Below are 121,896 nucleotides of genomic sequence, written 5' to 3'. Positions count from 1 at the left end.
TGATATTTTCTGGCAGTGTTGCCAGAGCAATAATCTCTTTGAATTATTTTTTTTTTCAAATCTATTGAATAACCTTCAGCGATGCGATTGTTATCAGCTTTATTTACACCAAGCATTGAAAATTTAATAAAATTTAGAGATATCAGTGTTGCCGGTTTACTAAATAATATTAATTATTGCAGAAAAAGATATTCATAACCGTTTATCCTGAAAATTTGAAATGGTTTGTTTAACAAATGATTTCAAATGGTTTTTTGTTCAGCTTTGCTTTCAAATTTCTGAAATAGTTTTTTTTTCTAATTAAAATAGCAAACTTTTTTTTATTTTATTCTTAAAATTGTATTACAGATAAACTGAGTACAAAACGTTAGAAATTGATGATCAAAACTGTTTTTTTTAAATTTTGTATCTTTTTCGATCTTCGAGTCAAAAATTTCAAATGAGACAAAGAATTGTAATTTGCTTTTAAATTGTATTGCTAGAATTAATGCTTCAAAATAAGTAGCCTTTTTAAATAATTTTGAATATTTATAATGATAAATGTTTTGAAATTATCGATCTTTAGCCAAAAAGTGAAAAGAAACTTTTTTTGCTAGCCTTTTGGCTTCCTTCATATTTTGAAATTTTCTGAAATAAATTAAATTTAAAATCAATTTTTTGTGTGGCAGATTTTGATATTGTGCAATTATAACAAATTTTCATCTTTTTTAATAAAACCATTTTCCAAGGAAATTGAATTTCAAGGACTTTTTGCTTTTTTATAGTAGTTTAACTGTTATTGTATTTTAAACATTTATTTAAAATGATATTTCGAATTTCACTTGACACACAATAACAAAACCTGTGCAAACTGTTTTTTGACAAATTTGCAAAACGTTTTTCTCAGTGGAACATCATTTTAAGATTTTTCTTACCTTAGGAAAAAATTAAGTTATTTTATTTAAAATTACATTACATGATGATAACCTCCAATGTTGTCAATGAGTGATAGAAAAAACTATCATTTGATGATGGCTTCATAAAAATATCAAAGGGAATAGCGACCGTCACTATAGTTTTGGAATTCTCTTCTTTGATCTCGCGACTGCTAGCAAGAGAATTCTCTTTCTATCACTCCTTCCCTTTTGCCTCGTTCACGCACACTCGCCGAAGATTCTTTTGTTTTCTCCGAAAGCCGCAATGGAAGAATGCGAGAGGGAGATTGGGAACTGACCACGCAATACGTCTTGTGTTAAACTGCGTTGGCAAATTTTGTTTTGTGACGGCTTTTGTGGCTATGCTCGATTGAGGGGGGATGATAGTGAATGTGGGAATGAGAGAGCTATTTCTTTTTGCTGAGAATTTCGCGACGGAAAGGAGGGAAGCGAAATTAAAGCAATGAGATTTCAAACATGATAATTGTGGTTAACTCAAAGTTAGTCATTTTCACAATCCTGATATTTTTTTAAATTTATGTTTAATGAAAACACTTTTTTGTGGTACTGTCAAATTATTTTTTCTTTGAATATTTCTGCTGGAGAAATATTTAAAAGTGATTTTAAAAATTATGACAATGCAACTTCTAAAATTTGATTGTAAATTAGTTGCTACAAACAATGTTCAAATTAAAAAAATCTATTGATTTTAAACTAAATTTTAAACGACAAATAAACAATCCTTGAATTCTCTCTCTTTCTCGTCACCTTCAAATACCCCAAACAGTAAAAGAACTAAGAAAAATCTTCACCTGGAATGAAAGCGAACGAATGAACGAAATGTCAGAATTGTTTGGCCCTGACTTCTGAGAGGAGCCAGGCTCGCCCAAAACTAGTAGATAAATTGAATTATACAAACAAACAAAACAAAAAACACACACATTTTTACTAGATCAAAAAACTACTTTCAGTGCACACCCATCTTTCCTCACATTTCCCAGTTGAAAGAGTTGTAAAAATAACATGATAAAGCTAAACGAAATGGTAGCAAAGCCGCCGTCACTGTTTAACAGGTGAAACACTGAAAAAAAAATCGAAACATGGAATGTAAGACAATTGTTTGATGACTTTAGTTATTGTCGTTTTCTTTTAGAATTATTTTTGGGGAAAGAATAGAAATTGTATAGGAAAAATAAACGGTTAGATAGAAAAAAAAGGAAAAAAGTAATAATAACAAAAGTGTAGCCAAGAAAGGTTAAACAAAAAACAAGGGAAGGTTTTGTGTATCTTTGTAAATAAATATTCTGAAGAAAAAAAATCAAGAAACTAACATGAAAATACACGTTAAACAAACACATTTAGCATTACCAGAATCGAAAGAGTAAACACAAAGTTTCTTTTCTAATCATAGTGTAGTTTAGTGCAAATAAGAAAACAAATAAGGAGTTGTACAGAGAAAAGATAGAGTCCTATTTAGAAGTTTAGCGAAAGAATAAAAAACACTGAAACAAATACACACATACACTTTTTGCTGTATTTTAAGCAAGAGCCGCAGTACCAATGTTTATTTTCGCAGAAGTTTGTGGAGCAAGTCTTCGGAAGAAGGACTTTCTAATTATAATTTCTATTATTCTGATTATTATTAATATTAATCTGTATAGGACAGAGAAAGAGAAGAATATTGTAACTACTAGAAACGAAAATACGTTATTTATACAAACAAAACAAACAAACACACACACAAAACAAGTTTTCCATAAAAAGAAAATACAAAATAAAAAAGAAAGAATGACAAATTGTCTTGTCGAAACTAATAAAATAATAAGAAATAATAACAAAATAAAGCGAGTATTTTTTCACGTTTAAAAAGAAATCTCCCCTGTATTTAACACTTTATTAAGTCACACACTGAAAAAAAAATCACCTCCACTCTCTTAAAAATCGTCATTGGTGGCTCTGCTGTAGAAGGCCCGCGAGTAGTCGGCCGGACCGCGCCGCACCAGCCCGAAACAGCCCCGGCGGTAAATCAGGATGACGGCCGCGGTAAGCGGGATTCCGGCCAGGACACCGATCAGCAGGCCAATCAGGAGGGCACCGTCGCCGGCGGGGTTGTTGCCGTACTTGTCGCCGCATCGCAGCTGGCTGTGCTTGTGCTGCAGCTCCACCATCGACTGGCCCGCCATCTGCGGGGGGGAGGCGCAACTGGAAGGGGAGAGATGTGGAGATTACAAAAAACCACCTTAAACCGTCGCAAATATTTTTCAAAGTTATGGGCGAAATGGGGAGGAAAAAATATTTTTTCAAAAAAAAAACATTTGAAATTTTAATGGAAAAACTGAACAACTGAAAATAATTTGGCTGACTGGTTACGGTGTTCGCTCAAAAGATTCACATTTTTTCTTTCCTTTTATTCAAATTGAATCTATGTTACTCTTATTAAAATATTTTGCAATTTAGTTTTTAATGCAATTTTCCCTTTTTTTTATATTCAACTAGTAGAAGGGAAAATTTCTTAACGATTAATCTTCAAACATTTCTCCTCATTTCTGCATATTTTTCCACTGCTATTTTTTTTGCAATTAAATTGTTTATGAGCAATTTTCTACGAAATCTTTTTTCTACAATTTTAATTTTTGTATTTTTTAATCCAGCTGAAACTTTTTTGGTGCCTTCAGTATGCCCAAAAAAGCCATTTTGCATCTAAGTTTGTCCATATAATTTTCCATACAAATTTGGCAGCTGTCCATACAGAAATGATGTATGAAAATTTAAAAATCTGTATCTTTCGAAGGAATTTTTTGATCGATTTGGTGTCTTCGGCTAAGTTGTAGGTATGGATACGGACTACACTGGAAAAAAATGATACACGGTAAAAAAAAATTAGTGATTTTTATTTAACATTTTGTCACTAAAACTTGATTTGTAAAAAAACACTAATTTATTTTTTTTATATGTTTTAGAGTGAAATTTTGATAAAGTACAACCGTTTTCAAGTTATAGCCATTTTTAGATAACTTTTTGGAAAATAGTCGCAGTTTTTATTTTTTTTAAATAAGTGCACATGTTTGCCCACTTTTGAAAAAAATATTTTTGAAAAGCTGCGAAAATTCTCTACATTTTGCTTTTTTGAACTTTGTTGATACGACCCTTAGTTGCTGAGATATTGCCATGCAAAGGTTTAAAAACAGGAAAATTGATGTTTTCTAAGTCTCACCCAAACAAACCACCATTTTCTAATGTCGATATCTCAGCAACTAATGGTCCGATTTAAAATGCTAAAATATGAAACATTCGTGAAATTTTCCGATCTTTTCAAATACAATATTTTCAAAAATAATTTATCAATAGTAATATTTCAAAGTGTCCAAACATTCAATATTACGAATTTTTGCAGCTTTTCAAAAAATGAAAAAAAAATATTGTTATTTTGCAAATCAAGTTTTAGTGACAAAAAGTGAAATTAAATATCACTTAATTTTTTTTTACCTTGTATCATTTTTTTCCAGTGTAGTCCTACAACTTTGCCGAAGACACCAAATCGATCAAAAAATTCCTTCGAAAGATACAGATTTTTAAATTTTCATACATCATTTTTGTATGGACAGCTGCATAATTTGTATGGAAAATTATATGGACAAACTAATGATGCAAAATGGCTTTTTTGGGCATACCGAAGGCACCAAAAAAGTTTCAGCCGGATTAAAAAATACAAAAAAATCAAATGACCAAAATCTGAGAGAACTGCTCTTATGCTTTTTTTAAAAGAAAGGTAATTGTGTAGAACCTGAATGCAAATATATCCAGGTTTTTAAGCGAAGATGGCGTTCGAATGGTGAACGTCCGAAATGTCAAAATCGCGCAGTAGCACCAACATTAGAAAAAAAATGTGGCTGTCATGCCATGGCACACTTTTTTCGTAATGTTGGTACCACGGCGTGATTTTGACATTTCGGGCGTTCACCTTTCGAACGCCATATTCGCTTAAAAACCTGGATAGTTTTTTTTAAATAAAGGTATCTAGGTAAAATACACAATAATAGCGTAAATTTCAAACATTTAAATATTAGCGAAATGTGAATCTTCAAAAAGATTTTATTTTCTTAGTTGAATTAAAATTAAAAGAAGGAAAATTTTCATAAACAAACTCAATAGTAAAAAAAAGCGAAATGTTGAAAGAAGGGCAAAATGTATATTTTTTTGAGAGATCTTGAATTTTTAAAAAAATGAAAATTGCCTAAAACACCTCATTTTCATCCCTTTTTACATGTAATTTTTCATAAACTTATTTAAAATTCAAATTTTAAAATGAATTATCTCTATATTTTGTTCATTTTTCTACTTTTAAAATATTTTGCAACAATTTTTTAATGAATTTTTTTTTTTAAATTAAATTTACACCTAATGAAGAGATGTAAGTTTTGCCCTCCTTTAAATATTTTGCAATATTTTTTTTATGGAATTTTCCCTTCTTTTCTAGAACCAAATTGCATTTTTTTTTGATTCGGGTACTAATGGACCAATTCCCAACATAAAAAAAAGTTGTGAAAAAGTTGGTCCTTGTTGATCATGGCCGTTCATGGTAATTTTTGATTGAAAATTTGATTTCTAGATTACTTTTTCAAAACAACCAATGAGCCATGGGTTTACTATGTACATAGGACCAATTGAAAAAGCAGGCGAGATTTTACATTGAACAATGAAGGCAAAACATTTTTAACTTTTATTTCTTTATTTCAAAAAAGTCATAACTAATGATTTTTTTCTGATCTGGATTTTTCTCATGATTTGATTATCCGAAGTGAAATTTTGCCAAGGCCTTCGGGTAATCGAGTCTGGACTGTATTCAAAATCAAAACTAACATTTCAAACGGACCAACAAATCAATGTAACGATTTTTGAATTGTAAGCCTTGAGTTTCAAACTAAAAAAAAAAAACAAAAAATCAGAGTGGTAAGAAAATTTAATAAATGGTACAATTTTTCACAATAAAAATCAGACCATTAGTTGTCGAAGTATCGTTACTTAAAAATTGCGTGCTGTATGACACTTGAACATTTTAAATTTTGTTGTTTCTTTATATTTTAGTGGCATTATCTCAGGAACGAAAGGACCAACCCTTAAGGTGTCTGAGACGAATTTATAGGATTTTTTTCTATGGTTTTGAAAATTATATTTCTAGAAATGGGCACTTTTATTTTTAAAAAAAATCGAAAATCGAATCGAATCGAAAAGCCGTTGCAAATAATTTTATTATGTCCCTCAAATCTGACCAAAGAAGAGAAAAACTAAAAAATAAATAAAAAGTTAAATAACTTGTCATGGTTTCAAAATTTCTTCTAAAAAGGGTTGTAAAAAGCATAATTCACCAGTACAGTTGTTTTACAATCATTAGTTTTGACGAAAAAGTTTAATTTGTTAAACAAAATTTCACAAAAATTCAAAATATAGTTTCAACTGATCCATCATGTTAAAAATGATTTTAAACGCAGGAAAATGCATTTTTAATTGTTTTCAGGGTATTGCACGTCAAATTTCCTTAAAAATATATTTTTTGCCCGCTAATTTTTCAAGAGACAACTTTGATTTTTGTTGCTACAGCCTAATTCGAAAACGGTGCACTTTTTGCCTTCCTGACCACAATGAGGAAAGGCTATAAAATCACTCGAAAAATGAACTTCGTTATTTGACTTCGTAGACCCAACTTCACGTACATATATCGACTCAGAATCAAAATCTGAGCAAATGTCTGTGCTGGATGTTAATCAAAATAATTGCACTTGATTATCTCAGGACTGGCTGAACCGATTTTGACCGTTTTGATCTCATTCGATCTGTCTTGGAGTCTCATAAGTCACTATCTATAAATTTTGGAGTTTAGTAAAGTACTTTAAAAGTTATGCTAAAAAAAGCGATTCCGGCTAGAGTCCGGAAGATTGTAAAAAGGGTGGGTTTGTAAGAAAACCCGTCATGCTATACATTTTTAGAAAGGTACCGTAAACTGGGGTGACTTTGATAGCCCGGGGTGATATTGATAGAAATTTGAATTGGCCACTAATTTTGATACATCCAATGTAACAGTCACATTTTTGCATATATGTTCGATAATAAGCTATCTTTTAATGCTTACATACTCAAAATTCTCAAAAATGTTTAGATATTAATTTGACGGGCATTTGAAAAACCTATCAAAGTCACCCGGGCTATCAAAGTCACCCCAGTTTACAGTACTTAAAATACCTTTCCAACGAGCCCAAAACATTGAAAGTCTGACAACCCTATCAAAAGGCTTTGAGGTCGGGTCTCAGATCAACCATGCGATCGTTTGATGTGTAATCAATAGATTTTTCCAAAGAGTCAAAAAGATTGAAAATCTGACAACCCTATCAAAAGTTCTAAGCACTTAAGCGTTATTTTAGACTTTTTTGAGGCCTTATATTCACTTTATGAATGTGAGGAAAGCACCAACCACCTAAAGGTGGATTAAGTAACGTCTTTAAAATGTGTCTAAAAATACAGTTTTTGGGATTTCAACTTTCAACAGTTAAACGTTACTTTAATAAAAGGGTATTTTTAAGAATGGTACTGTACCATTACTAAATAGTACTAAATAGTACTAATAGTACTAATAACTGAAATAGTAACGATTTGTTCAGAATAGTTCTGGATCCAATACACAAAATTGATCCGAAAATTCCCTCCCAAGATACAGATTTTCGAATTTTTACATAGCAATTATGTATGGGTAGCTGCCAAAATTGTATGGAGATTTGTATGGACTTAGCGCAATAATACAAAATAGCTTCATTGCAAAACAATATGTTAGGAAAAAAATAATTACAAAAACAAAACAGAAATTCACGAGAATCTAAACATCAACGACCAATTTGAAATACTCACACAATATTGTTCAACGTATTCGGCGTCGTCTTCTCAATCACCGGCACCAGCGTCTCCACCAGCCACTGATTGTCGCAGTCGCAGTTCCACGGGTTCTGCCGGATGTCCACCAGCTCCATCTCGGCCCAGTGCGTCAACAGCTGCGCGTCCAGCGAGCTCAGGTTATTGTTGTGCAGGTAGAACCGCTTGACGCGGGGCCAATTCTGGCGCGTCGGATCGTCCGGATCTTCGCGGGCAAAGGCATCGACATGGAGATAGGATAGAACCGGATTGTTGCTGATGTGGACCTCCTGGAGTGCTTGCAGCCCACTGAACGCTCCGCGGCCAATCACCTTGAGCGGGGACATGTAGGACAGGCTGAGGTATTCGAGGGACTTGAGGGCGGGGAAGACACTGGAAATAAATGTTTTAGCAATAAGGAATAATTAGGAAATCAAGGTTAACTCACTGATCTCCCTGAATGTTCCCGACGGGATTCTCGTCCAAACTCAACCACTTGAGCTTCTGTGCGAATCGCAGCCCTTCCGGGATGGTTTCCAGCAGATTTCCGGTCAAGTTGAGGTGAGTCAGATCTCCAATCGCATTCAGGAAACCTCCCGGCACCGAGTTCAACTCCATATAACTTAGATCCAGAGAGAGAAGTGTCCTCACACTAGACAAAGCATTCTCCGTCAAGGTATCAATGGTTTTGAAGACGTTCGAAACCAGACTCAATTCCTGCAGATTCGGCATGTGCTCGAACAAATCCGCGTCCAGCGAGTGAAGCTGATTATACCCGAGTCGGAGAACCCTCAACTGCCCCAACGGTTCGTAATCGTCCGCCGAATAGGGACCCTCAAAAACTGCCGGAACCAGCGACTTTGTGGTCAGCATGTTGTACGACAAATCCAGCACCTCAAGTTTGCTCAACGCAAAGAAAGCCTTCTTGGCGATCACGGAGATGTTGTTGTGGCTCAAGTCCAACACTCGGACGTCCAGGTTGGGAAACACTGGGACCTCGGTGATGCCGTTTCGGTCCAGCAGCATGACGTCAACGGCCAGTCCGGAGTCGTTAAGGCTGGCCCAGCCAGTGGTGTTGAACAGTTTGGAGGATAGCTTCATTGAGGAGCACTTGAAGGTTTTCTGGGGGGCGTCGCAGGTGCAGGATGCGCACAGTGGATTCGGGAGTTTCTGGTCAGTGTCCTGGTCCTGTTTTTTGGTGGCGTTGGAGGTGTCCTGGAATGGGATTTGGGACGTTGAAATTTGTCAGTTTGATTTTACAGAAATTTTAAAAATGTGTTCAAAAAACAGTATTCTTAAAAAATGTCTTAGACAAAGTAAAAAACTGAATAAGAATAGAAGCGCGCATTCTTAAACTATTAACCCTCTACTGCCCAAATTTTTGTTTCGAAATTTTTCGTTTTTCCCGTGATCAGGAGGTCATTTTGAGCAACTCTTGTTCTACGAAAAACTTTACTTCTCTTGTTTTATGGTTTTCTTGTTTCATTTTAAGTATTTTAATTTGCATTTATCTTGTTTAGTTTATGTTTGTTTTTGGTAGTATTTGGCCTATTCACCTACAGTCACTTTTTAAAATTTTTGCTTGTTTTTAACATTTTTTGCTATAGAATGGCAGCATTATTATTTAAATTGTAAAAAATGCGTAGAGGCACAGTCTGGGACACTACAAAAATTACTGCATACTTCTTCTTACTAAAAATATAGGAAATGTTAGTAAAAAACACAAACCCTAAAAAAATTACATTTTTTAAAACATTGGCAAAGTCACATAAAACAAGTTAAACTTCCAACGCTAAAATTTTCTAAATTTTTTAGAGTTCTTCTTTCCAATGCTTTTTAAAGATCAAAAATTGATTTTTGGCGATTTTTTAGATCGAAGCCCGTCTAGAGGCGGGGTTGGGTTGTAGAGGGTTAAGAATTGTCTGGGTTGAAAATTAGGGTGGTCACGATTGGAGTGTTTCAGAAAATGTTACTTTCCAGGCATATTATTGGAATTTTTGTTCTCTTGTTAGGCATGCCAATCCAAGCCACTTTATCCACGACACCAAAATTCATTCCACAATCAATGCCTTCTAAGATTAATTTTATCAAATATCAGATAGAGTCGACTCTCTGGCTGTCGATCTTCTCGATATTAATATTGCTCCATTTGTCAATAAAATTTTCAGTCCCTTCAAATAGCATGCTTTGATTTTTGTTCTATAATTTGATACCTCCCGCTCTCAACGGTCCCTTCAATATCGACACAGAAAGAGTCCACTGTAATTTGAATGTAGCAAATCAGTTTTAGAAAAAAATATGTTTTTTTTTAAATAATCTTACAAATATTTTGTTTGAAATAGTATAAAAATTACCCGGGAATTCCCGTAAAAAATATTCCCCGTTTCCCGGGAAATTTGGAAATTTCCGGGAATTCCCGAAATTCAAGCGGAAGTGTACATTTTCTCAACTTTCAGAACCAATTTTGTGAAAATGCCCTGAAAAAAATAATAAACGAAGAATCTCAACAATTTTTTTTTCAATTCCATTTATTGTTCAGTTCTTACAAAAAAGAATCAAAATATCAGAAAATTTTGAATACAAATTTATTTGATTTTATTAACTTTAAAACCATCTGGAAATAGATCTAGATCTAGATTTTAATGAAAATAAACATTAGCAAAATCGAGATTTTTTACGTTTTTGTTTACCATGATCAAATGAGATGAAAATTGAATTATAATAGTATCCAGCAATTCCCCACGAAAACAGCATGGAAAAAAAAAACAAAAGTGCTCGGATCGGGCTCAAAATTTTTCTGGGGGTTCCCTGGCCGAAATAATTAGACCCGTATTTTTTTGTTTGGCCATTAGGGTGACCTATGCCGTGTTAGGATGGTCTGAAAAATTACCATTTTCGTCGATTTTCGCAAAATCCACATTTTCGAAAAATCATAACTCCTCGCCATTTCAACCGATTTCAAATGTCTTATACGCAAATGAAAGGTGATAAGTTGGCATTTCAAAGAAAAATAGTAAAAACTATTAAAAATGTAGCCTAACATATGAAAATGGCGTATGAAACTTTAAAATGCCGTTTTGACGGTGTCTGGACCAAAGAGCCTATGAGCAATTCTCTACCAACACCGGAAATGGATTTTATTTGTATTTTTTGATTTAGCTCAAACTTTGTGGGGGCCTTCCCTATGACCAAATATGCTATTTTGTGTCATTGGTTCACCCGTACAAGTCTCCATACAATTTTGGCAGCTGTCCATACAAAAATGGTATGTAAATATTCAAACAGCTGTAACTTTTGAGTGAATTTTCTGATCAATTTGGTGTCTTCGGCAAAGTTGTAGGTATTGTTGAGGACTTTTGAGAAAAAAATAGGTACACGGAAAAAAAATTGAGGATTTTTTTATCAACTTTTTTTTCACTAAAACTCAATTTCCCAAAATACTAACATTTTAAAAGGGCCAAACATTGAATATTACGCCCATTTAAAATGCTAGTCTTGATTTAAAAATTTTCATAATATTTTTTTCGAAAAGATCGGAAAATTTCACGAATGTTTCATGTATTAACATTGAAAATCGGACCATTAGTTGCTGAGATATCGTCATTAGAAAATGGTGTGTTTTTTTGGTGATATTAAGAAAACTTCAATTTTCGTGTTTCTTTTTCTTTAAGCCGCTGTATCTCAGCAACCAGAGGTCCAATCTTCAATGTCTCTTAGACAATTTTATAGCAAATTTTCTGAACTTTTAAAAAAAAATATTTTTAGAAATGGTCACTCTTGGTCACTATATTTAAAAATTGAAAAACTGCAAAAATTTGGCTAAAATCGAACTTTCGGTGGCTATATCTTGAAAACGGAGCCCTTTATCAAAAAATCTGTAAAGTACTTTTCGATTGCAAATTCAATTTTGCATTAAAAAATAATGTCAAACTTGTTTTTGCATGAAACTTCGATTTTTTCCAAAAATCACTATTTTTTCAAAAAATCATAACTCGGCGGCAGATTTTTTGACCATGTTTCTCTATGGCTCAAAAGTTGCGGATTTTTGTCCCCTAAAACATATCAAAAAATCTCGAAAATCAAAAAATACGTATTTTGGGAAATTGAGTTTTAGTGAAAAAAAAGTTGATAAAAAAATCCTCAATTTTTTTTCCGTGTACCTATTTTTTTCTCAAACGTCCTCAACAATACCTACAACTTTGCCGAAGACACCAAATTGATCAGAAAATTCACTCAAAAGTTACAGCTGTTTGAATATTTACATACCATTTTTGTATGGACAGCAGCCAAAATTGTATGGAGACTTGTATGGGTGAACCAAGGACGCAAAATAGCTTATTTGGTCATAGGGAAGGCCCCCACAAAGTTTGAGTCAAATCAAAAAATACAAAAAATAAAAATGGTCGAAATCGGCCGATTTCGTAGAGAGTTGCTCCTATGTCTGGAAATATGTTTATCGGATTCCCCGGACATTTTTACATATAAAAGTATAAAAATTTTAATTACGAGCCATTGTTCCAATTTCTCCAATTTTGGTTTTATAAGTGGTTCTTTCAATGATATAACATTTTATTTTGTCAGATATTTGTGCAAAAACACTTTATAAACGTCAAATATCATTTTAAACTCCAATTTTCAGATACCCTCCTGCCACGCGGTGGCTGATTGACATGTGGCGTCCTCTGATCGAGGCAGCCTTCTTAGTGTGCTTTGATTTATCCCTGTACATTTTGCTGGGACCATGAGAATTTCGGCGACGCCGGAATGAATCTGCTTCTAGGCAAGATTAGAGGCCTCGGACAAGCCTCGGATCATCTTGCACCCTTCAGAGGAATTGTTTCCCAGACCATCCCCTTGGACCCCATGGTATGCAAAAGTCGTTAAATTTCAACGACAGACTTGTACAGAGCAATGTACCCAATTGCTCAAGTTTTACGGGTTAATTCCCATTTAAACTTGTTCCTGCTCAAGGCAAGCCAATTTTCAACCAAATGGGCTGAAATTTGGGCTGGAGGCCCCATTTTGAGTACTCTTTCGGGCAATCTCATATACTTTTTGATTTGAGCAATTTTATTTTTTTTGACCCGGGCTAATACACATGTACAGTGGTTTTACCATCATTAGTTTCCAAAATATCTAAGTATTGACGAAAATTATATTTCTTGCGAAAAATATTTTTTTTTGCGGTGCTGAACATTGGAATTTCATAAAAATTCAAAACATTTTTAAACAAGCCCAAACACGCTAATTATGATAATCAATGTAGAAAAATGCATTTTACATTGTTTTCCGTTGGTTAGACTTCTATTTTCATGGAAATTTTGAAGTTTTTTTGGAAAAAAAAATTGTTTGCCCGATGATTTTGCAGACCACTTTTGAAGGGGGGGGAGGGGGGGGGGGGGCGACATAAACTTTGAAAAATATTTGCAACGGCCTAATAAAATTTTGTATAAGGTTAATGCAAATTTTGTTTTTTTTTAGTTTTTCTCTTCCCCTTCTTAAAAATGTACTAGAAAAGTCTGGCAGGAAAGAAATAAATTTAAATTTTCAATTTCAATTAGTTTTTATTAGTAAATAATCAATTCACAATTTCGTAATTCTTATAACCTAATAGAGTTTTGGAGTTCCTTTCAACTATGATTTGAACTATAATTCATTTTGATGTAATTGGATATTCTAACAATGGATTTGGCAAGAGAAGGAAAAATTTAAAAAAAAACTTCTAGATTTACTAAGGAAAATGATAGAAATAGAAAAGCTTAAAACTAAATCACAGTATGTTTTGTCCATTGACGTCGAAAAACTTCGCTGCACAAGGCAGCTTATCCGTTGTAGATGTACTTCATCATCAGCTCACTGAGAGCTTGGAATTGTTCTGCCTTGTTCCGGCAGGCACGGAAGCGCGTGAGCATCTCTCCAGCAAGAGCGAAAAACTCGGGAAGCGTGAAGAGGTCATCTCCGGTGACGTCTGCTTGTCCCGGTGAAGTACCACTTCCAGAAGCGGCTACTCTAGCGTACGAACCTCCCCAACCGGGAGGGAACGCTGGGTTGGTCGATGGAACCGCTCCGCCGCCAGCTGCTGCAGCGTTCGAGCTCGATGTCTTTGGAGGTTGGCGGGACGCTGGCGCTTTCTTCTTCTTGTCCTGCTCCTCGATGTACTTTTTCCGCGCGGCACAGCCACGGAAATTCGCCGTGTGGTTTCCACCACAGTTCGCACACTTGACGCGCGCTTTGTGCTGCTGGGCGTTTTCCCCCAGCTGGTCTTTCCGCGGAAGATTGCACCTTTCGGTGAAGTGGGTCTCACCGCACTTTACGCACCGGGGTGGAAGATTGCAATTTCTGGAACCGTGTCCGAATTTCTGACAGCGGTGGCATTGGGCTGCGTCGGCCGGATTCTTCGTATAGAATCGCCACGTCACAAAGAAGCCGTCCAGTGCTTTGATCTGCCGTAGGTCCTGGATTTTGACGGACCCACGATCGAAGTACAGGAGGTACAAGGTGTACGTACCTGTCACCGTAGTCGATTTTGAGAGCACCTTTATCTCTCGAGGCTTTACCTTGACGCCCGTCAGGTGTTCTTCCAGGTCGGAGATCGGGCGGTCCGGATATCCCTGAAGGACGATCTTCACTGGGACCTTCTCTGCAGGATCAAATGTGAAGAATTTGAAGTTTCGCAACTTCAACTTCTTCACCACCAAGTCGAAATGCAGCTTCTTGTGGGTAATCACTTGCACAGAAGTTTTGCTGATTTTGAGACAATATTGGAGTCCCTCAAGCAACTCGTCAACATCGTCAGCCAACGTCAAAATCAAATCAAATTATTCGCTCTACAGCATTGCCTTGGCGTTCTCGATTGCGAGATTCCTACTCGAAACTAGGTGTTCGAAGGCTTGATTGTTGAGGCAATTGCAAACCTCTTTTTACACCTTAGCTTCCATCCACCCCGGGATTCGAACTGACGACCTTTGGATTGTTAGTCCAACTGCCTACCAGCGACTCCACCGAAGCAGGACCCAGGGAGACGACTCCTACACCTGGACTGAGCTAACGACCTAACCTTTAGGTTAGTCCGGGGCCAACATTTACTTCCCTTCCGACGGAAGGCGTGATCAGACAAATCTCGTCTCGAAAAATGCCACCGGGACCGTCTGGGATCGAACCCAGGCCGACTGGGTGAGAGGCAATCACGCTTACCCCTACACCACGGTTCCCGGCTGTCAGCCAACGTATCCAAAACAAAAATTGGAGGTGGACGTCGTTCCTTCGGAGAGTTACACTTTTTCTGCGTTCCTTGCTTGCGCGCAAGTTCATCATCATCATCGTCGTCGCCAGTACTGCTGCTGTAACTGGCGGTGTTGTTTTCTTCTCCACTCAGCATCTCAAATTCGTTGCTGGTGGGAACGTTGGAAGTGGTTGTTGTCGTAGTGCTGGTGGACTGCTGCTGCTGCTGCTGCTGGCCGGAAGTCTCGTCCGTACTGGGGACTCACGTGGACGGTATGACACGTGTAAAAACGATGGATCGGTGACAGGGCCGTGTACAAGGGGAGGGTTTTAGGGGTTTAACCCCCCCCTGGCAAATTAAGTTAGTTACACCCCATGCGCCCCTCGGCCCGAAGGGCCGATTTTTTTTAGCTATGTTGCTAAAATGCCAAAGAGATTTTTTTTTTCAAATCGATATGAAAAATTTGACTGGAGGCGCCCTAATGACTAAAACATTTTTATGAAAATTGTGAAAATTTAACTGGACGCGCCCCTAAGACTTAATTTTTTTCAATACAGATATGCAATATAAAAATTTGACTGAAGGCGCCCCTACGTCTTAAACAAATCATGCAAATTCTCGATATGAAAAATTGAATGGAGGCGCCCTTATGACTTAAAAAAATCATGCAAATTCTCAATATGCAAAAAATTACTGGAGGCGCCCCTATGACTAAAACATTTTTATGAAAATTATGAAAATTTAACTGGACGCGCCCCTAAGACCTAATTTTTTTCAATACGAACATGCAATATAAAAATTTGACTGGAGGCGCCCCTACGACTTAATAAAATCATGCAAATTCTTGATATGAAAAAATGAATGGAGGCGCCCCTACGACTTAAAAAAAAATCATACAAATTTTGTTATGAAAATTTGACTGGAGGCGCCCTTATGACTTAAAAAAATCATGCAAATTCTCAATATGAAAAATTTGACTGGAGGCGCCCCTATGACTAAAACATTTTTATGAAAATTATGAAAATTTAACTGGACACGCCCCTAAGACTTAATTTTTTTTCAATACAAATATGCAATATAAAAATTTGACTGGAGGTGCCCCTACGTCTTAAACAAATCATGCAAATTCTCGATATGAAAAATTGAATGGAGGCGCCCCTACGACTTTAAAAAAATCAAATTAATTCTATTATAAAAATTGACTGAAGGCGCCCTTATGACTTGAAAAAAACATGAAAATTCTCGATATGAAAAATTTGACTGGAGGCGCCCCTATGACTACCACATTTTTATGAAAATTATGAAAATTTAACTGGTCGCGCCCCTTAGACTTATTTATTTCAATACGAATATGCAATATAAAAATTTGACTGGAGGCGCGCCTACGACTCAAAAAAAATCATACAAATTTTGTTATGAAAATTTGACTGGAGGCGCCCTTATGACTTAAAAAAATCATGCAAATTCTCAATATGAAAAAATTGACTGGAGGCGCCCCTATGACCAAAACATTTTTATGAAAATTATGAAAATTTAACTGGACGCGCCCCTAAGACTTAATTTTTTTCAATACAAATATGCAATATAAAAATTTGACTGAAGGCGCCCCTACGTCTTAAACAAATCATGCAAATTCTCGATATGAAAAATTGAATGGAGGCGCCCCTACGACTTTAAAAAAATCATATTAATTTTATTATAAAAATTGACTGGAGGCACTCTTATGACTTGAAAAAATCATGAAAATTCTCGATATGAAAAATTTGACTGGAGGCGCCCTAATGACTAAAGCATTGTTATGAATATTATGAAAATTTAACTGGAGGCGCCCCTAAGACATGTTTTTTTTCAATACGAATATGCAATATGAAAATTTGACTGGAGGCGCCCCTACGACTTAATAAAATCATGCAAATTCTCGATATGAAAAATTTGAATGGAGGCGCCCTAATGACTAAAGCATTGTTATGAAAATTATGAAAATTTAACTGGAGGCGCCCCTAAGACTTGATTTTTTTCAATACGAATATGCAATATAAAAATTTGACTGGAGGTGCCCCTACGTCTTAAACAAATCATGCAAATTCTCGATATGAAAAATTGAATGGAGGCGCCCCTACGACTTAAAAAAAATCATACAAATTTTGTTATGAAAATTTGACTGGAGGCGCCCTTATGACTTAAAAAAATCATGCAAATTCTCAATATGAAAAATTTGACTAAAACATTTTTATGAGAATTATGAAAATTTAACTGGACACGCCCCTATGACTTAATTTTTTTTTCAATACGAATATGCAATATAAAAATTTGACTAGAGGCGCCCCTACGACTTAAAAAAAACATACAAATTTTATAATGAAAATTTGACTGGAGGCGCTCTTATGACTTAAAAAAATCATACAAATTCTTATTATGAAAATTTGACTTAAAAAAATCATGCAAATTCTCAATATGAAAAATTTGACTGGAGGCGCCCCTAAGACTTATTTTTTTTCAATACGAATATGCAATATGAAAATTTGACTGGAGGATCCCACATGACTTTTAAAAAATCATGCAAATTCTCGATATGATAAATTTGACTGGAGGCGCCCCTATGACTAAAACATTTTTATGAAAATTATGGAAATTTAACTGGAGGCGCCCCTAAGGCTAAATTTTTTTCAATACGAATATGCCATATAAAAATTTGACTGGAGGCGCCCCTACGACTTAAAAAATCATACAAATTTTATAATGAAAATTTGACTGGAGGCGCTCTTATGACTTAAAAAAATCATACAAATTCTTATTATGAAAATTTGACCTATGACTATGAATGAAACATTTTTATAAAAATTCTCAATATGAATATTTAACTGGAGGCGCCCCTACGACCTAATTTTTTTAAACATATTCTCAACATTAAAAAATTGACTGGAGGCGCCCCTATGACTTAAAAAAATCATGCAAATTCTGGATATGAAAAATTGAATGGAGGCGCCCCTACGACTTAAAAAAAATTATGATTTATTATGATTTTATTATGAAAATTTAACTGGTGCCACCCTTACGACTTAATTTTTTAAAACAATTTTTCTCTATTAAAAATTTGACAGGAGGTGCCCCTACGACTTAAAAAATCATGAAAAATTTCGCTATGAAAAATTTAATGGATGCGAAACCTACGACTTTAAAAAATTCATACAATTTCTTATTATCAAAATTGACTGGAGGCGCCTCTATGACTTAAACATTTTTATGAAAATTCTCAATATGAAAATTTAATTGGAGGCTCCATTACGACTTAAAAAAACCATGCAAATTCTCGATATGAAAAATTGATTGGAGGCACCACTTCGACTTTAAAAAAATCATACAAATTTTATTATGAAAATTTTACTGGAGGCGCCCTTATGACTAAAAAAAAATCATACAAATTCTTATTATGAAAATTTGACCTATGACTATGAATGAAACATTTTTATGAAAATTCTCAATATGAAAATTTAACTGGAGGCGCCCCTACGATCTCATTTTTTTAAACATATTCTCAACAACTACGACTTAAAAAATCATGCAAATTCTGGATATGAAAAATTGACTGGAAGCGCCCCTAAGAATTATTTTTTAAATACATATTCTCAATGTAAAAATATATCTGAAGACGCCCCTACGACTTTAAAGGCATATTCTCGAACTGGCAACTTGGATTGAGGCGCCCTTATGACTTAAAAAAATCATACAAATTCTTATTATGAAAATTTAACTGGTGGCGCCCCTACGACTTAATTTTTTTTGAAACAAATTTTCAATATTAAAAAAATTGACAGGAAGCGCCCCTACGACTTAAAAAATCATGAAAATTTTGGCTATGAAAAATTTAATGGATGCGTCCCTACGACTTTAAAAAAATCATACAATTTCTTATTATGAAAATTGACTGAAGGCGCCCCTATGACTTAAACATTTTTATGAAAATTCTTAATATGAAAATTTAATGGGAGGCGCCACTACGACCTAAAAAATCATACAAATTTTGTTATGAAAATTTGACTGGAGGCGTCCTTATGACTAGAAAAAATCATGCAAATTCTCGATATGAAAAATTTGACTTAAGGCGCCCCTACGACTTAAAAAATTCATGCCAATTCTCGATATGGAAAATGGAATGGGGGCGCCCCTATGACGTAAACATTTTTATGTAAATTCTCAATATGTAAGTTTTACTGGAGGCGCCCTTATGAGTGGGGAAAAAATTGGTAAAATTATTGAGAAAAAAGTTGATTAATCGGTGCCCAAAGCAGCTAAAAAATGATAAAAATATTTTAAAAATAAGATTTTACTGGAAACGCTATTATGACAAAATTAAAACATTCAACAAAAAAAAGTTTGACTATCGTCACCCCTCTAGCAACATAAAGACTGTTTAATAAGAGCCAAACAAAGTTTGGCGTACGATAACATAACAAAATAAAAATTCTGTTTTACGTTCTAGCTACATACAACATTTTTTTTGCGCCGGTTGGCACACTTTGTTTGACTAGTTTTGAACAGTCTTTATAGCTTGAGGAGCACCTATAGTCAAATAATTTTATTTTGTTTTTATTTTAACAAAACGCCGCTGGTAAAGTTCTTTTTTCAAAATATCTCTGATCTTTTTTTATGTTGCTCTACTTTTTCATTTTTTTTTTATTTTGTCATGACCTCTAGTGAAATTTTATTTTCAAAAAGGTAGTCAAATTGTTTTATTTAACATTTTTATTTCAACACATGGCGCAACTTTTTATCATTTTTATGTTGCTTAAGCTAACTTTTTTTGATTATTTTTGTTACGTGTTGTGAAACTTTCTTTGAAATCTTATTTTCAAAATATTTTCATCATTTCTATGGTGCTTTTCAGGCGTTGAATGTATTTTTTTTAATATGTTAATTATTTTATCATTTTTTAAATTTTTAAATTTTGTTTATGAGAGAGGTGCCTTTTCGGAACATTTTCTGGGGTAAATCGAAATATATCTTTGTTTCCTGTAGCAACTTTGTTACTTTTTATCGATTTTCTAGGACGTTTCTTCAGAAAAGTCAAGGAATCGATAGAAATATATTCAAAATTATCTTTTTTCATTTTTTTATACTCAAAAAGTCTGTTACAAATGTTTGACCCAAAAATTAAGTTTCTTATCTAATTTTTCAGATTTTCAGAAAATTCCGTCCAAAGATACAAAATTTCATACGTTTACATACCCATTCCAGCCCTCAAAATTTTATGGAGACTTGTATGGAAAAACAAATGATGCAAAATTGCTTCTTTTGACATAGGGAATGCAAAGAAAAGTCGATTGAAAATCGGACCAGTAGTTTCCGAGTTATGATCAGTTGAACACATTCAATTTATCCAGCTACATTCCAACCCCACCTCTAGACGGGGTTCGATCTAATAATTCGCCAAAAATCAATTTTTTAACAAAATTTCGACCTTTAAAAAGCAATGGAAAGAAAAACTCTTAAAATTTGAAAAAAAAATTAGGGTAGAACGTGTGACTTGTTTTATGTGACTTTACTAATGTTTTAAAAAATGATTGTTTTTCTTGGCTGTGTTTTTCACTAATATTTTCGGTACTTTTTTTTCTATTGTCTCAGACTATACCTCTAAGCATTTTTTAACAATTTAAATGATAATGGTTTGTTCTACAGTAAAAAAAATGAAAAACATACAAAAAAAAAATAATGAAAAATTGGCTGTAAAAACATCACAAATTAGGTGCTAGAACAGGCAAATACTACAAAAAACAAACATCAACTAAACAAGATAAATGCAGATCTAAAAACTAAAAATTAAACAAAAACAACATAAAACAAGAGAAGTAAAGTTTTTCGTAGAACAAAAGTTGCTCAAAATGACAAGGGAAAAATTAAAAAAAAAATCGAAAAAAATGGGCAGCAAAGGGTTAACACTTAGAAAAAATCAAGTTCATAGATTTGATTTCTTTGAAATTGTGTATCTTAGAAACAAATTGCTCGATTTGAAAGTTTCAGAGAGAAAGTTGTACAAATTTTTCTTGGCTCTTCAAAAATATTTTTTAGGGGTACTTTAAATTCCAGAAGTGTTATTTTAAAATGAATAGAAACCAAAATAAATTGAAAATGCAGTCCTAAAATTAGCTTTAACCTGAAAACGGTACATTTTGTTAACAAAATTGCTTCAACCATTTTTGTCCACTTTTTCGTTTTTTTTCTTCAAAAAAATCATATCTCCTAAACCAGATTTTGCACCATCACTAAAGTTCCGTAGATGTCTTTTTTAGTCCCCTAAAACATAAAAAATCGGATTTTTTGCTTTGCCCAAGACACCAAATCGATCAGATAATCCCTTGTGAAGATATAGAAATTCATTCATTTGCATATAAATTTAATATGACCAGCCCCCAGAATTGTATGGACATTTGTATAGAAAAACGAATGATGCAAAATTGCTTCTTTTGACATAGAGAATGCATGGGCATGGCAAAGTTTCATCCAAATAAAAAAAAATAAAAGTTAAAAATCGTGAAAATTTTTTGCAAAATCGTAGAGAACTACTCTTTATATAAAAAAAGAAAACTTATGAAAACTTTTATGAGCAATTACTGCTACAATTCTTCATAGAGCGTCCAATTTCCCAGGGTTTGCAATTTCCCGGGAAACGGGATATTTTCAACCAATTTCCCGGGAAATTCCGGGAATTTTTAAACTAATTGAAAATTGCTCTAATGTTGATTCTGAATCATATTTCGCATCAAAATTGAATAGGACAGCGACTTTAACGGTTAAAATAAGTATAAAGATCAACTAATAGCTTGACTGCATGTAAAAATGCATACAACTACAAGAAAATGTATATTTTTTTCTAATTTATAAGCTCAAATCGTACAACAAATCAAAAAGTGATCTCTTATATTTTTTGTTGAAAAGTACTTTTTCATCAAAGAGTTTGGACAGTAAGTAAAATGAATCCTTACTCCACAATCTTAAAAAAAAAATAAAACTTGCCTCTGTGACCAGTTTGAGAGGGTATGCATGCCCTGGCACATTAAGTTGAAACGAATAAAATCATTCAGAATTTTTTTTTCATAACAAATAACTTTTCTAAACCAAGATATACTGATTTCAGCTCTTGATTGGTAAAGCTTTTAAGTTTTTCTTTAAAAATCTAACTTCTCGTGTTTGTTTTACTTCAAACAACTCAATGTTTTCAAATATTTGAAGCAAGTTTTTAAACCATGTTTGCATAATTCGGGCACCTCTTAAACAATACAAAGTAGTTTTTCAATGATTTTAAAATGTTTTTTTTCCTCTTGGTTTTCAGGTTTATAATTGACTTCTGTTGAACGTTTTTTTATGGAACGAAAACATGATTTAAATTATACGATAAATTGTCATCAACCCACTACCACTCTTCGATTTTTTTTTCATGTTAAACCTTCTAACACCCATTGTTGCATCCATGCTCCATAATTCTTTTACCTTAAATTGATTTTTTTTAACGAATTGAAGTAGTTCTGCTTGCAAAAACCTATTTGAAATATTTAATTATACCAATTCAATTTACATCTAATTTGATCATGGTAAACAAAAACGTAAACTATTCGTATTCTTTATTTTGTATCCAATTATGTTTTAAAAAGTTTACTTGAATTGTAAAAGTTTATTTTCATTTAGCAAGGTCAATTTCCAGTTTCTTCAGAAACTAATATTATCAGAAATAAATCTTGATATTAAATTGTGTTTCTTCATTTTTTCTAGAGCACTTAAAAATATATGGATCCAAAAAATTAATAAAATGTATACTTCCGCTTGAATTCGGGAATTCCCGGGAAATTTATAAATTTCCCGGGAAACGGGAAATATATTTTTACGGGAAATCCCGGGAATTCCCGGGAAATTTTTTCCCGGGACGGGAATTTGGACGCTCTACTTCTTCACTAAAACCCCGTTTACGCTCCACAAGTGAACGGCCCATCCCTCTTCCGATTAACGCCAAAACTCTCATTTGCGCAAAAATCTCAAATTCGCTCGAACTCCGAATTAACGCCCCCCCCCTTCATGGCGCTATTCAACACGATTTGCAGCGCCAATTCAAAAAGTGTAGTCTCCTGTTGCACCAATGTAAAATATATAAAAAAAACGAAGTTGACTTTATATCTGTCGGCCGGTACTAGACCAACCACTGTCTTCTTTTTAACTACAAGGACTTCGCCGCCCTGTTTGAGTAAGGCACAGAGCGACGGCGCCGGATACCCATATTTACACTTAGAATTTTAGAGCGTCCGCCTCGGGATTCGAACCAGCAAAATATATGTAAAATATACCAAAGTATTATTTATTGAGATTAAAGATTCACTGTTAGCGCCCTTTCGCAATCTAAACAAGCACCCCATGCGCCCCTTTCGAGAAAACCCTCCCCTTTCGAAAATCCTGTGCACGACCCTGTCGGTGACGTCACTGGGCACGCTCCCGTGCGCGATGGCGGTCGATGCGGCGTTGGTGTGTTTACCTTTCTGCACTCTGCCGGTAGATGAACTTCGCGGGTTTTTCGAGGCCGCACTCGAACTGCCACGGCCACGGCCGGCCCTTGGCATGCTGGAGCAGCAAACTCGCGGGTAAACACGGTTAATTACGGCGAAAAAATCGAAAAGTTTGAGGAGCTCCGAACAGTTGACTGTTGCTGGCTGGTGTTGCCAGTCCCGATGAATTTAAATTTTATTTTGTTAAATCTTGTCCAATCGATTGTACACTATTGACATTTAGATAAGATTAAAAATGCATTTTCGGTGAAATGGGACAGTTCCAGTAAAAATTTTGTATTTGGGGCCACAAATTGGAAAAAAAGAATTAAAACTTATGAAACGTTTTTTCTTTGAAAGCATTGGTATTTTCCATTTTTACTGCATTTTTATCTAAATAGTCCTTATTAATACCTACAACTATGTCGAAGACACCAAATCGATCAGAAAATTCCTTGAACAAGTTATAGATTTTCGAATATTTACGTACCATTTTTGTATGGACAGCTGCCAAAATTGTATGGAGAATTGTATGGGTGAACCAATGATAGAACATTGTTTCTTTGGTCATAGGGAAGAACACCACAAAGTTTGAACCATATCGAAAAAAAAAATCAATTTCCGGTATTTGGGGAGAATTGCTCTCTTGACTCATTTGTAGAATTGCATCCCCGTTTGAACAATAAATCCTAATTAAACCAACCGCTATCTCAAATGATGCATGACTCAGAACGCAAACCAAACCTTGAATTCAGTCTAGCCTATAGCTCCACAAATGATTCCTTCAAGTGTCAGTGCTGCAAATTCTGGAAAAAACACTCTTCGATTCATCTTTTTCTTCTTTCTTTCTTGCAACTTGTCGAAAGTGATAAGACCGGGCAAGGTGTGACCATATCGTAATCAGTTTTTTTTTCGAGGGTTTCAAGGAATTATAATTGATTTCCAGGAAACCGGTTGAGGTGTTTGTTTTTCTCTAATCACTCACCAAAGGTTGCCAAATGTAAAGATTTTTAAGGTTAACAGGTTTGAAGGTGCAATAAAAAGTTCAGTGCTTTTCAAAACGTTAAGATTTGTTATTGATTTATTCTGATTTTCAATTTGTAAATTAAAGTTTTTTTTTCGATATTTGGGTTTTGAAGTTGAAAATGCTGTATTTTAGATTTTCATAAAATTAATTAAAAATAGCACAAGAAGTACATTTCATAAGCTTGAAAACCACTGCATCCCGGGCAAATTAAAACGATTTGCGTTAGGCAATAATGTTTACTCTCAGCACAGGTATATCGACACTACTATATCTTATCAGCACTTTGTGGTTCTTATCTGGTGATGAATTTTATTTCCCCCCTTTTTTCCATTCAAAGAGTGCTTAATTTAGAATCATTTAATAGGAACAAAAATCGATTAAACTTCTTGTAACTTACATCTTTGGTACTGTTGCTAGCTTTACTCTGGTCATCTTCGACAGCAAGCACTAAGGTGCTGCAAACTGCCACTGAAATCAGCAAAACTTTGCTGAAAAGCTTCATTGTTTCGTTACTTTTCCTCTTATTTTTCTTAATAAAAATTCACAAGAATCACACTAAATCACATCCCTCAGACTAGTTTCGCACAATTCCGCTTGTTTCTTCGATTGGCATCCACTTAATGACTTCTTTTTCTCCTTAATAATTTGCACTAATAACCCCCCTCCGAGCTTAATCACTATGATTCACGACCTGCGCACTTGACTCAACCCTTCGAGGAGCAATTGGTCGTGCGTTATTACCACCAACGTGGGACACTTTTCGCACTGCACTGGCCGCCACCGGAGTCGGAACTGGGCCAACCAACCTGGATCGCTCGGAGTCATACCGTGCGCTGATAAGAACCATGGCAGCAGCATTTTATCTTATCTTATCAAGGGGATAACACAGAGGTGTGTGTGTGATGAGTTTTTGGGTGCTGCAATTGGAGAGACAGAAAAAAATGTTATGTTAGAGGTGAATTCACGAATTACAATGTGAATTAGATCGTGGAAGAGTGGGCACGGATAAAGTTGGTTGTTCAAAGGTTCAAACTTTTAGTAAACAAAATTCAGGCTCAGATTTATTTAAGCATTTATATTTTTAGCAAATTATAACAAAAATTTCGTTTAAATTTGGGTAATTCTCCGCCAACTCACACAGCAGTTGCCCCGACCCCTCTACGATATGCGTGAAACTTTGTCCTTAAGGGTATCTTTTGTCCCTGATCATGAATTCGAGGACCGTTTTATGATATCTCGTGACGGAGTTGCGGTACGACCCCTTCTATTTTTGAACATGCGAAAAAAGATGTGTTTTCAATAATTTACAGCCTGAAGCGGTGATGAGATAGAAATTTGGTGGCAAAGGGACTTTTATGTAAAATCGTACGCCCGATTTGATGGCATACCCAAAAAAAAACGTATTTTTCATCGAAAAGAACACAAAAAAAGATCAAAAAACTCAGCTAATTTCCGTAACTCTACTGTAAAATTTCTTGGAACATGTAATTTTAAGGGAAATTTAATGTTCTTTTCGAATCTACATTGATCCAGAAGGGTTATTTTTTCATTTAGAACAAAAATTTTCATTTTAAAATTTCGTGTTTTTTTCTAACTTTGCAGGGTTATTTTTTAGAGTGTATCAATGTTCTACAAAGTTGTACAGCAGACAATTACAAAAATTTTGATATATAAACTTAAGGGGCTTGCTTATAAACATTACGAGTTATCGCGATTTATCCAATTGATCCGATGAAACAAAGAGCAACGCAAAAAGTTACTTTTTCATTTGCAGTTTTTCGATTTTTTTAACACTGGAACGCCCAACGCATGTCCAACTTACACGGACGCCCAAGCCTCCCAAAAAAATTGGAACGGTAACTTCAACTCGCTGGTTCTCGGGCATAACTCACCCAATCAAGACGATTCTTTTTTCCAGTGATTTGTTAGGATGTTTAGATGATCCTAGAACTTTGCAGAACTCAATTTGATCAAATCTGTAATTTTTGCGATCAAAAACATCGTTCCAACTTTTTCAAAAAAACTGCCTCCGCGGAATTTTTGGCGAATTTTTTTTTACACGCGAAAAAAAAAGTTGGAACGATGTTTTTGATCGCAAAAATTACAGATTTGATCAAATTGAGTTCTGCAAAGTTCTAGGATTATCTAGACATCCTAACAAATCATTGGAAAAAAAGAATCGTCTTGATTGGGTGAGTTAGGCCCGAGAACCAGTGAGTTGAAGTTACCGTTCCAACTTTTTTGGAGCCTTGGGCGTTGGAATGTTAAGTAGTGCTCATGATTGACCCTTTCTAAACATATATTTTTCGAAAGGAAAAGGTTGCTGAGATACGTTGGATAAAAGAAAAACAAACAAGAAAATTTATGTTTTCTAAGTCTCACCCAAAATTGCCTCCAATTTTCGAATTTCTATCATAGCAATAAATGTTCCCATTTTTCAATGAATTTTTTTCTGAATTTTCTGATCATATCGATTTATTTTCGAAAATTTTGAAATCGATACTAAACTTTAAATGTGCCATATAATCAATATTACTCATAAAAGAAAAGCACCTTAATTTTTTTTTTTAAAGAAAAAATTCAAATCTTTGTTGCACGGAATGCTAATTGCTGATATTAAGCCCCTTTATGTTTTAATTTTGTTAGAAATTATTTTTTTCTCTGTGAAATCAAATTAGTCTTAATTTTTCAACTCGCGATATCGTTGAAACTATTGGTTTGATTTTTTATGTTAAAAAATGAAATATTTGTGATTTTTTTCATTCTTGGTTTATTAAAGACTTTCAACGCCTTTTAAAAATTAAGAGTTTGTAAAAAGACCGAATAAATTTTTCGAATAAGCTTCAATTTTTCAACGTATATCTCGGCAGCTATTTACCCAACTTCTTATTAAAAAAATTGAAATTTTTCAATCATTCAAATAAAACTGTTTTTAGAAAAAAATTAGCATAAAAATTTAAAAAAGCATAAAAAAATTAGATAAACTGTTGCCGAGATAGCGTCGTTACTAAAAATTAATGTTAGCAGAAAAAAACAATGACGCTTGTTTAAATTTTAATCAAAGTATTTGTCCCTTAACTATGGGGGATAATAATTAATTTTGTAATGATTTTGCTTTAAAATTATGAAAATTTGGTTTGAAATTTGAAACCATTGCTGAGGGACAAATAAATACTTTGATTAAAATTTATACAAGCGTAATTGTTTTTTTTTTTCTGCTAACATTTAATTTTAATAACGACGTTTCTCGGCAAAAATTTATCCAATTTTTTCATTCTTATGCATTCTAAAAAATTTATGCAATTTTTTTGTTTAATAACATTTTTATTTGAATGATTGAGAAATTTCTTTTTTTTTTTCTAAATAAAAAGTCGGATAAATAGTTGCCGAGGTATCAGTTGAAAATAAAAGCTTATTGGAAAATAATTGGAAAATTACAATTTTTTAATGTTTATTTTTTGTAATTTTCTATCTCGAGAACTATTTGTTCGATTTTCAATGTCTGGAAAAGGTAAATTGAAGCAAACTTTATCAGCTATTTGAAAAACTTTTTTTTTTAAATAAACATACACCATACTATTTCGAAAAAATAAAGAAATATGCAATTTCTACCTGAAATGAACTTTAAAATGGGTTTAACTGGAAAACAGTACGTTTTGCATTTCATAATGATTTGTTGAAAAAATGTAGAAAATGCTTTCTTTAAATATAAAAAAAATCATTAATTTGATCAATTATGCTTCCGTTCAAAAAATTTGTCCATATTTCTTTGTGACTCATAAGTTGCCTGTTTTGGTCCAACTTAAAACTTAATGTTTTCTTAAACAAACTATTCAGAAAAAAATAGTCATCGCTACTTTCAAAAGGATTTAGGATTTTAGGAAAAGGTCTTTTAGGATTTTTGTAGCTTTCCAATGCTTAAAAAAGCAAAGTGTCTTTTAGGATTTTTGTAGCTTTCCAATGCTTAAAAAAGCAAAGTGTTTCATCGATAAATTGCTGAGATATTTTTTAAAACATTTTTGTTTCAAATTTATCCATCATGTTTTGAAAACTTTTCAATAATTGTTCAGGAAACTTGCCAAATAATGTGTTTTATGTGTCAATTATGTCATCTAAATGTTCAAATAAAATATTATGCAACATTATTGCAAATCGCAAAACATGTTTAAAATCGAGTTACCACATATTCAAAATCTAAGTATGTGGGATTTGTTAAATGTGAAAAAGAAAAACTTATCAAAACATAATTTAACAAGAAGTTGAGGTGAACCATTGATTGTCTTCTTATTTCAAAATTAGCAAATTTACGGACCCAATCCTACAACAATCTGATTGTAAAAATAGTCAAATTTTGTTGTTAACAATTTTGTAGACAGTACTTATAGGAATTAGCAAATACATTGTTTCGATAGTTCCCGTAGTTTTTAAGATACTTGAATATCTGTAATATCTGTGAACCGTTAAACAAAACCAAAAAAAATAAAATTTAAACTCTCCTGCACTGAAAAATATATAAAAAGTTGCACATTTTAAACATGCTTTCATTGATACGGTTAGACAAAAAATGTCTTCCTGTTTGACGAGACAGTTCAGTGCAATCCATCTTGATTTTGGCATGCGCTTGCAAGTGTATAAAAAGACGATTTTTCTCTGAAAATGGTTTCTTCTTTCGCACCATGAGGGCTGTAGTGTTACTGGAAGGTTTTATACTAATTGCTTTCGCAGCAAGTTTAGCTCAAGAACCTGATAATAGGTAATAATAATTTGAAAATGAAACAGCCAAAAACAAATATGGCATGTTTTAATTAATTCCAGCAATCCAGATTTGTTAAGCTCCTCAAATATACCTCAAACGTGTTCTCTAACCACAAATCGTCACTCCGGCATCCAGCTGATCCACCCACAGCCAGAGTTCCGGGATCCCTTCAAGGTGTTCTGCGATCAGGAGTACGAGGGTGGAGGCTGGATTGTGATCCAGAATCGATTCAATGGAGATGTGCACTTTTATCGACGATGGAGCGAGTACGAGCGTGGATTTGGCAATATGAACGGGGAGTTTTGGCTGGGTTTGGGGAAGATTCACGAACTGACTTACTCGAGACGGTACGAGTTGCACGTGATTTTGGAGGATTGGGATGGAGTTCGGGCGGTTGCACGGTACAGTGACTTTTTGGTAGCTGGACCCGAGGAAGGGTTCATGCTGAGGAGTTTGGGGAACTTTAGTGGAAGTGCTGGAGATTCTTTGCGCAATCACCTTGGCATGAAGTTTACCACTTTTGATGTAGATAATGATGAACGTGCTGACAATTGCGCTGTGGTTGTTTATGGAGCCTGGTGGTATAGGAATTGTTATCACAGGTATTTAGGTGCATGTTTATTTTGTATTTTTAAGTGATATATTGCGCATTTTGCACTTTACTAGAGTCTTGCGCAATTATTTTTATCACAGTATTTTTTGATCACAGTGCTTTTTCATCACAGTGATGACGAAAATACCCGTTGCCAAGGCAGGCTGTTTATGTTTATTTACATATTTTGTGAAATTTTCGAAACTTCGGCTTCACTAGTGCAGAGAAAGTGATTCGGTACGGGTATTCCCGTGACTGGCAAGATACTTGGTGATTCAAAAAATCAATTACGATTGCTTGTTACGGTGCTGGCACTCAGATCTTCGGTGCCCGGATGCAGCTAAGTCGTGCCGATATTTTGGCTTACGGAGAATCCTCGTCTTCTTGCAGGAGGGATAATTAAAAACCAGCGGGCGTTGCGCATCCCACACATCCATTGATCCGACCAAGGATCCAGCCCTTCCGAAAGGGGTCTTTTCATGGCGATGGACGGATGCTCGGAGTTTCGCCGTTGAAGAGGGCGATTGGTTTCTCTTCGCTACCCTGCAGTTCCGATCTTCCAGAATCTGCATTTAGGGCATATAATCTTTTTATGATGAAGTCTTTTGGAAAAATGTTCTTCCAGGGTTTAGCACCAATAGGACAACAAGACAGATGCTTAGAGTTAGACTGATCATACTGAAAAATAAACCTTCTCGTCCACAATGAATTGTTTTTTCTTAATTCAGATTATTGGTGAATTTACAGCCAAATCTTTCTCCTAAAGTTGACCAGCAATCGTCCGATATAATTATGACCCCGAGCTCATAAGAAAAAAAAAAAACAGTCAAAAAAACTCAAAAGTTCCAACTTCGAGAATCGAGCCAGGAACCTTTAACAGACCATCTCAATGACTCAACTGCCTCGGCTACCATAGCTTGGTGACTAGATTGTGGTCAGAAGTCGATGCATTACACTTGATTTGTTTTGATGGTGTGATGGAAAATCAGTTTGCCAACTGTGATGAAAATTATTCCGCAGCACTCTACTGCGGTGCAAAGTGCGCAAAGTTGACAGTTCTCAGTCCTGCAAAGCAGTGTGATGAAAAAATCTAGGCCTAGCACGATTGACACAAAACTCTAGGAATTGCTGCAAGGCGCAATATCTTTGTTTTTTTTTTTTTTTTTTTTTCACAGCAATTTGAACGGCAGATATATGCAAGCAAACAATGTTACTGGAATGGTTTGGAGCCAATTCAGGTCTGGTTATTACAGCCTTAAACTCTCGAGAATGCTGATACGAGCAGTAGAATAAATTGTCAAAATCAAAGACATAAACATTTTTTTAATAGACCTTCGATTTTTTTCTTCTCTTCCTTTTAGTTGAAAAGAAATAAAAAAGTATAATTATATATACATTTCTTAAAACATTGTTTTATTTTTTCTTTATTTCTTGAAAACGCTTATCCATTTAATCTACAACACGAATCAGCATTCGTGAGACTTTCAGACTGTAATAGTTTGGTCTAAATGCAGCCCAAGTCATTCCGGTTTTATTAAGGCCTTGCATGTGTCGTCCGTTCAAGTTGCTAAAATATCAAACAGAGATTAAAAAATGTTTGGCAAAACAACAAAAAGGTGAAACATTACCTGCTGTAGCAATTTCTATACCACCATGCACCGTATGTGAAGCTGGCACAATTTCCATCCCACTCATCATTATCTACATCGAAAGTGGTAAACTTCATACCCAAATGGTAACTTAAAGAATCTCCAGCACTTCCACTAAATGATCCCAAACTTCTCAACTCGTACATTTCTTTGGGTCCAGCCATCAAAAAGTCACTGTACCGTGCAACCGCACGGATTCCATCCCAATCCTCCAAAATCACATGCAGCTCGTACCGTCTCGAGTAAGTCAGTTCGTGAATCTTCCTCAACCCCAGCCAAAATTCACGATTCAAATTTCCAAATCCACGCTCGTATTCATCCCAATCGCGGTAGAAATGAACCGATCCATCGTAGCGATTCTGAATCACGATCCAGCCTCCACCCTCGTACTCCTGGTCACAGAACACCTCGAATGGTTCCCGGAAACCTGGTTGGGGGTGGATCAGCTGAATTCCTGAGTTACGATTGGTCAACAGTGAGCATGTTTGGGGCAAACTTGAGGTGGAACTATTTTTTACATTTTGTCTGAAAATTGAATAAAATACTGTTGCAATTCGATCTTTGTAAACAAAGTTCAAAAATTCTACCACCTTTCATCAAACTGTACAGCGAATACACATGCCACAATTGTAGTTAGAAGTAAACCTTTCAGTAACGTTCCCAACCGCATGGTAAAAACAATAAACTCTTCATAACTAAATCATGCCACTTTTTAGCCGATTCAAGCTTCTTCTTGTCGGATTTTGATGGATCGCTTTGCTTGTCAACTGTTAACATGACCAACACCAAATTTATTATCATGATTAAATTTGCAGTTCATTGAGCAATAACGACCCACTCAGCGCTGATCGAATAAGGTTCTAAAGCAACCTGCGATTGGTTGCTCACTACTCACCAAAATCTTTATGAAAAGCATGGCCTGCTCCGAAACAAAAATTTTATGAAAAGCATGGTCTATTTAGGATACTTCTATAGAGAAGCATTCACTTTTAGTTCGATTGATATATTTATTGCAGTTCTCTAGAGTTTCTCAACAAAATCTGATTTTGATTTTTGAATTTTTTGATTTGGATGAAACTTTTTCCCTCTATTCCTTAGGACCAAATTCATTGATTTTCCATACAAATTTTGGGGCTAACCATTAGGCTGCCTTAATGGATTTCGAAAATATTTCAGATCAAGTATTGATGTGGTTCCCCTTGTAGGGCATGCCCATAGAGACTCTTACGCCAATTATCAGCTCTAAGGCGTTCGATTACCCGCGGTTACAAAAATCACGGAAAATCGCAGTGTACATTTTGATGCTTTTATTGGGGAAACCGGTAGATGAAGACGACACTGGGTCGCTGATCCCGAATTAAGGTCAACAAATTGACCTGGTCTCTAGGCGTCATCCATAAAGTATGTCACGCAAAAATCGGCCAAAATTAGTCCCCCCCTCACCCTTATGTCACACTTTGTCACGTAAGGTTGACCCCCCCCCCCTCAAAAAGAACGTCACATTTTGCCAGACCCCCCCTTTGTTTTTGATGGGTTTTTTGATAGTTTTATTTCTTAAAACTCTCATAATTTTGGTATTTTTGCCAATTTTAATATGAAGAAAAAATTGTCTAATTATTCATTTTTAAGAATAAAATTGCGATATAAAAAATAGTTTTGTATCTTTTAAAACTTAGAAGACCGGGAATAACATTCAAGTATAAAAAAATCTTGAAAACTGTTTTTCACAGCTTTGTACCTAATATAATTTATAGCATTTTTCTTATGAACACCCTGCTTACGAAGCATTTATTTTCATCGAGCAAGAATTTGCAAAAAACCCAAGTTTCAGCTGAATAAAAAACAAATGAGACTATATAATCAATTATAATGTGATACTTCTCAATAATAGTACGCAAACAAATTTAGAAAAGAGGATTTAATTTAATTGTGTACATTTCGATTTAATATTATGCAATCATAAAAAAACCTAGTGTGACGTCACAGTCTCGCAAACCTCCTCTCCCTCCTTCGTCCAGCCCGGGAGCATGTTGACAGCTCCCATACAAACTGAGCTTACCTCTTTTTGTGGGCCCAGTAGGCCTAAGATGGCGGCCTTTGATATTATCTAGCCAATTTTTTGAAAATGGCGAATAGTTTAAATTAATATAGTTTTTTTTCTTGTTTCGGTTTAAAACGAAAAAATAAGCAGTTTGGAATTATTTTTGTAAAAAACTTGTTTAGAGATACGCCTTGTCCAAATATTAGTCTAGAACAGTTGAAAGGAGCGTGCCGCGAAAGCCGTCGCGAAAAAAAACATTCCCATGCAAATTTTGAGTTGCGTAATTAATGGGCGGATCAGACGAGGCCCACTGGCCATCTGTCGGTGAATACGGGCAACTCACGAAAACTGTCATCTTAGGGTCCGGCTGCCTTCGTCACATCTTGTCACACCTACGGTAACCCCCAATGGGTTTCGACTAGCGGCGTGCTGGATTTCCAATCCAGAGGTCGTGAGTTCGATTCTCAAACCGGGATGATGAAGTTTAAAAAAAAAGTATTTCCCCAACAAAAATCCTCAAAAATACATCAGAACTTTTCAAAATTCGTTTCCCCCAAATTCGGGATTTTCTGATCGATTTTTTGTCTTCAGCTAAGTTGTTGATTTCCTACGATAAGAAATATTTAGAAAACAAAAAAAAATACGCATTTTTTTATTACTTTATATCATGAAAAGTCCATTTTGAAAAACAATACACTCTTCGATTAATTTTTTTATTTTTTGATAAGTTTTAGTGAACAAAATGGGTCAATTTTTATGTTTTAGTTTCAAGTGAAGTATTGTTTTCGCCAAGCCATGGATTAAAAAAATTACAAGCCAAGGATTTTACATTTAAATGAAAAAAGTGTTTTAAACTGAAAAAGAACCCTTTTACGGTACTGTTCGTTGGAATTTTACAAAAAATCTAAATATTGATGATTGAATTTCTCTAAAAATATCAGGGGCAAAAAAAGTATTAATGACAAAAAAAATTTCATTATTTTTTTTTATGAAAACCAGGCTTCACTGAACACCAAGACCTGGTGCGCCGTGGTGCGGTTTTCGTGTCACTCTAGAAACCAAACCAAGCTGTTTATTGTCACACCATAGCAACTGTACCGAAAGCACCTTGGTACAGTCATCCCACATATTCGGAACACCCACAAATTCGGAACACTTTTATGGTGATTTGTCAATAACATGCCAAATTCAGCTTTTGTGTCGACCCTACTATTTTTAGGACCTTAATTTGAACATTCTCTTGCTATTTCACTAGTAAAAGTAGTACTTTTTGAACAAAAAACCCCATTCCAAACATACTTTATCCAGAGCGGCAAAACTCTGCCTCCAAATTGCCTGTTCCATGATTGTGGGATGTTATTGTGCCTCCCACAATTGTGAAACACCTGAATTTAACTGATATTTTTACAAAAAAGTTATCAGACCATTCATAAAACATAACTAAGCTTGAGTTTTGTTGGTTTCAGTGCGTGAAGTCATTATTTTGTAAAAAATGTGTACTCATGGAGAGAACCAAAGTTTGTTTACATCCGTAAGAAAAAAGTGTTCCGAATTTGTGGATTTCAAGGGTCAAAGTTTTTCTTCAAAAACTTCATATAAAAGTTAAAATTTGCAGTTGTTTGATATAGCAATCGAAAGATCGCAAGAAAAGCTTTCAAATGAAGGTGAATGCGAATCATTAAGTTCAATTATCGATTTTCTATGATTTTCTGAACATTGGCCGATCTGTAAACTGTTCCGAATATGAGGGATGACTGTACACCACCGGTGCACCCAAACTGTATACCAAGGATGCAACTCAACATATGGTTGATCCAAGTAAACCGGAGGCGACATTGTTTTGATTGAGGTTTGCCAGCCATCATTCACAACTTCGGGATGGCGTGGCGGTTGTTGTCTCCGTCTTTTAACCACGAGGTTCCTGGTTCAATCCTGAGTACAAATATTTTTGAGGATTTTTTTTTCAATATTTGCTGTCAAAATTACTGATTATATACATTTTTTAAGTAACTTCTTCGAACCTGCGACGCTTTAGTCAAAGAGTCAGAAAATTGAATGGATTTTTGTAGTGGAATAGAGAAAACATTCCATATTATGCAGGCAGGTTTAAGTGAAAATGCCTATTTCAGGATTATATGCACGAGAAGTTTAAGTTTATATTACATGACACTACGAAATTCTATTTCTAACGAATTATTCTAAACAAATAAAAAACATTCAAAAAATAAAATAAAAAAATTCGAGAATCGAACCAAGAACCTTCATCTTATTATTGCACTGCCTTTGACAACCACACCATTAAGAACTGTTGGATTCGGTTGGCTTGCTAGGCATCAAGAGTTCCAAACTTTTCCCGTGTGGTAGGCGCAGAAACCATGTCAGTTTTGTGTACCCGATCCACACCGCCGTCACACCAAACTTCGGTTTGGTGCACCGATCAAGCTACCGAGTTGTGTCGGGTTTGGGTCGTGACGAGAAATGGTGCGCATAGAAAAACCGGTATCATAGCAAACCGTTGTCGCACCCGTCAAAAGGTAAGTCTGATGAAAACTTACAGAATAAATTGCACAATGCTTATTTATGTATTTTAAATCAGATAAAAATTTTTCATCTCTTTACAAATTTTGGACCATAGACGATAGGCTGTGGAAAAAATATTTTCATAAATTAATTGATATTTTGAAATTGTTTGATGGTAGATTAACTGTAATGATGTATAACGAATTTTGTGATACAATGCGCCTAAAATTTTTGAAAATCATGTTTTAATTTTTTTTGCTCACCCCTCGACCTCGATTAGAGCCGACGGACAACAAATTTAAATAAAATTTACACCAGTTTAACTTCTGAAGAATTCATGCTAACTCTTTATGTTTATATTTTTTTTGTTTTTGTCTGTTCTACAACTTTCTACAACATTGATACATACACTCTAAAAATCAAACCTGCAAAGATACAAATAACACGTAATTTTTAAATTGGTTTGTTCTAAATGTATAAAAAATGCTTTCTGGGTTATTGCAGATTCAAAAAGAACATTAGGGTACCGTAAACTGGGGTCAATCGGGACATATGGGGCGAATTGGGACAGCAGTTTTAACCATGTTGGAGTAAAATATTTTGATTTTTCTGTTTGGTTTCGGTTAGAACAGACTCGGGACAGCTTTACATGCATCAATCAATTATAATTTCTACTCCACGATACAAACAGAAAGCTACCTCAAACTTAGTTGCAACGGAATCATCCTGATAAAAGAAACGAAAAACGATATTAAACCAGCTTCTGAAATTATTATGTTGTTTTATAACTTGTAAAATTTTATGTGCCGATGAGCAAATTGAAAAGTATGTAAATTCCAAAGAAAAAAACAACTTTATCATAATTTTTATCATATCAGAACTACACGCAAGCGATCCCTACCCAGAACCTGCTCAAAAACCACAAATCCGCACTCTGGAGTCCAGCTGATCCACCCTCAACCAGGATTTCGCGACCCGATCGAGGTGTTCTGTGACCAGGAGTACGAGGGTGGAGGCTGGATCGTCGTTCAGAACCGCTACGATGGATCGGTTCACTTCTACCGCGGTTGGAACGATTACGAGCGTGGCTTTGGTGACTTGGAGGGGGAAATGTGGCTGGGGTTGGGGAAGATTCACGAACTGACTTACTCGAGACGGTACGAGCTGCATGTGATTGTGGAGGATTGGGATGGTGTTCGGGCGATTGCTCGGTATAGTTACTTTTTGGTAGCTGGACCTGAAGAAGGATACATGCTGAGGAATTTGGGAAACTTTAGTGGAAGTGCTGGAGATTCACTCACGAATTATGATCTTGGTATGAAGTTTAGCACTTTTGATAACGACAACGATTTGTATGGGGGAAATTGCGCTGTTCTTATGTATGGAGCTTGGTGGTACAAGAGTTGTGCTCACAGGTATAGCCTAAGCTTTGAGATTTGGTAGATGTTCTAACGCATTCTTTTGTTTTAGCAACTTGAATGGACGGCACATGCAAGGTACTTACATGACGGGAATGCTGTGGCCCTCGTTTAGATCGGGCCACTACAGTCTTAAACGCTCCCGGATGATGATTCGAGCTGTAGTTTGAATTAATTGCAAATAAATCCTAACCTTTCAGAACACAATCTTCACTATCTGCAAACTCACATCGATTCTCTTCCACAAATAAACCGATCACAAAGAATCCAAAACAATCCCACGACAACAACATTCCGCGCACGTTCTCCGGCACCTTAACTCGTTTCGCACAGCATCTTCATTGACTTGCACCTTAACCGATCCCACAAAATCGCGTGCGCGCGCAAACACCTCAACCTTCCATTGACTACCGACCGATCACAGCTGGCCACGACGCGCGACTGCGACGCGCCATGATAACCAGCGGCGTCGTCGCTGCACAGTACCTACAGTTGCGGCGTCGCGGTTTTCAAGGCCAACTAGATTCTAGTCGCAGAACCTAGTTTTGCGGCGCAGGTATAGCCCTTATTAGTGGCGCTTGACGTCGAGCAGTGCTGTGGAGGTGGGTGTTGGTGCTTGATGGCGTGGAACTAAACTGAACTGAATGAAATTGAGTTTGAATTTCGAGTTAGACAGTACAAGCAGTGTTGGGTACACAGTGATGACTTCACCGAGCTGGAGATCTCCGTAATGGGTATTGCAGATTGGGCAGAGACGCGAACGCATCGGTTTTTGGACGCGTTAACCCTTGATAGCCCATGATTAATTTGTTTAAATATCACCAGAAAAAAAATAGATCAAACGTGATCACACGTCAAATGCAAATTTCTAATTAAGTGACAGCGCCAACCAGTTTAACTAGTTCTAGTTGAGGGTTGATGAGTTCCTTTTATTACTTTTGTATTTTGTGGTTGTGGGTTGACGGGAAGTCTTTGAGTGTTACATTCAACGTTGCTTCGTGACAAGCTAATTCATGTGATGCCAACGGCATTTTTTTTTGTTTAAGGGCTCACATCAGCCGGGGAAGTTATGTTGTTGCATGCGACATTACGCAGAAATGTCGTGCAACGTTTTGAGGTGGTTGGATTGTTCTGTAGAGTGATTTGAAGATGGTTGATTGAAATACCTTTTAACCTTTATTGGTTTAGTACACATTTTTTTAATAATTCGTGATTTTACAATATTTTTTTGAATATTCTGAAATAATGCAACACAATTGCAACAAGCGATTCAGTTGCGCAGCGCAAAAATGGCAACAGCGCACCATTCTTGGCTGCTGCTGCTGCACACGGCCAGCACAAAGCGAGGACAAAGGAGGGTATACTTCACATTTGTGCTCTCTATTATGAAAATAAATGTTAGAAAGTTGATATTTTTTCATCAACATTTCTAGAGTTTTTTTTTTGATTAGGTCCTATAAACATATGAAAGACAATAGTTTATTGGTCCTTTTCAAAAAAAACTCTGGATTTTTACTAACATATTGAAAATACATTGCGCAATAATGTATCGTATGCTAATGAAATTTAGAGATGTCTCAAAAAGACCAAAGCCCATTATCATCTCTTTTGCTGAGCAATTTTTCCTTCTCAAGCACAAGTCAAAAAAAAAAAATGAATAGAAAAATGCAAAATATATTTTCAATTGTTAGAGCACACTTCAAAATAATAAAAAATCTATATTCTAGTTTACTTTTTTTTGTCACTGACCGACCGAGTACTTGACCCTATTCCAGCAGCAGAGGCTCGCCAGGAGTATTGTTTTGAATTTGATCCATTGTGATTGGCTGAAACTTCAAGCACGTGGTTCTGGTGTGTAAACAAACTAACATACTCTCGCGCATGGATATCTCTATACGCATCCTGTCTTAGTAGTTGAATTGTTTCTAATTTTGTTTCAATGGAATGCATGATTTTTGGGTTTTTCGGCAACCTGTGACTGTCCACGTGACTGGTAACGGAGTTGTTCACGTAAGAGTTTTTCAGGTGATTACTCACGTGACGACTCAACCACATGTCTAGCTACTCACGTGACTGACTTATGGAAAGATGACTTTGGACGTTAGGGGAAGTGTCGTGAAAGTTAGTAGATTGTTCCAATGTTGTGTTGTAGTTCAAAGTAAATAATCGCAGAGTTTCCAAATGTTTTATTTGTATTATTTGTATTATTTGTATTATTTGTATTATTTGTATTATTTGTATTATTTGTATTATTTGTATTATTTGTATTATTTGTATTATTTGTATTATTTGTATTATTTATATTATTTGTATTATTTGTATTATTTGTATTATTTGTATTATTTTTATTATTTTTATTATTTGTATTTTTTTGTATTATTTGTATTATTTGTGTTATTTGTCTTATTTGTCTTATTTGTATTATTTGTATTATTTGAATTATTTGTATAATTTGTATTATTTGTATTATTTGTGTTTTTTTTTATTATTTGTATTATTTGTGTTATTTGTATTATTTGTATTATTTGTGTTATTTTTTGTTGTTTCTAATGCCGGCCGGCTGGCGAGTTAAGAGATGCTTTGTTAGGGTGCATTGATCATCGTGGTAAGAATAATCAAATTAAATGTAAATTAATTTTTTGAATGAGTTATTCTTAAAGAAAAAGAAAAAATGACTTAACTTGCTTTTTTTTAATTTTGGGATATGGTTTTTGTTTTTTTGTATTTTTGTATTTTTGTATTTTTGTATTTTTGTATTTTTGTATTTTTGTATTTTTGTATTTTTGTATTTTTGTATTTTTGTATTTTTGTATTTTTGTATTTTTGTATTTTTGTATTTTTGTATTTTTGTATTTTTGTATTTTTGTATTTTTGTATTTTTGTATTTTTGTATTTTTGTATTTTTGTATTTTTGTATTTTTGTATTTTTGTATTTTTGTATTTTTGTATTTTTGTATTTTTGTATTTTTGTATTTTTGTATTTTTGTATTTTTGTTTTTTTGTATTTTTGTATTTTTGTATTTTTGTATTTTTGTATTTTTGTATTTTTGTATTTTTGTATTTTTGTATTTTTGTATTTTTGTATTTTTGTATTTTTGTATTTTTGTATTTTTTGTATTTTTTTATTTTTGTATTTTTGTATTTTTGTATTTTTGTATTTTTGTATTTTTGTATTTTTGTATTTTTGTATTTTTGTATTTTTGTATTTTTGTATTTTTTGTATTTTTGTATTTTTTGTATTTTTGTATTTTTGTATTTTTGTATTTTTGTATTTTTGTATTTTTGTATTTTTGTATTTTTGTATTTTTGTATTTTTGTTTTTTGTATTTTTGTATTTTTGTATTTTTGTATTTTTGTATTTTTGTATTTTTGTATTTTTGTATTTTTGTATTTTTGTATTTTTGTATTTTTGTATTTTTGTATTTTTGTATTTTTGTATTTTTGTATTTTTGTATTTTTGTATTTTTGTATTTTTGTATTTTTGTATTTTTGTATTTTTGTATTTTTGTATTTTTGTATTTTTGTATTTTTGTATTTTTGTATTTTTGTATTTTTGTATTTTTGTATTTTTGTATTTTTGTATTTTTGTATTTTTGTATTTTTGTATTTTTGTATTTTTGTATTTTTGTATTTTTGTATTTTTGTATTTTTGTATTTTTGTATTTTTGTATTTTTGTATTTTTGTTTTTTTGTATTTTTGTATTTTTGTATTTTTGTATTTTTGTATTTTTGTATTTTTGTATTTTTGTATTTTTGTATTTTTGTATTTTTGTATTTTTGTATTTTTGTATTTTTGTATTTTTGTATTTTTGTATTTTTGTATTTTTGTATTTTTGTATTTTTGTATTTTTGTATTTTTGTATTTTTGTATTTTTGTATTTTTGTATTTTTGTATTTTTGTATTTTTGTATTTTTGTATTTTTGTATTTTTGTATTTTTGTATTTTTGTATTTTTGTATTTTTGTATTTTTGTATTTTTGTATTTTTGTATTTTTTGTATTTTTGTATTTTGTATTTTTGTATTTTTGTATTTTTGTATTTTTGTATTTTTGTATTTTTGTATTTTTGTATTTTTGTATTTTTGTATTTTTGTATTTTTGTATTTTTGTATTTTTGTATTTTTGTATTTTTTGTATTTTTGTATTTTTGTATTTTTGTATTTTTGTATTTTTGTATTTTTGTATTTTTGTATTTTTGTATTTTTGTATTTTTGTATTTTTGTATTTTTGTATTTTTGTATTTTTGTATTTTTGTATTTTTGTATTTTTGTATTTTTGTATTTTTGTATTTTTGTATTTTTGTATTTTTGTATTTTTGTATTTTTGTATTTTTGTATTTTTGTATTTTTGTATTTTTGTATTTTTGTATTTTTGTATTTTTGTATTTTTGTATTTTTGTATTTTTGTATTTTTGTATTTTTGTATTTTTGTATTTTTGTATTTTTGTATTTTTGTATTTTGTATTTTTGTATTTTTGTATTTTTGTATTTTTGTATTTTTGTATTTTTGTATTTTTGTATTTTTGTATTTTTGTATTTTTGTATTTTTGTATTTTTGTATTTTTGTATTTTTGTTTTTGTATTTTTGTATTTTTGTATTTTTGTATTTTTGTATTTTTGTATTTTTGTATTTTTGTATTTTTGTATTTTTGTATTTTTGTATTTTTGTATTTTTGTATTTTTGTATTTTTGTATTTTTGTATTTTTGTATTTTTGTATTTTTGTATTTTTGTATTTTTGTATTTTTGTATTTTTGTATTTTTGTTTTTTTTTGTATTTTTGTATTTTTGTATTTTTGTATTTTTGTATTTTTGTATTTTTGTATTTTTATTTTTTTGTATTTTTGTATTTTTGTATTTTTGTGTTTTTGTATTTTTGTATTTTTGTATTTTTGTATTTTTGTATTTTTGTATTTTTGTATTTTTGTATTTTTGTATTTTTGTATTTTTGTATTTTTGTATTTTTGTATTTTTGTATTTTTGTATTTTTGTATTTTTGTATTTTTTATTTTTGTATTTTTGTATTTTTGTATTTTTGTATTTTTGTATTTTTGTATTTTTGTATTTTTGTATTTTTGTATTTTTGTATTTTTGTATTTTTGTATTTTTGTATTTTTGTATTTTTGTATTTTTGTATTTTTGTATTTTTGTATTTTTGTATTTTTGTATTTTTGTATTTTTGTATTTTTGTATTTTTGTATTTTTGTATTTTTGTATTTTTGTATTTTTGTATTTTTGTATTTTTGTATTTTTGTATTTTTGTATTTTTGTATTTTTGTATTTTTGTATTTTTGTATTTTTGTATTTTTGTATTTTTGTATTTTTGTATTTTTGTATTTTTGTATTTTTGTATTTTTGTATTTTTGTATTTTTGTATTTTTGTATTTTTGTATTTTTGTATTTTTGTATTTTTGTATTTTTGTATTTTTGTATTTTTGTAATTTTGTATTTTTGTATTTTTGTATTTTTGTAATTTTGTATTTTTGTATTTTTGTATTTTTGTATTTTTGTATTTTTGTATTTTTGTATTTTTGTATTTTTGTATTTTTGTATTTTTGTATTTTTGTATTTTTGTATTTTTGTATTTTTGTATTTTTGTATTTTTGTATTTTTGTATTTTTTGTATTTTTGTATTTTTGTATTTTTGTATTTTTGTATTTTTGTATTTTTGTATTTTTGTATTTTTGTATTTTTGTATTTTTGTATTTTTGTATTTTTGTATTTTTGTATTTTTGTATTTTTGTATTTTTGTATTTTTGTATTTTTGTATTTTTGTATTTTTGTATTTTTGTATTTTTGTATTTTTGTATTTTTGTATTTTTGTATTTTTGTATTTTTGTATTTTTGTATTTTTGTATTTTTGTATTTTTGTATTTTTGTATTTTTGTATTTTTGTATTTTTGTATTTTTGTATTTTTGTATTTTTGTATTTTTGTATTTTTGTATTTTTGTATTTTTGTATTTTTGTATTTTTGTATTTTTGTATTTTTGTATTTTTGTATTTTTGTATTTTTGTATTTTGTAATTTTGTATTTTTGTTTTTTTGTATTTTTGTATTTTTGTATTTTTGTATTTTTGTATTTTTGTATTTTTGTATTTTTTTATTTTTTTATTTTTGTATTTTTGTATTTTTGTATCATAGTTTCAGATTTCCTTAATTCAGTGTTAAACCCCTCCCGATCCCCTATATCTTCCGGTGGTGTTCATTTTGTATGCAATACTAGTTTGGCCACAACCCTTTTTTCCACAAGAAACCGGACTTGGACTGACTTGAGGCCGCGTCCCCCACCTTGCTCCGTAAAACGAGAACGAAAACGAAAGACAAAAACACAAAAATCTGATTTGACGGGGTTTTTTTTTGTCAGGCATTTTTGTCTGCGCGTCAACTCGTAATCAATTCAGGGAATTCCATTTCAAATTTCTTTCACGATGTTTCAACAAAATTGCTCAGTTCAACATTAGCATTGCCAAGATTAGGAGGGTGCTCTCAGTGTCGAGTTGATTTTTGTCATGAACATTTTAATTTGCAGTTTGTTGTAAGATTTGAATTTTGTATTACCAAATAGTTTAAAACTAAATCTTATTATTTTTAGGGCCTCCTTAATTTGTAGTGCCAGTCCATTCTCACAAAATGGTGGCCAGCTTAGAACCTACGAAATTCAAACGGATTCGGAACGCGTTGATCTGTACGAATGCGAAACCGAAACAGTTAAAATTAATCCGGTCAAAGGTCGATTCCAGCTGTTATACCTGTTCGTTCGGTTCAACAAGTTGAAAGCCATCCCGGACAATGTGTGTGCCTTGCCGCGGCTGCGAGAACTCGTTCTTAACGATAACGAGATAACGACCGTTCAAATGAGCGACTTGAACTGTCTCACCAACCTAGAAGTGATTGCTTTGCACAGAAATCGAATTGTAACGGTCGATGCTTGGCAATCTGTGAGGCTGCCAAAGTTACGGGATCTGTACCTGGACCAAAATCAGTTGTCGGAGTTCAGTTTTGCTGGTTGGAATGTTCCCGCGCTGAGAAGGGTCCATCTATTCGATAATAATCTGAAGGTCGTTGAAGCTGTCTCCACTGCCCTACCCTCGTTGAAGACTTTGCGGATCTACGACAACCCACTGAACTGCTTCTGGGTGAAGGCTGTGACCAGCAAGTTGCACGCTCGGAATATCCGCGACATTGGAAACATGGACTGCGAGCAAGGTTCAACGTTTGAAGCCGTAGAACACATGGCCGAAATGGCTGAAGAGCGGAAGGAGCGCCAGAAATTGACGGAGAATTCCCAGCTCGAGTTGTTGGTGCGGTTGTTGCAGCAGCAGAACGAACTCTTGACGAAGAAGCTGCAAAAGTTGGAGGAACAGAAGGAGAATTCGAACAATTCTTATTTCAAATAGATCATGAAATGTAATTTCAGTAATATAAAAAAATCAAAATTAGGCCAAACCTACCAAAATTAAAATTAATTAGACTTGTATGATTCGATATTATTTTTAAGGTCCTCACAGCTTTTTGGAATGCAATTCTTAACCATAGAGAATAATAAAGATGATTTAGATGGCATTACATAAATCACCCAATTTACTACCATTAAAACAGTTTTCAGAAAGTACTGTATCAAGTAACCAATTAATCGCGGAAAACTCTTCCCCTGATACGATACGCTCTAGCCTCCAAAACAGATCTCAACTTCGGCTTCTCCTCCGGAACGAGCCTCTCCACCGTGGTTCCATTCAGGCAAGTACCCTCCCTCAAATCCGCAACGGTCACGTTGCGCGATTGAAGCTCCTCCAGCACGTACTTGGTCCAGGCACAATCCAACGGATTCCCGTGAAGCCGGATTGTAGTCAGTGCCGGGAAGGCACTGGTCAGCCCCAGAACCATCGTCAGTCGGTTCTCGTCGAAGTGGATCGTGGTCACTGACTCCGCAAGCAGGCTTGAAAAGCTAAGCTCGGTGAGGTGGTTCTGGTCCAGGTAGAAATCTACCAGCGGGATCAGCTTGTGCTGCCGCGAGCTGATTGAGGTTATGTTGTTCCTTTGCAGGGCGATCACGCGCAGCTCGGTCAGCCCTTGGAAGGAGTTCAGATCAACGGACTCGATTTCGTTGTCGTTCAGCACGAGCTCCTTCAAGTGCTTTAAAGAGTTCAAGTTTTGTGGAATTTTTTGCAACCTGTTGTGGTGGACGTACAGCACTTTCAACTTGTAGTCACCTCTCCCAGAGTCAATCAAAATTTTGTTGGTGTGGCACGATTCGAGGTCAATGTTCTCCAAACGAACTGGGATTTCAACTGTGCTCAAAACGCCATCTCTCACATTCAACTTGGTGGCGTTGCTTAATCGTGACAGCATGTTTGCACTCAACATTGCGATATTGACGGATTCCATCCAAACTTCCGCGTCATGAGGGTGATCCAACTTGTTTTCGTTCTCCGGACTTCTAATTGAAAGTTCCTTCATCATAAGGATGCCATTTTCAACGAAAATTCTTTCTCTTGCAATTGTTGATTGGATTGTGAAAGCAATTCTGAAAATACAAATGAAAGTGAAACATTTCCTGGGAAATCCAGTCGGGGATTAACTCAGCGGTTCTTACAATAATATGCACACTTGCAGCTTCATCTCCTTTAGATTTGGTTGTTGAGCGTTAGAATGACCGTATGGAACTGATTACTAGTGGATTGAAATTGCAATCTATAAGTCCCCACAATTCATGTTTACTATTGTGCTTGGCTTAACTGGTGCTTAGGGTAATCTACAAGTTATCAATTGTTTATAGTAGTTTACAAAACAATGAATTTATGTCGAATAAAACTACTGAAAATAACTACTAACTAAAATGCAACTGATCAAAACTCATTGATAAATTACTTTTTGCCCCACATGTTGTTTATAAGTTTGAGAAACTTCCTGGGAACAATATAATCTTTGAGATGAACTCAGACTTGTTTACAGGAGCAAATTGATTAATTATTCATAATGACACGTAAAACTTTGAAATAATTGAAGAAAAGACTAATAAATTTTCAAAAAATGACAATTTTTTATCGACTAATCAACCATTTCGTCGCTGTTGTGCTAACTTGTCGCAAGTCGATTTTGGACCAAATTGAGTAAAGAACGCCATTTTGTGTAAGTTCTCAATGCCTCACCTTTAGACCTTCACAGATCCCCAAAATTCGATTTCAATCCTGAGATATTCAATAAAAACCGAAAAACTCCGTGCATTTTTGTCACTTTTCATATGAAAGAAGTTTCAATCTTGTCGTGCTATCTTGACACAGCCTGAAAATTGATGTAAGTGCGACAACTGGCCAAAGGGATTTCAGGTCAGAACGCGTTTGACGCACGTACAAGTTAGACTACCGTAAACATTTGTAATTATAACTCGGGACTCCAGCAACCAACTTCAACCAAACTTCGGGACAATGCACAGAATGGTCAGTCAAACAAAACGTGTTTGTTATTGTTTACATCGCGTGCTCTCGTTTTTGTTTATTCAAGGTCAAACACTTGAATACCTGAATATTTTCTGAAAAAAATGCCAAGGGTGCACAGCAACCAATGAAGTTGTTGTCTTCTTTTTCCAAAATTGTCAAACTTACGTACCCAATCCTGTAAATATCTGAATTCTTAAATAATCAAGCTATGTCCTAAATTATTTTGTAGACAATAGTTTAGGGGATGAATGAAAAATTATATCGATAATTCCCGTAGTTTTGAAGATACCAAAATGTTTGTTACAAAAATTTGGGTGCAAAAGCCCTGATTGATGTGCACCGTTAAAACTCTTATAATTTGAAAACGAAGTACTTTTTTTAATTTAGTTTGATTCAGTTTTTATTGCAAATTTGATTTTGCATTTAAAATTGATTTTTTAAATTTTGTTTGAAAATATTTATTCAGTCACACCGTCTTTGATACAAAGAATATCCACAGACTGAAATATTTTTTTCAAAAATCTCTTTTTTTGCAAAATACACAACTCTGCATTTCAAGTCCCTTTAAATATATTCTTTTTGGAACATTTTAAATATAAATAATTAAGGAATTCTACTTTTGGTGATTACCGTAAACCGTAAACCGAGGTGACTTTGATAGCCGGGGTGACTTAGATAGGTTTGAGAATGTTGCGCAAAATGAAAAGTACAAATCAAATACGTACGGAATGGTATGGAATCATATTGACCGAATTAAAGAAGTGCTCAAAGTACCTTCAAGTAGAAATTTACATAAAATTTTTAAAAAGTTTAAACTAAAAAGCATTATTTTACTAGTTTCAATGTGTCACAATTTTCTCAATGAAAATGAGTTCGAATCGGGAAACGGAATGCATTTTCGGATTCTATGGACAATTTTCCGATAGGAGAAGGTATAATAAGTTTGTAAATAACAAATATTATGTGTTTTTGAAACACAATAAAAAAACTTCAAATTTTTAGACATTTTCAGTGAAACAAATAGTATGTAAAATTGTGAAATCGTTTGATTTGTGCTTCGAATTCAGTTTAAAATGCATTTTTTATAGATTATTTTATAAACAAAACTAGTTCTACCAAATATAAGGCCAAAATTCAGGCCAAAAAAAACGCCTAAAATTTATATGTAATTTATTTAAAGCTCATTTTTGCGGTGCTGTACATTGGAATTTTATTAAAATTTGAAAATATTTTTTTTAATCCAGCCCAAACATGCTAAATATGAATATCAATACAGAAAAATTCGTTTTAGATTGTTTTAAGTTGATTTGACTTATATTTTCATTAAAAATTTTAAGTTTTTGAAAAAATATTTTTCTGCCCCTCATTGTTAAAGCCAATTTTGAAGGGGGCGGGGGGCGACATAAACTTTGAAAAATGTTTGCAACGGCCTACGTGAACATTGATTTTTTGAAAACTCTATCAGCAACCTTAGTGATGGTACATTTGACGTAAAAATATAATTTGAACATCTTATAAACCTGATTTTAAGAATAAAAATTTTGACTATCAAAGTCACTCCGGATTCACTTTTTGGTTGTGCCTTTATTTTATTTGATATAAAATAAACCATAAGGTTTTAAATTGCAACAAAGTACGTCAAAATATAGTATGATTTGAAATATAGAGAGCATTAGTCAAATACAAGACCTAAGCTGACTCTTAAAAATAATTGCAGAACATTGTTACCCGAGCAGACGGAAACAACTTAAGAGTAACATTTTTTGATATTTGAAAATACTAGACCAATAACATTTTATGTTATTTATAACAAGATTTATTATTCGTCCTTATGAATTTTTTGTTATTGGATTGTTATTGTAATAACAAACTATTAATTATTTATTATTATTATTTTTAGTTATTCTTCGAACAAATCTTTGTTATTATTTTTTGTTATTTTAACAACTAATCCGATCATCCCAATAACAGTTGGAGGTATTCTTCCATAACAAAAAATTGTATTCCAAAGTTGTTTTGGCTTTCAACCAATATCAGACCAATAACAAATTTTGTTATGATAACATTAACTGTTATTAAACCCTTATGCAAATATGGATTTTTCAAGATGATTCAATAACACTTTCTGTTATTTTAACAGTATTTGTTTTTGAAATGGCATGAATTTTGTTATTACCGTCTGCCCGGGTAAAGTCACATGAACCAATTAATATTTATATTATATTACGGGAGCGAATGACCCATAGGGTTAAAGTTCCCCTAATAAAATCAACAACAACAACAACTACATTAATAATACCATCATGAGAACTGGAATAGTGGAATACCAGTGGAAAGTTACTGGATAGTATATTTTTACAATAATGTAGATCTTTTTTTTTTTTTTAAACTAAATGCTAATTTTTGTTAGTAAACGCATAAAGACACGACTATATGATTGAAACCCGTTTGCAGATCTTGATTATTTCATCATTTACGAATAACAATCAAGAATGATGCGTATCTAATAAGCTTAAAATTATCACAAAACCGCAAAGTTATTTAATATTTTACCCCTCCTTAATCAGCCACCTGAAACCCAACCTGCTATTTCCAGTTTTGCTCTTCTTTGCTATGCTTTTCAATATTTAAAAATAAATTCTCACTATCTCTCGCAGCATCCGGAGAGACGACCGACGCCAACGACGACGATGCTCCGTGGAAATTCCCATAGAGTTCCATTCGGAGAACCAAAGAAAGAGAGAGAAAGAGCGCAAGCATCTTCGGCTTCTGTTGACCTGTTGGTTGGTGGATGCTGCGCTGGTTATCGGTGCCCGATCGAAAATGAAACCAGTTCCACCGGTTCGGGCATTCTGATTCTTCGGCGGTTGAAGCGGAAGGGGGCTCGTGTAGTGGAGAGATGGGACCTTTTTTTTGGATTTTGTGATTTTATTTAGAAATCGGGTTATAATTTCATTAGTTAAGTTATTTTAAATTAACAAGTTGCAATTAGTTAATAAATTTAAAAGAATTATGTGTATTTTTCAAGTAGCTTTACACATATTTTTAATTTGCATTCAATTTGTCTAACAGCAAATAATTGTTTTGAAGTGTGAAATTTAGCCAAAACGGTCGACCAGAGCAAAAGCTTCATCGCAGCACAGTATTATTTTACGATTTTCTTGTACCTTTTGATGGGCACGTCCACTTCAATGCAAATTTCTGAAAATCAACATCTAGGGTGTTAACCTATTTTGATGTTTCACTTCATGCTTTTGTATAGTGGAGATTGGTATTCAGAGTGGTGATTTTTTGCTGTTGGATTTAGCTTATGCTGTTTAAATCAGATTAAGTTTGTTAGAAATATTAAATTTTTCTCAAAGATAAATTTGTAAATAGTTATTTGAATATAAATGGATACAAATCTTTGAACTTTCAAAAATTGATTGCAGTTTTATTGTTGATGCCATGAATTTGGATCCAGCCCAAGCTAAACAAATGAGCGTTGTTTTATTAAAGTAGCTTGCTGAACAAATACCTTATGTTTTTTTTTTAAATGTGACTCTGTCAATTCCACGATAAGGTTCACAATTTGGTTCCCTGGACATACAAAATTTTCTGATTGATTTAGTAAGCAAAGCAAAGCAATCCACTTTAACGACCCCCTGGTCATTTGTGGTCTCTGTTGCAAGTTTCTGCTCATTTTGGTTTGTTCCGGTGGGCATACTAAGCCCAAATCCAAAATAGGAGCTTGATTGGACGTAACAAGAGCTGGCGCTTTGCATTTGAATTTTAAATGGGATTTAACCCGTAAAAAAAGATTTTTTCATTAATGTTTCTTTTTGAGGCATTTTGGCTACTGAAGCGTTTATTTTCAACATCATTGGCGTGTAGGCCAGATCCTTGCGCATCTTTTGGTATATATGGAGCTCGGTACAGACCTTCAAAGTTTGGCAGCCGAAGCCGCTAACCACCGCGCCACGAGGCCCTCCTGATTGGTTTTGTATCTCCAGCAAAACTGTGAGTATTGATGGAACTTCTAGAGAAAAAAAGGTGATGTGATATATCAATCATATGATGTGATTTTTTTAACCAATCATAATTTTCAAAAAATCAAGCATTGTTTTTTGCTTAATTTATCAGTTAATGAATTAAATTTAAATTCAACGAAAACTGCATTTTTGTGTTCATGTTTTTATCCACCTTAAAAGTGATTGTTATTTGTAAATTCTAGATTAAATTTTCAAAACAACCTATCCCTCATGGGTTTCCTATGCAGATAGGACCTTTTGAAAATTTAATCGAGAATTGACAATTTTACCAGTAGAAGTCATACTCAAGTTAAACCAACTCTGGAAAAAATAACCTTGTGATTTAAAATATTGGAAATATTTGAAATTTGATACGTAAGTCAACATTACTGCTGTGTTTTTTTTTACATTGGAATCCATTTGACCAACAAGTTTTGACAGGATTGATAAATTCCTAAACAACTATTTCAACATATCTTAAACTTGGAGTATTTCTATAAATTCCACCATTTTTTCATTATAAAAATAATATGATTGCACAAAACTATTTATAAAATAATACTAAAATAAATAGTATAACAAAATAGGGTGGATTCATGCGGTTGTTAATAGAGCGTCCAATTTCCCGGGAAATCCCAGGAATTCCCGGGAAATTTTAAATTTATTGAAAATTGTTATGATCATGGTTTTTATCAATATTATGCATGGTTTAAATAAGTGTGAAGATCAATTAACAGCTTGACTGCGTGTAAAAAATCATTCAACTACAAGAAAATGTATTTTGGTATTTTTTGATGAGAAATTTTAAACCTGCCTCTGTGACCAGTTTATTGAAATGAGAAAAAAAATGCAGAAATTATGTTTTTCATGACAAATACTGGTTTCAGCTCTTGGACAAATGATAAAGCTTTTTAGTGTTGGTTTTACTCCAAACAACCTAATGTTTTCAAATATTTGAAACAAGCTTTGAATATATTTTTGCATTTTTTAGGAACAAACAATAGAAAGTAATTTTTCAATTTTTTTTTGTATTATTATGCAACATGATTTGAATGATTCGATAAATTAACCTCATTCCACAAAAAGTCTTCTTTTTTCACATTTAACCCTTTAACACCTGTAGTTGCACCAGTGCTCCATAATTCTGTTACTTCAAATTGTAATTTCTTTAGTACTTGGTATTCAACCAATTGAATTAATTCTTTTTGCACAAATTCGATTTTCATCTCATTTGATCATGGTACACAAAAACGTAATAAAAACTCAATGTTAATTTAGAGGTAAGGAGTTAATATTGTTTTGATGAAATAACATCAATCTGTTAAAAGCTTACCTAATTGTAATAATTTAGTACTCATTAAGCAAGATCTATTCCCAGTTGCTTCAAAAATTAATATTATCAGAAATAATTCTGGTATCATAATTTCTGATGATCTGATTAATTATATATAAACCAAACAATACATTTAATTGAACGAAATCATGTTGAGTTTGTTCATTTCCCGGGAATTTTTTTTCCCGAGACGGGAAATTTGACGCTCTAGTTGTTAATTATCATACACAACGTTTTTTTTTCTAATGTGACGAAGTCTAAGAAAAGTTGAATGGTTTTGTGTTTTTTTTTCTAAATTTGATTTAACTATTGATATTTATATTTTATGGAAAATCAAGCCTCTTGCTGGTTTTCCCGAATTATTTATTAGTATAACGTTCATATGGAGGAAAACCCATATATTGATTTCATTTAAGAGAAGTTTGTTGAATTTTAAAGAAACTTGTCCTAACTAAAAGTATTCCACATTTTCAGTTAAATTCTTGACTTTTTCCCGGTTTCCTATTTTTTTTTGTTCCGAGGTGGCCACCATGTCCAAAAGGATTTAACTTGTACTAAAAAAGAAAAGTATTATTCGCTTGAGAATTTGATTTTTGAAAATTGTTCAAACTGCTCTGTTGACTTAAAGCTGCCTTTTTACAAAGATCAGTAACGAGTGAAAAAAACTGAAGAAACAAATTTTAACATTCTTACATTTGAATCGAGTAAAAAAAGTGTTATTATTTAATTGATTTCATAAATTTATCATATCAAACCAGGCTTTACACCGAAAAAGCCTAGTCAAATTATGTTTATGGAGAAAAAAATATCAAACATGCGAGCATTGTGCATAAAATTCATTAATTTAAATTTGTTAAAACAAAAATTCTCATATTACAAAGTTCAATCTTCTTCCATTGAATCTTAAGGTTTTAAGTAATTTATGTAGTTCTGAATAATTCTTGTCTTAATTCATTATTACTATTAATACTTTTGAAACATTTAAAAAACAACATTCGGCACGATATCCAATTTTAAATGGAATAATTTTTTACATTTAGCAATTTTAAAATAAAAAACTAACACTTTTGACAATTTTGTCAGATTTCTTCGATCAAACCCCGATTAGGGCTTGGGGACGTCTTTTTATTACGTAACGCAAGAACCTATCGTAACAAAACTTTCATACTCTCCTCCCCTCCCCACCATCTACATTACGTAATAAATGAACGCTCCCTTTATTAAGATAATTCAATCATACAAATGAATTTTCAATCAAATATTTTTTGTTGAAACAGGTATTTTTTGGGTCAACTTAGAAAACGCATATTTGGCAACAGTAATGATGCAAATTGAATAAATATACGAAAAAATATTAACAACACTAAAAAGACAATAACAATTGGTCGGAAGATATAAGGTCAAATGGGTAAAAGATTGAATTTTAAAAAGGGTTTAACATGTTTTTTCTTCATAAAATTTTGCATTACGTCTCAGTTTGTTGTACTATAACGCTCGAATCGCACCTATTCTGGGTGATAAATGTTTTATTTCATGATCAGCAAAAAAGAATTGATTATTTTGAAAGAATGAATAATTGTTCAAAATTTGTTTCAAAATCAGACATTTTATCATAAATTATTTTGAAGAAATTTAATAAAAATGAAAATTTGCGAGAAATTACATCTTCTTTATTCATTCATTTTAAGAAGTGCTTTGAATTACAAGAATGCAAAAACTCACAGGTAAAAATACTGAAACAATAATAAATTTAATAAAAAAAAAGGTTAAAACAAATCAACAAACAATTTTTTTTAAAATAAAGCTGTAGAAGTAAATTATCATAAGAATATTAAGAGTTGCTAATGTTTAAATTAATGAGAAAACCTTAAAATAAATAGTTTAGAAAAACAGAGGCAAAAAAAAAAACAATTAGGAAAAATATATAAAACTCTTTCAAATATGTTTGAGGCTTTTTTCAGCAACTTTTTTATGCTCATATTCGAAAGAATGAAAAAACATAAAGAAAGACTTGTCCAATGAGACCTGATTTATGGAATGGGAAGTGAAGTAGAATTGATAAAACTTTAAAAGGGTTGATGTTGGTATTTTGGGAATAAATGTCTGTGAGTAAGACACCAACCTAAAAAGGGGTTTGAGTATCGTTTTTTTAACATCACTAAAACTTTTCCCCAGTTTCACAAGAATTCTTGTGATTTTTCCAGATTGTTTTTTTTTCCATTTTCTAGGAAAACACAGAGAAATTATATGTCCGAATTTATTCGTCTATGCAATTAATGAATTGCAACATAGTTGCAATGTGAAACGAAAATTATGCTTTCGTTCTTAGAGATTACCCCAATCTCCCCTACATTTTGGAGGCTCCTAGCACAAAAACCAAACATCGAATATGCAAAGTGGGTATGAACTTGAGCACATTCACCTTCCAGTAATGTTGGCACTTTTATTTTTATTAATTATTTTGAAATATTACTTTTCTTTATGTAAGTTTATTCAAATCCTCTTTTCGTGTTTTAAAAACAAAATTACGAAGTTTTTTTTTATAAATAGTTTTTTTTAATACAAACCATTTGTATCTAGACACCTATCGCTATAATTACGCATAATTTAAAAAAACACACAATTTTAAATCTTTTCCCCCCCGTCCCAACCAGCTAATATAAATTCGTCCAACTTTAAAAAACACAGTTATCTCAAGGGTCTCAATTGAAAACGTTATAAAAGCGATTGCGCTTTCGTTTCGGATGCTCAGTTCGTTTGTGCACTTCGTCGGGTGCTGAGAATATACATACTCTTTCCATTTTTTTTATTTTGTTAACTTGCGGGAGAAAATACACCAGTCTGGAAGGAGGAGAAAAAAAATAATAAAAAATAAAACAAGCAGAACGAAGAATTTGGACCGCGATCGGCCGGGAGCGTGCGCGAGTGTGTGAGGAGGAGCTGGTCGATTAACAAGAAACGAACCTGCTTCTCGCTGGCTGAGAGGAAGAGCTGCAAGGAGAGAGAGAAGGAAAGAAAGAATGGATAACACCGCGAAGAGCCTCATTTGCTTGCTGTAAGTTTTGCCGATCGATCTAATGCCAGGTGTACGAGAGAGAGGCGCTGGCGGGATTTTTGAAAAGGGTGTGAAGGGTGATTGTGCCAACTTAAAAGTGATTTGCGTGTATTGTGATAATGTGCTAAGTAAATTCATAAAAAAAAACTGTGGAAAAAAGAATGTATTCTGGTAAATTGTTTATTATCAAGTTTTTTATGTTGTGAGTCCGAAAAGTAGATTATTATTATTTATTATAGTTTTTGTTTGGATTCAGAATGATTTAAAACAAAAAAAATCTTCTGTTGTTATTATTATTTAGTTTGTGCTTTTCTCAATTGAAAAAAAAAAATCCATTTTGCAATATTGTATATTGCAATGACTGGCTAAAAACTTTAGCTATTCGTCGATTGAAATTTTTGATAAAAGTTAAATTTTTCCCATTTTCACATCCTTAAAGTCAAAAAAAAAATAATTCAAACTATGACTTTTTATTTCATTCTCAATCGGTCAATTGATTTTTACATAATATGCATAATTTTTCAATTAACGATATCTCTGTTTTGTTCGATTTTTTTGTGAAACTTTCCGCAAATCAATATATTTTTTTTAAATTTCGTATTTGTTTGCATAACATTTGAAAAAGAAAGAAAATATTTCTTTCAACAGTTCTGGAATGTTAGGCTTGATTTTATGATTTCTGAGAATTTGTTTTGGAAAAGATCAGAAACATCAAAGTTTAAGTTCCCATTTAAAGTCGTAATACGGTCAAAACTGAATTGATGAAAAGTTTTTTAGCTCCCCTAATATTTTGTTCGGATGCATTTCAATCTTACATTATTTTCAAATCAAACGATTTCCAAACTTTGTCTATCAGGTTCCAGTAACTATAAATGGTTTTATATTTGAGAATAATGTGAATTGTTTGAAGAAATCGACGGTAGAAGTTAATTTTATGTAATGTCTATGTAATTTTTTTCAATAAAGTTTTTTTCAATAGTGCTTCAATTACAGTTTTGTTGAAAATTTGATGTATAAAAAAAACTTGAGTGATTTTGACAGTCGCTATGCTTCTTAAATATTTCTACCTTAACAGGTTTGTTCAACTAAGCTTGTAACCGTTCAATAAATTTGAGGTTAAGTAACTAAAAAGTTCAAAGCTTGAGAAATATGCATGAAAATCTGAGGATATTTTTGAGTTTTGTTTCAAAAACTTAAAACTTTGAACCAAATTTTCAGATCGTATGTTTCATTTTGCAAAAAAAAAACTCGATTCTAGCAAATTATCTCACCACAGTTTACGGTGCTTACAAGAATTTTACGTATTTTGACTTAAATTTATTCAAATTCTTTGAAATTATAAAAGATGTGAAAAGCTCTTTAAATTTCTTTTATTTTTTGCGATTTTACATTCTTTCAGAATTTAAATAGGAGTTCTTGATAAAATCGCTTATATCCAAATTTGTTTTAAACTAAACTTCTGAATCCAAGAGTATTTGCATGCTTAGAAGCTTAATCAGTTCTCAATTATTTTGTTTATAGTTTTTGCATTCTCCCAAATAGCAATCCTGATAGAATTAGAAAAAATAGAAGATTTCTAATTATTTTACAATATTTGAAAAAAAGATGGTTCATAAATGTTTCACATATATTTATCAATTATTTTTGAATATTTTTCATAAATTAAATTTTCAAATTGTCATAATTTAGTGATTCTTCATAAAAAGCAAACAATAATAAACAAAATGATTATTGCATTTTTTGTTTTATCTCTGAAGAAATTAATTGAGGTTTGAGATAAAGAAATACGGAATAAAAAAAAGTAAGAAATATCTTTTGAAGAGAAAATTCATAAAGAGCAGTTTTATTTCAATTAGGAAAGCTTTCAAAATTCAGAACTAATATATTTTTTCAACGAATCGCTTCAAAAACAATAAACGAGTATGTTTTTTTATTTTCGTAAATTGTTCCGTAATTTTTAGTTTTGTGTTTATCAGTTTTTTTTTAAACAAATTCTATATGCCATGTTAAAAATAATTTAAGTTTCTTCCAAAGTGAATTAAAATAATGTTTTTTTTTTGTTATTGTGGCTCATTCTTTATTAACAGACTTTGAAAATTTTATAGCAAACTCGGAATCTCTAAAAAAAAAAGAATCGAAAAAAGGATTCGAAACATAAGGCTGGTACAAATTTTATTTAAAGTTTTTGTACTTTTTTCAACTTCATTTGAATTGTAAGTGCAATCAGCTGAAATCAATTAAAAATGCATTCCCCTACGTTTAGAATCTTTTTTAGCATGTTTGGGTTGATGTAAACATTTTTTGAATTTTAGAAAAAAATCGATGTTTAGTTTGACAAAAAAGTTTTTTTTCGCTCAAATCTTACATTTTTTGAAAACTAACAATTGCAAAACAACTGAACTGCCCATGTTCGCATAAATGTCCGATATGCAAAAACAGCAAGCTGAGAAAAAATAATTTGAAGTTTGTCCCACACATAAGGCTACGTGTTAAGTTTTCACGAAAAAACAGAATTTCCTCCTGATTTCTACAACAAAGTACTGGATGTTATAGGCTCTTTTGAAAAAGCACACGGTTTTGAACCAAACTGCATCAATAACTCAAAAGTGATGAAAATGCATATAGGACATTTATGCGATCATGGGCAGTGAACTAGTGTAAAATTTATTTTAAAACACATTTTACATTCAAATGTTTAGACTTTGGCTTGTTGCTTAATTTTTTTTTGCCCCCCCCCCTCGACCACGGCCTGAGAACTTTGAAAAATATTTGTATCGGCCATAGTCTGTACTAAAGTCTGCATTTTTTGTATTTTTTTGTACTACATATACATAATAAAAAAATAATATTTTTAATGCAGTTCGGTATAATGTTAAAGGAATTATAGAGATTTGTTTAAACACATAGGACCTCATAGTTCATACCTCCTTTAAAATATGTAGAGTACAAAAATAAAATAAAAGATACAATTTGCAAAAATCATAATAATAACTTTTTGATTTGTTGTTTTTGAAGCGATTTATAAAATAAATAAAAAATCAAATTTGTTCACCCCTTTTCAAACGTTCCCCCCCGAAAGCGTCTGCGTGCGTTTGTGTGTGCGGTTCGTGCCCGGAATTTTGCACGCGTGTGTCTATTTTTGCCGGTACCTCTCCTCTTGTACTAAATCTAATGGACAAAAAAAAGGAGAAATTGGGGGGAGGGGGAGAAGATAATGACGACCGATGGCTAATGGCCGGTGGACGGAGGTGGTCAATACTAGAACAGCCAGGCAGACAGCAACAACAGACTGATCAGAGAGTGTGTGGTGAAATTAAGTCAGATCATGCGCTGTCTTCTTCGGGCTCGGGTGGTGGAACCAGCCCACGATATTTGAATGATAACGGTTAGATTCAATGGAGCTTGACCCACTTTGCTGGATCCCGGGACTGGGGTGGGCTGGGAGTGGATTTTTTTTTTAGTTTCTGTTAATATCGGAATCCGGTTCTTTATTTTGACGCAAGATCTTGATTTATCGAAAGGTGAATCATGTTTTATGGCTTCGATGGAAAGACCAGAAAAATTGGGCTACATTTAAATGTGAATGGATGGCGGAATAATCGGGCAGACGTTTTTTTGATCGATGAAAGTTCAAGAATCGAAAAGGAAGACGAGTTGGGGCATCAAAATCGTAACCTTTTCCGTTGATGGAGTCATAACATTTATGATGTTTCTACAGTCCACCCGAGCAGACGGAAATAACTTGGGAAGGTCAGTTTTTGATATTGTGAGAAGATCAAAATCCGTTATTGGGATGATCGGATTAGTTGTTAAAATAACAAATTTCCATAACAAAGATTTGTTCGAAAAATAACTCAAATTGTTATTGCTCTGTTATTTCAATAACATACTAATAACATAAAATCCAGAACAATAGAATAACAAGGTTAGTTATTCTGAGCGATGGATGGGGAGCACCCAAATAACAAAAACTGTTATTTATATGGATTGATTGCATAACAAAAAGTGTTATTATTTTATCACCCTGAACAGTTTTTTTTAGCAGTTAAATTACAGAAATCTTACTGTATTATATTCTTTGAAAGTTGTAACAAGACTGACTCACCAGACATTTGATAAGAAATTACCAAACTCCGGATTCAGGTCACTTTAGTCGGCTTTACATGTTTGGCTGATTATGCCTTCTCTCTGGCTACTCCTTTCTGAAAATATAGATAATTATCACAAAGTGTCTTATTCTATCGTGGAAAAACCAAAGCACTTATCTGATACTAGTCGAGCCGGTGATATTTATCGCCACAAATAAAACTGACTAAATATGATGCATTTTGTTTCGATGATCACTAGTCTGAAAAAGAAAAAAAAGAAAAATCATGATTCTTATAAAACAATTTAACAATTAAAATTTTGAGAAATTATTTAAATTCTCTGGGTTGTTTTCAAAAAGACTCAAGAAACTTTTAATCTTTTGCGTTCAGAGCAGTTGTAGGACTTGAAGCTAAAAAATCCGTTTTTTTTGGTTCACGTAAACAGATCGAATCGGCTTTGATTACAAATTACTGCTGCGTCCTTTTGAAAAAAAAAAAAAAACGATCGGTAACTTAAAACAAGTAAACAAACGAAACGTTTTAAAAATTATTAATTCATAAAAAGATAAATATTGTTTATAGGAAATTTGTTCACATTGCCATCCAATTGTACTGAACTTCGAAAGATTTTTGATCAAAATGAAACTAAAGGAGCAACATTTTTTAAATTTAATAATGTTAAAGCATTTTGACAGCTGGAACTATTTTGCCATAATATTTGATATCAGGCTACATGTACAAATAAACAAACAACATTCGTCCTCCTCCTCTACCATTAAACATCTCGAGTTTAGTTAATCATTTACCTGTAAATTGAGAATTTCCAAAATTTCTCTCGCTGTCAAAATGCTTCTAAGAAGCTTTCTTTATTGCAAATGTTGTCAAGAGAATTTTAATTAAACCCCCGCAAAGCACCCACGACAAAAAGAAATTTAATATTTTTCTAGCAAAATAATGGAAAACGGCCGTTGTGGGTTTGTAAACAAACCTTTCATGCCAGATATAAACATCCTCTACCATGTTTAAAAACCCACGATGGCGCTTTTGCATTGTTTTGCTAGATTAAAACACAAATCTACCGGAACTTACCTTTAACACTCGAAGCCCTCTTCCGGGAAGATGATCACCTGAAAGCTGTGTGGCAAGTCCTCGGCAGGTTCAGCTCGGCGAAACCTTTCATAATCCAGTGGTGGACTGCCGAATGACGAAGTCTATCTTCCACAGGGCGAAAAACTTCTGTTGGGGCACCGGGGCAGGTGTCCTGCGCTTCCGTCTGTGGCAATTTTGATCACAATTTTGCTGCCAGTCTCATCTTCGGGCAATCTGCAAACAATCACACACACGATGAACAACAAACCACATTAATGAATTGCAATCTTCTTACCGCCCCCTGTTTGTTTACTTCCTACAATCCTGTGGACACTTGCACCTACTTTATTAATCGCAAAACACTTAAAAATACCGTAAACAAGCCGAAAAATAGACCCCGACATTCGCGAGTCGCAACGAACAAGACCACAACAAAACGATGCAAAATTTAATTTGACAGCTCTTCCAAGCAGGAGGAGCCGTTCACGAACACCGTAATGCAAAAATTAAACTAAAAAGTTTTCTATGTTGATTGCAATCTCGATTATCAACTCAATTATCAATTAGTATTAGTATTGTTAATTATTAAGAATCAAAAAATTGCAATGGGTGCAAAAATTAAACCGCAAAGTGCGATTTTCAGTTACATTGTGGGAATTAAAAGAGCGGTTGGCGTCCAGCGCGTTTGGATCTGTCAAACATTGGCCAATCTGTTTCTCTTGACAATCTATAATCTGCACCAACCGGCTTGATGTAAACAATCCCGACCTAGATCCCGACACACTAAAATCAATATCAGTACAAAATAAAATTTACTCAAAAAATTACCCAAAACCTTTAAAAAAAATCTATTTTTTTTCACACATAAGTGATATTTTTTATCCTTTTTTCATTGTGTAGCGTTAGTTAAAGGTTCTTAGCATCATTTGCAACAAAAAAGCTGTATGTTTACTTTTTTGACTTTGGTCCATTTACAATGTTTTGCTAGAATTTTAGAATAATCCTATCTGGCGTAATTTAGTTCACCCTCGGCTTGGCATCACTGCAACTGCTGCTGTCGCTCGCAACACCCTTACCAAAAATCATGATTTTTTGAGTTCCAAATCCCACTTTTCATACGATTTTTTGAGTTCAGGTACTACAACCATAAAAATGGTTATATGGGTTGAACTGAAAAATTCGTATGAAAAGTGGGTTTTGGAACTCAAAAAATCATGATTTTTGGTAAGGGTGAACATTCCATCTGTCATCTTTTCAGGAAAAAGCGATCAAAACAAAACAAAACTTTTCAGTCAATCAAACCGCGAGTTGCGAAATCAAACGAAATTTGCGGATATTTTTCTTACTGCTGAAGTTTTTCTATCCTAGTGCTGAAGTTTTTCGTGGCCTGACGACGATTCTACAGGCAGATCGGACAAGTTAGCTAGCGCCGGATCACGGTGCGCTTCCGGTGATGATTACGTCGCTGCCGCTCATCCCGTTAGGCATAAGCAGCGCGATGTTGACCTCCTCCAAGACACTCCGACCACACACGATATCCAGAGTTCCGCCGAAGGTTTGTCCATGATCCATGCGTACGAAATCCAGACGCAAAACATCCCTAAGGAGTCTGCAGAGAACAACCACTTGAAAATTTTCCCGTCGGCGCACGGATTACTCGCTGAACCCGACGACACGAAAGATCTGGACTAAAACCTGAAGATGATGCTGCACAATGAGCGGAGAAAGCAGCCGCCGGCCGCCACAGAACAAATCCTAGCACCCAAACCGTAACCAGTTCTAGCAACAGAATTTCATTTCCTGCTCCTCGTCCTCCTCCTCCAGCAGTTACGATTCATTAGAATCAAGGTGCCTGAGCTTGCCGGAAACGTTCTGCATGGAACTGTCGCAAGAAAAACCGGCCACCATCCTGCTTTTGTCCACCATGCACAACATTTCTAGATGTGACACCTGCAGCGGGCATGATTGCTCGGGTCAAAACGACCAAAATCTGTCGGTGTGCTGCTGGAGTAGGGGGTAGGTGAGCGTCAAATGTTCCGTCAATCCAGTCAAAACTTTCGCTAATAAAATGTTAATTTCCAACCCCCATTCACAGGTAGTCGTCAAGTTTTTCGTTGAAACGGTATCCAAGAAGGACAAAGCCAAGGATCTCGTGCGCGGAAATTCTCGAACAAACAAGAACGAGGAGATTCCCATTCCTGTTCTGGTCCTGGTCGGGATCCCGCAGAAATGTTGTTCAGCACAATTGTGTGAAGGTGCTGTTCTCGCTATGGCTCAACGGAACACGGTCAGGTCGGCAGCATGACATCAGCACGATCGAGACAGTCCACGTCGGGGATCATCTAAAGCTGATAGGTTTCGCTTTCAAAAAGAAGTTTTAAATACAATCCGATCTGATACACTCTACTTAGTCCCAAAGTTATACGGTTATTAGTAAAAATAAAATATTCAAAAAAATGTACTAGAAATCATCTTGAATAATCTAGATTCGATTCATATACAAAAAAAAATGAAATAAATCAGATTCAGAAACTGATCTGAGCCAATTTTACCTTAAACTGTTTAATTGTATTTTCGAAAGAACACTGCTGGATGAATTCATCTTTTGGGAAATGTTGACATTTATTATCAAACCAAACATGTATTATGATGGTTTGTGTGTGAAGGTCTTACCAATACAATCGCACTGCAAATGATTGATGATTTTAATGATGATTATGTAGAAGAAGCCCAAATATATGTTTATCCGATTTCACCTTAATTTTATTTGTGTTCAAACTCGTTCGTTTTTTCCACTATCTTGCCTCAAAACTAAGAGTACCCTCGGTGGCTGGTCACTTTTTCGTTTGACACTTTTTAGTTTTCACAGCGTTGGTTAACAGTGACGAACTGTCACTTTTTAACACGGAACTCACAGTTACTGTCAAACCAAATGTTTGGCAGTAAGTTTAAGCTTATGTAAAGAGGTGTCAGACTAAAAAGTTACCCCTTTCTTTTAACAACAAGTGGTGTCAAACCAACGGGTTTTCAGTGTTTAGGGTTTAACTAACATGCACGGACGTTTTTTGCGCAGAATATTTGATAATCATGGGCAAATCATGTCCAAAGCACCTAATGGATGGAAAATGGGATCTCCAAATACCTAATTCTAAAATATTGTAAAATATGATTTTAATGTAAAATTCAATCTGATACTTCCCTTTTTTTTCATTAAACAGATTCAGTAATTATTATGTTACAAATAACAAATTCATATTCCAGCTCGGAAATATGAAAAACATAACTTAAACTGTTATTATCGTCTTATTCCTCATTTCCAATGGAATATCAAACCAACAGTTCTTGTTATTATGCAATTAAATGAAGAAACATAACTTAAACTGTTATTATCATCTTATTTCACATTTGCAATGGAATATCATATCAATAATGGTTCTTGTTATTATGGAATTGAATGGAAAAACATAACTTAAACTGTTATTATTATCTTATTCCACTTTTCCAATTGAATACCATCCCAATAACATTTTTTGTTAAAATAACAGAAACTGTTATTATTTTTTCTTCCGAAAATTATTTACAAGAATATTCAATAACAGTTTCTGTTATTTTACCAAAATTTGTTATTGAAATGACATGAATTTTGTTATTACCGTCTGCCCGGGCAGATGATAAATATTTATTAGAGTGGTGTTAAAAAATTAGTTCAATGAGTTCTAGTTTATTGAACGAATCATCATACGGGCCTTTCTGAGCACTTCGCTACTTCCTCTAAACGCAATCCATCGTATTCCTGCGTTGTCTTTGCCTTGGAAGTATCTTCCGTTTAAATTGCTACAATATAAAAAATGTATGTTTTTGACCCAACAAATTTTAAAACTTACATACCTGTGCAAGCAATATCTATACCACCACGCACCGTAATACGACTCAGCGCAATACCCCTCCCACTCATCATTATCAGCATCAAGAGAACTTCAGCCAAGATGATAACTCAAAGAATCTCCAGCACTTCCAGTGAAATTTCCCAAACTTCTCAGCAGATACTGTTGCTCTGGTCCAGCCACTCGAAATTCGCTGTATCGTGCCACCGCACGAATCCCCTCCCAATCCTCCAGAACCACGTGCAGCTCGTACCGTCTCGAGTAGGTCAACTCGTGAATCTTGCTCAAACCTAACCAAAACTCTCCTTCGATGTTCCCGAAACCATGCTCGTAATCGTTCCAACCGCGGTAGAAGTGAACCGATCCTTCGTAGCGATTCTGAACGACGATCCAACCTCCACCCTCGTACTCCTGGTCACAGAACACCTCGAATGGTTCGCGGAAACCTGGTTGGGGGTGGATCAGCTGAATTCCCGAGTGAGGATTTGTGGTCAGTGAGCACGTTTGGGGTAGATTAGATCTGATGTTTTAAAGAACTTGGTTAAAAAACATTCAATATTATGTAAATATCTTCAACCTTGCAAACTTAAAACTGGCAAAGATTAGAATAGCTTTAAGCAACGATGTAACAGGCATTGTGATCATGAACTAACTGCGACCAACTCGATTGTTTGGCTTCTTATGTTCCAAATTACCTACGGTTGGCCAAAGTTATTGATTGACCAATGTAGAAATACTTGTTAGTTGTCGCGCTTGTCGTTCTGAAGTGAAGGTGTTAAGAAGACGTTATTAAATTGTTGTCGTGATCGTGTTATCTTGCCACCCCATTATAAAATGGGGGGCTGTTTGGGTGAGACTTTAAAAACTTCGATTTATCTGATTCCCAAGCAGACGGAAATAACTTTGGAATAACATTTTTTGAGATTTGTAAATACTAGGCCAATAACATTTTATGTTATTTATAACAAGATTTGTTATTCGCCATTATGAAATTTTTGTTATTGGATTGTTACTGTAATAACAGAATAATAACACTTTTAGTTATTCTTCAAACAAATCTTTGATATTATTTTAACAACTAATCCGATCATCCCAATAACAGTTGGAGTTATTCTTCCATAACAAAAATGTTATTCCGAAGTTGTTTTGGCTTTCAACCAATATCAGACCAGTAACAAATTTTGTTATGATAACGTAAACTGTTATGAAACTCTTATGCCAAAATGGATTTTTCAAGAATATTCTTAAACACTTCTTGTTATTTTAACAGTATTTGTTTTTGCATTTCGTTATTACCGTCTGCCCGGGCAGCGGTATGACCCCTTTTATTTTTGAACATTAATAAAATTACGTGTTTCCAATAATTTGCAATATGAAATTTTGCTGATTTGGAAATTCGGTGTCAAAGGGATTTTTATGTAAAATTGGACGCCTGATTCGATGTACTCAAAATTTCGAAAAAACGTATTTTTCATCGAAAAAAAATACAACTTTTTTAGGCTTCCATATTTTTTTCTTACTCAACTGTAAAGGAATTTTTGACACGTCATTTCAAGGGAAATTTAATGTACTTTTCAAATCTGTGATAGTCCCGATTCAGATCTAACATTTTCATTTTAAAATTTTGTGTGTTTTGTACCTTTTCAATTTTTTTTAAGAGTAACAGTATTATACAAAGTTGGAAACAGTCTATTATATACATTGTGATATAAATAAATAAGGAATTTTCATGTTAAAAGACACAAAATTTTAAATTGAAAAAAATAGTTAATTTCAATCGTATTTTAATACTTGTTTTTCTCAATTCGTACAATTTTGCCAAAGAAAAAAAGAAAAGATATATTTTAAAAAGTGGAAAAAACAATAAAAAAAGAAAAATTGATTTGAATATTCCTTCAAAAGATATAAAGATTTTAAAATATTTATTTACGTACCATTTGTGCATGGAAAAGTAGGGTATAATAACAATATCGTTTTTTCTGATTCTTTTTACAATTTTACAATGATTTGCATAATTTATGTCTTTTTTCAAAATTGTCTTATTTGCTAATAATTAAGCACCGAAATGAATAATTATAAAAAAACCAAGAACAGAGTGTAATATGTAATAAATAAAATCGTGTCAACAAAATACAAAAATGACTGATCTGACAAGAATTCAAAATTCAGCTATTATGAAAGATCAAGTATTCCAAGAAAATCGCGTTTTTGTGATCGTCGCCAAAACTTTGTCAAGGCTTTTCCATCAAGGTGAGTAGGATATAAGCCGTTTGATTTTTTACAGCGGCATCTGCGTTGGATCGTCCTCTGCCATCTGAAGCAAATTTCTCTATTTTGACAAAAAATGAATAATAGCCATTTTTAATGATGGGCAGCGATCATATCAATGTTATAAAATAAAGCAAAACAAATTATAAACTGGAATGAATGAATTATTATAGAATTAAGTTTATTAATTGCCGTGGCTAGTGTTTAAATTTTACCAGGCAATTTTGTATTCAGGTTTTAGTTTACATAATCTATGCTTGAACTAAATTGTTATTAAATCTATGAAAAAATATGACTTCTACCTTTTTTTGTCCTAACTTCCATTCAAGAATTTTATGATTTTTTTTTGTTTTAGAAGCCCATTTTGAGCATAATTTTTTTTTTGAAAAATTTTAATTCTATTTTTTGCTTATATCATATTTGGATTTAGAATCTTGTAGTTTTAGGTATGTTTTACAATCTCCAATCACTATTTTTTGCGTATGAGCTGTATTTTATAATAACAATCTTTGAATAAGGGTTTTTTGCTATTTTCCTATTTTTTGTCTTTGTCTTTCAGCTAAAATTTAGCACGCCTCTATTTTTTGTACCTTTGTTATACCTTAGCTTCTATTTTTTGTACCTAAGTTATGATTTTTGAGTTTGTTTTAATGTTATTTTAAATCTAAATATTGTAAAACAAATTTTCAAAATTATTGTTTGAATCTGAAATTAATTTTACAATCGAAATAGTAGTTTATGCAAAAAGTTGCAAAAAGAGGATATTTTCAGCACGAGTCGTACATTTATCCAACGAGGTTCACCGAATTGGATAAATACGAAGAGTGCTGAAAAAATCAAGTTTTGCAACGAGTTCCATACAACATTTTTTTGCAATTCCGAAAAACACCCATTGAGTGAAATTTTATGTCAAATTTTCATGTATTTTGTCAATAAATCGTTTGAATCAAAAAAAATGTACGAAACAAGTGTTGAAAAGTTCAACTTTTCAGCACCCATTTCAGTGCTGAAAAGTAGAACTTTTCAGCATTGATTTGGAAACGTGTTGCTATTCAATTCTGTTATTTTTTGAACAAAAAAGTTGTCGTTCAAGAATGACAATAAAAGTAAGTAGTTTCACGACGGAATTGCAAAAAATACATTTTTGGTACATCGGGCTGTTTCCAACTTATAGGCAATTTTAAGTATTTTTTAGCCATCCTCACTGAAGGAAGGCTATAATTGAGGTACCATAAGTTCATATTAAAAATTATTAAGTTTTATGAAGTCTTTTTAAACACGATTTTGATGAATACAAGAAAGGGTGAAAATTGAAAAAGGTCCGGCTGATGACGGATCTTTCACCGCAGTGCTTTTTGAGATGATTATGTTCAAACTTCTCATAAGTGGCAGCACTAAGCTTTCAGTCTAAATTTTTATGACAGCAACGTAAGTAACGCTTTCATAGCATTTTGTTTGCATGTGTTCATGCGCAATTAGGTTTTACGCCGACTCGATTTGGAGGTTAGAAATTTGACAGCTTGGCTGCACTGTTTACATTTTTTGCACGTGTGTCTAAGTAAAAATGTGTGTGAGTGTGCGCTCGTGACGTCACACTGTAAAACCTAATTGTGTCAAACAGAAAGCTTTTTCAATTGATTTTAGGAGGAAGGCACCAATCACTGGGGTGGTTAACCCATTCAGGTCTGACCAAAATATCAAAATTTCCGAAAATAGCCTATAATTTTCGTATGGTCATAAAAATCATTTTCCAATCATTTTTTTTGAATCTATAATTTTATTACGGTTTCAGACTAAAAATTGCAAATTTTGTTGAACATTGGGTGATTACTAGGCTTAGTGATTTTTCACGCTCGAAAATTGCAAATTTCACGGAGACCTCAATTTCAAAACACCAAATTTCACGCAAATTTCACGGAACGTAAAAAATGTTAAAATAACTCTGAAAATTTTATGTTTGAATCACAGAAACTGCTTTTTACGCTTCATTATATATTATTTAAATAAACTAAAAACAATTTCGATACATTTGAACCTGACACAAAAAAAAATCTCCTAATTTTCCAAAATGATTCCACCTGGGTTATGGGTGGGAACCAAAGTGTAGGGCATGCGTATTCTCATTTATTGAACTGCTTTTTTATTTAAATATTTGACTAATAGAGCTAAAAAGTTTTCGCTGATTTGCTTCATTTTATTGAATTTCATGTCAAAGCAAGATTTAACAATCTTGTTTAGCCAAAATGGATTTAATAATTTGTATTTTTTGCGACATTGAGCACATTACAATATTTTTAAAGGTTTTCGTCACCATATTCCAAATTTATATTTTTAAAAATTAAGCAAGATTGATATATTTGTAATGAAATCTAATTTTTATTCAAAATGAAAATAAAAAAATAGTATTGCTCAACTAATAAGGGAATCATCCACCCAAATAATCAAATATCGTTTAAATAAAACTGGACTCAGAAAAATCTGAATTTTATTCAAAGTTGATTTCAACGATAAAAAATACCCTTCATCTTAATTTGAATAAAACAAAGCTTGATTCTTTAATTTCTTATGAAGCTATACCTATAAAATAAAACATATAAACTTATATTAAGCATAAGCATTAGGGTGCCCAGAAAAAATGACCCCCTGCTCCACAAGCGGAAAACGGTTTATTGGGTTATTTTAAGCATCTGTGTAAATTTTGAGCGAAATTGGATGAGATTAACCCATTGATACCCGAGCCTAAAGTTGGTGAAAAAAATGTTTTTCATACAAAAATGACTTTTTTAAATCGCTAATAACTTTTCAGAATCGAGTTTCACAGCTTTGGTATGTTCTACAAAGTTGTAGATCATTAAATTTTCAATAAGAATCTCACTTTTGGGAACATTTGGATGGTAATAGCGCACCGTCCAGACCAAACCGTAAGAAACTTGGGTTTTCCATACATTTTTTCGATTTTTCCCATACAAACTTCACCTCCGAGTATCAATGGGTAAATGATTACCGATTTTGCTCATGTTTGGCCCAGAGTCCTAAATTAGGTCAAGGAACAATATTCAGCTTGTGGAGCGAGGTTTTGCAAAAAAGTGCCATATTCTGGGCACCCTAATAAGCATAAGCATAGGTGCCCACCCGCAGTTGCTACTCCGTTATTGACCAGGACCTCCAGAAGTTACATCCACGAGCCGTGGAAGATAAGTGGGAGCTATCTTTCCTCGCTTCGCAACTTCTCAAAGGCCCCTATCATGCTGATCAATACCGGCGCCGGCCACGACCAGTGGTAGGGTCACGGGGAAGTGGATGGGAATGTTAGTCCGATACTTGAGTGATAGAGACCGCCCAATCGACTGCATCTCCGACAAAGTATCACATGAGTTTTGAGGGGGTTAGTAGATGGGTATGAGGTCAGGATTCACGAGTGGCAGTGATGTGACCATGAGCATTTTGTTTATCGGTTGAAAATTTTAAATCTTAGGCAGCCGGCTGCGGAAGGATAGATAATTGATCATTTAAAAAGTTTTATTTTTATCGAACGCGTGCCAGCCGAGCAGTAGTGCTATGGGCTGGACTTATCAGTATATTTTTACAATTTAGATAACGCGAGCAAATTTCAAAAATAGTAAATAAATGACGCTTTACTCTTCATAAAATTGATCGATTCGAGTTGGAATAAATTTTTACGATCATTTACGATGAAAATTATCGCGCAAAGAACAGGACTGCGCGTCCCCTGAAGCACTGCACTTATGATGTCCAATAAGTTATAATAACCAATCACCCCATGCACACAAACAGCGACACAAAAGAAATGAAAATGAACATGCAAAAACAAGACAGCGCGTCCGCGTGGTCAGCGCACCAATCAAATAAAACATATAAAACATATAAACTTATATTCTAAAAAAACTGAAAAATTCTTCAAATGGTTCATATCTAGCTTTTCAATTGTAAATAAATAAAATTTACTTAAATAGTCTGTATGGATGAAATATTTATTATTTCGCTACTTTGAAGAAAAAAATTATTTGAGAAAACCCGAGCCGGTAATAACTTGAGAATAACATTTTTTGATATTTGAAAATACTAGGCCAATAACATTTTATGTTATTTTTAACAAGATTTGTTATTCGCCTTTATGATTTTTTTTTGTTATTGGATTGTTATTGAAATAACAGACAAATAACATATTAAATTATTCTTCGAACAAATCTTCGTTATTATTTATTATTTTAATAACTAATCCGATCATCTCAATAACAGTTGGATGTATTCTTCCAAAAAATGATATTCCCAAGTTGTTCTGGCTTTCAATCAATATCAGGCCAATAACAATTTTGTTATGAACTCTTATGCAAAAATGGATTTTGCAAGAATATTCCATAACACTTTTTGTTATTTAAACAGTATTTGTTATTGAAATGTCATGAATTTAGTTATTACCGTCTGTTCGGGATTTCACAAATTCCACGCCGTCCACGAAATCGTCAAAAATCACTAACCCTATGTTAGCAATTAAACAAGGGTATTCGCTCGCTTAATTCTACAGCATTCAATAAGATTAATTTTACTCTTATTTGAGTTTGATAAATCATTTTGAGAAAAATGGTTACAATTTCACACAAACATAAAATTTCACGGGATTTCACGGAAAAAGCCAAATTTCACGGATTTCACGCTTTCCGCGAAATCGTGAAATTTCACTAACCCTAGTGATTACCGTTACTCGACCGGCTTCGAAAATTTAGGTAAAATCGGTTGATTAGAAATTTATGTTTCTTCATTTAAGTTTTTCATAAAAGGATGTCTCGAAACTATTTTAAATTACTAAAATGATTTTTTTTTCCATTTTCAGCTCGCTCGCGGTCCTCATCGCCGTCGTCGATGGTGCCGCCACCCCGAGCACCCCGAAGGCCGTCCTGGGCAAAGATGGCGCGATGCGCATCTACCGGCTGGAGATCGAGAACGAGCAGGACGTTTCGAAGCTGAACTTTCCCAACCACGAGGAGGTGATCCTGAACTCACCGCGCATCAGCGTGCTCAGCGTGCAGATGCTGCTCCAGCTGCGCTCGGTCAAGACGTTCTGGATCCAGAACGGAACCGTTCCGGTGGCGCACGTGACGCCGCAGATTCGGAAGATGGTCATCAGGAATTGCAGCACGAGCGATGTGATTATCGATCCGAGGGGCGAGTACGAGATGAAGCACTTTACGTTGATTTACGGCGAGTTGAAGGCACTGCCGCCGAACTTGAACTCGATGAAGAAGCTGGAGAAGCTGTCGTTGAACGAGAACAAGATCGAGTACGTGAATTTGGCGGATTTGGCTGGGTTGAAGAACTTGAAGGAGTTGAGTTTGTTGAGGAACAAGATCTTCCAGATTCATGCGCCAGCGCTGCAGATTGCGGATTTCCCGAATTTGGAGAAGCTGAACGCTGGATCGAACAGGTTGACGGGGATCGACTTTGAACGGTGGAATGCTCCCTCGCTGAGGGTGGTCTACCTGCAGCGGAATCAGCTGGCCGCCGTGCTGTCCCTTCCGGGAGCGCTGCCAGCGCTGGTTGAAGTGAGTCTGTACGAGAATCCTCTGAGTTGTGAGTGGTACAATTTGGCCAAGCGAGAGCTGAAGGTGAGGAAGGTCAAGATTCTGAACAAGGACCAGACGGTGTGCGAAGAAACGGACGAAGCGCTGGACGATCTTGTGACCAAGACCAGGCTGCAGGACACGTTCGTGACGATCCAGCTGATGAACCACATGAACTCGGAGATGATGACAAGCTCGAAGATCGGTTCGGTTGAGCTGCAGGGAAAGGTCAGTGACTCGATGGGAAAGGTTAAGCTGCTGGAGAACCAGCAAAGGATCTTGCAGCTGTCGATGAACAACTCGGTGATCTCGATTCAGAACCTGCAAAGCAGAAACGACATCTTGGGCAAGGCACTGGAGATTCTCAAAAGCAAGAACGACTACCTGAGCACCGCACTCAAGACGACGAGCGAAGACATCTCAAAAGAAGTTCAGCAACTGCGAACGGACAACGCCGTACTGCAAGTTCGAGACAAAAGCTTCGAGAAATCGATAGATTTGCTGCAGAAAAACACGGTTGAACTCCAGAAGGACGACAAGCGGCTTGAGAAGGCAATCTTAGCTCTGCGAAGCGACAACCAAGCCATCAAGGCCGACATCCAGAAGCGACTGAACGTAACCAACGGAAACTTCTCGGCGGAAATCCGGCAACTGAAGCAGGAAAGTGCAACCTTCATGATGAAGGACAAAGCGCTCGAGCAGATGCTGGAAAGTCTGCAGAAAGGTGCCGCTGATCTGCAGAAGGGCGAGAAACGGTTCGAGAAATCGCTGGAAGTGTTGCGCTCGGAGAATGTATGGTTAAAGGAGAAGCTCAACGATACGGTGGCGAACGTGACGGGGGAATTGTCGGAACTGTGGGAGCAGAGTGACGGTCTGCAGAATCTGTGGCAGACGTCGCTAGCGAAACTTCAGAACGATAGTGCGGAACTGCGGAAGGAGGACAAGAAGCTGGCAAAATCGCTGGAGCTGATTCAGGAATCGAACGAAGCGACGAAGAAGGAAGTACACACTCAGCTCACCAAGGCCGGGGTGAACTTTTCGGCGATGGTTCAGCAACTACGGAAGGAGAGTGAAGATTCGCAGGAGAGTGTGCGGAGGTCGTTGGAGAAGCTGGAGAAGGAGAATGCGGAACTGAGGGGATTGGAGAACTCGCTGATGAAGATTCAAAACGAGAACGAGCAGCTCCGAACGTCGATGCAGAACCACCTGAGTGCGGCTACCGGAAACGTCTCAACCGACATCATGCAGCTGTTTGAGGAAACTGGCTTCATGAAGACGCAGATAAAGGAGACAACTGACAAGGCGGACAACTTGATGATTTCGCTGACCATGCTCGGAAGTGAAACCACGGAAGTTCGCAACGAAAACGCCAAATTGGTCAAGAATTTGGCCAAGCTGCAAGAGGAGAACGAAGCCACCAAGACGAACATGCAGAGCTTGCTGAACATCACAACGGATCACTTCTCGGCCATCATGCAGCAACTGCAGATGGAAAGCGAAGGTCTGCAGAACAGCCTGCAGGAATCGCTGGAAAAACTTCAAACCGACAACATGGATCTACAGAACGCCAACGAAGGACTCGGCAAAACCATCCTCCAACTCCAAACTGAAAACAAAGAATCCCAAAACAACCTGCACATGCTGCTGAACGTAACGACGGAGAACTTCTCCGTAGCATTCCAGCAACTGCACGAAGAGAACGAAGGCCTCGAGAAGTCGCTAGCCATCCTGCAAGATCAAAACCTCGACCTAAAGCGGTGGAACGAAAACCTGGAAAAGTCCGTCAAGCAACTCCAGCGCGAAAACGAAGCCATGCGGAACTCGATGCAGCAACTCCAAATGCAAACGGCACAACAGATGACCAAAACGGCAACACAGTCCAACAACCAAGCCGCACTCCTAACCGACAAGCTCGTCGACCAGCTTAGGAAGGAAAACGCCGCACTGGAAGCGAAACTAAAGCAAAGCAACGAAAAGTCAGCGGAGGAGATTGCCCAGCTGCACAAGCGCATGGACGAGTTCCTGAAGGCGAACATGGTTGCTGGGATTGCTGCGAGCATGATGGACGGAGGGATGAACGCGATGATGAACTCGGTGGCGATGAACGCCGCGGCGAGTCCGGAGATGAACGTCAAGGAGGTGGATTCTGCAGCGAAGACGGTTGAGGAAAGTTCGACCAAGGGCGTCAGCGTCGAGGCTGGAACGGAAGCTGCGCAAACGGGGGAAACGGCGGAGAAGAAGGCGTAGCTGAGAATGAGTCTGTTTGGTTAGAGTAATTTTAGGTGGTAAATATAGAATTAATTTAAATAAAATGTTGGTCGTTTTTTTTTATTTCTGTAATATCACATCGTCATGAGTCATGTTTTGAAATTGAAATACTTGTGTGTGTGTGTGTGTGTGTGTTTGGGTCATACAACTACATCATGACATACATTTCAAGAGCATGATTTTAACTTATGCATCCAAGCGTCTAGATTCTGAAATATAAGTTTTTGAATTCGTTGAATTGATAGCGCCAAAATGTAGGCAACCAGTACAAGTTTTTCGTTTTGCCTACCATAATAGGGGGAAGCAGGCTACAAACAGAAAAGGCGAATTCGTTGTTATGACATAATGTTATTTTGATTTTTTCACAAATCAAGAAAATAAAAAATAAATTTGTTTTTTAATTCGATTAATTTTAAATATAAATCTTCTAAATTTAGCTGGAAGCAATTCTCCGCGAAAACCGGAAATTTGTAAATATTTGTATCAGTGGAATGAATAATTCATTAAACTAAATTGAATTATTTTTCGATCGATAGGTGATAGGTTGCCTATGATTTTTGATGAAATATTGTTTTTTGAATAAATCAAATTACGAACATTTTTTTTTATTCTGGCATTTTGAAACATTTAGAGGTCGTGCTCCAATTCGGATAAAATTTTCAGCGTTTGTTTGTCTATAGATGAGATGAACTCATGCCAAATATGAGCCCTCTACGACTTATGGAAGTGGGGTAAAACGAGCATTGAAGTTTGAATCTTAAAATTGCTCGCATTTTCATAATATTTCATCAATTTTAACTCTCTTAGATGCATTTGAAAAGTCTTTTAAAGCCCTTCAAAATGTGACATAAACATCCGAGATTGGTTGGACTGTTTCTCATAGCTTTCACAAATTACTGTTAAAAATTAATATTTTTAAAACCATAATATCTTTTTGCTACAGCCTCCAACATCTATTTTTCCATAGGTCAAAAGTTAGGTAATTTCATGGAATATATCGCAGTTTTTTGATAGTTTTAAGATTTTTCTATAACAAACATTTTACAACGTTAGTTTTTGCTCTGTATGCCAACAAGAAGACAATTTTTGGTCTCAATTTTGACATATTTGAAATTCGTCAATCGGGGCACCGATCACCGACCTCACTATTTTTTTGAAAAAAAAAAAAAATAAATAGCAAAATCAAGTTTGCCTGAAATATTTTTTTAAACAATATTTATGCAAAAAAAATTAATTTGGTGGCAAGCTGTTGTCCATTCTTTTTTGTGCTTCAAAACATGTTAAAAAATTCGAAAATATAAAATTAAGTATCTTAAGAATTCATCTATTAGTGTTGGTAAGTTAGATCAAAAATGAGTTATTTTTTTAGAGGGTAACTATTTTTTTAACCAATACATACAACTTTGCGGAAGAATCGGAAATTTCCAAAACTCTGCTCATGCCTGTTCCAATCCTGGACATTTGTTTTAAGTTTTTTTTTTCATACATGTAATGAAGTAATTCACACATTGCCCGTGTATTATATTAAAATAAAGCTTTTTTCAATTAGCGTTCAAAAAATTGCGATGAAAATTGTTAATTTTATATAAAATAAAAAGTATAACAAATCTTCCGAACATGCTCAAAATGATTCTAATAGCAGAGGAATGCATTTTTAATATTTTTTTCAGCAGATTGCACTTAAATTTCCATTAAAAATTTGAAATTCCTTGAACTAATTTTTTTGCCGTCTGATTTTTCAACCAATTTAGATGGAGAGGGGGGAGGGGGCGGGCTACAATCTTATAATAGTTAAAAAAAATATGCATACAGGACGCTTGATTTTATCATCACAAAAACCTTAAAATTTATTATCAGTAAATGGATCAATAACGAAATGAAAACTTTAATTTTAGATCAATTTAGCATAATCAATTAAACATATTATATTACAAATATTTTTAACACAATTCAATCTACTGCACGGATCATCATTCTAGACTTCCTCAGACTATATCCGTTAGGTCTAAAAGTTCTCCAATCCATTCCTGCACGATCGAAGCCTTGCATGTACTTTCCGTTCAAGTTGCTGGAAATAATTTTAATTATGTTTCGTTCACAAATTTAACATTAGCATCGAAGCTATCAAATTTTTGGTAGTTTATGTACAGTGCCATCTAACACCGATGTTTCAAACATTTCTCCCTGCCAAAAATCAACGTAGATTTTAAAATAAATCATTTTTATGTGATGTTTTCGATTGGATTTCGATCAACAATTAAGAACAAAAATGAAGTTAGTCTCATTTATCAGTCATTTTTTGACGAGTTGAAATGTGTCCAAAAGTCTTGTTGCCAAAACCGGGATGGCACTGTATTTAAAGGCTTCTACTTGCCTGCGATGACACAGCCTGTACCACCATGCACCATACCAACCAATGGCACAATTGCCATCCGGAGAAAGATCGTTATTGTTATCGAATGTAGAGAATTTCATACCCAGGTGATACTCCATGAGTGAATCCCCAGCACTGCCACTATAGTTGCCCAAGCTTCTAAGCATGTATTTTTCCTTAGGTCCTGCCACCAGAAAGTCACTGTACCGTGCCACCGCTTGAACCCCTTCCCAATCCTCCAAAAGCACGAGCAACTCGTACCGTCTCGAATAGGTCAGCTCGTGGATCTTGCTCAAACCTAACCAAAATTCACCGTTCAGGTTGCCGAATCCACGCTCGTAATCGTTCCAATCACGATAGAAATGGACCGATCCATTGAAACGATTCTGAATCACGATCCAGCCTCCGCCCTCGTACTCCTGGTCACAAAACATCCCGAATGGTTCACTGAATCCCGGTTGAGGGTGGATCAGTTGGATGCCGGAGTTTTGCTGAGTTGATTGGGAGCATGTTTGGGGAAAATTAAAATTTAGATTTCTCGCGGACAGATCAGATTGGTTAGTCTAATCTAATCTAATCTAATCTAACACAAACGCAGCCAGTCCGATGAAAGCATGCTGGAAAGTCTTGTGATAAGATTACGCCCCAAGCACTTTTCTTGTCATTATTAATAATTGCAGTACATCCGAGAACACCCGAAAATGTATTACAAAAATTAAAGCGGCCAGCCCTACTGCGTTGTGTTTACCGCAGAGAGGATTCTGAGAACGGATCACATTTCACAGAATCTACAGGGGAGGAAGGATGCGTGGACATACCGTACCAAACGCTCCGATTGATAGTTGCATAGGTATTGTGTAGGGTGTGTTAAGTGTAATATATAGTTTGAATATAATGTCAATTTATCATTTAAAATCATATAATAAATTACCTTAATACCCAGCTGAAACATTTAAAATTTGTATGTGATTATTAAATAGGTAGAGTGGACAGTAATAGTACTGATGCGAAATAGAAAAGATTTGTTCAAAGAAAAAGACTGTCGGTCTAAGTAAATCGACAGCGCTAAGAAAAAGGTAAAGGATTAAAAAAAGGTTGAGACCTATCGTGGGCAAAACTAAGTACAACAGAATGAGGATTTAGGTAGAAACATTATCAGAAGAGAGTGAAAGAAATATTAAAAAAAAGGTAAGAAGAAATAGTAAAATATTTGAGAGAGCAATATCTAGGCTTCTTGAAGAGGATGTTATCTGAATCAAGACACTACACTGCTGATTTTGGATGATTACAGTGACCCTTTTTCCGAGGGATGATGATGACGTTCGGTGCTTTAGCGCCAGTTTATAGCAGACATCTTTGTACGTTTTCACCTCTGCGCCCTTTACATAACCAACACTCGCGAAAAAAAAACAACGTGTCGCGCGAAACCAACGATTTCATAAAAAAAAAAACAATGAACGAGAAATGCGCTCTAATCCAGATGCACAACTTTTTCCGAAACTCACACAAACCCACGAGGTGGTCACTTAAAATATATTCTATATATGACATATGTTGATCCGTATGCGCATCCATATTTACGTCCATGTCCATGTGCACAAACCTCATTAATTCATTTTTTTTAAATCAGATTACAATTAATTTTAATTCTGAAACCTCTGGCACCACTGGCTTGCAACACACACAATCAATATTGCATACAAGTTGCAAGGAAACTTTCACGCAACCACGCTACGGAACGGTGAAAAACGAAAACAACCGCACCACCTGTCACGCAAAACAAGCCCGAATGAGAAAAAACGCAAAGCAATTTCACGCAAAACTCCTCATTTTCGTCGAACTTCGAAGAAACTCCATGCTTTTCGTGAAGAGTCCGATCTCCCGCGTCGAATGGGTCACTTTTCCCGCAGTTTCCTGTCGAATTTCATACTAAAAACTACGATTAAAAACACGCGACGAAATACACTACCGAACTAGACCCGATATGCTCTTCTTTTCCGCGGACAGATCAGATTGGTTAGGGCTGAAAAGAGGATGAAATTTGTTTTATTTTTTATCTTGTTTATTTGAATAAAGATTTACTTTTCAGCTGAAAATGCACTAGTAAACTGCCAAATAGCAAAGTAAAACAAAACTTGCAGCGATTTGCCTTCTCTCATGATGGAAATTCACCTACTTCTTCGTGGCCGAGCTGGGTTGCCTTTTATATTGCAGTATTAAAACGGGGAACGGTGATCTTAACAAGATTCTCTAATCTACACGTTGTTGTGTTTTCTCTTTAAAGACCAAGAGTGCAGGTTCCTGTTGTGGATTTGAATTATTGCACAAACAACGTTAAGTACAAGGCTCAACACGTTTCCTCGAATTTGACCCATTTTATAAGATCAACCTTTCTTACAACTAATACTTTCTTGCAATAAATATTGTCATAGTGAATAAATGCAGATAATGGAATGGGATAATTACCCGCCAACAGACACAGCAGTTGTCCCCTATTCGATTTGCGTGAAACTTTGTACAAAGGGGTAATTTTGGTCTATGATCACTAGCCTGTCCCATTTTGAGGTCATGTCGAGGAATTTCAGGTGCTCACTTCTTAAATGATAGATTATGATGTTAGGAACAATGTTTTCTTAGACAAGAAAAAATAATAAAATACTTTCTCGCACCCCCTAGTCGATTTACTGAAAAAAGTCACTTTTTTGAACAAATTTTCTAAAATCGCTTGGAATCAATACAAAAACTGTTTCGATCAGGTGTGTATTATCTTCAAACGATAGGTTTTTGTCCATAGATTAAGATGCACTATCAATATTGGACCAAAATTTAAGTTTTTGGACTCTCCCAGGCGGATTTGTGTCGAAAAAATCGCATTTTTTCGAAACTTTTTTCAGAAATGTTCATTTAATTTAGGGTAGCCTATTTTTCCCAGTGAAACCAATACATGCAGCTTGTAGGAAATTTCATGGCGAACATTTTTTCCTCTGAGAAAATGCAATTTCGACACTCCAGAGCCGAGATATTTGAGTTTTAGTGAGGAAAAAAGTGACAATTTTCAAAATTTCTCAGAATTCAGAAGCAAGGCCTACTAATTACACGATGTAGCAAGCATATGTCTCAATGGTCAGGGTATGCTTTTTTATAGTAATTTTGGCCGCTGAATCCGAATCTGAAATCAAATTTCGTGTAAACAGTGATGTTTTGGAGCTACACCCTTTTGGAATGTTATTTGCGTGTTTAAGAGGCAGTTTTTGTAAATATTGATCGGTTTGTTTTAGAGGTCGTATCAAGGTGCTCCGATTTGGATGAAACTTTCAGCGTTTGTTTGTCTGTACATGAGATGAACTCATGCCAAATATGAGCCCTCTACGACAAAGGGAAGTGGGATAAAACGGGCATTGAAGTTTGAATTTTCTGAGGATTTCAAATATGACAAAAGTGAGACTAAAAAGTGCCGCTATGGATGCCTACAGGACAATAACTAACGTTGTAAAATGTTTGTTATAGAAAAATCGAAAAACTATGAGAAAAACTGTGATTGGCCAAAAAGTTATTACCGTAGGCTTATAGTCCATGAAATTACCTATCTTTTGAACTAAAAGAGTATGGGTGTTGGAGGCTGTTGCAAAAAGATATTGAGGTTTAAAAAAAACCATTTTAACAGTAATTTGCAAAAGCTATGAGAAAAAGTTAAACCAATCCTGGATGCCTATGGCCCATTTTGAAGTGCTTCAAAAGACCTTTCGAATGCATCTAAGAGAGTGGGAATTGATGAAGTTTTACTAAAATGCGAGCAATTTAATTTTAAGATTTTTTATATTTTTTCCCCACTTCCCTTTGTCGTAGAGGGCTCATATTTGGCATGAGTTCATCTCATGTACAGACAAACAAACGCTGAAAGTTTCATCCAAATCGGAGCACCTTGATACGACTTCTAAAACAAACCGATCAATATTTACAAAAACTGCCTCTTAAACACGCAAATAACATTCCAAAAGGGTGTAGCTCCAAAACATCACTGTTTACACGAAATTTGATTTCAGATTCGGATTCAGCGGCCAAAATTACTATAAAAAAGCATACCCTGACCATTGAGACATATGCTTGCTACATCGTGTAATTAGTAGGCCTTGCTTCTGAATTCTGAGAAATTTTGAAAATTGTCACTTTTTTCCTCACTAAAACTCAAATATCTCGGCTCTGGAGTGTCGAAATTGCATTTTCTCAGAGGAAAAAATGTTCGCCATGAAATTTCCTACAAGCTGCATGTATTGGTTTCACTGGGAAAAATAGGCTACCCTAAATTAAATGAACATTTCTGAAAAAAGTTTCGAAAAAATGCGATTTTTTCGACACAAATCCGCCTGGGAGAGTCCAAAAACTTAAATTTTGGTCCAATATTGATAGTGCATCTTAATCTATGGACAAAAACCTATCGTTTGAAGATAATACACACCTGATCGAAACAGTTTTTGTATTGATTCCAAGCGATTTTAGAAAATTTGTTCAAAAAAGTGACTTTTTTCAGTAAATCGACTAGGGGGTGCGAGAAAGTATTTTATTATTTTTTCTTGTCTAAGAAAACATTGTTCCTAACATCATAATCTATCATTTAAGAAGTGAGCACCTGAAATTCCTCGACATGACCTCAAAATGGGACAGGCTAATGATCACGAATCCGGGGTCCAGAGGTCCAGAGGGGCAGAGATTTTAGTGTGATTGATACTTTGTTTGAAATATAATCATCAACAATTCTTAAAATATAAAAAAAATCCTAGGGGAACAGCATCTAACTCCGTCTTGTCTGTAATGTTGCCATATCGGCACTTTGACGTTCACTAATAAAATGCGTTTTCAACATAAATCGAGTGATAAAAAGCTCAACAGAATGTGAGCAAGTAAGTTTCTATCAACAGTTTTACATAATAAGTTGTTTAATTATTGAAAATCAGCTAATCAGCTAAAACATACGAGAATTTCCCCTACTTAGAGATTCCGTTAATTAAGCTTCCTTGACTGAAAAGTCCGTCGGACGTCCGTCGTTTGTCGTCCGTGCAATCGTACGACGTCGCACGACAATGTCGCGCGACTTTCGCACGAATGTCAGACGTTTTTGCACCAAAATGTCGTATTTGTCGTACGATCGATAATCGAAATTGTTCGACATTGTCGTACGACATTCGACCGACGTCGCACGGTTTTGTTATTTAGGATGTCGTGCCTTTGTCGTGTGCTGTCATTTCGGTATTTTGAGGTTATTTTCAAAATAAAATTCACTTTGTTTATGTTTTTGATTATGTTTATTCATTTGTATTAGTTTGCACTGGCCTGGCACTTTGTTTTTGAAATATTTACTATCACTGCAGCCATAATTTTCTTAATTTCGCTTAATGACGGGATTGGCCGTTGCACAAGAAGGAAATACAAACCGACTCCTTTTGGTCCGACGATGGCCGACCACTTTTGGAAAGGTTCTGCGTGTTATTGTATTTTTTAGAATTACAAACCTCAAGATATTAGGAATCAGAAATTTTAAAAATATTTAAATATGAATACCAAGAATTTTAAAAGTATTTAGACTTTCAAGAATTTTTAAACTTCTAAATTATTTGGAATATAAAAACTTGAAGAATTAAAATACAATTTTTCAGAATATCAGAATGTAGGATTTTCGAATGCTAGATTTTGAGAGTTCTGTAAATTCGAAAATTTCACAATTTTAGAATCTATGAATGAAGGAATTTAAGAATTGTATTATGTTAGTAGTTTATGTTTATGTTAGTAATTTAGAGTTTTAGCATTTTTTTGATGCCAGAATATATGTTATCTTGAGAATTTTATTAGAACTAGGGTCTTTAATTTTTTTTTCAAATTCTTAAGATTATTAATAACCTTGAATTTTCTCATTTCAAGATTTAATGGTTTTTTAAACTATGCAATTTGAAGAATTTGAAAAGAAGCAAGGAATTGTGGAAATTTAAAAATTTAAGAATGTTGGAATTTTTTAACTTAAAATTTTTATATATTTTTTAATTAAAAATAAAAATTTATGGAATTTTAGATTGATAGTATTAGGAATTTAAGAATCCTCGATTATTTTAATTTAGGATTTCAGAAGTTAAGAATTTTGGAATTTTAAGAATTTTAAGTTATTTATTTCAGAACGAAAGAGTTATATTTTTTTTATTTTTGGATTTTAAAATTTTAAATATATCATTTAATCTCCAAATTTTAAAAAAACTATACCTTTTTATAATTTTTGAAATAAGGATTTCAGAAGTTAAGAATTTTGAAATTTTAAGAATTATTAAATGAAAAAATCTTAAATTCAAAATTGTACAATTTCAAATTTGAATATTTTTCTTCGTCGAATTATTGGTTTTATGTTTATGTTTAGTTTTGCGTCATACAAACGCACTCCCAACACACCTCATCCAAAACACTACTCACCGGTTCCATTAACAAATTCTGGCTGTTTAGAAACGTTGCGGGAGTTTATTATTCCGTCCTCCTCCATCTTTTTATTCACGCGGAACAGCGATTGACTCCCGAGCTTGAATGTTCCGTCTCCCTCCTTCTGTTTCCGACACATTCAACACTCGGACACTCCTTCTCCTTTGGAAATGCAACTTCCGCGGAAAGCAAAACACCAATCCGCTTTCTCAATCGCAGACCGATTCCTTCCGATACCGTCCTCCGGCATAGTCCATGGACATGGCCCACCGAATTAACGATATGTCCCGTCTTCGTCCTTCACCGCCACGAAAACCGAAATCTGGAAATCCAGAACATAAGACTATGATTTGGCCGTTCGCCACTCCAGCCGAAACTTTCCGGAAAAGTAACACAACTTATCAAAATCCTCCAGTAGCCCAACAGCAACGACAACTGGTTCAATTCGGTTGAAATCAAGTCCAAACAAGATCAACTGAAGAGAACTGTCAAACTGCATGCGTCGACGAAAATCGTGACGTCGAAATTAAGGAAAATCGATGGAAAAAACAATGTCGCGCATGTCGAGTGTTTGTCGTGCGTTTGTCGTCTTTTCGACCAATCGATATCGAAACGGTAAAATCAAAACCGTGCGACAACTCGTACGACGTGCGACATTTTTCAAACAGGGATTAAAGGAACACAGCAGAATTCGTCAGAATGTAAAGCGCCGAAATGTAGGCAACCATTGAAAGCTTTTCGTTCCTCTTGCCAGAATAGGGGGAGTCAGGCAACATATTGAATAGATTACGATGATGTTGTGTTTTGATGGTAATTTTTTGAATGGCGGTAATTTATTCCTTGTTGTGCGAAAATCTTGCAACCCTTTCAAATGCTACAAATAAAGCAGCTTAGTTTGTATAAAAGTTACGGAAATTGCGGAAGTTCCATAACTTATATATTTTTTCGATAAAAGTGTGATTAAAATTAAATTGTGAAAAAGGCACGAACCACCTAATTGAGAGTATAGTTATTAAAATCCATGATCTTCATCAACAATTCAATCGGCTATTATTGGCTTGGATTGAAAACAAAAAAATAGTAATACAGAATTATTGTTTGCCACTAGAACAGGTTTAATTGACAGCACGAATCATCATTCTAGACTTTTTGAGACTATACTCATTTGGACGAAATGATCTCCAGTACATTCCTGTTCCGTTTTGACCCTGCATATATCTTCCATTCAAGTTGCTGCAAATTAATAAGAAAACATCAGCGTATTTTGCTACCGATAAAAATTGACAAAGATTTACCTAATGTGGCAATTCTTGTACCACCACGCTCCGTACCACATGGAAGCACAATTATCCGGATAAATATCGTTATCGGCATCAAAAGTACTAAATTTCATTCCGCGATGGTGATCCAGTGAGTCCCCCGCACTTCCACTGAACGTTCCCAAATTCCTCAGCAGATACTTCTCCTTTGGTCCTGCTAGCAAAAATTCACTATATCTTGCGATAGCCTGTATTCCGTCCCAATCCTCCAGCACGACGTGCAGCTCATACTTCCTGGAGTACGTCAGCTCGTGAATCTTGCTCAAACCTAGCCAAAACTCTCCGCCCAAGCTGCCGAATCCGCGCTCGTACTCGTCCCAATCGCGGTAAAAGTGGACCGATCCTTCGTAGCGATTCTGAATTACGATCCAGCCTCCACCCTCGTACTCTTGGTCACAGAACACCTCGAACGGTTCGCGGAAGCCTGGTTGGGGGTGGATTAGCTGGATCCCTGAGTGGCGATTGGTTGAAAGTGAGCATGTTCGCGGTAGGTTCGAGCTGATGGCTTGTACGGTGGTGTTGGGATTGCTTGCACTAATTATTTGAAAAAATAAAAACAATTAAAAGTGTATTTATTTTTTTCTTAGAACTTTTTCTATTACCTTGCAAAAGGTCCAGCAGCCAAGTTTTGCAATGTTACCAAGAATAACATCAAATGTAGCAACGCTTTCGCTTCCATGGTTAGTAAGATACTAATTTCCTTCCACATTTGGCTTATATAGAATCATAATTTGATAAAAATGTGTAATCAATCGTAATTAGCTTATCGTAAAATTTCCAAATCCGAAACAATCAGCGTCTTGGCGTCAAAACATTTGCGCAAAAGAACGAAACTTGTGTTTTTCGAAATATAGAAAAATTATAGATCAGAAAATGATTTTTTTAAATTTTGATGGCTATACTGCTAACATGCACCTAAAAAGAATTATAACAAAAAAATAACAGCAATATTTTATTTTGTACATTCTCAATTTTAATGGATTTTAGTTTTTGTAGAAGTAATTACTAAACTCGTCTCTAAAAATAGCTATTGGTGAAAAAATCGCAAAATGTCTCACGAAATTACCTCTAAACCTTTGAAAACAGCTCAGACTTATCATGATAGGTAGCGTCCCAAAAAAACCGGATGGGGCGGAAACCGTTAGCCTCACCTGGATTTTTATAGGTTTTTCTTCAGAAAGTTCCCACAAGATTTACTGATAAATGGCGTGTATTTATATTGCTTCGTTTTTCACCTTTAATCAGGGTTGACCAAAGTATGGCCCCCGGGCCAAACGTCGCCCACGAAGTGATTTTTTGTGGCCCGCGGACCCATTTTGAATGATCATGTAAAATAGGCCTTTGACGCATTTGCAAGCGATTTTCTAATTCCTTAAAAATTAAGATATTTTTTTCTTTATATAAAACTAATGATTTTTCCATGCTTTGATCCCGATCAGGGCTTGCGAAATTTCGACTTTGTTTATGATAGCTGACAGGACACTCCAATCGTCTTCACCACGACAACCTGATTTTTACATTCTACTTTCGTTCGTTTCACACACAAAGGAATGAGTGCTACGCAATGTAACTCACACAACCAGAGTTGAAAATGTCAGGGGTCCTGACGCGAAAATCGGCGACGCATACACGATTTTTTCAGATCCATTGACTGAACCTCAAAACCGTGACATAAACAAACCCGACTCAGTCGTGAGTGCCCTAGCTCACTGAGCAGCTGCAATGCGAGGCCGTAGTCGACCAACGCTCATTCGACGTTGCACGCACACACATAAAGAAACAAGTTTTTACACAAAAAGTTGGTATTTATGCGTGGAAATGTAATTGTTATGGTTGTTATGTTGTTATGTTGTGGTTGTAAAAGTTATGGTTGTTTTAAGTGTTATGCACAGTCTAGAACCTTTCAATTGTTTAAAAATAGTCAAAATAGTGTTTAGAGAGGATTATACGAGTCAGTCATACGACACGAATTGAGTGAGTGTAGCTCATTTTTTCACGTCTCTCATTCTCCAGCAGCCGACCGGCACGAGTCAGGCGGCAGTGGTTGAACGGACACAGTAGGCTTACAGTCAGATGCTAGCAGTGAACTGACATTCTGGTTTGCTTCATGTGTACGCTGGGCTGGAAACATTTTGCAGGCCTGCACACAACCATTGACTTCCCTCCAGGAGAAAAATCGCCTAGAGAGCGGTCGTTTGACATTCTACCGAGATTCCGATCATCTCTCCAATGATAGCAATCATATGATTTCTGTCACCACGCAGCATACACTAGGAAGAGAGAGACAAAAACGAGAGAAAGAGAAAGAGCACGTTGTCTCGTTCGGGCGGCTGCTTGAGTGGTGCTCATTTTTCGTTCGTTTCGTCTTCGTGTTTACGTTCATGGACCGTCGCCAAGTAGTGAAACAGCATCTTATTCCAGCGTGCCTCTAATGTTGGCAGGTCAGAATTTTGACATTCAATTAAGGTGAAGCCGTTGATCATTTTCGGAGAAAATTGATCATCACTCTAAAATTCTCTGTATTGAATTCAGTTTAACGAACTTCGCCACCAAAATGAATCAGCATGTGCCGGTTGTTGCCTTCTTGAAGCCACTGAAAGAATTTGTGGTCTAAATCAAATGTGTTTCAAAATTTATATAATTTTGTGGTACAATCATTGACGTCCTAGTTGGCAATCATTGATTAATGACGATTTGAATAACTTAGCAAGGAATGGGACAATCGTTACCAAAAGGAATCAGCATGTGTATGGCACTATTCTGAACAACTTGTAGAAGGAATTTTGTCAAAATATTGATAGCGACGCAAAATTTATTTCTTTGAACGAAAAATCATGGCAATGATGGAAGTCTTCACGTTAAAGCGAATTAAAAGCGTTTTCAACTGAAATCGAGTGATAAATAGCTCAATAAGAAGTGAGCAAGCAAGTTTCTATCAAAAGTTTTGCAAATAGTTGTTTAAATAGTGAAAATCAGCAAATTGGATGGAGTTAGGAGCGAGATTTTTTATGGGCCAAACTGTAGATTAATAAATGGATAGAAAACTTTCAAAAATATTTTAGAAGTCAGACTATTTTTCTTTTTTAAAATTGCTTTTGTTAGAAAGAAGGGAAAAACTGACTAATTATTCCAACTAACAATAATAGTTTTTTTAAATGGATAAACTCCCAAATTATTTGAGACGAACGATTTGAAAAAAACTGCTTTTGTTCGAAAGTACGAACAAACTCAGCAATTTTTAATGAAATTCAAGAAGGTTGTTTTACATCACATAGGTTTTTATGGAATGGAAGAAAAAGAATGGAAAAACCATGAAAAATATTACAATCATCAAATATAGTTTGTTTCATTTAATTAGAAGTCAGCCTTTTTCATTTCGATAGAATTCACAATGTTGTGCTTTTATTTTGAAAGATCAGCCCATTTTTGAAAGAATAAAAAAACTCTCAAAAAATGCGGATTTGATAGCAAAAAAAAAATTAACAGAAATATTCCAAAACTCTGTCTATTTGGGAATAAACCAAAATATTACAAAATATTTCACTTTGTCACTTTTCACTACGTCATTAGTTAGTTTTAAATGCTTTCTATATATAAAATAATAATTTTTGGCTATTAGGATGGTCAAAGAAAAAATGCTTTTTTGACGTCTCTTCTCAGTATATTTCCTTAAAAGCTTAACGGCGAACTTAAATTGGCTCAGCTGTTCCGGGAATATGTACATTAGCGTGGCTCACGGATATATGAAAAAGACAAAAGTGTTCAATTTCGAACGCCTCGACCGGAATTTTGTAGCAATATGGCCCCAGAACATAACCTGAAATTTTGAGCGTATTTGGTTAAGGTTTAGTACTTCCACCACCGACACCGACGTAACACTCCTTGAAAAAAATAATTTGAATTCTGACCCTGAATGATTTACCGCATTTACTGAAACTTTGACTAGCCCCTCGTTTTGAATGAAAATAAATCTTTCACGCAACACTGCTTCGCTCGGGTGACATTTTGACATGTTGATTTGTTTTGATGCTGTGTTGAAGCTGATGCGGATTTTTTTATTGATTCCGTTCGCAATGGGAAGAACCTGTTTCTTTCCCGGTTGCAGAAGTCGTGACGGAAACTTCATCTCGTTTCACGCGTTTTCTGTGGACGAGCCGACGTGAGTAGAAATTATTGCTTCAAAATCGATAGAATGCGATGAAAGATTTCTTTTTTTTAGGTTAGGTATCTGGAAAGCTTTTTGCGGAAGGGAAAATGCTACCCACAGGAACTTGCTATGTAGCGTGCATTTCGACACTGACTGTTTTCGTGATCCTTCCCGACCATCGAAAGGGTAAGACTTTTTCCAACTTTTTTTAGCTTCATAATTCTGACTCAAACAAATAACTAAGATTCGAAATTAATGATTCACACTTTCTTTACAGGAAAAATTACACCGCGATGTTGGACTGCTCGGACGAAACATTTTGAAGATCTGCAGAAATTTAATCCTCCTCAATAAAATACTCAGCAAAAAACAATGAATTGCAATCAACAATCGAAATATATTCAAATACTAATCATTAGAAATAAACCTAATTGGGAACATGAAAATATTACTTTCTCAAAATCTTCTAATTTATCCCGCAAGTGCGATTGACAGCTGAAAACGTAATTTGCGTTATATTTTTATTAGATTTAAAATTAAACCATTTATTTAAGCTGATTGGACAATTGTTTTTAAACGTTCAATAAATGAATTGAAGAACAAAAATTACACACAGATGCTACAGGACTATGCACGTGAAACAATTGAATTCTTGATCAGAACCTTCATCTCCCAATCTGCTTACACTCAGACAACGGTTTTTGATGAGCTCGGAGTCATTGATCGTGTCCAATCAGAATATCTTTAGAAGAAAAATCATTCACCTTTCTTAAAAATCACTTTGATTTAACCTGTTAATATGTTGGGCTGGAAGGAATCAAGCGCTGATATTAATATCACAAATGTTTTTATTCTCGCACAAAAAAATCGAGTTTTCTTGCTTAAATAGTCAAAATAACCAGACAGTCCAAAAACATAAAGTATTTGTAAAAATGAAACTCATAGCGACCAAAACACACCAAACAAATAAAATTTCACTGACAGTTCTCGACTTCAAAATCAGCTGTTCGAACAGTGGTGCCAGTTTGAAAGAAACTTAAACAATATGTCAAATATGACAGCACACCTCACCGGACTTACCCGGGGGGTACTTCAATGATAGACAACATTTTATCAGCGAGTGTTACGTCGGTGTCGGTGCTTCCACCATTGACCTGAAGTTAGTATGGAACTTCTAAAAATTTACTATGGGAAATTTTCACTTTTAACCTCTTCATAGAAAAAGTTTCCCAAAACCCAATCAAAATTTCCTATTCTCAGGTTTCTCATAGGTTTTGATCCGGGGAACAACTTTGTAGAACATCGCAAAGCGCTAGTAATTGATCCCGAAAAGATACAGGATATTTTTTGGAGTACGGAAACAAAATTCAACGTTCTCTAAAAATTTGTCTGTATCTTTCCGGGATTAATTCCTAGCGCTTTGCGATGTTCTACAAAGTTGTTCCCCGGATCAAAACCTATGAGAAACCTCTATTCTGAAAAAAGTCATACGGCATAGGAAAACTTTCTCGAAGAAGAGTTAAAAAGTTGAAAATAAATAAATTAAATTTATTGAAATTTCTTTATAACTTCAGATTAAGAGTGGAACAACTAAACATTAACAAAATGCGCTCAAAATTTCAGGCTAGCTTCTGCGGTTATAATGCTACAAAATTTCGGTCGAGGCGTTCGAAATTGAACACTTTTGTCTTTTTCATATATCCGTGAGCCACGCTAAATGTACATGTACTGTGTCCAAAGTTTGTTGACTTTATTTAATTTTCAGTTCACTGCTCTTATCATCATTCTAGAGACTTTTACGCTATATCCATCGGGTCTAAACGAATTCCAGTACATTCCTGTTAAATCGATTCCTTTAGTGTATCTTCCGTTAAGGTTGCTAAAAGTTGAATGAATATTTGATTAAAACGATGTAACTCAAGTATAACGGTAAGCACATTACCTCGCCGCACAAGCACTGTACCACCACGCACCGTATCGAGCAACGGCACAATTCTCAGACCACAAATCGTTATCGTTATCGAACGTTGAAAACTTCATTCCGAGGTGGTGACTCGTCATTGCATCGCCGGCATTCCCGCTGAACGTCCCCAGGCTTTTCAGCGTGTACTTTTCCTCCGGTCCAGCCACCAAGAAGGCACTGTACCGTGCCACCGTTCGATGCCCCTCCCAGTCCTCGATGATTACGTGCAGCTCGTAACGCTTCGAGTACGTGAGTTCGTGAATTCTATCCAAGCCTAGCCAAAATTCATCGTTCAGATTGCCAAATCCGCGCACGTAATCGTTCCAACCGCGGTAGAAGTGGACCGATCCTTCGTAGCGATTCTGGATTACGATCCAGTTTCCGCCTTCGTACTCCTGGTCGCAGAACACCTCGAATGGTTCGCGGAATCCTGGTTGGGGGTGGATCAGCTGAACTCCCGAGTTGCGATTTGTTGTTTTCGAGCATGTTTGCAGTAGTTTATGGGTAACGTGAGGTTCAAACTGACTTTGTTCAGATTTTGCACTTAAACATTGCAAAGCAACGATAAATGAAACGAGTTTTAAGAATGTGCGCCGCTCCATGGTAGCGAAGAACTGATTGTTCATAAATTGATTATCTCACCTTTTTATACCTCACCAATTCTACTATCGGTAGTCATAAAAGTCTTGTTGGATTGTTTGGGCGGTTTGAAGTTTGTAGCGAAGATTAAAGCAGTGAGTTTATTGCGGAAACCAAATCTGACATGCGAATCAAGATATCAATTGAACTGATTTTTTCAGCTATGTAGGGTCTGTTTTTTGTCTTCCTTACTAAGGATAGGCTATAAAATCACTCGGAAAATGAGCCTTTTAATGTGACCTTTAATTTGAGTTCCCCAAGTCCTGCTAAGACTTTTATTATGTAAAGAAGTCCTGGAAATCGATTGGAGAGGGTTTCATCCTGGGTGGACCACGGGGAACCGAGATATGGCCGGATTTTCACCGGAACTTTTATTCCGACGATTTAAAAAAATCCCCTTCGGCCAAATATCAACGAAAAATGTCGCTCTTGACAAGATATGACGTATAAAGATCCCCCAAGATGAGACAGTTCAGAATTGGCCACAGGAACCATGTTCCCGGGACCCCGGTGGAAGATTGACCAGGAAGGTCCAGTAATTTTGGCATGTTGAAACGTCATGATTTCAACAGAGTAGCCTACTGTTAGTGTCCAATTAAAAAACGAAATTGACTTTATAGCTGTTGGCCACCATTGCTAGTACCAACCACTAGTGTCTTCCTTTTTATCTACAAGGACTTCGCCGCCCTGGGCTCCTAAGTGTATGAAAGTATGGCACGGAGCGACGGCGCCGAATACCCATATTTACACAAAGAATTTTAGAGCGCCCGCCCCCCCAGTGTCCAATTAGTAACACAAACAATTCTGACCTAGTGTGACCGGTTCCAGGTGCCCCGGGGGAAGAATTGGCCACTTTGGTCCAGTAAAAAGGGCAAGATGCATGTCAAACTTCATGATTTTTCAAATCCAATGCATAAGTAGCGTTTTTAAAATAAAAAAAATATTTTTATTTTTTTATGATTTCAAAAAAAAGTTTCCCAAATTTTTCATTTGGTCTTGAAAACGGTTCTTATGCATTAGTTTTGAAAAATCATGAAGGTAAGAGGGTTAAATATGAAAAAATATCGTTAAATTTCAATCACTTTAACACTATGAAAATTATTTTAATCTAATTAATTTATTAGGCCATATGACAATGTAACTAAAATAATACCATTAATGGAACCATGAAAAATCATTAAAAACAAATTCGTATCATATGAAATTTACCCAAAGAATGCAACTATATTTAAAAAAAAACTCGCTTTGAATATTTTAAAACTTTGAGTTGTGATTTCATGAAATAGTGTTTCAAGTTAAATACACGGAGAGACCGGCCAGGACAAATCTAAGAAAATCTTGGTTAATTTAACTAAAAGTATGGGTTGATTTTTTACACAGCTTTTTTTCAACAATCGATTGTTGATTTTGTTAACCCGAAATTGCTGACCACCAGTAACTAAAATTAACTAAAAAATAGTTGGAATTGCCATTTTTGTTGGTTAAATGGCCGAAAAAAATTCTACCAGTCGACTGCTAGAAAAAAAATTCCGAAAATTTACTATTTTTATTTGTTTTCAGCTGAAATATTGTGGAATAATCTGTAAAAAACAGGCTGGCCCTTATCTTTCAACTATTTTTTAACATTTTTTGTCGTTGTATCAACTGAAATATTTTTGCATGCAGCAAATTATTACTGGTTTATAACAAAACATTTCTTAATTAAACATAATTTATGTTAGTGTCTATATATATTTTCTTTAATTATTTAACGATACAGGCTGGGCCGAATTTCTAGCTATATTTTTAACTAATGTCTTACTTGAATACAGAAAAATATTCGTACATGTATTCAGTAATTAGCTGTTGTTAGCAATATTTTTATTGAAAATTTTATAATAATGCCTCACAAATTAATTTGTTGTACTTGTACTTATTTTTTTAATTTTTATTATAAAACATGTTAAGTTTGATTAATGTTTAAAAAATTATAATAAAAAAGCATTTTACAAATGTTAAACATATTTAAAAATGATGTTTAATTTCTCGTGAATACCTTAAAAGTAGAAACCGAGCAAAATTTTTACCAAGATTTAAGCTTATATTTTTATTATGTTGTATACAACATACACTTACCATCATTGTGATATCATCCGATAAGTCGTCATCATCTACAACGGTCTCATGTTTAGTTATTTTTTCTGTGGTTGGACACAGAATTTACACCAAAGTGAACCTTTTGCTGCAAATAGACATATGAGATTTATTATTAATTTAATAAAAAAATCTTAATTTCGGCTCTAAACTGATAAAAGGATCGTAAATAAATGTCATTATTATGAGGAAACAAGAAATATCAATAATGCTACTTACCAAGCTTGCATTAATTTAACAACTACTTTTGGCAACACACTTTCATTGCATTTGATTCAATTTATTCAACGTACTCCGATTCCTGAAAACAATATTTTGAGTTTTACTTACCAGTTTATTGAGCAGTCTTCATTCAACAGCATTTTTAAAATATTAATATCTTCTTTTGTATATCTTTTATAAATTTTATTTTTTAGACATTTCCCATCATTCAATTTTTATTTTGATATCTTGTGTACGCATTTCCATGTATTTTATGGTTGATGATTCTGAAAAAATAATGGTTTTTTTATGTTTCAGTTTTCTAGTTAAAATCACAATAGGTAAACAACATTTTGTTAAATTTGGCCGTGCAAGTATTGTCGTGCAAGAGTTGGCCCGCCTCTTCCTTCCAATGCCCCTCTCTTTCCTCCAAACATTATCATAAAGTCCCCTCGCATCAGAGGTCCCCATTGTGAATGTCCTCGTCTTGCTCTTCAAAGTGTATCACCTGCAAAGAAATCATCAACAAACTTACTCACCAATTGCACCTCCACAGTTGCAGCAGTGTGCACTTCGATTTGCCACTTCAACTTAGCCAAATAGTGTGATTTTCACCTTTCACATCCTCTTACTTCACAATTAACAACACAAACTCAACAAATCGACCACTCTCGTTCAAATCCTGACTTCAAATGACAGACGTAAACAAACCCAAGTTCATGTTTAAAATAATTAACCAATTGTTAATTATATTCAACCAATAAAATTTTTAATTTTCCCAAAACCAAAGCTAACAGTCGAGCACGTTCATTCGAGTTCGGGAAATCTGTTAGCTTTTTGCCTCTAGCATTTTCAACAAACAGGTTATTCAATTAATACTGAATTTTAGTTATTATAACAGAATATTGGCAGTAACAAGTACGTTTTTGTTAAAATATACGAAAGTAAAATCAACAATTTTAATTGTTAAAATTTCTGGGCACAGTCTCTCCGTGTAGCGTTAGAAATTAGATTTTTAAGGCAAATTCAATGTTTATCTATTTATTCACAAGTTGAAAATACTTGTTCTGGAATAAGTTATTTGCCATGAAAAACATTATTTCTGCATGATCTGTTTACATTTCAACTTTATTGACAAGTTTAAAAACACTTTTATTTTTGTGGAGCATAGATTTTCACTTTGATTAAAAAAAAATAATTCTAAACAAAAATTTCTCGAAGTTGCATGATTTTGTACAAGCAGTCAAGTCATTAATTCATCCTCACACTCATTTTGACCATTAAAGTTGCAGTTCTATACAATTCTGTTGCAAAATATTAATCAGAAAAAGGATCAGAATAATTTTCGTTAAATTTCAAATTTCTCGGGAACTCCCGTGATTTCCCGGGAAATTTGTAACCCCGGAAAATTGGACGCTCTAGTGAGGATGTTGATCAAAAATAAGCACTCTATTTTCTCAGCTTTGGCTGAACGAATTTTGTGCGGATTTGGTCCACTCTTTTCATTTAGTCGGTTAAAAGTTATGATAACAAAAGCTATTTAGACGACTACAAAAAAGGTGAGATTCAAATTGCCGGGTCTGATCGCAATGAAAAAGCTGTGTGAGGGTTGCCATTTTTCTTTAAAGTCGGTTTCTGTATTTGCTTGTCTGCAAACTTTTGAAAACGGAAAATTTATGTTTCAGACGAAAATTGTTAAAAAAAAATTTGCGATACGTAATAAAAGAACGCTCTCCTGCTGGTGGATTTAGCAACGTTTTTTTTTTAATTTTATATAACTTTTTTGTTCTAAGTTGGCAAGGATCTGATTTCTCGGAAAGGGTTGTGAGTGAATACGATTACAAGGCTACCAGCGATTGGATGCTTACTGCTCACTGTTGACTACATCCTTCATGTACAAGTTGTTGGCGACATTGACCTAGGTAATGAAATAAGATTTTACATTTTTTTAATGCATGGCTTTTAAGTACTTTATTATAGTAATTGACAGTAAGCAAATGAGTTCAGTTTCTAGCCCGAATCATCATCCGTGACATTCTTTGACTGTATCCATCAGGTCTGAACGTTCTCCAGTCCATTCCTGTACGATTGAATCCTTGCATGTATAGTCCATTCAAGTTGCTGCAAGTAGTTCAAATATGTTTCAGTTGCTGTATAGAAAACCATGAACTTTACACACCTGCCATGACAAGCTCTATACCACCATGCACCGTAAAAGGTGACAGCACAATTGCCTGTGGAAAGATCGTTATCTGCGTCAAATGTGGTGAATTTCATACCAAGATGGTAATCCAGCGAGTCCCCTGCATTCCCACTAAAGTTTCCCAAGCTCCTCAGCATGTACTTCTCCTCCGGTCCAGCCACCAAAAAGTTATCGTACCGAGCAACCGCTCGAATTCCTTCCCAATCCTCCAGGAGCACGTGCAACTCGTACCGTCTCGAATAGGTCAGTTCGTGAATCTTGCTCAAACCTAACCAAAACTCGCCGTTTAGGCTGCCAAATCCACGCTCGTAATCGTTCCAACCTCGGTAAAAGTGAACCGATCCTTCGTAGCGATTTTGGATCACGACCCAACCTCCACCCTCGTACTCCTGGTCACAGAATACCTCGAACGGTTCGCGGAATCCCGGTTGGGGGTGGATTAGCTGGATCCCTGAGTGGCGATTGGTTGAAAGTGAGCATGTTTGGGGAGGATTTGTGCGGATTTGGGTTGTTGAACTATTTGCATGACTATTATGATTTGGAAAAAAAACAATCATTGATATTTCAGGAAAGATCCACAATCTGACTATGGTACCTCTCAGCTGTTTCTGCAGCAGAAAAATGCAAAGCACAAATGAGAATTAGAGACGTTACCACCTTCATGGTAAGATTGAACTAAACTTTTTGCAAACATTTCCTCCTTTTGGACGGGATTGACAAATATCGAAGTAGATAAAAAAAAACTGATAGCAATATCAGTCAGCAATCTCTTATCACAAATCTGTTTTAAGACATTCTATAATCTCTTTATTTTTTTCAAATGTATATGTTATCTTCAGCATCTGTAAATTTGAACAAATAACTATCTTCATTTAAAAAATTACTGAGCCACACGAATCATCATCCGAGACTTTCTCAGACTGTATCCATCTGGTCTAAAATGCCGCCAATCCATTCCAGAACGGTTGAATCCTTGCATGTATTTTCCATTTAAGTTGCTATGAAAAAAAAAAAACATTTGTTCATCCTTTCCAACAAAACACCGAAATAGACTCACCTGTGATGACAGTTTCTGTACCACCATGCACCGTACCAAGCGACAGCACAATTGCCCGCGTTAAGATCGTTATCAGCATTAAACGTGGTAAACTTCATGCCCAGCTGCTCTCTCAGAGAATCTCCAGCATTCCCACTAAAGTTTCCCAAACTCCTCAGCATGTACTTCTCCGCCGGTCCAGCCACCAAAAAGTCACTGTATCGTGCCACCGCACGAATCCCCTCCCAATCCTCCAACAGCACGTGCAACTCGTACCGCCTCGAGTAGGTCAACTCGTGAATCTTGCCCAGTCCCAGCCACATTTCCTCCTCCAAGTCTCCAAAGCCACGCTCGTACTCGCTCCAATCGCGGTAGAAGTGAACCGATCCGTCGTAGCGGTTCTGAATCACGATCCAGCCTCCACCCTCGTAGTCCTGGTCGCAGAACACCTCGAACGGTTCACGGAATCCTGGTTGGGGATGGATCAGCTGAACGCCGGAGTGGCGACTAGTCGCGAGCGAGCATGTTCGCGGTAGGTTGGAGAAGCTCACTGAACTTGAGCTGTTTTGAATGTTTTGACTGAAAAAAAGTTATTCGTATTTTTTTTTCTACTTTCTAGAATACATCGTACTCACTTCTCAATGAAATTTGCTCCCGAATAGTTCACTTTGGCAATCAGCAATATCGCATTCAGTAGTCTTATCATGGTGAAGCAAAACTGAATGAAGTCATTGCTCGAAAGTGTTGCCTTTTATTTGTACGCCACTTTCAGTTATTCAATATTACTAATTGATAGCAACATCCGCAGCTCGTACGCAATCGGAAGTACAATCGTTTTTAAGATGCTGCATTTGAAGATAACAATGTTCCTTTTAGTCATTTTACCAGTTCGGCTCCATTTTTTTACAATTATTTTACTCACTAACAACAAAAACAAACATTTAAAAAATCGCACTAAAAGCAAAAACACCAAAAACACCCAAAAACACCAAAAACATAAAAAACAGCAAAAACAGCAAGAACAAAAAAAAACACCAAAAACACCAAAAACAGCAAAAACAGCAACAACTGCAAAAACTGCAAAACTGCAAAAACAGCAACAACAGCAAAAACAGCCACGGCGTGTTTTCTAGAACAACCTTATCAGGAAAAAATAGTCATCGCTACTTTCAAATGTGTCTTATAGGAAATTTTCTCAGCTTTCCAATGATTCTAAGAGCGAAATGTTTCATCGGGAAATTCCTGAGATATCTCTATTTTGTTGTTTTTGGTTTTAAATTCCTTTATTATTTATTGGAAACTTTTAAATAATAGTCCAGGAAACTTGTCAAATGATGTGTTTCATGTGTCTTTTACTCATCAAAATGTGCAGAATAAGACAAAAAAAAACTTTGTAGAAGGTTGCAAACCGCTAAACATTTTGCAAATCATGTTTTGTCTAAGTTTTTGAATATATGGGATTTATTCAGAAATTAAAATCATAAAACAGTGTTAAAATGTATTTTGTACAAGAACTATTTGATAATTACATATTTTTTGTGTACAAATAACACGTGTCTACTCTGATTTAGCTTGTTCAACCGAAACTTTGGCAGGTTTGTGATTGTTAATGGTATTATTGAATTTTAATGAATAAATTTGATATTTTCTTAAGCAAATCAATCAATCTGCTGATGATTTTTGTGAATTTCCTTGTCAGCACCACTTAATAACATTTATTTTACTTTGTTTACACACATTGCCCATCCACAAAATGTGACAGGTCATTTTTCGACGTGTGACGTTACACTTGCAAGTGTAGAGGTGAAAAAGATGTTCCAGCGAATAATCAAGATGATGATTTTTTTAGATTCTTTCTACCGATCTTTCGTGCGCGACAGAGGAGAGCCATACTCCCTTTGGATTTTTTCTCGTGATGAACGTCCAGAGATTTTCTTTTGATGATGATTATTCCATCGCTGCCTGGAACATAAATACAAATATGATTTGAAATCGAAAATATACTACATATTACTGTAGCAAGCTTCAAAAGTCATATTTTCATCAGTATAAAATAAAAATTAAATTTTATAAAATGTTTTCTGTTGAAAATGCACTTAAAAGTAGCACCTAAACTCGAGTCTTCCAATTCAGAATGCTGAAAACACCGTCACAAACATTTTTTTTTGTTTGAACAAAAATTAAATAATATTTTAACAAAAAAAAAAACAAACAGAAACTTTCTTATCAAACTATTTGAAAAAAAAATCAAGAAATATATATATATTTTTTATAGATGAGATTGAAGATGAGAGTCTTATAAACTTCTAAAATATTGCTAATCATTTAATGATTTAATACAAAAAAACTAAAACAATCATTTCATACTAATGAAAAGTATTTCTCCTAAAGCTCGCAACAGTAATTTGCAGTTTAGTTTCTAGTATTAAACATGTTTTGTATCCATGCAACTGTTAAGTGTTTGATTAAGGAAATATTATATTTATTCATAAAAATCTTGTAATACCCTATCAATCTCAAACCTGTACAAATTTCGGTTGTATCAGCTAATTCCAAGCTGGATCAGAGCAGACCGGTGTTATTTGTACACATCAATTATGTAATAATCTATTTGTTCTTTTAAAAATAATATTTCAATACGATTTTATTATTTTAATATTTGAATAAATCCCACATATCCAAAAATTCGGTTAAAACTTAATTTTCAAAATGTTTAGCGGTCTGCAACCTTCTACAAAGTTGTTTCTTGTCTTATTCTGCACATTTTGATGAGTAAAAGACACATGAATCACATAATTTGACAAGTTTCCTGGACTGTTATTTAAAAGTGTCCAATTAATAATCAAGGATTTTAAAAGAAAAAACTTAAAATAGAGATATCTCAGAAATTTCCCGATGAAACATTTCGCTCTTAGAAGCATTGGAAAGCTGAGAAAATTTCCTATAAGACACATTTGAAAGTAGTGATGACTATTTTTTCTCCTTAAGGTTGCCCAGAAAACACGCCGTGCAGCATAAACAGCATAAACAGCAAACACAGCATAAACAGCAAAAACAGCAAAAACAGCATAAACAGCATAAACAGCAAACACAGCATAAACAGCATAAACAGCAAACACAGCATAAACAGCATAAACAGCAAACACAGCATAAACAGCAAAAACAGCAGAAACAGCAGAGACAGCAAAAACAGAAAAAAACGGCAAAATAGCAAAACACCAAAAACACCAAAAACACAAAAAACACCAAAAATAGCAAAAACAGCAAACACAGAAAAAACAACAAAAACAACAAAAACAGCAAAAACAGCAAAAAATGCTAACAGCAAAAAACAGCAAAAAACAGCAAAAACTGCAAAAACAGCAAAAACTGCAAAAACTGCAAAAACAGCAAAAACTGCAAAAACTACAAAAACTGCAAAAAACACCAAAAACGCATAAACACCAAAAACACCAAAAACAGCAAAAATCAGCAAAAAAAAAAAGCAAAAACAGCCAACATCAAAAAGGATTAGGATTTGAGCAACTCTCTACGAAATCGGCCGATTTCGACCATTTTTATTTTTTGTATTTTTTGATTTGACTCAAATTTTGTGGGGGCCTTCCCTATGACCAAATAAGCTTTTTTGCGTCATTGGTTCACCCATACAAGTCTCCATACAATTTTGGCTGCTGTCCATACAAAAATGGTATGTAAATATTCAAACAGCTGTAACTTTTGAGTGAATTTTCTGATCAATTTTGTGTCTTCGGCAAAGTTGTAGGTATTGTTGAGGACTTTTGAAAAAAAAAAATAGGTACACGGAAAAAAAAATTTGCAGATTTTTAATCAACTTTTTTTTCACTAAAACTCAATTTCCCAAAATACGTATTTTTTGATTTTCTAGATTTTTTGATATGTTTTAGAGGACAAAAATCCGCAACTTTTGAGCTATAGAGAAACATGGTCAAAAAATCTGCCGCCAAGTTATGATTTTTTGAAAAAATAGTGATTTTTGGAAAAAATCGAAATTTCATGCAAAAACAAGTTTGACATTATTTTTTAATGCAAAATTGAATTTGCAATCGAAAAGTACTTTACAGATTTTTTGATAAAGGGCTCCGTTTTCAAGATATAGCCACCGAAAGTGTGATTTTAGCGAAATATTCGCAGTTTTTCGATTTTTAAAAATAGTGACCATGAGTGACCATTTCTTAAAATATTTTTTTTGAAAAGTTCAGAAAATTTGCTATAAAATTGTCTAAGAGACATTGAAGATTGGACATCGGGTTGCTGAGATAGAGCCGCTTTAAGAAAAAGAAACACGAAAATTGAAGTTTTCTAAGTCTCACCCAAACAACCCACCATTTTCTAATGATGATATCTCAGCAACTAATGGTCTGATTTTCAATGTTAAAATATGAAACATTCGAAAAAAATATTTTGAAATTTTTTAAATCAAGACTAACATTTTAAAAGGGCCAAACATTGAATATTACGCCCATTTAAAATGCTAGTCTTGATTTAAAAATTTTCAAAATATTTTTTTCGAAAAGATCGGAAAATTTCACGAATGTTTCATATTTTAACATTGAAAATCGGACCATTAGTTGCTGAGATATCGACATTAGAAAATGGTGGGTTGTTTTGGTGAGACTTAGAAAACTTCAATTTTTGTGTTTCTTTTTCTTAAAGCGGCTCTATCTCAGCAACCACAGGTCCAATCTTCAATGTCTCTTAGACAATTTTATAGCAAATTTTCTGAACTTTAAAAAAAAATATTTTTAGAAATGGTCACTCATGGTCACTATTTTTAAAAATCGAAAAACTGCAAATATTTCGCTAAAATCAAACTTTCGGTGGCTATATCTTGAAAACGGAGCCCTTTATCAAAAAATCTGTAAAGTACTTTTCGATTGCAAATTCAATTTTGCATTAAAAAATAATGTCAAACTTGTTTTTGCATGAAATTTCGATTTTTTCCAAAAATCACTATTTTTTCAAAAAATCATAACTCGGCGGCAGATTTTTTGACCATGTTTCTCTATAGCTCAAAAGTTGCGGATTTTTGTCCCCTAAAACATATCAAAAAATCTCGAAAATAAAAAAATACGTATTTTGGGAAATTGAGTTTTAGTGAAAAAAAGTTGATTAAAAAATCTGCATTTTTTTCCGTGTACCTATTTTTTTTTCTCAAAAGTCCTCAACAATACCTACAACTTTGCCGAAGATACCAAATTGATCAGAAAATTCACTCAAAAGTTACAGCTGTTTGAATATTTACATACCATTTTTGTATGGACAGCTGCCAAAATTGTATGGAGACTTGTATGGGTGAACCAATGACGCAAAAAAGCTTAGCCAAAGTTTGAGCCAAATCAAAAAATACAAATAAAATCCATTTCCGGTTTTGGTAGAGAATTGCTCATTTTGGTTTTGGAAACAGCAAAAACAGCAAAAACTGCAAAACAGCAAAAAGCTAAAAATGATTTGGATTTTAGTTTGGATTTGACGATAGAGCAGACAAATGTTTTCCCGTCAATTGAGTACTAAAATTAAGCTTAATTTTGCGATATTAATGTTCACAACATTAAAGTTTATTTTTTTGAGTGCAATGACCCTTTGTAAGACCGCAAAGCATTTAAAATGGATTTTTAATTCAATTTAAAAAAAAAATAGCTTCGCGACTCTGCTTGACAGAAAAGGTCTTACTTGGTAATAGGGTCCAAATTGAATATTGACAGAACATGTCTGTTTTCATTGGAAAACGGTCTTGTTGGCCATTTGTTTACCTACATTCATTCATACACAAATTCGACCACGTGCTAAACACATAATTCATTTCTATACGTAAATTCACATCGGTTTAGAAACCCGTCCAAAACTGTCCGACCTGGTGGATAAAACCATTCAAAAAAAATTAGAGTGACTTAACCCTTTCCGAATCGAGCAGGTCGTTCCACGAAAATAAAACGTAAACAAAGTTTCGCTTTTTTCAATTTTGATTTTTCTTCTTCCAAAAACAAGAGAGGTAGGCGTGCGGACGGGTACATCAAAGTAGGCGGGGGTGGGACGAAAATTGGAAACGTCGCTCAAGCAAACCAGCCGAAATCTGATCTTTCTCGGAAAAAAGTGAAGCTCCTTTTATGCTCGACTTTGCCGTCTAAGTCTAGCTGGGACTCGAAATAAATCATACACTGCGCCAGCTAGCAACCGAAATTCGACCAACTATGTCAAAAATAAGGGGCAATTGGGAAATTTTTCAACTGAGAGTTTGAGCAAATCTTAGCAAAGTTTATGTTCAACAATTACGGTTTTACCCTAAACCGGACCAAAACAAACCCCGCGACCGACCGGGGTTGTCTTCATTTTTACTGGATGTTTATTTTTTCGGGCGGGCGGGAAAAATTTTAATTAACTTCTAAGGTTACCACCCGCGCTACATAGAATCTGCTCGGATCGGATCCCAGAAGATGAGCAAGATTGCTGTTAACAGCAGCCAGTCGTCTTCTCCATAAAAAAACCCTTTTCCCAACACCAGATTAAATATCAAGCTTACAAGCTTCTTTGTCCATCGGTGACTGCGCCCGGCAGACGGCGTCACTGACAGCTCGTACACTGTCAATTTCGATTCTAGTAGGCTGGAAAATCATTTTTCCTTCCCCCGGCTCGGTAGTGGGGGGACGAACAATGCAACCCTTTCTTCTACGGCTCTGTGTGAATCAGATTTTGACGGAACTTAGCCATGAAATCGGCAGTGGCCGCGTCATGGCCTCCTTTGGCGATGATCTTTGCAATTTAGCAGACCATTAAAAAGGGGCTTGAATTTGATAAGAGTTTAAAGATTAGGATTTTGTTTTAAATATCATAGAGGACTTTCGGCATTGTTTGTTGGTAATCCTTCTTGAATTCAAACAGCGTAAACTGGTCGAGTGATGCGTCAAACTTCTTGATTTGGAATGTAGAGTGAGACTGAGAGATTTTGTTTCCAGGTTCTCAGGTTTTCCGGAATCAATTTTCACAAACAGCTCAAATTATAGTTTGCTACCTATCAAACTTTATGATTTTAATGTAGGAGTTTTCACTTGAGTTTTCATGAAAATTTTAGGCCCTTTTGAAACGTAAATCGTAGTTTTCGAAATCTGAAAAAAAAACGTTTTCACAAGTCACACCGGTTTATCTCTATTTAACATTAAAAATTGGATCAATAGTCTCCAGGATATCATCGATTAAAAAAATTGCCAAGGATAGCATCTTGAAAAACTTATTTTTCGTAATTTTGATTCTTAAGCCTAAACTACAACGGCAAACCGCAGATTGTTGCGTTTGTCACGTTTGCCCCTGTTTTCTTTGTTACTTCGATTTCAGACAGAGATTTCAGCAACCGATGGTCGATATTCGACTGACATAGGGATCAACTTGATGATTGTTTTCGCAAGAGTTTGCGTAAGTTTGATTGTAGATGAGGCTTTATTAAGGCTCTATCTAAGCAACCAAAAATTGGATCAACATTGTCCAAAAAAGACAATTGTACAAAAAATTCAGATAACAGTCCAGACTCGAATTTCCAATGTTTGTATGGAATCATGAAAAAAATATTTTTTTTTTCGTTTTCTTTTTCATTTTTTGTTCTCAACATAAAATTTGAGTTCAGTTGATTGGCTTTTAAATAACAAAAAACATTTTTTCAATATATCATTACCGCCATCTTGGATTTAAAAATTCATAATTAATTTAGCGTTGTTTAGGGGCTATGCTTTAATTCGACAATAAAAAAAATACATCGAAATAATCATTTTTTTTCGAGCTTCGATTGTCCGAAAATTTGATTATTCGAAGTGGAAATTTTCCGAGGCCGTCGGCGAATCGAATCTGGACTGTATTTCTTAAAATTTAAAAAAAGACAATTATTTTGATAAATTTAACCTAATGTCCAATTTCAATTCACATCCAAAAACGTTTTTTGGAAGCTTTATCGAGTAAATTTTTAATACTTTCAAAAAATCACTTTTTTCTAATTGATTTAAAAAAATTACCTCACAAGTTGACATTTTGTTCACTAAAATAAGTCAAAAAATAAAAAAAATCTCTGCTGGTAATTTTTGTCAAAATACTAAAAAATATGGTCATATTCATAAAGAAATGGTTTGGAAATGGTGACAGATTTTGTGTAAAAAAAGTGTAACACTATATCAGGAATTGGTGAATATTCATCATTTTCTGATGAATTTTCATCAGGTTAACATTTTTTCCATATTTTTAAAGAAAAATTACTCAAAAATAGGTGTTATATTCAACCTTCCAAAATTAAACTTTTTTTCTGTGCAGATTTATTGGGATTAAACGTTAATTAAAAATTACTATTTCTCCTGAAAAGTCCTAATTTCAACTTATAACTTTGCCGATCAGAAAATTGCTTCTCAAGATAGAGATTTTCAAATATTTGCGCAATGCAGACGTGGTTGGTTGAACATTGGGGTTCAAATCCTGGGTCGGACCGACACAACTGGTGATCTTTTTCCTTCTGGATTCGAATGCTTAGTAAAAGAGAGGTAGTGTATCATCACAAGCTGGATGTTATCACGACAAACAGTAAACAAAAATCATAGTAATTTTAACCCTCTACAACCCAACCCCGCCTTTAGACGGGCTTCGATTTAAAAAATCGCCAAAAATCAATTTTTCAACCAATTTTTGATCTTTAAAAAGCATTGGAAAGAAGAACTCTTAAAATTTTAGAAATTTTTTGGGTTGGAAGTTTTACTTGTTTTATGTGACTTTGCCAATGTTTTTAAAAATGTCATTTTTTTAGAGGTCAACTTTAGCAGTGTTTTTTACTAACATTTCTTATATTTTAAGTAAAAAGAAGTATGCAGTAATTTTTGTAGTGCCCCAGACTATGCCTCTACGCATTTATTTACAATTTAAATGATAATGGTGCCATTTTATAGCAGAAAATGTGAAAAACATGCAAAAAATTGAAAAAGTTACTGTAAAAACATGAAAAAATTAGATAGGCAAAATGTAATGATAGGAGATGGTAGAGTAGGCCAAATACTACCAAAAACAAACATAAACTAAGCAAGATAAATGCAGATTAAAATACTAAAAATGAAACAACAAAAACATAAAACAAGAGAAGTAAAGTTTTTCGTAGAACAAAAGTTGCTCAAAATGACCTCCTGAACACGGGAAAAATAAAAATTTTCGAAAAAAAAATTTGGGCAGTAGATGAAAATGTGTAACTATCCAACTTTTCTGGTATGCAACCTTCCAAAATTACATCTTTCAAATTTACACAATTTTGTACTGTGCACTAGAGGGGGGCAAAACCGCTCTTTTTTAGGAGCCGCTCATTTTTGCTTGCTCTTTAAAATGAGCCGCTCTTTTGAACGGTTCTTTCGCTTTTTTTTCAAAATTTTGTCTTTTTTAAGGAATTGTGGGATTTTTTATGTTTTTTATTATATTTAATACCTTTTTTTTTAAAAAAAAATCTCTAAACGCGAGAAGATTCGCTTGAGAACCATATTGAAGATAATGTCTATGTTTTTACGAAATTGCGTTCATTTATGCTAATATTAAACAAATTCTGCGAATTTTTTTTTTCTACATACTGATTAAATCAAAAAAGTCTATAAATTCCAAAGTTTTATCGAGCAAGAGAAGTTAGGATATGGCTAAAAAGTAGTTTTTCGGCAAAATTTTCCAAGTTAAGCCTTTAAAATGCTCATATTTGTACTCGAGTAATTCTTTAATGTTCGTTTACGATCAGTTGTGCAAAAAGTTTTTTATTTTGTTTAGAAAATCATTCACTTTTGAAGTAATTTAAGTACATGAAAAAGTACACCGTGTACAAAATTCTGACAAATTTTACTTCAATTTATAAGCATTGAAAAATTTTAAACTACATTTTCAATTCTCAAAACAAGTTTTATGCTACAATTTGCAGGAAATAAAATTAATAATATTAAAAAAACATAAAAATATGCAAAGGTTTAAACATTATTCCATCTTGGAATGGTTCTATCAAAAGACTGTAGTTTCAAAAAGAACCATGGCTCTTTTTTCGTGAGCCATGGCTCGTTAGCTCTTTTTAGTGAACCGGCTCTTTGAGCGGCTCTTTTTTTGTCCACCTCTACTGTGCACCATAGGGAAGGCGACCTATGGAATGTTAACATTATCCTTAACATGTTAACATTAAGTCAGGAAATAGCCAATGAGGCCCCGATACTCTTCATGGGGCATGGGAAAAATTAACTAACTATTTTATGGACAACCTCCAATTTTGCGTGGAGACTTGTATGGAGATAATCCAATCATGCGAAATGGCTTATGGGAAATACGACGAGCTTTCCGGTATTTTTCAATATTTTTATTTTTAATGCCGCTATAACTTCACAAGGATTGGACTAGGATCAAAACTTTTATATGAAATTATCCTGAGAAAAAATTTCCTCTCTCGTTTTTTTTTAATTTTGACGTTTAGAGCACTTAAAAAAACAGTTTTAGTACAAGACTTTTGTATTTTTCAGGAGAGTGGCTCCATCCTACACTTTTCACGAGTCTTTTTGTAACATTGTAGGCTACCTCCACAAAAATTTCGAATTAAAAAAAATTGTGGGCTAACCCAATCCAAATTGGAAAAATCGTGTAGACGAAAATCTCACAGTTCTTTATGGTGAAGGAACGGAAGAATATGAATAAATGTGAAAGTTTGTAAAATTAAGATAGTTTAACATATTTTATGGTCTCAAAAATGTTGAATTTACACTTGTTTTTAGAAAAAACACATTGCGTTTTATTATGTTTTCAATAAAATTCGTTCGCTTCAACCGAATTTTTATTTCAAGGTGGACATAAAGTGAAAAATCTTGCAACATTGGTCAAAACCTGGCACAGATTTATTTGGCAACCTGGCAACCCTGGGCTCACCTTCAAATTTTACATTTACACTTGAATATCAAAAAATCTCATTAATATTATCGTTGATAATTTCAATAAAAATATTTCAAAACAGTTAAAGAATCACAATCATCTCGCTGAAACCAAAAATACGAGCTGTTTTAACAATCTTCTGCAAATATAAACCTTTGGTTTATTTTCCTAAATGCTCTCATTTGGTGACAGAGCAATGACATTCCGTATGAGTTATTACCATGTTGTACTATACCCAAAAACATACCGTACTCCATCCCACAAAGATCGCACCATTATTGGGAACGAATCCCCTTAAAAATCGAGGAAATGCCCCTCGAAAATTAACACTTGTCGAGATTTTTTTCGAAAAATGAAGTAAAAACAAGAAAAAGGTTTGCCCTCAGTGCTTTCCACTACATGAAGAAGAGGAAAGAAAAAAAAGCTAATCTCCTGAGAAAATTTATCGTCCGTAGCTCATTAAAATTTAAGGTTTCGTTCCCTCCCTGTGTCGGATTGTAAATTCATTTTTTAACATTTTTATGGAAGCGAGGCAACGCAAACACAAAATTTTCATCATTAAACAGATTATTAGAGACGGTTCGGAGTTTTTTTTTGTTGCTTTTCTTTTTTAAGTGAAAAGGATGACTTTTTGACACGCTCTTAGTTTATCGAGATGCAGATGATCTTGAAGGTTTTTTTTTCGGCGATCTTCCTCCTGTGGCATCGGTGCATGTCGAACATCTGGGTGGTTGCTGTAGTTGGGAGTTTGAGCGTGGAACGAAAGGGGTTCGATTCGGCGCTCTAAATTAGATGAACTTGAGACTGATTTTCGGGGTTTTGGTGGTAATTTGAGTCCTAAATTAGACAGAAGGCGTGTGGTCCAGGAAAGTGAACTCGTCAGGACTCGAATTACATGCCATGTGGTGGGTTAATTGACACGTGGATTTGGACTTGAAATTCTGTGTACTTGGAAAACAATGGATTCCCCGAAATTTACGTTTAGTGGCACCAGACATGACATTTTTGCTTTAGAAATTTGAATTTGATTCCAGAGACTTTGGTTCATTTGGCGAATGTAGGAGTTCAAAATCAATAAAAATTTACACCAACTCATAAAATCGACCACCGCGAAATATCGGCCATCTTCACTGGCGAAGGGGTTGGCCAAAACCCCCGGTCCCTCAACCAGCTTGACGTTTGGTTAGTTTTCCCTTCACCCTCTTTAGACATCGCATCTTTTAGAGGTTTATTCACTTACAGCAGTGTGGCGGTTATTTTTTGCATCCCAGATGGACAACACATGTTTGCAATAAACCCCGAACAAATTGCAAATATAAACGCCACACTTACACATCCACATTCGAAGAAGAATAATGAATGAATATCTCATACACTCATGCAAAAAAAAAGCAAACGGCCATGTTCCGTTGGGGGTCGTAAAACATCGACTGCCAAAGTGCGCCTTTCCTGTGACGGTACTTCTTTTACATCCATTTCAGACTAGTAGGTACAAGACTCTTCCACTATCGCTGCCATTTGGGACGTTGTCGTTTTTTGCAGCTAAAAGTCATGCGAAATAACAAATGAATAAATTAAGGCGGCGAAACGACGTTCTTCTCGTTTTGGGCCACATGTGGTAAGAACCAATCAGGCAACTTGGTTGGTGGGCAACCCTATTGATTTCCATAGTCGGCGAGGAGCCGATATTTTGTTGTACAATTTATTTTACGACTATTGGCATGGCTTAGGGGCGATTCTACTCGGGCCTAGGGGAAACAGTATTAGCACAGTCGAAATTTTGTCTGTGGAGCACCCTGCGTCTCCGTTGAAAATTGATTTTTGTTGTATTTTATGTCTTTCGGATGAAACCCATGCTTATGAACATATTCCTTAGTTGGTTGGTCAATACAAGTCTCAATACAATTCTGATATAAATCTACACTAAGGTGACAAGAAAAATGGAAAATTTTGGAAAATCTGAGGAGATACCCCCTGGCTCGATTCTTTAGGCAATAATAAGCAGCGATGGAATAATCATCATCAAAAGAAAATCTCCGGACGTTCATCAAGAGAAAAAATCCGAAAGGAGCATGGCTCTCCTCTCTCGCGCACGAAAGATCGGTAGAATGAATCTAAAAAAATCATCATCTTGATTATTCGGTGGAATATCCTTTTCACTACTACACTTGCAAGTGTAACGTCACACGTTGAAAAATGGAGCCTAACATTTCAAAAGGGCACAAAACTTTTGTAAACAATAGTGTATCCCTTTCACTCAAATGACAGTTTGCATAAGGTGTGAGAGGGATACACTCTTGTTTACAAAAGTTTTGTGCCCTAATGAAATGGAAAGCACGAAATGACCTGTCACATTTTGTAGATGGGCAATGTGTGTAAACAAAGTGAAATAAATATTATTATATTGATTTTCTTGGAGAATTTTGGGAGCGATTTTCTTTTGCGTGATTTGCCTCCTCTCTCTTTCGCGGGTGAAGAAAGTTCGCAAGCGAAATTGATTTTTTTGCGATAATTCCATCCCTGATAATAAGTAACTGTGCCAATTTTGAGACAAATCGGTTAAGGATAAGGGGTCGCTTTTTGCCTTCCTCACCTTACTGAGGAAAGGCTATAAAATCACTCGAAAAATGAACTTCTTAATTCGACCTCGTAGACCCACCTTCACGTATACCTATCGACTCAGAATCATGTTCTGAGCAAATGTCTGTGTGGATGTGTGTAGGTGGGTGGACAAAAAAATTGTCACTCGATTATCTCCGGACTGGATGAACGGATTTTGACCGTATTAGTCTCATTCGATCCGTCTTGGGGTCCCATAGGTCTCTATTTAAAACCAGCATGTTTAGTTAAGTACTTCAAAAGTTATGCTTAAAAAAACGATTTTGGCGTATGTCCGGAAGATTGTAAAAAGGGTGGTTTTTGCAAGAAACCCTATCATGTTATACATTTTCAGAAAGGTATTAAAAAAACCTTTCCAATGAGCCCAAAACATTGAAGATCTGACAACCCTATCAAAAGTTATTAGCACTTAAGTGTTATTTATACACTTTTTGGAGGCCGGATCTCAGATATTTCAATGAAAATGATGTCCGGGTCCATCATGCGACCCATCGTTAGTTAGATAATCGAAAGACCTTTCAAATGAGCCTAAAACATCAAGGATCTGACAACCCTATCAAAAGTTATTAGCACTTAAGTGTTATTTATACACTTTTTGGAGGCCGGATCTCAGATATTGTGATAAAAAAAGGTGCAGGTGGTTATGTTACACATGACCAGTATGACAAAGAACTTTGCAAGATGATTGTTGAAATTTTCGATTAGAATGTCCGGTCCAAATTCCCCCCTTATAATAACCGTCCTATCGAACTAAGGGGACGGAAATTGCAAGTGGAGCTGAAATAGAAATCGAAGTGAAATCAATTTACTTTCCTTCACCACTCGAAAGTTACCAAGATGCGGGAATGTTTTTGCAGGGCTGTTGCAAGCAATCGGCGGCAGTAAAGGAAATTTGAACAGCAGACAATAAAAACTACCCTTACAGGGCTCTTAATGATTACGTGATAGTTATTTTAAATTTCCAGAAACAGATTTTCGCAGTGGCATAAAAAAATGTGCATCGCAGTAATCTATTTATTACTTCCTGCCTAATAAGCAATATATTTTAACTGCTTAGTTTCAGATAATGGCCAAATGCAACTTTTTATGTCCAGTATCAAAAATCATAAAGTTTAATACCCATATTGCCCCAACACTTACGGTCCGGCAAATGTCCCCCCATCGGAATATCCGCGGGGCCTCCGGCCACTCCGGATTGTGGCCACTACTGCCGAAATGTCAAATTTCATATCCAGTATCAAAAACCATAATGTTTGATACCCATATTGCCCCAACTCTTACGGTCCAGCAAATGTCCCCCCATCGGAACATCCGCGGGGCCTCCGGCCACTCCGGATTGTGGCCACTACTGCCAAAATGTCAAATTTCATGTCCGGTATCAAAAAGGTGCAGTGGTAATGCTACAGGCATAACCATCATGACGAAGAACTTCGGACACAAAAGTAAATGAATTTTTTATGGTTATTAATATTTGCGTTTCTTGGCCACAAAATCAATCACGAAAGAGTTAATTCTTAAGATCTATTTATTTCTGCTCAATGATGGTCTCATGTAAATTTGACGTAGGATAACGGGGGAAGGTACACTCCTGCTCCCGGAGCCTCCAGCCACTCCAGGTGGTGGCCACTACTGCCAAAATGTCAAATTTCATGTCCAGTATCAAAATTCCTAAAGTTTGATACCCATATTGCTCCAACTCTTATGGTTCCGCAAATGTCCCCTTATCCGAACATCCCCGGGGCCTGTGGCCACTCCAGATGGTGGCCACTACTGCCAAAATGTAAAATTCATGTCAAGTATCAAAATCCCTAAAGTTTGATACCCATATTGCCCCAACTCTTATGGTTCCGCAAATGTCCCCTTATCGGAACATCCCCGGGGCCTGCGGCCACTCCAGGTGGTGGCCACTACTGCCAAAATGTCAAATTTCATGTCCAGTATCAAAATCCCTAAAGTTTGATACCCATATTGCCCCAACTCTTATGGTTTCGCAAATGTCCCCTTATCGGAACATCCCCGGGGCCTGCGGCCACTCCAGGTGGTGGCCACTACTGCCAAAATGTCAAATTTCATGTCCAGTATCAAAATCCCTAAAGTTTGATACCCATATTGCCCCAACTCTTATGGTTCCGCAAATGTCCCCTTATCGGAACATCCCCGGGGCCTGCGGCCACTCCAGGTGGTGGCCACTACTGCCAAAATGTCAAATTTCATGTCCAGTATCAAAATCCCTAAAGTTTGATACCCATATTGCCCCAACTCTTATGGTTCCACAAATGTCCCCTTATCGGAACATCCCCGGGGCCTGCGGCCACTCGAGGTGGTGGCCACTACTGCCAAAATGTCAAATTTCATGTCAAGTATCAAAATCCCTAAAGTTTGATACCCATATTGCCCCAACTCTTATGGTTCCGCAAATGTCCCCTTATCGGAACATCCCCGGGGCCTGTGGCCACTCGAGGTGGTGGCCACTACTGCCAAAATGTCAAATTTCATGTCCAGTATCAAAATCCCTAAAGTTTGATACCCATATTGCCCCAACTCTTATGGTTTCGCAAATGTCCCCTTATCGGAACATCCCCGGGGCCTGCGGCCACTCCAGGTGGTGGCCACTACTGCCAAAATGTCAAATTTCATGTCCAGTATCATAATCCCTAAAGTTTGATACCCATATTGCCCCAACTCTTATGGTTCCGCAAATGTCCCCTTATCGGAACATCCCCGGGGCCTGCGGCCACTCGAGGTGGTGGCCACTACTGCCAAAATGTCAAATTTCATGTCAAGTATCAAAATCCCTAAAGTTTGATACCCATATTGCCCCAACTCTTATGGTTCCGCAAATGTCCCCTTATCGGAACATCCCCGGGGCCTGCGGCCACTCGAGGTGGTGGCCACTACTGCCAAAATGTCAAATTTCATGTCCAGTATCAAAATCCCTAAAGTTTGATACCCATATTGCCCCAACTCTTATGGTTTCGCAAATGTCCCCCCATCGGAACATCCCCGGGGCCTGCGGCCACTCCAGGTGGTGGCCACTACTGCCAAAATGTCAAATTTCATGTCAAGTATCAAAATCCCTAAAGTTTGATACCCATATTGCCCCAACTCTTATGGTTTCGCAAATGTCCCCTTATCGGAACATCCCCGGGGCCTGCGGCCACTCCAGGTGGTGGCCACTACTGCCAAAATGTCAAATTTCATGTCCAGTATCAAAATCCCTAAAGTTTGATACCCATATTGCCCCAACTCTTATGGTTCCGCAAATGTCCCCTTATCGGAACATCCCCGGGGCCTGCGGCCACTCCAGGTGGTGGCCACTACTGCCAAAATGTCAAATTTCATGTCCAGTATCAAAATCCCTAAAGTTTGATACCCATATTGCCCCAACTCTTATGGTTCCGCAAATGTCCCCTTATCGGAACATCCCCGGGGCCTGCGGCCACTCCAGGTGGTGGCCACTACTGCCAAAATGTCAAATTTCATGTCCAGTATCAAAATCCCTAAAGTTTGATACCCATATTGCCCCAACTCTTATGGTTTCGCAAATGTCCCCCCATCGGAACATCCCCGGGGCCTGCGGCCACTCCAGGTGGTGGCCACTACTGCCAAAATGTCAAATTTCATGTCGAGTATCAAAATCCCTAAAGTTTGATACCCATATTGCCCCAACTCTTATGGTTTCGCAAATGTCCCCTTATCGGAACATCCCCGGGGCCTGCGGCCACTCCAGGTGGTGGCCACTACTGCCAAAATGTCAAATTTCATGTCCAGTATCAAAATCCCTAAAGTTTGATACCCATATTGCCCCAACTCTTATGGTTCCGCAAATGTCCCCTTATCGGAACATCCCCGGGGCCTGCGGCCACTCCAGGTGGTGGCCACTACTGCCAAAATGTCAAATTTCATGTCCAGTATCAAAATCCCTAAAGTTTGATACCCATATTGCCCCAACTCTTATGGTTCCGCAAATGTCCCCTTATCGGAACATCCCCGGGGCCTGCGGCCACTCCAGGTGGTGGCCACTACTGCCAAAATGTCAAATTTCATGTCCAGTATCAAAATCCCTAAAGTTTGATACCCATATTGCCCCAACTCTTATGGTTTCGCAAATGTCCCCCCATCGGAACATCCCCGGGGCCTGCGGCCACTCCAGGTGGTGGCCACTACTGCCAAAATGTCAAATTTCATGTCAAGTATCAAAATCCCTAAAGTTTGATACCCATATTGCCCCAACTCTTATGGTTCCGCAAATGTCCCCTTATCGGAACATCTCCGGAGCCTGTGGCCACTCCAGGTGGTGGCCACTACTGCCAAAATGTCAAATTTCATGTCCAGTATCAAAATCCCTAAAGTTTGATACCCATATTGCCCCAACTCTTATGGTTCCGCAAATGTCCCCTTATCGGAACATCCCCGGGGCCTGTGGCCACTCCAGGTGGTGGCCAATACTGCCAAAATGTCAAATTTTATGTCCAGTATCAAAATCCCTAAAGTTTGATACTTATATTGCCCCAACTCTTATGGTTCCGCAAATGTCCCCTTATCGGAACATCCCCGGGGCCTGTGGCCACTCCAGGTGGTGGCCACTACTGCCAAAATGTCAAATTTCATGTCCAGTATCAAAATCCCTAAAGTTTGATACCCATATTGCCCCAACTCTTATGGTTCCGCAAATGTCCCCCCATCGGAACATCCCCGGGGCCTGTGGCCACTCCAGGTGGTGGCCACTACTGCCAAAATGTCAAATTTCATGTCCAGTATCAAAATCCCTAAAGTTTGATACCCATATTGCCCCAACTCTTATGGTTCCGCAAATGTCCCCTTATCGGAACATCCCCGGAGCCTGTGGCCACTCCAGGTGGTGGCCACTACTGCCAAAATGTCAAATTTCATGTCCAGTATCAAAATCCCTAAAGTTTGATACCCATATTGCCCCAACTCTTATGGTTCCGCAAATGTCCCCTTATCGGAACATCCCCGGGGCCTGCGGCCACTCCAGGTGGTGGCCACTACTGCCAAAATGTCAAATTTCATGTCCAGTATCAAAATCCCTAAAGTTTGATACCCATATTGCCCCAACTCTTATGGTTTCGCAAATGTCCCCCCATCGGAACATCCCCGGGGCCTGCGGCCACTCCAGGTGGTGGCCACTACTGCCAAAATGTCAAATTTCATGTCGAGTATCAAAATCCCTAAAGTTTGATACCCATATTGCCCCAACTCTTATGGTTTCGCAAATGTCCCCTTATCGGAACATCCCCGGGGCCTGCGGCCACTCCAGGTGGTGGCCACTACTGCCAAAATGTCAAATTTCATGTCCAGTATCAAAATCCCTGAAGTTTGATACCCATATTGCCCCAACTCTTATGGTTCCGCAAATGTCCCCTTATCGGAACATCCCCGGGGCCTGCGGCCACTCCAGGTGGTGGCCACTACTGCCAAAATGTCAAATTTCATGTCCAGTATCAAAATCCCTAAAGTTTGATACTTATATTGCCCCAACTCTTATGGTTCCGCAAATGTCCCCTTATCGGAACATCCCCGGGGCCTGTGGCCACTCCAGGTGGTGGCCACTACTGCCAAAATGTCAAATTTCATGTCCAGTATCAAAATCCCTAAAGTTTGATACCCATATTGCCCCAACTCTTATGGTTCCGCAAATGTCCCCCCATCGGAACATCCCCGGGGCCTGTGGCCACTCCAGGTGGTGGCCACTACTGCCAAAATGTCAAATTTCATGTCCAGTATCAAAATCCCTAAAGTTTGATACCCATATTGCCCCAACTCTTATGGTTCCGCAAATGTCCCCTTATCGGAACATCCCCGGAGCCTGTGGCCACTCCAGGTGGTGGCCACTACTGCCAAAATGTCAAATTTCATGTCCAGTATCAAAATCCCTAAAGTTTGATACCCATATTGCCCCAACTCTTATGGTTCCGCAAATGTCCCCTTATCGGAACATCCCCGGGGCCTGCGGCCACTCCAGGTGGTGGCCACTACTGCCAAAATGTCAAATTTCATGTCCAGTATCAAAATCCCTAAAGTTTGATACTTATATTGCCCCAACTCTTATGGTTCCGCAAATGTCCCCCCATCGGAACATCCCCGGGGCCTGCGGCCACTCCAGGTGGTGGCCACTACTGCCAAAATGTCAAATTTCATGTCCAGTATCAAAATCCCTAAAGTTTGATACTTATATTGCCCCAACTCTTATGGTTCCGCAAATGTCCCCTTATCGGAACATCCCCGGGGCCTGTGGCCACTCCAGGTGGTGGCCACTACTGCCAAAATGTCAAATTTCATGTCCAGTATCAAAATCCCTAAAGTTTGATACCCATATTGCCCCAACTCTTATGGTTCCGCAAATGTCCCCCCATCGGAACATCCCCGGGGCCTGTGGCCACTCCAGGTGGTGGCCACTACTGCCAAAATGTCAAATTTCATGTCCAGTATCAAAATCCCTAAAGTTTGATACCCATATTGCCCCAACTCTTATGGTTCCGCAAATGTCCCCTTATCGGAACATCCCCGGAGCCTGTGGCCACTCCAGGTGGTGGCCACTACTGCCAAAATGTCAAATTTCATGTCCAGTATCAAAATCCCTAAAGTTTGATACCCATATTGCCCCAACTCTTATGGTTCCGCAAATGTCCCCTTATCGGAACATCCCCGGGGCCTGCGGCCACTCCAGGTGGTGGCCACTACTGCCAAAATGTCAAATTTCATGTCCAGTATCAAAATCCCTAAAGTTTGATACTTATATTGCCCCAACTCTTATGGTTCCGCAAATGTCCCCCCATCGGAACATCCCCGGGGCCTGCGGCCACTCCAGGTGGTGGCCACTACTGCCAAAATGTCAAATTTCATGTCCAGTATCAAAATCCCTAAAGTTTGATACCCATATTGCCCCAACTCTTATGGTTCCGCAAATGTCCCCTTATCGGAACATCCCCGGAGCCTGTGGCCACTCCAGGTGGTGGCCACTACTGCCAAAATGTCAAATTTCATGTCCAGTATCAAAATCCCTAAAGTTTGATACTTATATTGCCCCAACTCTTATGGTTCCGCAAATGTCCCCTTATCGGAACATCCCCGGGGCCTGCGGCCACTCCAGGTGGTGGCCAATACTGCCAAAATGTCAAATTTCATGTCCAGTATCAAAATCCCTAAAGTTTGATACCCATATTGCCCCAACTCTTATGGTTCCGCAAATGTCCCCTTATCGGAACATCCCCGGAGCCTGTGGCCACTCCAGGTGGTGGCCACTACTGCCAAAATGTCAAATTTCATGTCCAGTATCAAAATCCCTAAAGTTTGATACTTATATTGCCCCAACTCTTATGGTTCCGCAAATGTCCCCTTATCGGAACATCCCCGGGGCCTGCGGCCACTCCAGGTGGTGGCCAATACTGCCAAAATGTCAAATTTCATGTCCAGTATCAAAATCCCTAAAGTTTGATACTTATATTGCCCCAACTCTTATGGTTCCGCAAATGTCCCCCCATCGGAACATCCCCGGGGCCTGCGGCCACTCCAGGTGGTGGCCACTACTGCCAAAATGTCAAATTTCATGTCCAGTATCAAAATCCCTAAAGTTTGATACCCATATTGCCCCAACTCTTATGGTTCCGCAAATGTCCCCCCATCGGAACATCCCCGGGGCCTGTGGCCACTCCAGGTGGTGGCCACTACTGCCAAAATGTCAAATTTCATGTCCAGTATCAAAATCCCTAAAGTTTGATACCCATATTGCCCCAACTCTTATGGTTCCGCAAATGTCCCCTTATCGGAACATCCCCGGAGCCTGTGGCCACTCCAGGTGGTGGCCACTACTGCCAAAATGTCAAATTTCATGTCCAGTATCAAAATCCCTAAAGTTTGATACCCATATTGCCCCAACTCTTATGGTTCCGCAAATGTCCCCTTATCGGAACATCCCCGGGGCCTGTGGCCACTCCAGGTGGTGGCCAATACTGCCAAAATGTCAAATTTCATGTCCAGTATCAAAATCCCTAAAGTTTGATACCCATATTGCCCCAACTCTTATGGTTCCGCAAATGTCCCCTTATCGGAACATCCCCGGGGCCTGTGGCCACTCCAGGTGGTGGCCAATACTGCCAAAATGTCAAATTTTATGTCCAGTATCAAAATCCCTAAAGTTTGATACTTATATTGCCCCAACTCTTATGGTTCCGCAAATGTCCCCTTATCGGAACATCCCCGGGGCCTGTGGCCACTCCAGGTGGTGGCCAATACTGCCAAAATGTCAAATTTCATGTCCAGTATCAAAATCCCTAAAGTTTGATACCCATATTGCCCCAACTCTTATGGTTCCGCAAATGTCCCCTTATCGGAACATCCCCGGGGCCTGTGGCCACTCCAGGTGGTGGCCAATACTGCCAAAATGTCAAATTTTATGTCCAGTATCAAAATCCCTAAAGTTTGATACTTATATTGCCCCAACTCTTATGGTTCCGCAAATGTCCCCTTATCGGAACATCCCCGGGGCCTGTGGCCACTCCAGGTGGTGGCCACTACTGCCAAAATGTCAAATTTCATGTCCAGTATCAAAATCCCTAAAGTTTGATACCCATATTGCCCCAACTCTTATGGTTCCGCAAATGTCCCCCCATCGGAACATCCCCGGGGCCTGTGGCCACTCCAGGTGGTGGCCACTACTGCCAAAATGTCAAATTTCATGTCCAGTATCAAAATCCCTAAAGTTTGATACCCATATTGCCCCAACTCTTATGGTTCCGCAAATGTCCCCTTATCGGAACATCCCCGGAGCCTGTGGCCACTCCAGGTGGTGGCCACTACTGCCAAAATGTCAAATTTCATGTCCAGTATCAAAATCCCTAAAGTTTGATACCCATATTGCCCCAACTCTTATGGTTCCGCAAATGTCCCCTTATCGGAACATCCCCGGGGCCTGTGGCCACTCCAGGTGGTGGCCACTACTGCCAAAATGTCAAATTTCATGTCCAGTATCAAAATCCCTAAAGTTTGATACCCATATTGCCCCAACTCTTATGGTTCCGCAAATGTCCCCCCATCGGAACATCCCCGGGGCCTGTGGCCACTCCAGGTGGTGGCCACTACTGCCAAAATGTCAAATTTCATGTCCAGTATCAAAATCCCTAAAGTTTGATACCCATATTGCCCCAACTCTTATGGTTCCGCAAATGTCCCCTTATCGGAACATCCCCGGAGCCTGTGGCCACTCCAGGTGGTGGCCACTACTGCCAAAATGTCAAATTTCATGTCCAGTATCAAAATCCCTAAAGTTTGATACCCATATTGCCCCAACTCTTATGGTTCCGCAAATGTCCCCTTATCGGAACATCCCCGGGGCCTGCGGCCACTCCAAGTGGTGGCCACTACTGCCAAAATGTCAAATTTCATGTCCAGTATCAAAATCCCTAAAGTTTGATACCCATATTGCCCCAACTCTTATGGTTTCGCAAATGTCCCCCCATCGGAACATCCCCGGGGCCTGCGGCCACTCCAGGTGGTGGCCACTACTGCCAAAATGTCAAATTTCATGTCCAGTATCAAAATCCCTAAAGTTTGATACCCATATTGCCCCAACTCTTATGGTTCCGCAAATGTCCCCTTATCGGAACATCCCCGGGGCCTGTGGCCACTCCAGGTGGTGGTCACTACTGCCAAAGGTCAAATTTCATGTCCAGTATCAAAATCCCTAAAGTTTGATACCCATATTGCCCCAAATATGATTGTTCCGCAAATTTCCCCCTATCGGAACACCCCCGGGGCCTCCGGCCACTCCAGGTGGTGGCCACTACTGCCGAAATGACAAATTTGTCAAAGAGAGAGCGAAGGGGTGAAAGCAGCTTTCTGCGTAGCTGTGGATTCCTTCACCCCTCGCGTCCTTCCAGTTATGTGAAGGCAGCTCGCCGAGCTGTGAAATCCGTCACCCCGCGCGTCCGTCCTCGGTTTCGTCCCGCAAAATCTCCATGGCAGCGTCGTCCGATCGTGGATCCCTCGTGGCTGGTTTCGTCCTCGGTCCCGCATCAGCAGCAGCAGGAGCTCCTTCCAGGTCTGCGTCCAAAATTGATTTGACTTGATTTTGTATCGGCACCTCCTTTTATATCAAATCGTTTTGGCGTTTGACGAAGCAGCAGCACAAAAGGAATAAATCGCCAAATTGTGTCAAGGTCAAACGCAAGCAAGGCTTTGGGGGCGGAGTCAAGAGAGAGAGTGTGCGCGTGTGTGTGTTGTGTGCGTGCTTGCTTGCTGTGTGGAAGCAGTTTTATTAATTTAAACTCAGTTTTTAAGTGCTTCAACTAAATTTCATGGCCATTAATTAGGTATATTAAGAAAGCTTGAAATCTCCCCTTTCGTTTGGTGGGTACCACTTTTACGTGTGTTGAACAGGAGTTGAGATATTATTGTTGCAAATCTTGCAGTCGCGTTTAATTTCTTTTCGTTACATTTCGCTCCGCGAAATTTTGGATTGCTACCCTGTATAGAGCCCTAAGACGAAGTTCTTCGTCAAAACCATAAAGTTTGATACCCATATTGCCCCTACTCTTACGGTCCAGCAAATGTCCCCCCATCGGAACATCCGCGGGGCCTCTGGCCACTCCGGATTGTGGCCACTACTGCCGAAATGTCAAATTTCATGTCCAGTATCAAAAACCATAAAGTTTGGTACCCATATTGCCCCAACTCTTACGGTCCGGCAAATGTCCCCCCATCGGAACATCCGCGGGGCCTTCGGCCGCTCCGGATTGTGGCCACTACTGCCAAAATGTCAAATTTCATGTCCAGTATCAAAAACCATAATGTTTGATACCCATATTGCCCCAACTCTTACGGTCCGGCAAATGTCCCCCCATCGGAACATCCGCGGGGCCTTCGGACACTCCGGATTGTGGCCACTACTGCCAAAATGTCAAATTTCATGTCCGGTATCAAAAACCATAAAGTTTGATACCCATATTGCCCCAACTCTTACGGTCCAGCAAATGTCCCCCCATCGGAACATCCGCGGGGCCTCCGGCCACTCCGGATTGTGGCCACTACTGCCGAAATGTCAAATTTCATATCCAGTATCAAAAACCATAAAGTTTGATACCCGTATTGCCCCTACTCTTATGGTTCGGCAAATGTCCCCCCATCGGAACATCCCCGGGGCCTCCGGCCACTCCGGATTGTGGCCACTACTGCCGAAATGTCAAATTTCATATCCAGTATCAAAAACCCTAAAGTTTGATACCCATATTGCCCCTACTCTTATGGTTCGGCAAATGTCCCCCCATCGGAACATCCCCGGGGCCTCCGGCCACTCCGGATTGTGGC

At 35.7% G+C, this 121,896-nt stretch overlaps 10 protein-coding genes, 1 long non-coding RNA gene and 1 pseudogene across 11 annotated transcripts; 4 read left to right on the top strand and 8 right to left on the bottom strand.

Annotated features, from left to right (window-relative positions):
- Nucleotides 1-1,341: 1,341 nt before the first annotated feature.
- Nucleotides 1,342-37,979, bottom strand: LOC120422664 (leucine-rich repeat neuronal protein 3). The gene is made up of 5 exons (XM_039586168.2): nucleotides 37,755-37,979; nucleotides 24,983-25,502; nucleotides 8,260-9,026; nucleotides 7,812-8,204; nucleotides 1,342-3,116 (listed from the first exon to the last, which is right to left on the bottom strand). The coding sequence occupies exons 2-5, from the start codon at nucleotides 25,085-25,087 to the stop codon at nucleotides 2,849-2,851; spliced, it is 1,533 nt and encodes a 510-aa protein (XP_039442102.1). The 5' UTR covers nucleotides 25,088-25,502; nucleotides 37,755-37,979; the 3' UTR covers nucleotides 1,342-2,848.
- Nucleotides 29,157-37,761, top strand: LOC120422666 (ficolin-2-like). The gene is made up of 4 exons (XM_039586170.2): nucleotides 29,157-29,338; nucleotides 29,401-29,940; nucleotides 37,073-37,558; nucleotides 37,614-37,761. The coding sequence occupies exons 1-4, from the start codon at nucleotides 29,262-29,264 to the stop codon at nucleotides 37,729-37,731; spliced, it is 1,221 nt and encodes a 406-aa protein (XP_039442104.2). The 5' UTR covers nucleotides 29,157-29,261; the 3' UTR covers nucleotides 37,732-37,761.
- LOC128093018 (fibrinogen C domain-containing protein 1-like) lies at nucleotides 31,342-32,262 on the bottom strand. The gene is made up of 3 exons (XM_052708390.1): nucleotides 32,173-32,262; nucleotides 31,562-32,107; nucleotides 31,342-31,500 (listed from the first exon to the last, which is right to left on the bottom strand). The coding sequence occupies exons 1-3, from the start codon at nucleotides 32,250-32,252 to the stop codon at nucleotides 31,383-31,385; spliced, it is 744 nt and encodes a 247-aa protein (XP_052564350.1). The 5' UTR covers nucleotides 32,253-32,262; the 3' UTR covers nucleotides 31,342-31,382.
- Nucleotides 37,980-43,984: 6,005 nt separating the features above from the next.
- LOC120422660 (leucine-rich repeat-containing G-protein coupled receptor 6-like) lies at nucleotides 43,985-45,084 on the top strand. Its single transcript, XM_052708389.1, has 2 exons — nucleotides 43,985-44,094; nucleotides 44,152-45,084. Exons 1-2 carry the CDS (start codon nucleotides 44,069-44,071, stop codon nucleotides 44,954-44,956), a joined length of 831 nt encoding a protein of 276 aa, XP_052564349.1. The 5' UTR covers nucleotides 43,985-44,068; the 3' UTR covers nucleotides 44,957-45,084.
- Nucleotides 45,085-45,188: 104 nt separating this feature from the next.
- LOC120422659 (uncharacterized) lies at nucleotides 45,189-46,211 on the bottom strand. The gene is made up of 2 exons (XM_039586164.2): nucleotides 46,153-46,211; nucleotides 45,189-46,083 (listed from the first exon to the last, which is right to left on the bottom strand). The coding sequence occupies exons 1-2, from the start codon at nucleotides 46,176-46,178 to the stop codon at nucleotides 45,189-45,191; spliced, it is 921 nt and encodes a 306-aa protein (XP_039442098.2). The 5' UTR covers nucleotides 46,179-46,211.
- An 8,941-nt stretch (nucleotides 46,212-55,152) lies between these two features.
- LOC120422663 (girdin-like) lies at nucleotides 55,153-74,614 on the top strand. The gene is made up of 2 exons (XM_039586167.2): nucleotides 55,153-55,394; nucleotides 71,576-74,614. The coding sequence occupies exons 1-2, from the start codon at nucleotides 55,360-55,362 to the stop codon at nucleotides 74,547-74,549; spliced, it is 3,009 nt and encodes a 1,002-aa protein (XP_039442101.1). The 5' UTR covers nucleotides 55,153-55,359; the 3' UTR covers nucleotides 74,550-74,614.
- LOC120422665 (angiopoietin-related protein 2-like) lies at nucleotides 64,260-65,091 on the bottom strand (annotated as a pseudogene).
- Nucleotides 74,615-76,481: 1,867 nt separating the features above from the next.
- LOC120422658 (microfibril-associated glycoprotein 4-like) lies at nucleotides 76,482-83,536 on the bottom strand. Its single transcript, XM_039586163.2, has 3 exons — nucleotides 83,429-83,536; nucleotides 76,945-77,507; nucleotides 76,482-76,638 (listed from the first exon to the last, which is right to left on the bottom strand). Exons 1-3 carry the CDS (start codon nucleotides 83,534-83,536, stop codon nucleotides 76,521-76,523), a joined length of 789 nt encoding a protein of 262 aa, XP_039442097.1. The 3' UTR covers nucleotides 76,482-76,520.
- Nucleotides 83,537-84,483: 947 nt separating this feature from the next.
- Nucleotides 84,484-85,395, bottom strand: LOC120422680 (ficolin-1-like). Its single transcript, XM_039586190.2, has 3 exons — nucleotides 85,319-85,395; nucleotides 84,693-85,250; nucleotides 84,484-84,630 (listed from the first exon to the last, which is right to left on the bottom strand). The coding sequence occupies exons 1-3, from the start codon at nucleotides 85,393-85,395 to the stop codon at nucleotides 84,513-84,515; spliced, it is 753 nt and encodes a 250-aa protein (XP_039442124.1). The 3' UTR covers nucleotides 84,484-84,512.
- A 3,177-nt stretch (nucleotides 85,396-88,572) lies between these two features.
- On the top strand, nucleotides 88,573-89,655 carry LOC128093019 (uncharacterized). Its single transcript, XR_008212178.1, has 3 exons — nucleotides 88,573-88,875; nucleotides 88,936-89,049; nucleotides 89,141-89,655. It is a non-coding gene; the product is annotated as an uncharacterized LOC128093019 (long non-coding RNA).
- Nucleotides 89,656-90,801: 1,146 nt separating this feature from the next.
- On the bottom strand, nucleotides 90,802-93,586 carry LOC120422654 (microfibril-associated glycoprotein 4-like). Its single transcript, XM_039586160.2, has 2 exons — nucleotides 93,581-93,586; nucleotides 90,802-91,275 (listed from the first exon to the last, which is right to left on the bottom strand). The coding sequence occupies exons 1-2, from the start codon at nucleotides 93,584-93,586 to the stop codon at nucleotides 90,802-90,804; spliced, it is 480 nt and encodes a 159-aa protein (XP_039442094.2).
- Nucleotides 93,587-95,758: 2,172 nt separating this feature from the next.
- LOC120422657 (ficolin-2-like) lies at nucleotides 95,759-97,763 on the bottom strand. The gene is made up of 4 exons (XM_039586162.2): nucleotides 97,674-97,763; nucleotides 97,096-97,617; nucleotides 95,979-96,518; nucleotides 95,759-95,920 (listed from the first exon to the last, which is right to left on the bottom strand). Exons 1-4 carry the CDS (start codon nucleotides 97,742-97,744, stop codon nucleotides 95,803-95,805), a joined length of 1,251 nt encoding a protein of 416 aa, XP_039442096.1. The 5' UTR covers nucleotides 97,745-97,763; the 3' UTR covers nucleotides 95,759-95,802.
- Between the last annotated feature and the right edge of the window lie 24,133 nt (nucleotides 97,764-121,896).

The sequence above is a fragment of the Culex pipiens genome, chromosome 2 (genome assembly GCF_016801865.2).
Source record: "Culex pipiens pallens isolate TS chromosome 2, TS_CPP_V2, whole genome shotgun sequence".
In the NCBI taxonomy this organism is placed as follows: domain Eukaryota; kingdom Metazoa; phylum Arthropoda; class Insecta; order Diptera; family Culicidae; genus Culex; species Culex pipiens.
The sequence above is the reverse complement of the archived record's forward strand: the minus strand, read 5'-3'. Positions and strand labels throughout refer to the sequence as shown.

Bases quoted from the DNA above. Each gene is read 5' to 3' on its own strand.
- LOC120422664 (XM_039586168.2), bottom strand. From the start codon at position 25,087: ATGAAGCTTTTCAGCAAAGTTTTGCTGATTTCAGTGGCAGTTTGCAGC. The intron at 9,027-24,982 runs GTAAGTTACAAG...ATCCCATTCCAG, and splicing joins CTAGCAACAGTACCAAAGAT to GACACCTCCAACGCCACCAA. The intron at 8,205-8,259 runs GTGAGTTAACCT...ATTTATTTCCAG, and splicing joins GGGAACATTCAGGGAGATCA to TGTCTTCCCCGCCCTCAAGT.
- LOC120422666 (XM_039586170.2), top strand. From the start codon at position 29,262: ATGAGGGCTGTAGTGTTACTGGAAGGTTTTATACTAATTGCTTTCGCA. The intron at 29,941-37,072 runs CAGGTATTTAGG...AACCACAAATCC, and splicing joins TGGTATAGGAATTGTTATCA to GCACTCTGGAGTCCAGCTGA. The intron at 37,559-37,613 runs GTATAGCCTAAG...CTTTTGTTTTAG, and splicing joins TACAAGAGTTGTGCTCACAG to CAACTTGAATGGACGGCACA.
- LOC128093018 (XM_052708390.1), bottom strand. From the start codon at position 32,252: ATGCGGTTGGGAACGTTACTGAAAGGTTTACTTCTAACTACAATTGTG. The intron at 32,108-32,172 runs GTGGTAGAATTT...TTCAATTTTCAG, and splicing joins GCTGTACAGTTTGATGAAAG to ACAAAATGTAAAAAATAGTT. The intron at 31,501-31,561 runs GTAATGTTTCAC...TTGATATTTTAG, and splicing joins TATAGAAATTGCTACAGCAG to CAACTTGAACGGACGACACA.
- LOC120422660 (XM_052708389.1), top strand. From the start codon at position 44,069: ATGAACATTTTAATTTGCAGTTTGTT. The intron at 44,095-44,151 runs GTAAGATTTGAA...TATTATTTTTAG, and splicing joins ATTTTAATTTGCAGTTTGTT to GGCCTCCTTAATTTGTAGTG.
- LOC120422659 (XM_039586164.2), bottom strand. From the start codon at position 46,178: ATGAAGCTGCAAGTGTGCATATTATT. The intron at 46,084-46,152 runs GTAAGAACCGCT...TTGTATTTTCAG, and splicing joins CTGCAAGTGTGCATATTATT to AATTGCTTTCACAATCCAAT.
- LOC120422663 (XM_039586167.2), top strand. From the start codon at position 55,360: ATGGATAACACCGCGAAGAGCCTCATTTGCTTGCT. The intron at 55,395-71,575 runs GTAAGTTTTGCC...TTCCATTTTCAG, and splicing joins AAGAGCCTCATTTGCTTGCT to CTCGCTCGCGGTCCTCATCG.
- LOC120422658 (XM_039586163.2), bottom strand. From the start codon at position 83,536: ATGTGTCGGAAACAGAAGGAGGGAGACGGAACATTCAAGCTCGGGAGT. The intron at 77,508-83,428 runs GTTTCTAAACAG...AGATTAGATTAG, and splicing joins GAATAATAAACTCCCGCAAC to ACTAACCAATCTGATCTGTC. The intron at 76,639-76,944 runs GCAAGTAGAAGC...AATTATTTCCAG, and splicing joins TACAGGCTGTGTCATCGCAG to CAACTTGAACGGAAAGTACA.
- LOC120422680 (XM_039586190.2), bottom strand. From the start codon at position 85,395: ATGGAAGCGAAAGCGTTGCTACATTTGATGTTATTCTTGGTAACATTG. The intron at 85,251-85,318 runs GTAATAGAAAAA...TCAAATAATTAG, and splicing joins GCTGCTGGACCTTTTGCAAG to TGCAAGCAATCCCAACACCA. The intron at 84,631-84,692 runs GTAAATCTTTGT...ATTAATTTGCAG, and splicing joins TACAAGAATTGCCACATTAG to CAACTTGAATGGAAGATATA.
- LOC120422657 (XM_039586162.2), bottom strand. From the start codon at position 97,744: ATGATAAGACTACTGAATGCGATATTGCTGATTGCCAAAGTGAACTAT. The intron at 97,618-97,673 runs GTGAGTACGATG...ACTTTTTTTCAG, and splicing joins GGAGCAAATTTCATTGAGAA to TCAAAACATTCAAAACAGCT. The intron at 95,921-95,978 runs GTGTGTAAAGTT...AACTACTTGCAG, and splicing joins TATAGAGCTTGTCATGGCAG to CAACTTGAATGGACTATACA.